General features: G+C 50.0%; 3 protein-coding genes across 6 annotated transcripts; all 3 read left to right on the top strand.

Moving 5' to 3' along the window:
* The first annotated feature begins 15,395 nt into the window (after positions 1-15,395).
* CYP4F22 (cytochrome P450 family 4 subfamily F member 22) lies at positions 15,396-43,736 on the top strand. 2 transcript variants are annotated; one of them, XM_079770623.1, is made up of 13 exons: positions 15,396-15,467; positions 21,815-22,037; positions 26,182-26,326; positions 31,208-31,261; positions 31,378-31,505; positions 31,706-31,827; positions 36,383-36,650; positions 38,096-38,162; positions 38,273-38,402; positions 40,875-41,008; positions 41,813-41,877; positions 42,468-42,550; positions 42,907-43,736. In XM_079770623.1, the coding sequence occupies exons 2-13, from the start codon at positions 21,816-21,818 to the stop codon at positions 43,088-43,090; spliced, it is 1,602 nt and encodes a 533-aa protein (XP_079626749.1). In that variant the 5' UTR covers positions 15,396-15,467; position 21,815; the 3' UTR covers positions 43,091-43,736. The 2 variants fall into 2 exon arrangements, with proteins under 2 accessions (XP_079626749.1, XP_079626750.1); XM_079770624.1 differs by lacking the exon at positions 15,396-15,467 and adding an exon at positions 20,943-21,061.
* A 7,114-nt stretch (positions 43,737-50,850) lies between these two features.
* LOC307099276 (cytochrome P450 4F2-like) lies at positions 50,851-100,052 on the top strand. Of its 3 annotated transcripts, XM_079770620.1 has the most exons (13): positions 50,851-50,918; positions 51,358-51,556; positions 56,270-56,414; positions 58,049-58,102; positions 58,195-58,322; positions 59,877-59,998; positions 60,714-60,984; positions 61,322-61,388; positions 61,579-61,708; positions 65,349-65,482; positions 65,565-65,629; positions 65,790-65,872; positions 66,033-66,407. In XM_079770620.1, the coding sequence occupies exons 2-13, from the start codon at positions 51,359-51,361 to the stop codon at positions 66,277-66,279; spliced, it is 1,644 nt and encodes a 547-aa protein (XP_079626746.1). In that variant the 5' UTR covers positions 50,851-50,918; position 51,358; the 3' UTR covers positions 66,280-66,407. The 3 variants fall into 3 exon arrangements, with proteins under 3 accessions (XP_079626746.1, XP_079626748.1, XP_079626747.1); XM_079770621.1 differs by lacking the exons at positions 50,851-50,918; positions 51,358-51,556; positions 56,270-56,414; ... (8 more) ...; positions 65,790-65,872; positions 66,033-66,407 and adding exons at positions 86,870-87,229; positions 89,039-89,183; positions 91,865-91,918; ... (7 more) ...; positions 99,065-99,147; positions 99,812-100,052; XM_079770622.1 differs by lacking the exons at positions 50,851-50,918; positions 65,790-65,872 and having other exon boundaries at positions 50,943-51,556; positions 66,033-66,658.
* A 24,203-nt stretch (positions 100,053-124,255) lies between these two features.
* LOC307099297 (olfactory receptor 1f45-like) lies at positions 124,256-125,191 on the top strand (the record flags this gene model as incomplete). The annotated part of the gene is made up of 1 exon (XM_079770649.1): positions 124,256-125,191. One exon carries the CDS (start codon positions 124,256-124,258, stop codon positions 125,189-125,191), a length of 936 nt encoding a protein of 311 aa, XP_079626775.1.
* Between the last annotated feature and the right edge of the window lie 11,248 nt (positions 125,192-136,439).

Raw genomic sequence — 136,439 nt, 5'->3', positions numbered from 1 at the left:
CCAATCAGTGCCATCTCACCCAGTCTCACCCAGGCTGGCTGTGGGAGGTTGACTGTGGAAGCACACTGACCACCAGGGGGCAGCTCCTGCTCCTGCATTGAGCATCTTCCCCCTGGAAGATGGTTAGTGTGCGTCACAGCCACCAGTCGACGGGGTCGTTCAGTCACTTAGGCTTTTATATATATATAGATAACCTCCACCCACTGGCTCTCTTCTGCAATGCTATCTCACATTGATGTTCATTGTCTAGCTCTATTAATTCATTAGAAGCTACAACTGAATGATGTTAAAATGATATTTTCCTGGCAGGTGTGGCTCAGTGGTTGAGCGTCGACCTATGAACCAGGAGGTAAGGGTTCGATTCCTCGTCTGAACACATGCCCGGGTTATGGGCTCGATCTCCAGTGTGGAGCGTGAAGGAGGCAGCCCATCAATGATTCTCTCTCATCATTGATGTTTCTATCTCTCTCTCCCTCCCCCTTCCTCTCTGAAATCAATAAAAAATATTTTTAAAAATGATATTATCTTTTCTTCATTTGTTAGCTGGAATACCTGTGGAAAGAGAGACGTCCTCTTCTCTACCATTTGGTTACCCAATGGTACAATTCACATGGGAAAGGCAAGATAAATGCTTGATTCTTTTTCTCCCCTAGTTTCCAAAATAACTTCTGGGCTCCCTAAAATCCTCCAAAGGTAAAGAATGAGATTCCTCTTCTATCTGTTTATTGTGAGAATACACAAGTCATCTTTTCTGTCAAAGAACAGTTTAGACAGCGGCCATTTTGGCCCGCGTGACTTGGCAGCCGCCATGTTGGCCCCATACTTGCAGCTGCCCTGGGGGCTGCCATCTTGAAACGGCAAAGGCCAACCCCTCCCTTTGAATTAGGCAATCGTGAAAGACTGTGCGCCTGAGCTCCAATCAAGAGTGAGGAACAGGTCACGTGCGTCAGAATTAAAAAGCCAAACAGACTACATGTAGCTCAGTGTGCGTGTGCTCCCAGACCATGTGCGGAAGTGAAGGTATTTGCTTTGTTGCCTGGCTCCTGAGAATGCTTTGTGTTCTACCAGGATCCCCGAATTTGAGGGCTGCCCCCACCCAGCCCAGAGGACCTGCCTTGGGAATCTCTCCTCACTAACTCCGGAAGGGTTCCGCTTCAGCAAACTTCTCAAAAAGGCTTGCAGGCGGGACCAGCTACCAACTGCTGCGTGACTTTTGGCGAGTTACTCTGCCCCTCTGAACGCACTGACCACAGATCGGCCCTGATCACCGGCCAGGCCTAGGGATCTTACCCGTGCATGAATTTTGTGCACCAGACCTCTAGTATATATATATGAATCTAATTTGCTTTTTTTCCACTTAACACTGTTTCCAGTATATAGAGATCTTTCTTATTCCTTTTTAAAACTGCACAGTACTCCCATCGTGTGGCTGCGCCATAGTTTATTCTACCATCCCCTATTGATAGACATACAAGCTATTTCCAGTCTGTTGATATCTGTAATAATAATATGCTAATTAGACCGGACAGCCAAACGAGCTTCTGGACATCTTTCCAGATGACCTTCCAGTCGAAGCTGGGGCTGCGAGGGCCGAGGCAAGCCGCTGCGGCTGTGAGGGCTGGGCCCCTTGCATGAATTTTGTGCATCGGGCCTCTAGTTTTAAATAATGTTGCTATGAAAAGCCTTGTTCGTTCATCTTATTTTTGCAAGAGAATCATTGAGTTTTTCCCTCTAAGTGGGTAAATGCGTATCTAATTTTGTCATATATCACCAGTTTTCCTCCCCAATAGTAAAGTATTCAAGTAGGTAAAAAATTAACAAGCTAGCCGAAACCGGTTTGGCTCAGTGGATAGAGCGTCGGTCTGCGGACTGAGGGGTCCCAGGTTCGATTCCGGTCAAGGGCACGTACATTGGTCGCGGGCACATCCCCAGTGGGGGGTGTGCAGGAGGCAGCTGGTCGATGTTTCTCTCTCATTGATGTTTCTAGCTCTCTATCCCTCTCTCTTCCTCTCTGTAAAAAATCAATAAAATACATTTTAAAAAAAATTAACAAGCTAGTGATAAAAAAAAAAGAGAAATAAAAAAATTTAACAAGCTTTTTCATTTGCTTATATCACTTTGCATTCCCACTAGTAAAGTATGCCAGGATGTAAAATACTCCTCACAGGCCTTTTTATTTGATCTGGTGGAGTCCTATGTCCTCTTCAAAACCCATTCCTTTCCAGGCCTCCACTTCTCTGGCTTTCTCCTCTGGGCTCTCCTAGCTCCAGGCTGCTTTCTCTGGCTCAGTCGGGACACTGAGAGGTTGGGAGTGTCTATGTCCAATTCCATACTCTCCAGACTGGGAACTTCCTGAGTGCCGGCTCCAGAGCTGAGTCTTCTTGGGATATCAGCACAACACTGGGAACAGAGAAGTGACAATAACAGAAGACTTTCTCTCTAGCTAACCGGTTTGGCTCAGTGGATAGAGCGTCGGCCTGCGGACTGAAGGGTCCCAGGTTCGATTCCGGTCAAGGGCAGGTACCTTGGTTGCGGGCATATCCCCAGTGGGGGGTGTGCAGGAGGCAGCTGATCGGTGTTTCTCTCTCATTGATGTTTCTAATTCTCTGTCCCTCTCCCTTCCTCTCTTCAAAAAAAATCAATAAAATATATTTAAAAAAGAAGAGTTTCTCTCTAGGCCTTGGACAGCCCCTTAGCTCCGGGCCTCCCCGGCTGGGATATCCTGGCCAGGGGGAAAGAACCGGGTCAAGCTGGCCAATATCCTGGGTTCTGCTGTCTGCCCTCTCGCTGAGTCACCTGTGTCCAAGGGTGGTGACCTCACTGTGGGTGTGTGTCACCTGCATGGCTCTCAGGCAGAGGAGGGGAACTGCTTGAGGTCAGGGAGATTCCCACGTACAAGCCAGGCCTCCAGAACATTTTCATCACCCCTGATGGAACCCAAGACTGACTGAGTGAGTAATCACTCCTGGTCCCCCCGCTCTGCCCCTGGCAACCAGCAGTCTGCTCTGTCTTTAAGAATAACCTAGCCTGGCAGGGTGGCTCAGTTGGTTGGAGCGTCGTCCCATACATCAAAGGGTTTTGGGTTCGCTTTTCGGTCAGGGCATGTACCTAGATTGCAGGTTTTATTCCTGATTGAGCCATGTATGGGAGGCAACTGATCGATGTTTCTCTCTCTCTCTCTCTTTTCCTTCTTCCTCTCTAAAAATCAATACAAGCATATCCTCAGGTGAAGATAAAAAAAAAAAAAAAAGAATTACCTACCCTGGAGATATATATATACCCTGGAGAAATATTTATATATATATATATATATAAAGGGAAATATGCTAATTAACCAGGATGCCAAAACAGGTGGACCGGACAGGAGGAGGTTGCGTGAGTGCAGCGTTGGGGGCGGGGGGGCGGGGGCGGGGGCAGGGGCCTCCGCGTGCCTGCGCTGGTGGAGGGCCTGATCAGCAGCAGCCATGTGGCTTCTTCAAGGGCCAGAGAGGGAGGCAGGGCCAGCCGGCAACTCGAGGGTGGGCAGCTCCACGTGATTTCGAATTGCACGCTGGGCCCCTAGTTTCGTATAAAAGGAATCATACAATGTGTGCCCTTTTGTGTCTAGCCCTTGTCACTCAGCATACTGTTGGTGAGGTTCGTCCATGTTGTCCTGTGTCAATGCTTCATTCCTTTTCATGGCTGAGTACTGTTTCACCGCGTGGAGGGACCTTTGGGTTGTTTCCACTTTGGGCTAATGTGCTAGTGCTTCTATGCACATGTATGTACTTGCTCTTGTTTGACTACCCAATTCTTTTGGGCCTTTGTCTTGGAGTGGAATTTTCTGGGTCATGTGGTAACTCTACATGTACTTTTCCCCCACCCCCCTCCTTGTTTTTCTACGTGTACCTTTTTCTTTGTAAAAATAATATATATATATATATATATATATATATATATATATATATATATATATTAATATATTTTATTGATTTTTTACAGAGAGGAAGAGAGAGGGACAGAGAGTTAGAAACATTGATGAGAGAGAAACATCGACCAGCTGCTTCCTGCACACCCCCTACTGGGGATGTGCCCGCAACCGAGGTACATGCCCTTGACCAGAATCGAACCCGGGACCTTTCAGTCCGCAGGCCGACGCTCTATCCACTGAGCCAAACCGGTTTTGGCTGTGAAATATATATTTTATTGATTTTTTACAGAGAGGAAGAGAGAGGGATAGAGAGTTAGAAACATCAATGAGAGTGAAAGAGAAACATCGATCAGCTGCCTCCTGCACACCCCCTACTGGGGATGTGCCTGTAACCAGGGTACATGCCCTTGACTGGAATCGAACCCGGGATCCTTCAGTCCGCAGGCCGACGCTCTATCCACTGAGCCAAACCAGTCAGGGCTACGTGTACCTTTTTGAGGAATTGCCAGAGCCTCACCGTTTATTTTCACACACTTTAAACCTCTGATGCCTCCCAAAGCCAAAGAGGAGAGAACTCTAAGTGGAGGATTCTAAGTCTTCATTTTGTAGCCGAGGAAACTGAGGCTGGGAGGGGTGGCCCCACAGCATCCTAGACTGGTGACCGTAAGAATACCTCCCATCTGCTTAGTCACCACTGGGTGCCGGACACTTGCTCTAGACTCTAGACTCTAGAGTCAGAGGATCTTAAAATTGGCTCCTGAAAGGCCTCGCTGCCTCTGGAGTCCAACAGATCGGGGTTTAACTCCCAACGTGGGCAAGTGGCTGCCTTCCGCTGAGCCACCCTCTCGCTCCCTGTAAAAGGGGCAGAGTCAGAGCCCCTGCCTTGCTGTGGAGAACGCCTGCGGTAACTTAGGCAGCAGTTGGTAGCTGGTCCCGCCTGCAAGCCTTTTTGAGAAGTTTGCTGAAGCGGAACCCTTCCGGAGTTGGTGAGGAGAGATTCCCGAGGCAGGTCCTCTGGGCTGGGTGGGGGCCGTTCGCGGCTGTGCTGCCTTGCTCTGTGGGGAGCTGACCTCTGACTACACAGACGCTTGCTGAATCAGCCCTGGGTGGCCTGTGGTTACGAACCACAACTGGTTCTCTGACGGAGGTAACTTTTGCCCCAGCCCACTCACTGCCTTTGTTTGCTGTGTAGTTTACAGCAGCACAGCAGGAGGCAGGGTCACTTCCTAGCCCCTAAACAGGCAAGGGCCAGGTATTTGCTTGCCTCTAGTTGTTGGCTCCAGCTGGTCCCTCTGCTCTGGGGAACCCCGGCCCCTTCTCCCTCTTTCCTGACTTGTAGACGCTAGAAACACCGTGATCCGGTTTCCACCAACCCCTCAGACCCCCTCCCCTGTGGGTGTCCCACTCCGGCCCGTTGGTCTCTTGCTTCTTGAGAATGCCACCCTCGTTCAGCCCCAGGGCCTTTGCACTTGCTGCTTGCTTTGCTTGCAATGTTCCCATTCATGTCTTCCTAGGCGACTCTGGGATTACTTAAACATTACTTCCTCCGAGACGCCTAGCCCTGACCACCTTGTCTAAGCTAGGTTCCCAGTCCCTCCTGTGAACTCATCCTATTTGCTAATCCCAGCCAGTTTAGACTTTACCTGTCTGCCCTCCTCCAGAGTGCTCTGACCATTAGGATTTATGGCCCAGGCGGTGAGGAGTCGCTCTCCAGGTAGAGAGTGAGGTCATTGCACCTTGGTCCTCCTCACTCCCTACCACTCCCCAGCAGCACCCCCACGCTCCCCGCTTTCTAGGGGAGCACATCTCCATCTCTCTCCTTAGTTTCTGAGGACTAGGGTCTCTCCTCCCGGTACGTGCTTCCTGCACCCATCTGGCTCTTCATTGCTATCAACTCCTCCTCCCTCTCAGACACCCCCCTTCTCCTTTGCTATCTTTCTCTCTATCACCTTTTCCCTTTTCTCTTATTCTCCATTGAAAACTCCACCTGGGGGGAGGCAGGTAAGAAAAAAGAAAGAAAGAAAGAAAGAAAGAAAGAAAGAAAGAAAGAAAGAAAGAAAGGAAGGAAAACTCCAGCCTCAATGTGACCCAGGTAAAAAACCTTGGAATCACCTGTGATTTTTCTCTTCGTTAGCAAACTAACAAACAAATGAAGCCAGAGCTGCAATCCAAGAGGAACTGTCTCATATGTCTTATACCTCAAACATCTGGAATGTTGAAACGGCAAAATAACCTTTGGACTGGACCTCAAGCAACATTGTGCCCCGAGGAAATGTTTGCAAAGGTAATAAGAAAGCAGATATTATGACTACTGGAACTGATGACTATCGAGCTGAAAAGTAAAAACATTGTTTAGAGCCCTAGCTGGTTTGGCTCAGTGGATAAGCACTGGCCTGGGGACTGAGGGGCCCCGGGTTCAATTCTGGTCAAGGGCACATGCCCACGTTGTGGGCTCGATCCCCAGTAGGGGGTATGCAGGAGGCAGCTGATCATGATTCTCTCTCTCCCTCTCCCTTCCTCACTGAAATCAATAAAAAAAAATATAAAAAACAAACAAACAAAAAAACATTGTTTAGAATTAACATCACTGTTTGATGTAATTGTTTTCCTTCCCTTTCTCATAAACACCCCTTGTGTTTTTCCCTAATTGGAACACTATTTGGGCTTCTCTCTGAATTAATGATTCCCGAATAGCTATTCTTTCTTTTTTAATTTTAATTGATTTTTAGAGAGAGAGAGAGAAAGGGAGTGAGAGAAATTGATGTGGGAGCAGAACATGGATCAGCTGCCCCCTGCACGGGATTGTGCCCGCAATCTGTCCATGTGCCATGACCAGGAAGCGAACCAACAACCTCTTGGTGCACGGAATGACTGACGCCCAACCAACTGAGCCACACGGGTCAGGGCTATTCTTATTGATCTCAAATAAATGTTTGTTGCCTCTCGCTTTGAAAGGCCTTTTTACTTTTAGGTTAACATCGCACAGCCACATCCAGTCTGTCAGCAGATCCCATCAGCTCCACCTTTAAAATAAATTTCACGTTCCACCAGCTTTCCCAACTCTCCGTACCTCCATTGCTGCTCTGCAGGTCCAAGGCTCCGGCCACCTCGCTGGTCTCCTCCTGCTGCTCTTGCGCCCTCTTCAGTTGGCCCATAATATTGCAGCTAGAGGGAGTGGGTTAAAACCTGTGAAACCCCAGCCTCCTCTCAGAACCCTCCGTGGCTCCCACCTTTCACAGAGGCCTGAGTCCGAAAGCTGAGGGTGGAAGACCGTTCAGACTTCAGCCATCTTTGATGTCCAAGACATTGGGTCCTTCCTCAGGCCCTGCACGATCTGTTTTGTCACCTCCCCACCCTCATCTCGCCCGTGCTTACCCTGCTCCAGCCTCCCTGGTCTCTTGGATGTTCCTTAAGACACAATCCGGCCTCGGGGCCTGTGCACAGGCTGTGCCCTGTGCCTGGAATGCTCTTCCTCCAGATACCCCCTCCCTCTCTTTTGGTCTCTGCTCAAATACCACCTTCTCAGAGAGCCCTTCCTCATCTCCTTACCTTGCTGGATTTTCCTCCATAGGACATACACCGAGTGGCCAGATTATTATGATCTCTGAACGCATAAGAATCTGGCCACTCAGTGTGTGTGTGTGTGTGTGTGTGTGTGTGTGTGTGTGTATGAGGCCCGGTGCATGAATTCATGCATGGGTGGGGTCCGGCCAGCCTGGCCAGGGGGAGGGGACATGGGTGGTTGGCCAGCCTGCCTGCTGGTCGAACTCCTGGTCGAGGGGACAATTTGCATATTAGCCTTTTATTATATAGAATATACACTGAGTGGCCAGATTCTTATGCGTTCAGAGATCATAATAATCTGGCCACTCAGTGGATACCATAGATTACCCCTTTTCATTATGTGTCCCCCCCTCCCCATTATGTGTTTTTAGTTGTGCTTTATGTAATCTCTCTAGAGAGCAGGAATGTGACCCCTTTTGCTCAGTATAGAACAGAACCTGGTACTCTCGATGAACGTGATGTTTGTGGAATGAATATGTGCTTTCTGCCAGCTGAGGTTGGGCAAAACAGGGCATGGGAAAGACCCTGCCTACCCACGTGGAGCTCACAGCCCCTTCCAGGCAGATGGTTGCTAACCAAATCATTCCAAGAGCAATTTGGCTGCGGCTGAGGATGCACAGCAGATGTGGCTGCACAGAGTATGGGCTTGACCTCAGCCCAGAGCTGGGGAAGCCTTCAGAGAACCTGGCTTTTGAGCTACTAGTAAGACCTGAGGACAAGCAGGAGTTAGCTGGGTCGGTGAAAGGGACAAGGATTCTAAGCATGGTGAAGAGCAGGCACCAAGGCTTAGGGGTGGCAGAGATGGCCTTGGTGGGTTTGGGGAAAATGGCCACCAGTAGCTGGTGTGTGGACCTTGAGGAAGAGAGCGGTGAGTGATGAGTTGAAAGGGGCTGTTTGCTCCCCCATTCACCCCACGCTCCTGAACTGCTGTTGTCTTTGCTCCAAAATCTCTGATATCTCCTGTCTTGTCTCTACCCTTCCGCCCCATAATTTGTGCTCTGGGAGGCTGACTTGTATAAACCACTCAACAGATTCCTTTGCCTTGTGGCTTCTGATTGGGTTCAACCAATGGGGAGCCTCAGCAGGCACTGGAGGGAGGGAGGAGAGTAAGGTCAGGGTGTTACTATCTCATCTTCTTTCCTCCGTGGTCCACGCAGGCTGGCTGTCCCTGGACTGGAGGCTCACAGCTCCCGCCAGGCAGTCTTCCCCACACAGCCCTCTCTGGTCCAGGGCCCAGTAACTGCTGTGGCCTCTCGGTCCCAGGCCCAGGCATCCAGGGGTGGTGAAGGCTCCTGCCTGTTCCTAGCCCCTGGGGTGCTGCTAACTCTTTGAAAATAGTGCTTTCATCAAACTCTATTCACATCACCCCATTGGAGCGCTGTTTCCTGCCACAGCTATTTTTTTTATAATTAAAGTGAAATTCTCATCATATGAAGTTAACCATTTTAAAGTGTACAGTTCAGTGGCTCTTAGTATATTCATGATGTTGGGCAACCATCACCTCTAGCTTGTTCCAATTTTTTTTTGTCACCTCAAAAGGAGAATTCATACCCATTTTCCCTGGGTTTGGGCTTCACTCCTCATTTTTTCCTCCAGTGAGCCCCTGGCAATCACCAATCTACTTTCCGTCTCTGTGGATTTGCTTGTTCGGCACATTTCATATCAATGGAATCACACACTACGTGTTTTTTTTTTTGCCTGGACTCTCTCACTCAGCATGTTTTTGAGATTCATCCACGTTGTGGCATGTGTCAGTGCTTCATTTCTTTTTAGGGTTGAATAATATTCCGTTGTGTGGATGGACCACATGTATTCATCCATTTACCCACCGATGGACACTTGGGCTGTTTCCACCTTCTGGCAATTGTGAGTGGTACTGCTATGAACACAGGTGTACATGTATCTGTCTGAGTCCAGTGTACACAGGTGTACATGTATCTGTCTGAGTCCAGTGTACACAGGTGTACATGTATCTGTCCGAGTCTCATGTACACAGGTGTATATGTATCTGTCCGAGTCCCATGTACATAGGTGTACATGTATCTGTATGTGTCCCATGTACACAGGTGTACATGTATCTGTCTGAGTCCTGTGTACACAGGTGTACATGTATCTGTCTGAGTCCCATGTACACATGTGTACATGTATCTGTCTGAGTCCCATGTACACAGGTGTACATGTATCTGTCTGTGTCCCATGTACACAGGTGTACATGTATCTGTCTGAGTCCCGTGTACACAGGTGTACATGTATCTGTCTGAGTCCAGTGTACACAGGTGTACATGTATCTGTCCGAGTCTCATGTACATAGGTGTACATGTATCTGTCCGAGTCCCATGTACACAGGTGTACATGTATCTGTCCAAGTCTCATGTACACAGGTGTACATGTATCTGTCCGAGTCCCATGTACACATGCGTACATGTATCTGAGTCCCATGTACACAGGTGTACATGTATCTGTTTTCAATTCTTTTGGATATACACTAGGAGTGGGATTGCTGGGGCATAGGGTAATTGTATGCTTCGATTTTTGAGGAACTGCCAAACTGTTTTCCTTAGTGGCTGCACCATTTTACATCCCCATCAACAGTGCATGACGGGATCTCTCTCTCTTTTTTTTAATCTTTGCCCCTAAAAGTCTGTCATGAGCTTCTGGAGCCCCAGGCAAAGCCCTTCCCTCACCCCAGCCATGCTCCACCTTTACCCACTTCCAGATGTCTTTCTGCTACCATCTTCCTAATCTAGCCACTGCCTCTACTCTTATCCTCCCACTCTGATCATAATCATTGGGACCTTGGCTGCTGCCAGGCTGAGGACTCTGGTGACCTGCTAACCACATAGTCCTGTTCCCTCCTGGGGCCTTGGCTCCTTGGCCTCTGGGCACAGGTGAGGGTACCTATTACCACGCTTCCTCAGCCTTTCAGACATAGCTATCTCCACTTCCAGGGCTGTGCCTCTGCCTGCCTTCGCCCTAAATGCAGCTTCTGTTTCCCCACCCACTTCTTGTCCTCCTCCTTCCCCGAGTGACCTCACTGACCCACCCTAGGGCATCCCCTGTCTTCCCAATCAGGTGACTCACAGACACATTTCCGAGGATGGGCCCAGCTACCTCCCGGGTGTCTCCCTGAACAGCCCACCGGCCTTTTAGACTCCAGGTACCCAGAGTGCCCCAACCTCAGCACTGATGACATTAGGGGCCAGCTCATCCTCTGGGCAGGGGTGTCTTTCGCATTGTACAGTGTTTAGCAGCATCCCGAGCCTCTGCCGGCTAGATGCCAGCAGCACCTCCCCCTGCACCGTGTGACAACCAGAATCTCCGGACATGGCCTGATGTCCCTGGAGGGGACAATTCACCCTGGCTGAGAACCTCTAAGAGAGCAAATCAAACGGCAAACTGGAAGTGCTGAAGTTTGTCCAGACTACGCTGTGAGCACCTGTAACCACCACCTCATCTTGTGATCATCTCTTCTATCATATCTATGTGGGATAGAGGTTCACAGTGATCCTATGTCTTGCCCACGGTCACATGGCCAGGAACCCTACTCTCAGTGACTCCTCATTCCCAGGACCTTTCACTTGTTTCTCCTTCCATCTCTGAGGGCAGAGAAGCTGGGCTGACACCCTCTTCTCTACTCCCCTGCTCCCTGGAACCCCACATCCAGCCAGTCACCATTGCCGATGTCTCCCACATCCTTAAAACAATCCACACCCTTAAAAAATCCTATCTAATAAAAGAGTAATATGCAGCTTGACCATCACTCCAACACACAAGATGGCTGCCCCCATGTGGTCAAAGATCCTGCCCCCATGTGGACACAAGATGGCCACAAGATGGGCATCAGGGAGGGCAGTTGGGAGGGACCAGGCCTGCAAGGGAGGGCAGTTGGGGGTGATCAAGCCTGCAGGGGAAGGCAGTTAGGGGTGACCAAGCTGGCAGAGGAGGGAAGTTGGGGGCGACCAGGCCTTCAGGGAAGGGCAGTTGGGAGGGACCCAGGCCTATAGGGGAGAGCAGTTGGGGGGGACCAGGCCTGCAGGGGAGGGCAGTTAGGGGCAAACAGGCTGGCAGGGGAGCAGTTAGGCATCAATCAGGCTGGCAGGGGAGTGGTTAGGGGGTGATCAGGCTGGCAGGCAGAAGCAGTTAGTGGCAATCAGTTAGGCAGGCAGGCGAGCAGTTGGGAGCCAGGGTCCCAGATTGGAGATGGTGCAGGCTGGGCTGAGGGACACCCCCCACCACCACCATGCACGAATTTCATGCACCGGGCCTCTAGTCAATAATGTTTCTTTAAAAATTTTTTTAAATATATCTTTATTGAGTTCAGAGAAGAAGGGAGAGAGAGCGAGCAAGATAGAAACATCAATGATAAGAAAGAATCATTGATTGGCTGCCTCCTGCATGCCCCTGACTAGGGATCAAGCCCGAAACCTGGGCATGTGCCTTGACTGGGTCATAGGTTGATGCTCAACCACTGAGCCATGCCAGGAGGGCTGTAAAGTGTTTTAAAACAACCAATCAAAATGGAGCTTTTCCCATGCTCAAGCACCATCTGTGATTCCCTATTTCCCAGATCAGCCCTCAGCCACTGGGATTGGCCTTCAAGGCCCTTCACACCCACCCCTGCACCCCTCCAGCCTCCTCCACTCTCACTTCCCCAGGCCAGGGAAAGCCATCTGCCCAGCCACACCCTCGGGTTTCTCTGTGTCTGAGCCCCACCCCCCCTACTGCACCTGTTGAAATCCAACCTCTCCCTGAAGTACCAGCTCAGATGTCACATCCTTCACGTAGCCTTCCCTGGCCTCCCTTCTGCCTCCTCTGAGCAGCAAAGCTTCAATTATTTGTATCACCCCTTCTTCACCTGAAAACACTGCCCCCTTCCACCCTGGCCAAGGGCCCAGCACCGAGTGAGGGAACATTATTGAAATGAAGAGTCCAAGTTTACCACTTGCTAGGGCAAGGAGGGGCATCTTACACTTGTTCTTATTTTATTTTTTGAGAAAGGAAGGGAGGGAGGGAGGGGGGGAGGGAGAGAGAGAGAGAGAGAGAGAGAGAGAGAGAGAGAGAAAGAGAGAGAGAGAGAGAGCCATCAATGATGAGAGAAAATTACTGATGGGCTGCCTCCTGCACACCCCACACCAGGGACAGAGCCCACAACCCGGGCATGTGCCCTGACCGGGAATCGAACTGTGACCTCCTGGTTCATAGGTCAATGTTCAATCACTGAGCCACGCCAGCTGGGCTTACACTTGTTTTTAAATTCGCTCTTTTAAGTTTTGAGCTATCTGCTTCTTGTTTTCTGGAATTTGTGAAAAGATCGGTGCCCTAATATTTCCCAAACCAAAATTTCGAGATCTTGAGCTTCTTCTTCCATCTTTGTTAAATCAGACAGATGGTGTCCGATTCTGAAATTTCAACTGTTCACAATCCTCTGTCACCATTTTGCCCCACCTATGTAATATGTTTCTATTACTGAATTAATAGTTTTCTTTTAGTGGCTTTCCTCTTCAACCCTATTTGTTTGAAAAGCTTATATCACTGTCATTATACCAACAGGACTGTGTTCTTTGCTCATCAAACCAAATCTCTCATGCAACATCCTATATAATAAAAGCCTAATATGCTAAGTGTCCGGTAGTCCATTCAACCAATCAAATGCTAATGATATGTTAAGGCCGCTCAACCACTCGCTATGATGTGCACTGACCACCAGGGGGCAGAGGCTCTGACCAGTAGGTTAGCTTGCTGCTGGGGTCCGGCCAATTGGGACTGAGTGAGATGGGCTGGACATGCCCTGGAGCCCTCCCACGGTCCCTTCCCAGTCCCAACTGTGCACCGGTGGGGTCCCTTGACCTGGCCTGTGCCCTCTCGCAATCTAGGACCCCTCAGGGGATGCCAGAGAACCGGTTTTGGCCCAATCCCGCAGGCCAGGCTGAGGGACCCCACTGGTGCATGAATTCATGCACCAAGCCTCTAGTAAATATATAAAATAGAAAACGTTCCTCCATGCGTTATCTAAAATTTCTAGTCTTGCCCAGCCGGCATGTTGACATCTGGGATTACAGTGTGTTGTGAGAGACTGTCCTGTGCATTGTGGGGTGTTTAGCAGCATCCCTGACCTCTACCCACTAGATGCCCGTAGCACCCCCACCCCCAGGTGTGATGGCCTAACCTGTCTCCAGACATTGCCCAATGTCCCCGGCGGGGGGGGGGGCGGGGGCAGATTGCCTTAGGTGAGAACCACTGTACCAAAGCACTACAACAACCGTCTGTGGTTCACGGAGAATATGTGATGGAGCTGTTTGAACCCTCTGCTTCCAGAGTCTACGCTCTAACCACTGTGTGACACGGCCTTACGTTTGGCCTTGGTCCCAGGCTCTTCCTCTGAGAGTTCAGCACTGCTTGGAACTTGCTTCACCTCTTGGCCCCATCCACCAAGCTAACCAGCCCCAAGGCCAGACCTCCCACCTGGTTGGCTCACCTGCCAGGCACTAAGTCTGTAACTGCATCCAGAATTTATTTACTCATTTTATTTAAAAAAATATATATTTTATTGATTTTTTACAGAGAGGAAGGGGGAGGGATAGAGAGTTAGAAACATCGATGAGAGAGAAACATCGATCAGCTGCCTCCTGCACACTCCCCACTGGGGATGTGCCCGCAACCAAGGTACATGCCCTTGACCGGAATCGAACCCGGGACCTTTCAGCCCGCAGGCCGACGCTCTATCCACTGAGCCAAACCGGTTAGGGCCAGAATTTATTTTTGATAAATCAAGGGACTTTGGAATAGCCATCCTGAGGAAAATATCTGCACTTTCTTCCTTCAGCTTTTTAGGGTTTTAACTTTTGAACTCTTTGTTTTCTCATAGCTTCAGGCTCCTCAGTGTTTGACCTGGCCCCTGCCTGAACCCAGACAGTCACACCTCTCCTTGAGCCTGCAGCCTGTGCCTCAGTTTCCCCAGATGGGTTGGCAATAATAGTTGGAGCCTTTGCTCTTTCTAGTCTCCTGTGGCTGTCTCCTGCCCCCCTTTCCACCCCCCCTCCCCCCGCCCCCCTTGCCTTTGACAGATATTTTCTGGGCCTCTGGTTTGCTGGGCCCTGAGGAGACGGTGGAGCGTCTGAGGAGCTGTGAGTCCTCCCATCTGCCTGCCCACTTGCCCAGGTCAGCCACCCACCCACCCACCCACCGACCCAAGAATGGTATCTCTGTCTCACATCCGGAGGTGGGGCTGACCCCGTCTGGACACACCTGGAGCAGATGGGCTGGCCAAAGGTAACAATAGGATCCAGGGAGGGTCAAGGTGCCTGGCCTTGGGAGGGTGGGGTGGGAGGAGCCGAACCCGAGTCTGGTGCTGCTTGCTGAGGCCAGAGGTTTACCTGGAGGGAGAGCTGCAGAGCCCAGGGGAGTGGGGTGGACCCAGGATCCAGAGGGAGCCGAGGGGCTGGCTCCCAAAGGTTGGTGGACTCTGGGATTCCTGGTGGCCACAGAGGAGGCTCCTGGGGGCTTCTGGGGATCAGGGGTGCTGACTTAGGGAGCCCTGTCCAAGCTTGGGAGCAGGCCCTGAAGTGGGGGCCATGAGTGCTGGAATGGGAGGAGGGTGTTGAGGGAGGATGGGAGGAGAAGGAGCCCGGCAGGAGCAGGGGGGCAAGGGGCCTGAGCGCTGGCGGTTTCGGGGTGTCCCAGTCTTTGTCTGGACGTCCGCATGTCTCTTTCGCTGTCTCTCTGCGTCTTTCTCCATCTCTCCAGCTCAGTCTTCGCTTCCTGTCACTCTCCATGCCTCCCTGACTCTGTCTCTCCTGTTCTCTCAGTCCCCGGGGGCCGCGCCTAGGTCCCCGCCCCGAAGCCGGCGAGGCCGGGGGCGGGCCGGGGCGGGCCGGGGCGGGCCTGGCGGGGCGGCCGGGCGGAGTTAAAGGGCCGGCCGCGGGACGGTGCGGTCAGACCCGAGGTGGCGACGCCGGCGATTCCGGATTGAGGGCCCGAGGCCGAGACCCGAGGGGTGAGTGCCGACGGAAGGGTGCGGGGTGTGGGGGGGCGTAACCGGAACGCGCCCTGCGCTGGAACCCGGGGCGCCGCGGCTCCCGGGCTGACGGGGCGGGTGCGAGGGTATGCGCGGCGGCCTCGCGGATCCCGGGACTCAGGCCGGAGCTGCGAGTCCGGGACACTCAGGTTGGGGGCGGGGGGCGGTATGGTGTGCCCCAGACGGTGACTACTTTCGAGCGCAGGTTGTTCTGTGCCCGCCGAGGAGTCCGGGGTGCATCCTTTCTGGGTGTCCGAGGTGGGCAGGGGCCTCAAGAAGACCCACCCCACTCTGCCCCCCAATCAGGACACCTCAGACCCACCCACGCTCTGCCCTGTGCCGCCTCCTGAGCGCTGATGGGCATCCGTGGGATTTCACTGTCTTCAAAGGGAGGCTGTGCGTCCCACCGACAGACTGCCCACCCACAGCAGGCACAGCACCGCTGGGTGCCCCTGTGTGAAAACAGGGTGCCCGCCTGGGCCCCCAGAGGTAGCTGTGAGGGTTGTGTGAGGTCCTGCGGTGGATCCTAGCTGACGTTTGTTGGATGCTGGTGACGCGATGCTCTCCGTTGTCCCCGGGGCCAGCCTCTCAGCCCTTGCACCGGGCGGTAGCTAGCTGTTCCGGGACCAGGCAAGGCGGCGGAGGCCCACCAGCTGGGGAGTATCAGGCTGAAGGTGGGAGGAAGACAGAGCGACAGTGGGTGAGCTGGGATTTGAACCAACCAGCCTTGTGTGACCCCAACATCCTGGGCACTTTCCAATGGCCCCCCGCCTCTCTGTCTGTAGGGCCCGGCTTGGGTTTCTAAGTGGTAACCTTAGCTCCGGCCTGGCAGCGGGTGGTGACCTGAGGAGGTATCTGCAGAGGGGCTTGGATGACACAGGAGTCATTCACAAAATGGGACCCTCTCTCTCCGCTCCGGCAAGCCTTGGGCCCTGCTCTAGGAATATCAGGTGGCCGGGTATCAATACTGAATGCGACAGTGGGGCTAACAGCAATGAGAGCTTTGATCAAGGGCTTCCTGTGTGCTAAGCACCAAGCTGAGCACATTAAACATGCTGGGTTGTCGTAACAGCTTCACGAAGTGGGTAATAGGGTTCCTGAGGAGGAAATTGAGGCTCAGGGTGGTATAGACACTCGCCTGAGGTCACACAGCAGAGGTTTATAGAATTCTTTCTGCGTCTCGCATGTAAGCGTGGCCACACTTGCTCCGCATGGTGCTCACAGACCATTGCAGCCCTGGGATGATCTAGGTCAGTGATGGCGAACCTATGACACGCGTGTCATCACTGACACGCGTAGCCATTTCTGATGACACGCGGCCGCTGAGGGGGCCGCATGCCAAGGATGAAACATTTGCTGCTCCTGAGGATGAAACATTTGCGAAATAATGTTTTTTCCTCAAAGTGACACACTACCCGAGTTATGCTCAGTTTTTTGGCGAAGTTTGACACACCAAGCTCAAAAGGTTGCCCATCACTGATCTAGGTTATTACTGGTGGCTTTAACACTTCTTCCTCTGCCCAAGATCTCCTACAGGGTGCCCAAAGCTGCAGCGAGATGCCCCCCTCCCCACGCCAATTTGTCCCCTTGACCTTGCCCTCAGAACTGCCCCTGAAGTTCTTTCTCAGAACCTCAGAAATAGGGGGTAAGCTCTCTCTCAGTCAGGCCTTCTGGGGCCTGGCACTTTGGGAGAGTATGAGTCTTGGGTGGGGCAGCCCTTTGGCAAAGAGGGGGTCACAGAGGTGCCATACGTCAGAATGGGGGAGTGGAGAACAGAGCCGGGGCGTGGGGTAGTGGGGCCAGCGTCATGCGCTTGGCTGTCAGGCTGCCAGCGAGCCCCAGCGCCTGTGCTTCAAGGAGAGGCAGAGAGACGGTTCCCGGTAGGTCAGGGTCTCTGTCCTGAATTCCTTCCTAGGAGCCCACACACCTTGTAGGACAAGTCCTCGACTGGCGGCTGGGCTAACCTGACAAACCAGAGCTCCATGGGCGTGGGCCTTGGAGCCACTGGCACCTCCATCTCCAGATAACTCGGGGCCTGAGCAGGACAGGCGGGGCTGCCTGGGCCAGGGCAGGGCTGCTGGGTGCCCTGCCTGGGTCTGGGATGAGCTTGAGGGCTGGTGCAGAGAGGAGTGGGTATGCCAGCCTCCCGCAGCACCCGATGTGCCAGCTTGGAGTGTCTCTCACTTCTAGAAAAATAGTAACAGCAGGAATAGGCACAGTGGCTAAGCTTTTGCATGCTGCCCGCTAAGCCTCACCTCACTGAAGTGTCCTAGACAACCTTCACAGGGAGGTCCTGCTGGTTGTAACCCATGTTCCAGATTGGTCAGTGGACGCTGAGAGTGGGGACGCGACCCACTCAAGGCTGCTTTATGGGGGATGAGCTGAGCCATGATTTTGAACCTAGGCTGGTTTGAGTAAAAACCAAACAACTTTTCATTTTCTTTTCTTTTAAGTTGAAGTGCAATGTACACACAGGAAAGTGCACATTCCAGAACTGGACTGTTCAGGAGTTTTCTCAGATTGAAACCACACATGTCACCAGACCCAGACCAAGAGAGGGAAACCTGCCGGCGACCCAAACATGCTCCTCCCTGCCAGTGAAAGCATCTTAACTCATATTTTCATTTATTTCGACTACTTAATTTTAAAATAGACGTTTTTAAAAATATATATTTTATTGATTTTTTACAGAGAGGAAGGGAGAGAGAGTTAGAAACATCAATGAGAGAGAAACATCGATCAGCTGCCTCCTGCACACCCCCTACTGGGGATGTGCCTGTAACCAGGGTACATGCCCTTGACTGGAATCGAACCTGGGACCCTTCGGTCCACAGGCTGACGCTCTATCCACTGAGCCAAACCGGTCAGGGCTAGACTTTATTTTTTAAGAGATATTTTAGATTTACAGAAAAATACGTAAGAAGTATAGAGTTCCAACACACCCTTTCAACTCCCTACAATTTCCTGTTATGAACGTTTTTGAATGGGCAATATGTGCTCATGGGATAGAAAATCAAAAAGTCCCTGAAAACGAAGAGGGAAAGTTAAGACTCCCTGTCACTCCTGCCGCCGGTTCTTCCAGACCCCGTCCAGAGGCAGCCACCATGAGAAACTTCACGTGGGTCCTCAAAACACTTTTTTATATATTTCTTTGCCTCACCTTTATCTCCTCGGTGCCCAGAACAGTCACACACAGAGCAGGGGCTCCAAAATGATTTGCCAGCTGAACGCTGGAGGAACGCTTGCAGAGCGCTTGGGGAAGGGCTGGCACGTGGAAGCATTCAGAGGAAGGTCACAAGGCTCCGTAGTCCTCACTCCCTGGCTTCTTGGCATCGCTGGGAGAGTCATTATCCACCGTTAAATTGGTAAAGAAACAAATCCCCACGGCTACTTCCTGTCGAGCGTGTGGCCTGGAGCTGCCCCTGCGAGAGGCAGCGAAAGGCAGCCCAATCGCACGTCAGTGTCCCCAAGTCCGAGCCTCTGCCTGGGGCTTGTGACTTGGAGTTCTCTGTGCTTCATTTTGGGGGGTTGCCTACACCCCACCCATCCCCTACCTGGACATTTTAAGGGGCAGAGCCCCTATACCAGGCTGTCTGTATTTTTTTTTAAAGAGTTTAAATTGTGGTAAAATACACATAACATTTACTTAGTAAATTTTACTACCTTAACCATTTTAAGGGTACAGTTCAGTGCCATGAAGTACATTCATATTACTGTGCAACCATTCATCTCCAGAACCTTTTCATCTTCCTAGACTAAAACTGTTCCCATGAAACATTAATTCCCCATCCCTCCCCGGCCCCCAGCCCCTGGCACCCACCCTTCTACTTTCTGTCTCTAGGAATGTGATTACTCTCAGGACCTCATGGAAGTGGACCTCACAGTATCTGTTTTTTGGTGTGACTGGCTTATTTCATTTAACACAATGTCCTCGAGGTTCATTCATGTTGTAATACGTGTCAGAATTTACTTTTCAGGGCTGAGTGATATTCCATTGTAGAGATGTACCCCATTTTGTTTATCCATTCATCCTTCTATGGAGACTTGGGCGGCTTCCGCCTTTTGGCCATTGTGAAGAAGGCTGCTGTGGACATGAATGCACACATATCTGAGCCCCTACTTTTACTTCTTTTAGAGATCCACCCAGAAATGGGATTGCTGGAACATATGGCAATTCCGTTTCATTTCTTTTGAGGAACTTCCATACTGTTTCCCACCGCCTGGCTGTACTATTTTACATTCCCACCGGCAATACACATGCGTTTCGGTCCCTCTGCACCCTTGCCAGCACTAGTTATTTTCTGTTTTGGATAGTAGCCATCCTAATAAGAGTTCGTGTCATCATCATTTTAAGTCAGACCATCCCAGTGGGCCTCTCCAAATCTGGTGATGATCTACCCAGATCTTTTCCCAGGAGGCAGTGACCAACAGAAACTTCATGTTTTCTGCATGGTTGATGTGGCCGGACATCAGCAGGTGGAAGAGCCTGTGAGTCTGAGCCCCAAGGGTGCGGGGGGCGGGGATTGAGGCTCAGGTGGGGACCTGAAGGGCAGGGTTTCTTCATCTGTGTTGCCGGAGGAAGTAGGAGCATAGAGGGAACCCTTGTCTGGTAGGACTGGGTAGAAAGAAGAGGTGAGGACAGGACCCACCCTCTCAGGAATCTCCTTGGCATTGCCTGAGCTCAATGGGCTCTCCCTGTGAGGGTGATTGAGGTTGATCTCTGATGGGGTCTTCTGGGGCCAGCTCTTGTCTCCCTTGAGCTGGGGCAACTGACCTTTAGTTGCCTGGAAAATAGAGAGAATGAGCCTGGCTGGTGTAGCTCAGTGGTTGAGCGTTGACCCATGAACCAGGAGGTCACAGTTCGATCTGGGTCAGGGCACATGCTTGGGTTTCAGGCTCAATCCCCAGTGTGGGGTGTGCAGGAGGCAGCCAATCAATGATTCTTTCTCATCATTCATGTTTCTATCTCTTTCTCCCTCTCCCTCTCTCTGAAATCAATAAAACATGTTTTGCTTCTTAAAGAAAATAAAATGGAGGCAATGATGGTGCCTCCCTCTAGGGACTGATTTAAGATTCCACGAGACAAGGCATGCACACCCCTGAGCGTGGTGCACAGCGTGCAGTAAGGGCACCCTGTCTGGTCACTGAGTTATTATTATTGTTACCCACCCATCTTGTTTTGGTTGGTTCCCTCAGAAGCTGACCCTAAATCAGGGATTTGAGTGCAAACAGTTTATCTGGGAAGTGATCCCAGGAAAAGCCGGTAGGCAAGAAGGATGTGAACCTGAAAGAATTGAAAACAGGGACTCAAACAAATACATGTCCACACAGATGCATAGCAGCACATGTCCCAATAGGCAAAAGGTGGAGACATCTAAGATGTCCATCAACAGATGAATGAATAAACAAATTGTGATATACCCTTACAATGGAATGTCACTCAGCAGAAGAAATAAAGCACTGGCACATGTCACAACGTGGATGAACCTCGAGAACATCATGCCGAGTCAAAGAAGCCAAACAGGGAAGGTCACGTGTGGTATGATCCCATTGATATGAAATGTCCAGAACAGGTAAATACACAAAGACAGCAAGTAGATTAGTGGTTGCCAGGGGCTGTAGGGGATGGGGTGGGATGGGGAGTGACTGCTCATGGGGACGGGGTTCCCTTTTGGGGTGATGAAAACATTTTGGGACGAGATAGAGGTGATGGTTGCACAACAGTGTGAACGTACTAGGTGCTGCTGAACTGTGAACTTTAAAATGGTTCCTTCTATGTCGTGTGACACTTACCTCAATTTAAAGAGGGAGAAGGTGAAGGTGGCGGAAGAGGGGGAGGGGGAGGAGAAAGAAGGAAGTGGGGCATTTCATAGAGAAAGTCTCTATTGTGGCCAGCTGGAGTTTAATCCCATTGGTGGTGCATGAGGAACCCACACCTCAGGGTCTTTGCACCCAAGGCGAGAAGGCGCTGGAGTCTTTATCTAGCAGCGCTCACCCTCATTGATGAGAGCTGCTTTGGCGGAGGGCGTGTCTTACTTTTCCAGCACTCTGACCAGCCGCGGGGGCAGAGAAGTCAGGAGGGATGTCCTGCAAAGTCAAGGCTGAGGGCATGTGGTGCATCCATCTGGCCAGCTGGTGGAGACCGCTGCTGAGGGCAGGAGAGAGATGTACTCTTGGCATCTGGAACTCACATGTATTGCGCACCTGCTGCGTGCCAGGCACACTATGCTTGACTCCACAGGTCACTGTGCATGTGCCTATGGCATATAGGTGGCTGGAGGGCGGTTTCCATCTGCACTGACCCCTACCCCACGTGTTCCCCCCAGGATGCTGCCCATCACGGAACATGTGCTGCGCCTTCTGGGACTGGAGAAGACCGCCTTCCGCCTGTATGCCGTGTCTGCGCTCCTCCTCTCCCTGCTCTTCTTCCTCTTCCACCTGCTGCTGCGGCTCCTGCGGCTCTGCTGGCACTTCTACGTCACCTGCCGCCGGCTGCGCTGCTTCCCCCAGCCGCCCCGGCGCAACTGGCTGCTGGGCCACCTGGGCATGGTGTGTGTGGGCTGGGCGGCCAGGGCCGGGCAGAGCCCATGCACTCAGGGAGCCTGATGGACTGCTGGCTTCCCTCATCCCCCCAAGACACTGGTTGGAGCCAGGATGTGAGACTGAGGCTCAGAAAGGGCAAGCAGTTTGCCCAAGGTCACATGGCTGGGATGGGGCAGAGCTTACTGCAAAGTTTTCTCTGTAATTCCAGGCTATTGCTGACCCTTCATATGATATAGGTTATATTTTATGATATAATCCTATATAATAAAGAGGTAATATGCAAATTGACCCTCACACCCTTGCACAAGATGGCCACCCCCATGTGATCAAAGATGGCCACCACAAGATGGCCTGCATGGGAGGGCAGTTGGGGGCAATCAGGCCAGCAGGGGAGGGCAGTTGGGGGCGATCGGGCCAGCAGGGGAGGGTAGTTGAGGGTGATCAGGCCAGCAGGGGAGGGCAGTTAGGGGTGACCAGGCCGGCATGGGAAGGCAGTTGGGGGGGACCGGGCCTGCAGGGGAGAGCAGTTAGGGGCGACCAGGCTGGCAGGGGAGGGCAGTTGGGGGCAATCGGGCCAGCAGGGGAGTAGTTAGGCATTGATCAGGCTGGCATCGGAGTGGTTAGGGGCAATCAGGCAGGCAGGCAGGCGAGCGGTTGGGAGAGGGATGTCTGACTGCCAATTTAGGCCCGATCCCACAGGACATCCCCCGAGGGGTCCCAGATTGGAGAGGGTGCAGGCTGGGCTGAGGGTCCCCCCCCCCCCCCCGCTCCCCTCCTCCCCGTGCACAAATTTCGTGCACCGGGCCTCTAGTAAGAAATAATATTTAGAATACAAGTACCAATGACTGTGAAGTTCATCAGATTCTAGGACCCTGGTGGGGGATGAGGGGGGCATGGTCCTGTAGATTTTGTTGCTCCATCCCCAACCCCAACTTGGTTTCATACTTTATCTCCGTTTAATGCTGTAGTCCCAGGTCATGGCGCCAACCATTTCCTTGCATTTCATTTCATTTCTTTCTTTCTTGATCCTCACCTGAAGATATATATTTTGTAAAAATTTGATTTTAGAGAGCCCTGGCCAGTGTGGCTCAGTTGGTTGGGCATCGTCCAGTGTACCAAAAGGTTGCCAGTTTGATTCCTGGTCAGGACACATACCCAGGTTGCAGGCTGGATCCTTAGCACGTGGTGTGCAGGAGGCATCTGATCAATGTTTAGCTCTGATATTTTGCTCTCATATCGATGTTTCTCAGTCTCCCTCTCCCTTCCTCTCTCTCTAAAAATCAATAAATTGAACAAAAAGATTCTTTAAAAATTTGATTTGAGAGAGAGAGAGAGAGAGAGAGAGAGAGAGAGAAACATGGATGTGAGAGAGAAACATCAATTGGCTGCTTTCCATACTTGATCAAACCCGCAACCTTTTGGTGTTTGGGAATTGACTAGGGATAGAACCCGCAACCTTTCGGTGCTTTGGGATGACACTCCAATTAACTGAGCCACGCAGCCAGGGCACATTTTATTTCTTATTTCACATGTATGTGCCAAGTATTATACCAGGCGATTTATAAATGTTTACTCCTTTAGTCTTCTGGACAATCCTAGGAGGTAGGTCCCATTACTATGCTCATTCTGCACCTGAAAATACTGAGGCTCAGAGAGCTTAAGTGACCGGCTCTAGGTCACACAGCTTGTGAATGGCAGAGCCGGAGTTCAAACCCAGCTATCTGGCTCCAACACACCTGCTCTTAGCTCTCTTCCTCGGCTACCTCTATTTTCTGGGTAAGAAAGGCCGGACTTTTCTAGAAGGGCTTCGCAGGCCAAGGGAGAGAAAACCAGACTCCTGAGGGCTCCGAGGCCCCACGCTGAGTGTGGAAGTGAACTTGGGAGAGGTAGTATGGACCAGATGCCCTCATCTACTACCTACTACCTGTGTGACCTTGAGCAAGCTCCTTCACCCTCCAGACCTCAGTTTCCCCATCTGTATTGCAAGGACTGTGATCATGCCTAACAGCCTCATGGGATTGTTTTGATGATTCCTGCAGTCATCTCTGGGGCAGACTTGGCACAGAACCGGCTACGCAGTGGTGGATGTATGAGCTCAACTTCTGGGTCCTGCAAGGACAGACATATCTAGAAATATTTTAGATACTGCTTAGAGGGAGTGTCTCAGAAGAAGGAAGTGGGAGATGCATTTCCACTCAATAGGACAAAGGACATTTATTTAGTTAATGTTTTGGGATTATCCCCCTGGGGCCAGCACTTGTCAGGTTTTGCCTGTTTGGGCCTGAATCCCATCCCTCTCTTCCATCCTCACTTCTGCTCTGGCCTCCTGCTCCCCTGTTGGACCATGGTCCAGCCTCCTCCCTGGACCCCTGCTCCAGTCTCACTTCTTCAGTCCACCCCCCATCCTGTCTCTAGAAGGATTCTTGAGTCCACCATGTCCCTCCCCTGCTCACACACTCTCCATGGCTCCCCACTGCTGTCTGAAGGTGTTCAAGGCCCTCTCTACTCCAACTCATACCCTCTCACCTGGTCCACCAACCCCCTCCAATCCCATGGAATGACTTCCTTTTCCTGTAACAAGACTCCCACTTCCACCATTCATGGCCTTCGTTGAAACTGTGCCCTCTGCCCCGAATATAATTTTCTGTTAGATGAACTTCTACTCATCTTTCATGCCGAATATCCAATGCCCTTACTCCTCTGGTTTGGATGGTGGTCCTATAGGTAATAGTCAGGCCCTGGCACCCTGGGCAGTTGACTAGGGCGGGTTCTGAAGTCCAGCCTTGACCTCGTGGACCCAGCCACCCTCCCCGGGCCATGAGACCTGGGTGAGGCCAGTCTCAAGGGTGTGAACAGTCTCAAGGCTGATCCTGATAGAGAAGGAGACATAGGAGCCAGAGAGGAGTCATTTTGTTCATTTATTCATTCTGTAATTGCTGGGCCTTACCACTGGCCAGGCACTGGGTTAGACCCCTTCGGATCTGAGCTCTCCCCTAATTCCCACAGCCTGTGAATTAAGGATGGATCTGCCCTATGTTATGGACTCCATCTTTGTGGCTCAGAGAGGTTAAGTGGCTTGCCCAAGGTCTCCCAGTGGCTGAGGGCGGATTTGAGTTCAGATGCGTCTGACAATGAGCCTGAAGTGTTTCTGTTTCATAGAGCACGTTGGTTCAGAGCGGGCGTGTGGTAGCTGGGTGGCCTGTGTTCAAATCCTGGCTTGGCCATAATGGCAGAGGGTGCCAGGGCCTGTACATATCCCCTGGGCCCATTCCTGGGTGCAATGGCCTGACTTCCGGCGGCCAGCACCTGTGTTCGAGGGCTTTTTCCAGCAGCAGGAGCCCACTCTGCTGTGTGTACTGCGAGCCTGAGAGTTCAAGCCCCGGGCGGGCTCTCAGCCAGTGACGATGGGACTGTGTGAGTTGGTGGGTTGACTCTGAGATGCGTGTCCCGCAGAGGTGCCTCGTGGCACCGAGCCCTGGTTGCCCATGGTGGTTACTTTCTTGACAACTTTTTCTTTACTGACTCCCTTCCCTCACTCTGTCACTTCCCCACTTCCCCTTGTTTTTTTTTGGGATCTCCCAAATCAACTACTTGCCCTAGAACTCTTGTCTCGGGACCTGTTTCTGGGGAGGCCAAGCCAGGACAGTCACTTACCTGCAACTTCAGATAAAGCAAAATGGGGAAATAGTAGCAATTCTGTCACTGGGTTCTTCTTGTGTGGGTTGAATGTATACATCTATGAAACATGCCCCAAACAGCGCCCAACATGGCAAGCACACGCATGTGTTAAATATGACAATACTAGTACTATTTTATTACTAACAGAGCAAAAACTTGATAAATACCAACCACCATCATGAATGTGTTTACTGTCCCTGTTTTATTTCTTGAACATCAGCTGTGTGTCAGGCCCCGTGTTGGGGTTCTGGTGCTTTGTGATTTCATGAATTTTCTCAACTGTCCTCCCACAGAGTTGGTTCTCCCCCACTTTTCAGATGAGGAAGTGGAGGCTCAGCGAGGTGCAGCCCACGGTCTGCAGTCATGTAGCCCTGCTCGGCTTGTTTTGGGGGCAGGGAGGCGGCAGCGGGGAAGGACTGGCAAAAGCTGGGGCTGGACACCTCCTCACTATCCTTTCCTACCACCCCCACAGTATCTCCCAAATGAGATGGGCCTCCAGGATGAGAAGAAGGTGCTGGACAACATGCATCATGTGGTCTTGGTGTGGATGGGACCTGTCTTGCCACTGGTGGTTCTGGTGCACCCTGATTACATCAAACCCCTGGTGGGCGCCTCAGGTAGGTGGGCTGGGCCTCTGAATGATGTGTAAACCCTCAACTCCCAGAGTCCATCCAGAATAAGGGTCATTTGAGTAGGGCTTTGAAGAATGAATAGGAGTTCACCAAAGCAGAAATGGCAATACAAAGAGTGGGAATAGCATGGGAAAAGGTATGGCTAATGGAGTCCCAGGAACTTTGAGAGAATGCCCATCCACTGGGAAGTCAGAACCAAACATGTTTGGATAAGTAGTTGTTTGCCCAAGATTTTGTTAACCGATTGTTGCTTAATTCTAATGGCACTCCCATCATTTGGGTTCTGACTATCCCAACCTATAGCCTGCTTTCTTCACTTGGGCTGACGCTGACTGGCGGAGAGAGAGATCTAGAAGGATTGTTTCTTCTGCAATCCACACCTACCCCATTGTGTAGGACTCCCAAGTGTGCGTGGTAAGCTCTTGCTCTGCCTTCAACACCCAGTTCCAATGACCACCCCCTCCTTTCCTGGAAGGTTTCCCCAACTCCCCAGCAGACCATACCCCTCCCTCCAGGACTTTCCCATTCTCAGTCCAAACTGTTTAGGGTTGAGTGTGTCTGTCTCTATCTTCAGCGTGGTCTCACATGTAGCTGGGCACCTTCAAAAGCATCAGGGGACAGTTGAGAGAACGGGGGTGAGAAAGAAAGAGTCCCAGGAGGTTCAGGATCTCTTGCCTCAGCTTGGGCCTCTGCAAACCTACATCTGGAGACTGCCTTCAAGGCCGCCACCAGGAGCCATGAAAGCGTGAGGGGCTGTCATCCTTCGACCCAGTGATGCCCGCTCCGTGCCTTTACATCCCCATTGTTGTGTTTGTGAGGGGTGACCATCCCCGTGGCACAGAGGAGGAACTGAGGCCCTGGGAGAGGTGACTCTTCCAAGGGATGGGCACTGCGTTTGGGAAGAGCCTCGGGGCCAGGCCTTGGGTGGGCAGGTTCCAATCCTGACTGGAGCACACACTTGCTGTGTGGCCCAGAAATCCATCCAGGCTCTCAGGGCCTCAGTTTCTGATCTGTAAAATGGGGCTGTTGTGAAGACTCAAAAATATAATGTAGGTAGGTGCTACTAAGGGTTTCTTCTCTTCTGTCTTTTTTTTAAAATATATATCTTTATTGATATCAGAGAGGAAGGGAGAGGGAAAGAGAGATAGAAACATCAGTGATGAGAGAGAATCATTGATCAGCTGCCTCCTGCACGTCCCCTAATGGGGATCAAGCCTGCAACCCAGGCATGTGCCCTTGACTGGAATCGAACCTGGGACCCTTCAGTCCGCAGGCTGACGCTCTATCCACTGAGCCAAACCAGCTAGGGCTCTTCTGTCTTTTTAATATACTTTTTTTTTTCTTTCTCTCCTTGCCTCTTCCTTTTCTCCTTCTGACCCGCCCCCCTTCCCTCTACTCCTCAGAGCATTAGTTTCCTAAATTTCATCCTGCATGGTTTGAGACTCCAAGTAGATCAGGAAGTAGAGTCCCGCCCCGCCCCCTCCACGTCTCCCCCATGAGCTTGGCACTAAGTAAATGCTGAAGCCTCTTCCTCCCCCCATCCCTCCTCAGGACAGGCAGGATATTCACGCCCCCCCACCAGAGGAGCAGGATGGGGACTTCAGGTTGAGGAGGGTGGATGGGGCCTGGCCTCAGGGTGCCCCTGCCTGTCCATGCCTACCCATCTGGGATGGGACAGGTCTGACCCTAATCTCAGACTCCATCTCCCTCTGGGGCCTCCTTGGGGGTCTCACTGCTCTGAGCTTAAACCAGCACAGCTGATGGGCCCTGAGGAAGGCGTGAGTCCTCTTGGACGCTCTGTGTTTGTTTTTTGTTTTTTTTATCTCCTAATGGGCATTTGGGTTAGAGAGCATTAATGTGACAAAGTAGGTGAAAATGCTTTACAGAGGACAAGGCATGATATATAGGCATATAATTATAGTTTGGTTTGATACATTCATTTTTTTATTGAGATGGAATTCACATAACATATAATTAACCATTTTGAAGTGTACAGTTTAAGAGTGTAAGATAATTAGTGTGCTCACAATGTTGTGCAACCATCCATCGACTCTCTAGTTTCAAAATTTTTTCATGAGCCCGTAAAACACCCTGCACCCATTAAGTAATCACTTACCATTTCCCCCTCTCCTCATCTCCTGGTAAATATTAATCTACTTTCCGTCTCTATGGATTTTCCTGTTCTGGCTGTATCACAGGAAAGGAATTAGACAGCATGTGGTCTTTTGTGACTGAATTCTTTCACTCAGCACAATGTTTTTGAAGTTCATTCCCATTGATCAGCAATGATCAGGACTTCATTCCTTTTCTAAGGCTGAGTAACAGTCCATTGTATGAATATACCACAATTTGTTGACCATTCGGGTTGTTTCTACCTTTTGGCTGTTATAAATAAGGCTGGTAAGAACACATGTGTACAAATTTTGGTGTGGACACATATTTTTATTCCTCTTGGATAAATGTATCTAGATACCTAGATGTATCTACCAGGAAAAAAAAGTTGTGGGGTCATATGATAATGCTATGTTTAACATTTAAGGGACCTCCAAACTGTCTTCCATGGCAGCTATGCATTCACTTTTTACTAATTGGGGCCTGCTGTGAGCTGGGGACCCAGATATTCATTTCACAGGTTCTTGACACCAATGATTATAATCATAGTAATAAAAATAGCCAACAGTTAGTTATTCATTTTACATGCACACATATTTAATGAGCACCTACTATGTGCCATAACATAGTAGCCCATTAAGTTTTCATAGGGGTACCAATGAGGCAAAGGCGGGATTGTTCTATTTCACTGTTGGCAGGTGAGGACATGGAGGGCACAGTAATAACATGCCCAAGTTTACATTCCTAGTTAATGGCAGGGCTGGGATTTGAACTCAGACTTGGCTATCCCAGAGGCCAAGCTCTCAACCAGATCATATGCAGCTTCCTGCTTGGCACCGTGTGGGGGCTTTTCTTATATGACCTCTTCCAGGGTAACTTTACCATCCCCTTTTTACTGGAGGGAAAATTTATGGAGGAGGCAGCCTGGCATTGAGCGGTTAGGGTTGGAGTGGAGGAGGGAACCAAGGATGGGAAAACAAGGGTTCACTTGAGGAGAGGGTTTGGAGAAAGCCTTCTGGAGGAGGCATTAGTGAAACTGGGCTTTGAAGGATGCATAGGAGTTTGCCAGATTAGTAATTTCAGGTGGAGGATCCTACTAGTGCAAAGGTGCAGATGTGTGAAAGTGCTGGGGGAATTCAGGTGATTTGGGGTGTCTGGAGTGAAGATGATGTGTGTGGAAAAGTAAAAAATTAGGAGCTGGACACAGAGCTTGTATTTTACTCTGGGGGTGATAGGCAGCCATGGGAGGTATTTGAAAAGAACCACCATTGGACAGGTCTGTGAGTCAGAAGGCCTTCTGGGAGTCCCAGCCTGGAGTCCGGAGTCCAGAGAGGAGAAGAACAAGCAGACTCCCACTTTCCTCTCCAATATTTCTTCTTCCAGGGAGCTTGCCTTGACTTCCAACAGCCTTTTCTCCGTGCCTCCCTTCTCTCATGACACACTTCCTACCATCTTGATAATTGCATGGCGTGCCTCTGCTTCCCTTTGCCACCCACCCCACCCCGAGCTCCTCCAGGCAGGGCGTGGAGCTGAGCCATCGCTGGGTATCCAGCATCATCCAGCATGGGTTGGGCACAGAAAGGTGGCAGAAGAGGTCTGTGTTCAATGGGGGAATGAATGAGTGGACAAATGACTGTGTGCATGATTGGCCAATTCCTGGGGAGTGTGTGTGTGTAGGCAGCTGAGTCACAGCTCAGATAAAAGGTGACATCACGAGTTTCAGGTACTTCCTTCCTGGGCCCCTACCCATTCTGTCCCAAATCTGTTTAGCATACAGACAGGGAATTCACCCACTCACTCACTTACCCATCCATTCATTCATCCATTCACTAATTAATTCATTCATTCATGCATCCATCCATCTATCCATCCATTCATTCATTCTTTGATTGATTCATTCATACGATAAAAATGTATTTAGCACCAATGTATCAGAGATGAACGTGGTCCCTCCCCTGAAGGGGATTGTTACTGGAGGGATACAATCCGGAGTGACTGGTGGGGAGGGTACGGCATTCACGCTGAGACTAGAAAGATGAGAAAAGAGTGTTTGCGGCAGAGAGGCATCTGGTGGGAAGAAGCAGAGCAGAGGGAGAGCACAGCTTTTTCCAAGGAGCTGAGACAAGTTTTATGATGTTAGAACATTAAGTATGTGTTGGGGGTGGGGTGGGGAGAGAGATGTTTTGAGAGCGGTCTGGACTGAGGTAGTTCACTTAGGGCTTTGAAAATGGGCTGAGAAACTGGTGCAGGAGGGGACATGGTCAGATAAGATCCCCACGGGGCCAGGGTTCAGGATAGGCTGGAGAGGGCAAGGATGGAGGCAAGCATAGAAGATCTAATTCAGATGGCCCGAGCTGGCAGAAAAGTGGATGAAGTTGGAGAAGGACATTCTGGATGGGGAGCACAGCCTGGGCAAAGGTTTGGAAGTGAGAGACAGCATGTGGGGTTATTTAGTGGATGTTGAAGGATGAGGTGGGAGAGGCACGCAGGGGCAAGATGGGACAGGGATTTTGATGCTAACCTGAGCTTGAACTTTTTTTACCAGGGCGATAGGGAGCCATGGGAGGTGTTTGAGCAGGGGAGCCTCATGTTCAGGTCAGCATGTTATAAGGATCTTTCTGGGGTAGGTGTTAGGATGGATTGGAGGGGTGAGGTGGGAGGTTGGAGCCCAGAGAGGAGCCCCAAGGAGGTCAGAAACAGAGGTCAAGGGTCAGAATTCTGTATTGAGTCATCATTGCTTCTCTGTCTCCACAGCCGCCATTGCCCCCAAGGATGACCTTTTCTATGGCTTCCTGAAACCTTGGCTAGGTGAGTGTGGGACTGGGTAGGCTGGGGCTTCAGGGAAGAGATGGGTGGAGCGTGAGGTTTCGGGGAGTGTTTCAGAGTAATAGGAGAGACCCCTAACCTCAGTCTTCTGGGCCCAGGGGATGGGCTGCTGCTCAGCAAAGGTGAGAAGTGGAGCCGGCACCGCCGCCTGCTGACCCCCGCCTTCCACTTTGACATCCTGAAGCCCTACATGAAGATATTCAACCAGTGCACCAACATCATGCATGTGAGTCCCAGGGTTTCACGGGAAGAGGCTGTCCTGGAAGTGAGACTGGTCAGGCTCCAACTCGTGGGGGAGCCCTGTGATGCCAGGAAGCCTCCCTTCCTTTATCTGTATTGGGCTTGTAGTGAGCATGCAGCCAGGTCCTTGTCAGCCAGGCTTTAAGTCGGCATTCTTTGTGCCCATTTGCTGTCTCTCTCTTCCAGGCTAAATGGCGGCGCCTGGCGGAGGGTCCAGTGGTCTCCCTTGATATGTTTGAGCATGTCAGCCTCATGACCCTGGACAGTCTTCAGAAATGTGTCTTCAGCTACAATAGCAACTGCCAGGAGTGAGTGTGGCCTACCTGGGGAAGACAGAACCAGCTGCTTTAAGGGCAAGGTGGTGGGAGGAGAAAGGTGGTGTTAGGCACCTATGGGCTGCTGGTGCTCTGCCAGACAGGCTGCGTGGTTCCAGGAAACTGACATCAGCTCTCTGAGCCTGTTTCCTTATCCCCTCCCCCACAATAGAATCCCAATTCCTTCCCCATAGTCATGGTGTGGGAATTAAATGAGATAATATGAATCAATGGCTTTGCGCATAATAGGTGCTCAGTAAATGCTAGTTTGCCTTATTCTATGAAGACTATATGGTCTGGGGAAAGTATCCCCCCACTTTCTGAGCCTCTGTTTTTTTGTTTGATGACCATCTCTGACTGTCTGAGAGATGCTTTAAGGATAAAATGATATAGCACTGCCCTGGAACACAGTAGAGCCCAGTGAGTATTTGTTGAATGAATTAGTATAAAATAACCATTGCCCTGGTTCGTTCGTTCGTTCGTTCGTTCATTCATTCATTCATCCATCCATCAGATATTCACTGTGTGCCTACTATGTGCCTGGCACTATGCTAGCTACTGGGAATATGGTAGGGAAACAGACAAAAAACCATTTATTTGGAGCTTATAATCTAGGTAGGGATATAAGGAATAAGGGACACAATGAATGTCAAGTTTGTAGCACATAGTAGGTCCTCAATAACAAGCTTCTGACCTTGTTACTCAGGGCTTTTCAGGGATATGTTTCAATTGGGTAAGGTGGAGATGACCTTAGTAATTAATTACTTAATTAATTAATCTAAGAAATATTTGCCGAGTGCCTACTATGTGCTATTCCTGGACTAGGCTATAAATACAGTGGTCAATAAAATAGATAAGGTCTTGATCTTCTGGAACTTATATGTTGGTGGGGAAAAAAAGCAGTAACCAAAAAAAAAAAAAAAAAGAAAAGAAAAGAAAAGAAAAAAAGAAAAAGAAAAAAAGCAGTAACCATGAACAAATAAATAAACAAAAAAATGACAGACTGTGAAAGTGCATGAAAACAAGCACACTTCAGGACCAAGGACAGCTCCTTGAAACCCCACCCCAGTGATTTTGTTGTCATTGTTTTGTTTTTAAGTCCTCACCTGAGGATATGCTTTGCTTGATTTTTAGAGAGAGAGAGAGAGAGAGAGAGAGAGAGAGAGAGAGAGAGAGAGAGAGAGAGAATGTGTGAGAGAAATATGAATCTGTTGCCTCCTGTTTGCACCCAGACCAGGGATCGAACCCTCAACCTAGGTATGTGCCCTGGCCAGGAATAGAATCCAAAACCTTTGGTGTATGGGATGACGCTCCAACCAACTGAGCCACCTGGCCAGGGCTGTTGTTATTGTTTTAATCACAGCTTTACTGAGATGTAATTCACATACCATACAATTCACTCATTGAAAGTATACAATCCAACCATAATAAATTTTAGAATATTTTCACCAAAAAGAAACCCTGTATATTTTATTTTATTTTATTTTATTTTATTTTATTTTATTTTATTTTATTTTATTTTATTTTATTTTATTTTATTTTATGGGATGATATGACTTTATTGAGTTTATCCACCAGAGTGGAAATAATGTCTGTACAAAACCATACATTTGTTAATGTAACTTTTGTATCACAATTAAAATCCAAACAGTTTTTTAAAAAACAGTCATCTCAATCAAAACTCATAGCTTCTTTGAAGCCACAATTAACACTTAAATAAGGTTAAGCCTCAAATGCAGAAATTTGGTTGATAGGAAAGCTAGTTAAATTTCCAACTTGCTCAAATAGAATAACAAAAAGGTAAATGGTGTTTTTCACAGAGATACAGTCCACTGGATTCGCCAACACTGGACAGCTGTTAGAGCACTCAGAGTCCTGAGATAACAAGAAATCCAGGCATCCCGCCTACCATCACACTGTGAATCAAACTGCCCCTATACATTTGAGCACTCACCTCCCGGAACCCACTCCTCCTCCAGACAATCACTAATCTTCCTTTCGTGTCTACAGAGTAGTCTACTATGGAAACTTCATAGATGGAATTATACAGACTTTTGTTCCTGGTTCTTTTACTCACCATAATGTTTTCAGATTTGTATCAGTAATTCATTTTTTTAAATTGCTGAATAATATTCCACTTACTGCATAAAACCACGTTTTGTTGATTTGATTATTTTTTGATGGACATTTGAGTTGTTTCCACTTTTTGGCTATTATGAATAATGCTGCTATAAACATTTGTGCACAAGTTTTTAAAAATATATATTTTATTGATTTTTTTTTTTTTTTTTACAGAGAGGAAGGGAGAGGGATAGAGAATTAGAAACATCGATGAGGGAGAAACATCGATCAGCTGCCTCCTGCACACATCCCACTGGGGATGTGCCCGCAACCAAGGTACATGCCCTTGACCGGAATCGAACCTGGGACCTTTCAGTCCGCAGGCCGACGCTCTATCCACTGAGCCAAACCGGTTAGGGCTGTGCACAAGTTTTTGAGTGATTATATGTCTTTAATTTTCTTGCATATATACCCAGGAGTGGAATTGCTGGGTTATATGATAATTCTATGTTTAACTTTTTTGAGGAACTGTTGGACTTTTTCCTAAAGTGGTTTTTACCATCACTTTAGGATCCCACCAGTAGTATATGAGGGCTCTAATTTCTCCATATATTCACCAATACTTGTGATTACCTGTTTGTGTTTTTTTTTTTTTTGTTTGTTTTTTTGTTATAGCCATCCTAGTCAGGGTGAAGTGGTATCTCATTGTGATTTTGATTTACACTTGGCTAATTATGTTGAATATCTTATCATGAGCTTATTGGACATTTTAAAAATATATATATTTTATTGATTTTTTACAGAGAGGAAGGGAGAGGGATAGAGAGTTAGAAACATCGATGAGAGAGAAACATCGATCAGCTGCCTCCTGCACACCTCCTATTGGGAATGTGCCCACAACCAAGGTACATGCCCTTGACCACAATCGAACCTGGGACCCTTCAGTCCACAGGCCGACGCTCTATCCACTGAGCCAAACTGGTTAGGGCCTATTGGACATTTTTGTATCTTCTCTGGAGAAATGTCTATTCATATCTTTTGCCCATTTTTTTAATTGGGGTATGTCTTTTTTATTATTGAGTGTTGAGAGTTCTTTAAATAGTTTAGATACAAGTTCCTCATCAGATACATGATTTGCAAATATTTTCTCCCACTCTATGGGTTGTAGCAATTTAATTTTAGTGATGTTACATACATTTGGAATTCCTCATTCTTCTTTGGGCCTGTTTTAAAATGCACCCAGCCCTAACCGGTTTGGCTCAGTGGATTGAACGTCGGCCTGCGGACTGAAAGGCCCCAGGTTCGATTCCGGTCAAGGGCATGTACCTTGGTTGCGGGCACATCCCCAAGTAGGAGGTATGCAGGAGGCAGCTGATCGATGTTTCTCATCGATGTTTCTAACTCTATATCCCTCTCCCTTCCTCTCTGTAAAAAATCAATAAAATATATTTTAAAAAACCCCACAAATTTAAAAAATAAAACGCACCCAGATTGTAGTTTTATTCAGGTATGGTGAGGCCCAACAGTTCAGAAAATGATTGCCATTGATGTCCCCAAGAGGAGGAAAATGCCACACTACAACAGGGCCACGTGGAGAAGCACTAGGAGAAAGCACGGCAAAGCCTTTTGGGGGTGTTTCTAGGAGTAAATGGGAAATGCAGGGTATGGATTTGCATATGCAGGCACTAGGATCGGCTAGTTTGGAATATTTCAGCAGGCTCTGGAGCAAAAGGCTGCCCCTCGCTGTCCAGGACTTGGCCATGGGGTGGTTAAGGCAGAGGGTAGGGGCTCAGCCTGGTGAAGTTTGGAGTAGGGACAATGGATTGGTTGGTTTCCCAAAGAAAGGCATGCTCTTGGGTGAGTCTCTAAGAATAGGGTAGGGCCGTGGTCGGCAAACTGCGGCTCGCGAGCCACATGCGGCTCTTTGGCCCCTTGAGTGTGGCTCTTCCACAAAATACCACGGCCTGGGCGAGTCTATTTTGAAGAAGTGGCGTTAGAAGAAGTTTAAGTTTAAAAAATTTGGCTCTCAAAAGAAATTTGAATCCATGTACTGTTGCTATTTGGCTCTGTTGACTCATGAGTTTGCCGACCACTGGGCTAGTGGGTGTGTGGGGGCAATGTCTCTCCAGTCAGGGAGGTCCCAGATGGTAGAGCATCAGGAATACAAGAAAATATAGCTAATCCAGGGCCCCTCTCCCCCCCCCCCCCCCCAACATATTTTTATTGATTTCAGAGAGGAAGAGGAAGAGAGTGATAAAAACATTAATGATAAGAGAGAATCATTGATTGGCTGCCTTCTGCACACCCCTATTGGGGATCAAGCCCAGGCATGTGCCCTTGACCGGAATCGAACCCAGGACCCTTCGGTCCGCAGGCTGACGCTCTATCCACTGAGCCAAACCGGCTGGGGCCAGGGCCTCTCTTTGTCACTTACCCGCTGGGAGAGGACGCTTGGCCCTACATTCACGGCCCTTCTCCTCCCTGGCAGGAAGATGAGCGATTACATCTCAGCCATCATTGAGCTGAGTGCGCTGGCGGTCCGACGCCAGTATCGCCTGCACCACTACATCGACTTCATCTACTACCGCACAGCGGACGGGCGGCGCTTCCGTGAGGCCTGTGACACCGTGCACAGCTTCACCACCGAGGTCATCCAGGAGCGGCGGCTGGCGCTGCGCCAGCAGGGGGCTGAGGCCTGGCTCAAGTCCAAGCAGGGCAAGACCTTGGATTTCATCGATGTGCTGCTCCTGGCCAAGGTGAGGCTGGGCCCTGGAGGGTGGGCCCTGCCCAGGATGGCCTCCTTGTGAGCTGCACGAACTGCCTAAAATAATAAATGCCCAAACTAACTTGGGCATAGGATGCAGGCAGATGCAAAACATGTAAGACTTACTGTGTTCGTTTGCTAGGGCTGCTGTAACAAAGTGCTGTACACGAGGTAGCTCAAACAGCAGAAATTCATCTCCTCCGTTTTGGAGATAAGAAGTCTGAAATCAAGGCGCCGGCAGGGTTGATTTCTTCTGAGGCCTCTCTCCTTGGCTTGTAGATGGCTGTCTTCTCCTGTATGTTCACGTGGTCTGCCATCTGTTCACGTCTGTATTCGAATCTCTTCTTATAAGGACTGCAGTAATATTGGATGAGGGCCCACTCTAACGAGCCCATTGTAAATGAATTACTTCTGCAAAGTCCTATCTCCAAATACGCTCATATTCTGAGGTCTTGAGGGTTAGGACTTGAAGATATGCGTTCCGGAAGTAGGGAAGTAGGGTGGGAGTGGAGGGAGACACAATTCAGTCCACAGCACTTACATGACCTTGAAGATGTGTGACACTTTCAGCGATAGGTGGTCACCCATTTGTGGAGCGTCTGTGGAATTTCTGAGCAGCACCTGGGTTCTGGATTCAGACAGCCCTAGACTCCACTCTGACTCTGATGCTTCATGGATGCTTGACCTAAGTCATCTGACTCTTCCCTTGGAACCTCAGTTTCCTCATTTATGACATGACTAGAGGCCCATTGCATGAAGATTCATGCAAGAATAGGCCTTCCTTCCCCTGGCTTTGCTCCCAGCCGCCTGGGAGCCTGCAAGTCCTCGCTCCTGGTGGAGCACCGCTCCTGTAGCTCCCTCCACCCCCCTCATAGCAGGCATCCCACCACTCTGTGCCTGCATATGCAAATTAACCCACCACATTTGTTGGGTCAATTTGCATACTCACTCCTGATTGGCTGATGTGTGTCACAGAGTTATGGTCAATTTGCATATCTCTCTTTTATTAGTGTAGATTAGAGGCCTGATGCATGAAATTTATGCAAAGGTAGGCCTTCGCAGCCCCGGTTGCCTCGCGGCCCCACCCCCCACTCACTGGTCATTCCAGAAGGTTGTTCCGGAAGATCATTCCACTGTCCTGTCTAATTAGCATATTAGCTCTTTATTATATAGGATGAACACATGACCTGATCACAAGATTGTTGTTGCTAGAGCTGCTCAGGAAACACAAACTCCTTTCTTCTCCTCACCTTTGACTCTCCTTCACTCTTTTCATCTTTCTTAGACAAGCTGCATACTTCCATGTTCTTGGAATCCTTTCTCCTAAAGCTTGGCTTAAGAGAGAGAGGGGAGCATGTATGACTTTGGAGGAGCCCCTAGCATGCAGAAGGTGGGATGAAGTGGGCTGAGCTGACCATTGTCTGCTGCCCATTCCAGGATGAAGATGGAAAGGAACTGACAGATGAGGACATCCGAGCTGAGGCGGACACATTCATGTTTGAGGGTGAAGACATGGCGCAAGGCTGGGGGAGGGTGGAGGGGTCCCCATTTTCTGAAGATAGCATCTCTGCTATCTCCAGGAAGCCTCCATGCCAGCTCCTCATTTGCCTGCAGGTCACGACACCACATCCAGTGGGCTCTCGTGGGTGCTGTTTAACCTGGCCAAGTACCCAGAGTACCAGGAGAAGTGCCGGGAAGAGATCCAGGAAGTCATGAAAGGCCGGGAGCTGGAGGAGCTGGAGTGGTCAGTCGGGGGTCATGGGGGTGGTGGGGACAGGTTGAGTCTTGGGTGTGGGTCTCTCTGCTCTACCACTTACTGACTTTCTGACCTCAATCTTAAGTGAACAATCACTTAAGATCCAATTTAATTTCAATTTCTTTAACCGTAAAACAGGATGACAACAATGTATCTGCCTAGCTCATAATGTAGGAGTTCTTACTTAGGAGTGTCTTAGTTAGCAATGGTTGCAATAATGCTGCATAACAAGCAGCCTCTAAACGTAGGGGTTTACAGCAAGCATTTATTTTATTTCTTGCTCTCGCCTGCACGTATTTCTTGCTCTTGTCTGCATATGACCTTTGGTCTGCTGGGCGATGCTGAGTTGAATGGGGTTGCTTCTAAACTGAGGTTTGGGCTAAGGTCTGTTCCACATAGCGCTTCATTCTCCTCGAACCAGCAGCTACTCTGGGCATGTCCATCTCAAGGTAGACTTCAGAAGCACAAAGAGGCACACAACTACAAAACATTTTTATTGGGGTGGCATTGATTATTAAAATGATATAGCTTTCAGGTGTACAATTCTATAATACATCACCTGTATATTTTATTGTGTGCTCACCACCCTAAGTCAAGTCTCGTTCCATGACTATTGAGAGCCAGACACTTAAAACCTCTGCTTGCATCTCAACATTCCATTACCTAAAGCCAGTCATATGGCCAGGCACAACACGAGTGGGCTGGGACATGTATTCCACCCACCGAGGTGGAAGGCACTGCAGAATCACAGGGCACAGGGCACGGGTGTGTAATCTGAGTACAAGGAAGAGTGAAGAATCAGGAACAATAATCCAATTGACTTCCTATGTGTGCTGTGTAGAGCTGCTTCTGGGTGATGCAAAGAAAACACAGCATTAAGTAGCATTGAACAGTGAGGAAGTAGTTCAATGGCAAACTTTCAGATTTGGAACTCAGGGAGAAACTCTCAGTTGGGTGCTATTGGATCTTTAACACCTTGCTAACTGCTTTTTTTTTAAATCCTCACCTGAGAATATGCTTAGAGAGAGAAAAGGAGGTAGGAAGGGAGGGAAGGAGGGAGGGAGGGAGGGAGGGAGGGAGGGAGGGAGGGAGAGAGAGAGAGAGAGAGAGAGAGAGAGAGAGAGAGAGAGAAGAACATCTATGTAAGGGAGAAACATTGATCAGTTGCCTTCATTACGCTTCCCGACTGGGGATCAAACCTGAAACCCAGGTATGTGCCCTGAACAGGAATTGAACAGGTAACCTTTCAGTGCATGGGACAACCCTCAACCAACTGAGCCACTCTGGCCAGGTGCTAACTGCCTTTTAAAAAAATATATGTTTTTTATTGATTTCAGAGAGAGGATGGAAGAGGGAGAGAGAGATAGAAACATCAATGGATCAAAGAATCATTGATCGTCTGCTTCCTGCACCGCCCCCTACTGGGAATGGAGCCCAAAACCAGGGCATGTGCCCCGACTGGGAGTTGAACCGTGGTCTCCTAGTTCATAGGGCAACCCTCGACCACTGAGCCACACTGGCCAGGCACTAACTGCCTTTTTAACAACGGGAGAAGATGCTCCAGGTCCTGAGGACTGGGCAGGAGATGGTGCCTAGCCAGAACTTAATAAGTCCCTTCTGGTTTCCCAGTGGTGCTTATGTTTATGACAGTTTTATGCCAGGCATGCCATTTGCCCTTTAAAGTAGCGACGTAAAGTTTCTTTGAAAGAGAACCTGTTGGTGTAAAGAAAACCACTAGATCATGAACCAAGAGTTATAATTAATCCAATGTTGGGCTCTGAATTCCAAAGGAAAAAATCTACACAAATAAAAGAGTAAGATGCAAATTGACTGTACCTTTGCAATGCCCACCAGCCAATCAGGAGTGAGTATGCAAATTAGCCCAACAAAGATGGTGGGTTGATTTGCATACGCAGGCGCCCAGCAGCCGGGGGGGCAGGGCAGCATGCTTGCGTCATCACCATGGCGATGACGCAGGTGTTCCACACTGCCCCACCTGCTCCGGGCCTCTGGGCAGCGTGGGAAGGCGGGAAGGCGGCTCTGGGCTGGAGTGAAAGGGCGGCTCCCACCGGAGCGAAGGTGGCGCCGGTAGCCCGGGGAAGGAAGGCCCATTTTTGTACAAATCTTCGTGCATCGGGCCTTTAGTTAAGTAAATAATAGTAAAGGAAGCGGATGTGTGGGTTTTTAATACTGAAGTTGACCCACACAAGCAGGTAAATTGCTGCTGCCTGGGCCCCCTGGGTTTTCCTGGCACCTCCTCCAGTGGCCCTGACTTCCGCACAATTCGTCAGTTAATGGGTTAATGCTGGGCTCCCAGAAGCCCGCTAACACTGCTCTGATTTGCTTAGAGTCAGCCACGGGGTTAATGGTGTGAGCAGGGCATAACTGCAAATGCTAGAAGTTGGGGCAAGTCTGAGATCCTGGCCTCGAGCACCCACACCCCCATTCCATGCTCCCCAGGGATGACCTGACTCTGCTGCCCTTCACCACTATGTGCATCAAAGAGAGCCTCCGCCAGTTCCCACCCGTGACCCTGGTCTCCCGCCGCTGCACCGAGGACATCAAGCTCCCGGATGGGCGCGTCATCCCCAAAGGTGCCCACTGTGTGCTCCCTGCTGCCTGGCCGCTCTGCTGCTCATGGGGCTCAGCTTGCTCACCCCAGTTCACCATCCCTGTAGATGGGTGGCTCTCTGTGTGGCTGTTGCTTCGGGGGTGATGTGGGAGACCCAGTGTGCAGGGGGAAGATAGAGGTGGGTGAGTACGGGTGGGAAGGAAGCAGTGGGTGTGGCAGGTGGGCCCTCTCTAGGTACAGGTAGGGCAGGGTTGGTTTCATTCAGTTGCCAGCTATCCCCTGGAGACCCAGCCCTGTCCTGGGTGATGCTGGGGATCTAGAGAGGCCTCATTTCCAGGACCAGGCGGGGGAATACAGCAGGGCACAGACATTCCCAGCCACGTGAGGTCAGGGATGGGCTAAAGGGAGGGTCAGGGGCTGGAGCAGGCCGAAAGAAGGATCGATGGCTGTATCTGGGAAGAATGCAGGGAGGGCTGCTTGGAAGAGGAAAGGTGGGAGGTGAGCCTTGGAGGTTGGAAGTGAAAGAGTGACGATAATGAAAGGCCTTCGATGCCCGATTAAGGCACTTGAACTTGATCCTCAGGGTAGCAGGTAGCCATGGGAGGGGTTTGAGCCTAGGAGAAGAAATGCCAGACGTGTGAGTGAGAAAGAGCCCTGTGTGGCCAGCAGAGAGGTGATGGAGACCTCTTAGGGAGGCATGCAGCAGCCTTTTTTCAGGGAAGGACGGGCAGGGAAGGTGGCAGATAGCTCATGGAACACCATGGCTCCAAGGAAAGCAGGTCTCCCTGGCTCCCCTCTGCCCCACTGACCTCACCCCTCCCGACAGGAATCATCTGCCTGGTCAGCATCTATGGAACCCACCACAACCCCACAGTGTGGCCTGACTCCAAGGTGAGCTCCTCCTCCCCCCAGGTTCCTCTTCGGAAGGGGCAGGCCTGGGGCAGTGGGGCCTCCCCTGCCCTGCTTCCCAGGGAACCAGAAATTAGGGCTGGATGCAGGACTTGAGCGCCCCCCCCCCCCAGCGATCCCCCACTCACTGTGAATTCATGAAGTCCAAAAATATTTATCGAGCTCCTACTGTGTGCCAGACCCTATGCTGGGTACTGAGGACGGAATTCACAGTGAAGTGTAAAGAAAAAAGAGCAAAAATAAGATGATTTGGGGTATTGGTAAATGTACACAGGAAATAAAAAATGGAGTGGGGGGGGGGGGCAGGGGAGTACTTTAGCTCACATGGTGAAGAGAGATCTGTGGAGGAAGAGATGTTTGAGCTGAGACCTGAAAAGTATGAAGAGCATGGACAAGTGTGTTTCGGGCAGAGTTAACAGCAAGTGCAAAGGCCCTGGGGTGGGAATGCCTGGCGTGCCTGAATAGCAAAAGGAGGCTTTGTCCAGCTGGGCTGCTCCCCAGAGGCTGAGGGAGGGGGCCCAGCTGCTACCGGTGGGCAAGTTCCCAGACTCACCCAGGCTGCTTCCGCTTAGGTGTACAATCCCTATCGCTTCGACCCGGACAAGCCACAGCAGCGCTCGCCCCTGGCCTTCGTGCCCTTCTCGGCAGGACCCAGGTAACCTCTATTTCCCCAAGTCCAAGCCAAGTGTAGGAGGGACACCAGGCCAGTGGAAAGTCAGGGATGTGCCTGTCTGGGACAGAGACCGCATCCCACCCAGGTGTGCTACCTGCCAACCTGGCATACTCTTCCTGTCCTCAATGCACCTCTAAGCCCCCACATCAGATCTGTGATAGCAACCCTCAGTATTAAGTGCAACTACTGTGTGCCAGGCCCTGAGTTCTGGGCTCATAGGCTCCCAAAGGCTCTACGATGCATTGTTCTGTTTTACAAATGAGGAAACTGAGGCTCGGAGGAGTGATCATTTACCCAGTTCCAGGGACCCCATGGGCTCACATCCATTCTTCCTCCAGGAACTGCATCGGACAGAGCTTCGCAATGGCCGAGATGCGCGTGGCCGTGGCGCTGACTCTGCTGCGCTTCCGCCTGAGCGTGGACCGAACGCGCAAAGTTCGGCGGAAGCCGGAGCTCATCTTGCGCACGGAGAATGGCATCTGGCTCAACGTAGAGCCCCTACCTCCGCGGACCTCAGCCTGAGCGCCGGTGCGCCCCTGCGGAGCCCGGGGCCTAAGCCCCGCCTAGAGGCCGAAGCCCCGCCCTCGAGGGGACAGACCACGCCCCTAAGTCCTGTGGACATAGGCCACGCCCCTCGAAGTCCAGGCTCCGCTCAGGGGGGATCAAGGTCCTCCACTGAGCAGCGGGTAGGTGCAGGCCACGCCCCTCAAGGCAAGGCCACGCCCCTTGAGTTCCAGGACCCACCCCTCGAGTGCTGCCCTCTGATTTGAGGACCAGGCTAGGCCACACCCCTTGGGCACAGACCCCGCCCCCAGCATCCTGCGGCTTCAGGTCTTCAGGCCTCTCCCACAGAGCCGTCTAAGACCAGACGTCTAAAGCATCCTGGATTCAAGCCCTGCCCCACGCGGATCCGACGGGCTTCTAAATGGAGGACTTGGGAGCTGGAGCCCGAGGTCAGAGCCTTGAACCTGGATATTGCCTTCCTGAGGCCCCTAGCTCAGATGGGCGAACTTCTCAGGCATCAGGCTGCCTCCTGTGGCCCTGCTGTTTGCTTTTCTTGTTTTGTAAACTCAACCCCTCCTTCCAAGCCCCTTCCTTCCTCCCTTACTCAAAGGCCCTTTGCTAAGGGTTTTGATTTTTGTAGAATAAAAACAAGGGATACAGATATCCACCATCATCCACCCTCCAGCCTGACCAGACCCTGACATCCAGAGCCCAGCGAGGAAACCTTGGACAGTTGGGACACAGCTGAGGGAAGCTGTGAGCTAGGAGGCTGGAAAATCATTTGTCCTTGGACATAAACTGAGACTTTTTGGGACAGTTTGTGTATTCATTTATTTCATCAACAGACTGCATTATTAATTAAGTGTCTGCTAGCACTGGGCCGGGAGCACAGCTGGCCTGATTCCTGCCCTCACGAGGACAGGGTTGACAAATGTTGAGCAAATAATTCTACATATAAATATTTACTTAAACTTGTGACAAGTGCTCCAAGGGGGAGACCTTGGTGCTAGGTGAGCATAACATTGGGTGGGGGTGGCTCAGGGAGAGCGTCTCTGATGCTGAAGTGGGAGTGGAATTTGGTGACAAGGGAGAGAAGAGCATTCCAGGCAGAGGAATAGCATCTGCAAATGTCTGGAGATGAGGGAGAGCATGGTGTGCTCGGGGAACTCACAAGGGGCCAGCGTGGCTGGACCTGGGGAGTGGGGTAGAAAGGAGGAAGGGTGGGTAGGGGCCAACCGTGTAGGAACGGTGGGCCATGTCACAGTTCAGCCCTTATGCTGAGGGCAGTAGGGAGCTACAGGGGGAGTGTGAGTAGGAACAGGACACATCGTGATCAAACCTGGGCTGGCAGGGAGGTGGCTTGAAAGGGAGTATAGGGGGCTGAAAATCCAGGGGAAAGGGGGGCTGTGGTCCAGGTGGGACAGGAAGGGTGGGTATATGCGGAGGAGAAGGTTAGGGTGATTCTCAAGTCTTTGGCTGGGGGAACCAGGTGATGGAATAGTCCCTGATATGGTGATATAGAAGGTAGGGCAAGGAAAGTGTCTACAATAGTCAAATGAATTCATCAAATTGAATATCTACTGTGACCAGTGTTTGAGCTCTCGTATAACTGACTTTCTAGAAAGGGGAGCAGATCACAAATGATTAAAAAGCAAATAAATAAGTAAATTTACACAGGGCCTTCAAGTCACTGATTTTATTGTGAGAAAAATAGGGAGCCATAGAGGGTTCTGGGCAGAGGAGGGGTAAGACTTGTCATACAGTCTTTGGCTGCTCTGTTGAATAGAGACGACAGCAGGCCAGGATAGAACCAGAAGATGAGGAGGGGGTGACTACATACGTCCAGGCGAGAGATGACTGCAGCTTCAACCACAGTGGGGGCTGTACAGGTGAAGAGGGGCAATTGGACTCTGATGAGGAATGATTGTTTTATGAAGGTAGTCCTGGCAGCTTTGCCAATGGAGGGATTGTGGGGTTCACGAGAAGGGCAGGTCCCCAGGTTTCCAGGTTTGAGCGCCTGGAAAGATTGGAGTGCCATCAGCTGAGATGGGGAATGCTGAATGAAGTAAGTTGTTTTTTGGGGGTGAGATTAGCATGTCGGTTTGGACCAGGAGCAGCTGGACCGTCAAGCTGGCACTTGAACAGATGGGTCTCAAATTTGGGAGAGAGTGCTGGGCTAGGATGGACATTTGGGAAACCTCAGAACTCAGATGGTGTTTAAAGCCCGAAGACTGTGAGATACTAGGGTGTGTGTGTGTGTGTGTGTGTGTGTGTGTGTGTGTTCACGAAGGAGGGGCTTAAGGATCAAGCCCGGGGGTGGGGGGTGTCTCCGAAGTTAATATAACAATAATGATATTTAAATTGACTGAGTACTTCTTGGGTGTCCTTCCCATTTAATATTCTCCTTTAATTCTCACAGGCACTGTTATCCTGAGATGGATATTGAGTTCCCCAGGGTGAAATGACTTACCTAAGGTCCAACAAAGATATCCTTGGGACCTCAGAGGGGGCCCTGAGTCCTTTCTACCCCATTCCTTGGGCCTCCTTATCCTGCTCAGGGTCCCTAGACTCTCTTTGCCTAGAAGGGGCATCAGCAGAGATGGCGCGGGGTGGGGGACCTGGAGATGAGTCAAAGCTGGGCTGTCGATCCTGGAGCGCCCCCTGGTGGTGTGTGCTGGGATCGTCGGCCGGAATGCCCTTTCCGAGGTAGACTGAGTGGAAAACAGGCAGTCCCAGGCCCTGCAGGAGCCACCCTCTGCCTCTCTCACATCCCCATCCCGAGGGAGGGTCTCCAAGCGCTCATTATTCCCCAAACATTGCACCAGCCTCCCTCAACCCACTCCCACCACCCACGCCTCGGAGCACCCCCGTCATGTGCCAGCAGAAATAACTTGACCTTGTGATGCGACTTATATGGGTTCAAACCCAGGCTCTGCTCCTTACCAGCGGAGGCCCTGGCACGTGACTGCCCCTCTGCACCTCGGTTCTCCTGTGGGTTTTATAGGTTCATCCTACTTGTCATGCACGTTGACTTTTCACTAAGGGTCTTGGTGGATGAATGAGGGAGGAGGGGAGGCATGAGGTCCGTGGGGCCTAGGACTCACCTCCACCTGGGTGTGAGTCTTTAGATAAACCTGGTGCCATCACATAAGGCTCATTCCTCTCCTGAGTGTGTCAGAGGCTCCCTCTGCTGGCTGGTTTGGAGACACAGGCTCTAAGGTGTGTGTGTGTGTGTGTGTGTGTGTGTGTGTGTGTGTGTGTAGGGATTGGGCGGGGGCGGGGGGGGGAGGTGTTGGGAAGAGAGGAGGGGAGAACCCCACTCATTGAATGACTATAACTGTCCATATCGGGCTGTCTAGAGCCCCTCCCTGCCCTGCAGCAAGCAGGACAGGACGTTCTGGAGAAATAATGTGCTGGGGAGCAGCCCTGACTAATGACAGTTGGGTGCATGTTCTCTGCTCTCTCCCAGAGGTCCTGAGGGGGACTGAGCCCCAGGTTCCAACAGTGGGAACTTCCTTTTTAAAGCACCTTTTCCCTGCTGCCCTCCCTTCCCTACCTCACGTCCCCCACTGCCTTACTGGCCTCTCCGGGGATCATCTCCCAAAGAAACAACTTGCAGTTGAATTTTTGCCGCAGAATAAAGGATTTGCACTTGAATTCTTGTGTCACAGTCTACTTTCGGGGAACCCAAACTAAGGGACGCACATAGACCTGTGCTTATGCCCAATCCCCAGTCCCCACAGGCTGTTATTATATTCTTTTTACTGAAGAGGAATGTGAGGATCAGAGAGGGCAAGTCATTTGCCAAAGTCACACAGCTGGAGAGTGGCAAAGCTGGGCTTTGATTCTGGGCCATCTGGCCCCAATCTCAGTGCTTGCACCCCTCTTGGAAGCCCCCCTCCTTGATAAGGGTTGAGGGAATGGGGGCCATTCACAACTAGTAATATCCATGTTGTTTGTACCAGAGGGACCTAAGATTCATTTATAGCTGGTTTCCATGTCTTCAATTTGTCATGAAATAAGAGAAATAATGGCAAACACATGCTTGGTGCTGACCATGAATCAAGGGAGGGTTGTTATAAGCATTTTATTTATTTATCTCCTCTCTCCAAATATTGTATGACCTTGATGTAAAAAAAAAAAAAAGTTGCAAGTGTAGCCCAGCTAGTGTGGCTCAGTGGTTGAGTGTCGACCTACACATGAACCAGGAGGTCACAGTTCGATTCCCGGTCAGAGCACATGCCTAAATTTCAGGCTCCATCCCCAATAGAGTGTGTGCAGGAGGCAGCTGATGGATGTCTCTCATTATTGATATTTCTTTCTCTCCTTCTCCCTTCCTCTCTCTGAAATCAATAAAAAACTTTTCTTTTTTTTTTTAAGTTGCAAGTGTAAAAATTTTAAAGGGAAATTCTTCCGTTTCTACTCTCCAGTCCCAACCCAGCAGTTTGGGTTGATTTTTTTCCCTTCAGTTTTTACAAATTGCATATATGAACATTTTCCAGTATCTATACAAACATTTAGGCACACATAACCACTTTTTTAAAAGGGAATTTTTTAATAAGAGTTTATTTGAGCCAAACTGACGACATATGCCAGGGAGCAAGATCACATAACCATTTTTTTGAGGACTCCAAACATGTTGGGAAATATCATCTGTTCCAGTTAGCTATTATTGCATAACGAACTGCCAAGACGTTTAGTCGCTTCGGTTGACAAACTTTACTTTGCTCACCAATTTACAATTTGGCAGGGCTCCAGCCGGAATGGCTTTCTCTACTCTATATGGCGTCAGTTGGAGCAGCTTGCCTGAAGCCAGAAGATGCTCCTCCAAAATAACTCGCTCACATGGCTGGCAATTTGGTGCTGGCTGTTGGCTGGGGTCCTCAGTTCCTGCTAACGCAGGGCCTCTCTGTGGGGCTGCTTGGGCTTCCCCGTAACATGGCAGCTGTGTACAGCAGGGTGTGTTGGAAGCCGCCCATTGTCCTCACTAGCAGAGAGGTGTGGACAAGGAACCCGGAGGGCTGGTTAACCTTGAAGGCTCTGAAAGGTCAGAGCCAACCACCCACTGTTTAGTTGAGACAATGGTAGCTAAAGCAACTTTCACCTTTTAGTTTTATGTAAATCCTTACTGATGGGCTATTATTGGAATTGTCTGCCTAAGGGCTATGGGTGTATCCCAAAACCTGAATAAAAGGGACCCCAAGGCCGGAGCAAAGCAAAATCCTTCCCCTTGAGTTGGGCTCCCGCCTGGCCCCCAATATTCCCAAATTTATACTTTCTTGTCTAGTCTCTCTCATTTGTGTGTGGCCTCCTCCAGATCCCGAACCCTGAACCATGCGGGATGTGGGGGGACACTCGCAAGGGTGTATTCCAAGGGGCCTGGAGGGAAGCTTCAAGTCTTCTCATAATCTAGACTCCAAGTCCCTGAAGTCAGTGAGGACAGCTCAGGTTCCAGGAGAGAGGAAGTAGATTGACCTCTGTATCAGCCAGGGTTCTCCAGAGAAACAGAACTACTAGCACAGATGTCTATTAATCATCTATGTACCTATCTATTCATTATGTACCCATCACCCATCTATTATCCATCGCTATCATCTGTTACTTATCTACCTCATCTATCAGTCATCTCTATATATAGCATGAAATGTGTCCTGTGAGCAAATATGGTGTCAGCTGCCAGTCGTCTTCAAGGCCATCACTGGCATGACACCACCGGCATCACATACTATTGGTTAAGCAACCCAGGCCGGTCCCGGTTCAAGGAGAAGGCAAATAAACTCCTTTTCCTGGGGACAATGGCAAAAAGTTTGCAGTCATCACCTTGGTGGGTCTGAGATGCTGCATTTCCAAGATGCTGCATGTGATATCCAGGCTGCTGGGCTGAGGACCGCATTCTGAGTTCTTAGAGTGCATGGCTGCTAAGTCCTATTCTTCCCTACATCCTATATAATAAAGAGGCAATATGCAAATTGACCATCACTCCAACACACAAGATGGCTGCCCCCATGTGGTAAAAATGGCCGCCACAAGATGGCCAGCAGGGGAGGGCAGTTGTGGGCGATCAGGCTAGCAAGAGAGGGCAGTTGTGGGTGATCAGGCCTGCAGGGGAGGGTAGTTGGGGGGGGGACCAGGGTGCAGGGGAGGGCAGTTGGGGGAGACCAGGCCTGCAAGGGAGGGCAGTTGGGGGCGATCAGGCCTGCAGGGGAGGGCAGTTGGGGGTAACCAGGCCTGCAGGGGAGGGCAGTTGTGGGTGACCAGGCCTGCAGGGGAGGGTAGTTGGGGGGAACCAGGCCTGCAGGGGAGGGCAGTTGGGGGGACCAGGCCTGCAAGGGAGGGCAGTTGGGGGGGACCAGGCCTGCAGGGGAGGATAGTTAGGGGTGACCAGGCCAGCAGGGAAGGGCAGTTAGGGGCAATCACGTTGGCAGGGGAGCAGTTAGGCATTGATCAGGCTGGCAGGCAGAAGCTATTAGGGGCAATCAGGCAGGCAGGCAGGCAGGCAAGCGGTTGTGAGCCAGCAGTCCTGGATTGTGAGAGAGGTCCCAGATTGGAGAGGGTGCAGGCTGGGCTGAGGGACAGGCCCCTCTGCCCTCCCGCCCCCCATGCACCAATTTCATGCACCAGGTCTCTAGTAGTTAATAAAACCGACTGTGTGCCAGGATTCACTTTCTCCTGAGCCATCAAGCCGAATGACTTTGCTGTGTGGCTGGTACAAGTTACCACACCTCTCAGGACCTTTGATTCTTCTTTTTCTCCTGCTGCTCCCCAGACCTGTCCGGCCAGCCCTGCTGCCTCTCATCCACCCTGGCCCTGCCCTTCACTCTTCTCCAGATGGGCCTGTCAGCAGGTGGCTCCTCCCAGCGGAGGAGGAGGAGAATCTAGGGCAGTGTGCCTCACCTGCTGCGGGCTCCAGGAACAGGCATCCGGAGCTGGATCATGTAGGACTGGAAGGAATGAGGTGGTGTGTGTGTGTTTGGATGTTTCCCCAACATCCTGTCAGTTGCAGGAGGAAAGTCTGTCCCAATCTGTTCACTCAGCTGCATCCTTCAAATTCACCCTCATTTTGGAGCCTGGCCATGGGGAAACTTCCTAGGGGCTGAGACCCCTTCACAGGCTGTGACCCCTCTCCGGCTCTCACCCCACGGGAAGGCTAAACCCCAAAGGGGCCAGCACAGCTTGCAGTCAGAGCCAGAGTGAGACAGTAGTCACTGAGGGTCTCCCAGTTCTGCCCTCTCCCGCCTGGACCCTCTTCTCATGGCCCCACAGACCTCCCCCACTTGCCTCCAGGTGCCCTCTTCCCAAAGGGCCCTTCTACCCTGAATCTGATGGGCGAGTCCCCAGCCAGGCGGTTTCTTTGTTCCTCTTCCCAGCAGGCAGGTGCCGGCTCAGGCCCTGGGCTGCTTGGAGGTAGGACTGTGTGCCCTGGAGGAGCCAGGGAGATGTTTAGGAGGAGACTCACCTGGCAACGAAACAATCAAGTTCAGGTTTTACCTGCTGAACCCTAGACTTGGAAGGGTAGAAGAGGAAGTAAACGTGGGGGGCTGAGAGTCACCTTTGTCTACAGTGTAGACTCTACACCCAAACCTGCCCCTCACCCCACTCACTGGAGGTGCTGAGTCCTGAGGTTCCAGCATTCACACCCTGTGACATTGAGCTGGCTTCTCTCTGGACCCAGCTGGCTCTGGCTTTAAGTTTTGGGTGACTGCCATCAGGGAGGAAACAGCTAGGCACACAGGCATTGGCTGACTCAGCCAAGCCCAGCCTCCCAGAGTTCAGAGGTCGGCCATGGACAAAGTCCTCCCAGGAGGAGGGTGAGGAGATCGAGTAGGACTAAGTGCTCCAGCAGAAGGTACTAGGCTGAGGCTGACGGGCCTGAGAGCCCTTGGCCTGGGGCGGGGAGGGGCGCTGGTCACTGCAATTGCGGCTCCTGGGCTCCTGGGAGCAAGCTGGTTTCCTTGTAACTGGAGCCGCCCCTGGCAACCTGCCACAGGCTAATTCTTGTTGGGCGTTTCTTCATTAGTCTTTCTCTTTCTCTTTCTCCCTTCCCCTTTTCTCTGTCTCCCTCCCCCCTGTCTCTCTCCTTCTCTGTCTCTATCTCTCCCTCTCCCCGACCTTCTCCCTCTGAATTTCCTTGGGTCTCCCTTCCCTCCTGAGCCCCCATGCCCTGTCATCTGCCCCTAACCCTTACACCCTGGGCCCTCTCCCTCTGTGAGCGGGTCTCTGCCTCTGAGCTCCCCATTTCCTCCCCGTCCTGGGCCTCAGGAGCTCACCCACTGCCTGCCCTGCAGGATGCTGCAGCTGAGCCTGTCCTGGCTGGGACTGGGGCCCCTGGCAGCCTCCCCGTGGCTGCTCCTGCTGCTGCTGGGAGCCTCCTGGCTCCTGGCCCGCTTCCTGGCCTGGACCTACACCATCTATGACAACTCTCTTCGCCTCCGCTGTTTCCCGCAGCCCCCAAAGCGGAACTGGTTTTGGGGTCACCTGGGCATGGTGAGTGTGGGCATTAGGACAAGTCTGGGGTATCAGGGTAGATGTATAACCTATGAGTTTGGGCTCTTGGTATAAGATATAAAAGAATTTAGACCAGGGACACTCGTAAAAGCAAAGGCAGATTTATTGGGGGAGGAAGAGAACACAGAGATAAGGTCCCAGGTTCTGCACCCCAAATGTGGGGCTTAGGGGCTTTAGGGCTTGAGGACACACAGAAATTTCTGGGTCAACCAAGCAGGGAGTAGGTTAGCAGGCTTTTCCTTTTCTGAAACACTGATATCCAGGTATATGTCAGTGAAGCGAAGCATTCTGGGATTGTGCAGCACTTATTATGGGATGTAGGAAGGGACTTTCCAACCAGGGATTGAGTTTGTCCCTATGGTTGGTAGCTTGGCTTTAGATCTGAAAAACAAACTTAAAAGAAGTCAGGATAGTTCCCGGACCATTTTTTATAATTACCTAGTGATAACTGCCGAGATTCTGGTAGGGCTTGACTCGATGGAGCAATTTTTTTTTTTGAAACTGGAAGTCGAATATATTTATTGATTTTTTAGAGAGGAAGAGAGAGGGATAGAGAGTTAGAAACATCGATGAGAGAGAAACATCGATCAGCTGCCTCCTGCACACCCCCTACTGGGGACGTGCCCGCAACCAAAGCACATGCCCTTGACCGGAATCGAACCTGGGACCCTTGAGTCCGCAGGCCGACGCTCTATCCACTGAGCCAAACCGGTTTCGGCTCGATGGAGCAATTTTGGGGAACGTTTTATTCTACCGTTTCAGATGGACTCCCCGAAGGGTTGGGAATGGGGCTCAGAGGTTGGGCTGGGGTCTAGGACAGCAGAGAAGTGAGGGAGCCCTCTTTCCTCATTCCCCACCAGGCTCATTCCTCTCCTCGGTGCACTCCATGTCCCCAAAGCTTTCCCTTTCTTACCCTTCCTCACCCCACGCCCCCTTCTGCTTGTCTGTCCCCATCAGTGCTCCTCTGAGGGGCTCTCAGGGTGGACTGCACAGAGCCAGGCCTCCTGGTGTCCCACAGTCTCCACTGCTGGCCCTGGGACCTCCTCAAGGTCCCGCTCGCTGCCTGGCTCATCTCTGTTGGCCTCAGGCCAGTGTCTGCTCCTCTCTTGACCTCTGCTTCCCCAAAGGAATTAACTATGACCTCTGCCATCTCCTCCCTTTCCCCTCTCCCCCCTCCCCCCAGGGCACAGCTGGGCATGAGAAGAGGTGTGGGCAGTCTCTCCTCCTCCCTTTCCTCAGGCACTTGGCTTACCTTGGCTCCCATTCCCCAGGTTTATCAATGGGCCCCATTGCCCAACTTAGATCAAAGTTGACCACGTCACCTTCAGATGGAATCCCTCTGGCCTTTGCCCTTATGGCCAGCTTCCTGGGATGGGGCTCCTGGCCCCCTTCCCCATTCCTAGCCTTTTCCCCAGAGGCCCTTTGTCCAGGCTGCATCCACCCCCTATTGCCACAATCACACTTTGGACTCTGTCATCACCGGTAAAGGCACTACCTCCAAAGCCACTGATCTGAGTGTTGCATCCTCTGACCAGAACCCCCTCTTCCTTCCAGCTTCTTTCTTCTTCTCCATCTTTGAGGCCACCAGGATGTCCCTTCCACGTCCCAGCCCAACACTTCCTTCAGACCCCACTTCCTTGGGTACGTTTAGCTTTGGTTCCATCCTTTGCACATGGGCTGCAGTCTCTTGCCAATTGAAGGTCCCATCCTGACTCTTTGGACAACCTCTGCCTGCTTGAGCTCATTCCCACATCCTCCAATCTTTCTCCACCATGATGCTAGAGGAGGCCATGAAACTGGACAAAAGGGTGTCCACTAAGCTCCCACTCACCTCCAGTGCACAGAACCTCCCGTCTGCGTGCTCTTCTGTCTCCTCCTGGACAAAGACTTGTCTTGCTTCCTTTCCTCCATTTCCCCACTCGATCCTCACCTGCTCTAGTCTGGTCCACGCTTACCAGGCTCCTCTGAGATGAATGTGAACTCCAGGCCCCCAAATCCCGTCTCATTCACCTCCAAGCAACTCTGACCTCGCTGACTGCTCTGTCATCTTGCAAACTCCCCTTTCTCTTGGTTCTAGGACAAGTCCCTGCCCTAGTCCTCACCTCCACACGACTCCTCTATCTCCAGTCCCGGCTCCTCCTTCATCCTACCTTTCCATGTGGGGATTCACCCAGAGTCCTAATCCCTCCTCTCTCTCCCAAGGCCACCTCCTTCCCAAGGGCTTCACATCTCGAGTAGACCATCAGTTCCCTGCATAAGTGAGTTCCAAGTTCACATTTCTCTTGAGTCAGAGGCTCTATGCCCAGCCCCTTCCTCCCCTCCTCATATGGTGGGGATGTCTCATAAAGACCTCATGTCACCACGTTGGAATCTGAAATCACGGCTCCATCCCCAATCCTAATCCCCACCCGAAGGTGTAGTTCATCGTTCAGTTATCCACATCCCATACTTTAGGGTCGCCTGGCCCCTCTCTCCTCTCACCTACACACCTGGTCCTTCATCACACCTGGCTGTGGTGCCTCCACAGTCTTTCCTCAGTCTGTCCCCTCTCTGAATCCTCCTGCCACCCCTGGCTCCTTCCACCATCATCCTTCTCTGGAAGCCTCACCCTGCTCCCTCTCTGATCTCCTCATTTGGCTTTTGTTTACTATCATCCTCTCTCTCTTTAACCTTGAAGAGACTTTTCAGAAATTGAGTTTAGATCATGCCTCTTCTTGGCTAAAAACTGATGACTTCCTATCACTCTGAAGATAAAGAATAAATGTTGCCTGCCCTCGCCAGCCCCACCCACACTCCGCGGACACTCAGAGCTCCTGCTTTAGCTCCTCAATGAGCCTAGCCATTCCTACCCCAGGGCCTTTGCTCCTGCTGCTCTTTTGACTGGAAGCACTTCTTTTCTTGTGGTTGCTTGGTTGATTCCTCCCATTTTCAGCTCAAATGTAACTTCCTTCTAGAAACCGTCCTTGACCCCCAGACCTTGACTTCTGACTTGGCCTTGCTCACACGTAAACAGTTAATGGTCCAATTATTTGTTTCTTATTCATCTCCCCCATTAGATAGTGTCACTGGGGGTAGACATAAGATCTGTAGTGCCCATGCCAGGAACTGATATACAGTGGGCACTCGATAAATATTTGATGATGTCCTGGTGGAGGCCATGTTCTAGGCCTGGATGAACTTGCAGTCACCTTTGGTTATCCAAGGCTGAAGGGATGTGCGACCAACTCCTCTCCTCCCCCACTTCCCCCCAGCTTATCACAGAACAGGATGTCCTAAGCTCATCTCAGAACAGAAGGTCCCAAGCTCCTCATGACGGTTGGGTGAGATTCTGGGTCTTAGAATGATCTTAGGGAGCCCTGGAGGCAGTGGGAATGTTATAAAGTTTCCGCAGTTCTGACTCCCCCTCCAAGGGCTTGGATGGGGAGGATGGCCTTGGGCACTCTTCCCTCGTCCAGTCCCTCAGCTGGTGAGTGGAGTCACGCTTCCTCTCTGGAGCGATCTTATCCAGTGCCTCATCAAGTCCTTGGAGAGCAGGGAACAGGTCCACAGTGAAAACAGCTTATGTCACCTGCCTGGAGCCCCGGGGACTTGGTCAGCTCTGATGGGGCATTCCATTCGGAGGGACTGGAGTGGTCACCTCACCAGGAGGTGATCCACCCTCCAATTCCCCATCTGTTTCTCCTCATCTCCATATCCTGCATGTCCCCCCCACCCCCGCCAGTGCCCTCAGAATCAATCCCCTGCCTCTACCCACTCTTGATGCCCTGCTTGATCTGCTCTCTGTTCCACCTTTAAAATATATATATATATATATATATATATATATATATATATATATATATTATTGATTTTTTTACAGAGAGGAAGGGAGAGGAATAGAGAGTTAGAAACATCGATGAGAGAGAAACATCCATCAGTTGCCTCCTGCACACCCCACACTGGGGATGTGTCCGCAACCAAGGTACATACCCTTGAGTGGAATCAAACCTGGGACCCTTCAGTCCACAGGCCAATGCACTATCCACTGAGCCAAACTAGTTAGGGCTGTTTCACCTTTTCTTTGCTTCTCATCCATTTCACTCTAGCTGCACGGAACTCCTTCTTGCTGCTCAGAGCCAGGTGCTGTCTCTCTCACCTCCAGGCTTTTGAGTGGGCTATTCCTTTCTATCTATCTATCTATCTATCTATCTATCTATCTATCTATCTATCTATCTATTATCTATCTATCTATCATCTATCTATCTATCTGTCTATCTATCTATCTATCTATCTATCTATCTATCTATTATCTATCTATCTATCTATCTATCTATTATCTATCTATCTATCTATCTATCTATCTATCTATCTATCTATTATCTATCTATCTATCATCTATCTATCTATCTATCTATCTATCTATCATCTATCTTCTATTTATCTCATATATATATCTACTTATTTATCTCCTAAAGAAACAGAGAGATAAAGAGAATGAGGGAACAGGGAGAGGCATGTAGATAGACAAGCACACAAAAAGACCTGAGACCAACAAAGAGAAGCTGACTTAGTGAGGTGGAGACAGGTGCAGACCAATAATCCAGGCAGAAGGAGTTAAGGAGTGAGTAGGGTATGGTGAGTAGGGGGTACAGTGGGCAGTTGTTGCATCTGAGGCCCCCTGTCAGGCCTTGCCTCATCCCCATCCATTCCCAGGCGAAGAGCAATGAGGAGGGCTTGCGGCTGATTGAGGAACTGGGCCACTACTTCCGTGACGTCCACCTCTGGTGGATGGGGCCTTTCTACCCCATCCTGCGGCTCGTTCACCCTAAGTTTGTGGCCCCCCTGCTCCAGGCCCCAGGTATCTCTCCCAGGAGACCCCAATCCTAGCCTCTCCCTTGCCTCTGTTCCCAGCCCTTCCCACCCCTGGACAGGCCAGGTTGAGCAGGAGAATGGGCAATGTTGACAGAGTCCATGACTGTGACACTAACCAGTTGGGTGACTCTGGGAAGGTCCCTGACTCTCACTAGTTGACAGTCTCAGTTTTGAGTGGCAGAAACTCAACATTGTAGGTCTGAGTAGAGAAAGGGGAGCTATTGACTGGAAAGCTCAGCGAGAGTTATCTTCAGGTATGGCTGGATCCAGGTCTTCAAACAATGCCATTGGAAATCTGTCTTCATCTCATAGTTCTGTGTTCTTCTGTGCCGGAGCTCAACTGCCCTGGAAAAGTGAGCTTATTCCCAGGAAAGATTGCAGGATTCTTTAAATTGGCTTGGTTTGGGTACCAGGGATCAATCCCTCATCTAATCACTGTGACTTGATTGCTAAGGCTCAGAGTCATATGCTTAGCTCTGGAGTAGAGGATGGGTTGGCATGGCCACCCTCCTAATTACTTGGATTGAGAGTGGAAGAGGAATGGGGTCCTGGTTCCAGGAGAAGGGGATGGACACTGGACAGGCAGGTACCAGATGTCCATCCACCAGCAACCTTGATAGGTGGGCATTTCCTGGGAGGAATCAGGCTCAGAGAGGCATTAGTGACTTCTCAAGACCACAGAGCATGCTGAAGCTTTCCTCTGAGCCCTGTATGTTTTCAGCTGCCCTAGCTGCCTCTGATGGGAGGAACCCTAAGCTAGAAGGTGATTTGGGACGGGAAGATCAATGGCCAGACTATTGTGGGGGAAGATCCACCAGACCCCAGGTTGGTGACCTGTGTCTGGTTGGCACTGGGGGGCTGGTCTAGAGGGAGTAGTGGCAGTTCTTCATGGTGAGTGGAGCTCAGTATCTGGGAGGGGCAGCGTCCTCTAGTCCCTTTAAGACAGAGGATCCCCTGACTTAAGCACTTAATGCTGCATATAAGGTAGAGGAGAATACTGAGAAAGTCTGGGTCATACCTGAGTCATGTCTGAGACATTAATGGGACCACATTTAAGTCCTAACTGGGGCTTAATGTGGTCCCATTAATGTCTGTTTGTGGGACATACTGAGGTCATGTCAGATTGTCTTTGGATCTGTGTCAAAGCATGCTGTATTATGTCAGGGCATGCCATCCATGTTGGAGTCATGTCAGGATATGTTAAAACATGTTTGAGCCATGTCAGATGTCCTGAGGTGTCAGAGAGTGCTGGGGCAGACAGGGTGTCCTAGGTCCGTGTAAAGGCATTTTGTAGAGTGCTGGACTGTGCTCAGGTGTGTAGAACATGTTGGATCATGTAGGATCCATGTTAAGGTGTGTTGAAGCATATTGTGCCATGTTGGGGTGAGTCTAAGCATGTAGGACTATGTCTTTGGGCTCTGCCTTTGCTCTGCTCTGTGTTGCAGCCTGGTCTGGTCCTCCCGTAGCTCCCCACTCCTCACCATTTCCTCTGCCCTTGTCCCATTTCTGCCATGATGGGTTTGGAGGGGGAATGCAGACCCCTGGTTCTTAGCCTCCTCCCTTTACTCAAAGTCCCTCTGCCTCCCCCCCATTGCTCCTGATGGTCCTCATTCATGTCAGCTGCCGTTGCCCCCAAGGACATGGTCTTCTATAGCTTCATGAAGCCCTGGCTGGGTGAGTAACTGAGGGTGGAGCAGGTTGGGGACACCCTTGGGGGACCAGGAGAAGGTCCTACCTTGCCCACTCCGTGTGGCTGCCTCTGCTAGGGGATGGGCTTCTGCTGAGTGCTGGTGACAAGTGGAGCCACCACCGCCGCCTGCTGACCCCCGCCTTCCACTTTGAAATCTTGAAGCCCTACATGAAGATCTTCAACAAGAGCGCAGACATCATGCACGTGAGTTCCTTAACCCCAGGGACCCAGCTGGAGCCTTGGAAAAGGAGGAGTGGCCTCAGGCTTATATGGTCTGGAGTCCCTGCTGTATTGGATGGCTAGGGGGCCATTGCATTTCCTCTCTAAGCCTCAGTTTCCTCATTTGTACACTCGAGATAACGACCCCTTTTTAATGGTGGTCAAAATGATGTCATGGAATCATGTTCCTGGCACTAGTGCTCAGAAAGGCTTTAGTATCCAGTCTGCTCACCGAAGCCCTCTAAATTCAAGATGGTAATGATAAAGATTGAATAGTAGCTTTTTTTTTTGGCTTTTTTTTTTTTTTTTTTTGCATAACATACCACCTTAAAACTCATGGATTTGAAAAAAAAAATTTGTTATTGCTCATGAGATGATGGGTCAGTTGAGTAGTTCTTGTCTGAGCTGGAATCACACAGTGTCTGTGGTCATGGCTGGGTTCAGTAGACAGTTCTGCTGATCCAGGCTCAGCTCTGTCACATGTTTGGGGCTTAACTTGCTGTTGGCTGGTCTAGGATGGCATTTGCCTTTCATTTTCTAGTAGGCTAGCTCACTAGAGACTGCATTCCAAGAGAACAAGCAGAAACATGTAGTACTTCTTGAAGCCTAGTTTCAGCATCAGCACACCATCATTTCCATCTTCTTCTGTTGGCTGAAGCAAGTCCCACATCCAGCTCAGATTCAAGAGGTTCTCCCTCCTAATGGAAGAACTGCAGTGTCTCATTGCAAAGGATGAAGATATAGGGAGGAACAAAGAAAGGGAAACTTTTTTTGCAGTCACCTACCACTATGATAATGATGAAGATGATATTGATAGCTAACAGCTATTTCACACTTACTGAATACCAAAAATGATGAGCCAATTCCATTGCATATGTTGTATAATTTAATTTTAACAACCATACGAGGTAGAGATGATTATTATGACCACTTTACAGATGATGAAACAGAAGGTCAGAGAGATTATGGAGTTGCCCAAATTCACAAAGCTAGTAAGTGAGCTATGAGTGGTGGATCAAGAATTTTAAGCTAGCCCGACCAAGCTCAGTGGTTGAGTGTCGACCTATGAACCAGGAGGTCCCAGTTTGATTCCTGATCAGGGCACATGCCTGGGTTGTGGGCTTGATCCCCAGTGTTGGGTGTGCAGGAGGCAGCTGATCAATGATTCTCTCATCATTGATGTTTCTATCTCCCTCTCCCTTCCTCTCTGAAATCAATAATATATATATATATATATATATATATATATATATATATATATATATATATATATAATTTTAAGCTGGTTTGTCTGACACAAAAACAGGTTGTCTTAAATTTACTGAAGATTTGACAGGTAGAGCCTAGACAAAGACAATGATCTTGAACCCAAGTATCCTGACTCCCAGCCATGGAGTCACTCTTACTCAAGCCTGGTCCTCCCTGGGGATGGGTGCCTGGGGCAGAGGACCAAGAAGCAGGATCTTGGGGCTCCATCCAGGTGGCTGGGTTGGGGAAGGGCTCAGGGAAGCCTCAGCTCTATGTCCTTTCTCTGTCCAGGCCAAGTGGAAGCGCCTGGCCTCAGAGGGCAGCACCCGTCTGGACATGTTTGAGCACATCAGCCTCATGACCCTGGACAGTCTGCAGAAATGTGTCTTCAGTTTTGACAGCAATTGCCAGGAGTGAGTCTCTTCCCAGAGCCTGGGAGCATGAGCCACGGGCCCAAGGGAGTAGTAGATGGAGTGGGTACTGACCAGGGCAATCATAAGGGCCTTCCTGGAGGAGGTGGGTCAGGGCTGGACATTGAAGGACAAGGGGAAGGGGAATGAGAAAGCGTGATCCCTTCAGGTAGATAGAACCATTTGATAAAGGCCAGGAGTCTGGAATGAGCAGAGTGTGTGAAACAGTGAGGAGACATCTTGGAAATGAGGTTGGAGCGCGTGGCAGGGGCTGGATCTTAATGACATTCAAAAGCTAGGCAAATAGGTATGAGCTTTATATATCCTGAGATATCCAGGGATCCATGGGAGGTGTTTGAACAGATGAGAGTTGTGGTCAAAGCTGAGCTTAGACATCTGACTCTAGAGATTGTTGACTGTTCTGTAGACACAGGATGCAAGGAGACCATGGACAGGAGAATGGAGCTTGGTGGAGAAAATGGGGCATATCTGAGGGAAACCGGAATGGGCAGGGCCAGATGTTGCATCGGAAGAGAGGAGATGAGCATGATTCCTAAGCTTTGCCTTGGGGTCTAGGACATGAGGCAGCTCATAGAGATAGAAGCATGTTGGGAGGGCATCCTTTTCTGGAGTGAACGTGGTCTTGGGGTCTGGCTGGGAGGGCCTCCCGGGGTTTCATGTGTGCTAAGGAGCTGCTTTTTCTGGCCTGGTCCTGCAGGAATCCCAGCGAATATATTGCTGCCATCTTGGAGCTCAGCGCCCTTGTGACAAAGCGGGCCCAGCAGATATTCTTGCACCTGGATTTCCTGTACTACCTCACTCCCGACGGGTGGCGCTTCCGCAGGGCTTGCGAACTGGTACACAAGTTCACGGACGCCGTCATCCGGGAGCGGCGGCGCATCCTCATGAGTCAGGGTTCTCACGCCTTTCTCAAAGCCAAGGCCAAGGCCAAGACTTTGGACTTCATTGATGTGCTCCTGCTGGCCAAGGTGGGCTTCTCTGGGATCCGAATTCAAGAGGTGGAACGGACATTGATTTCAAATGTCCGATGGAAGAACTCAGACTTGAAGCAGAGGGCACGGCGGAGCCACGGAGGGTGCTTGAGGAAGGGAGGAAGGGGTTAGAGATAAGCTGTAAACGTGACGGCAGAAGGCTGTCTGGAAGGAGTACACAGGAGGCCGGAGGCCAGAGAGAAAACGTGTGGGGTGTGCTGTGGAGAGGAAGAGGGAAGGATCCTGCGTGGATGATGGACCTTCAGGGGCTATTTCAGGTTAGACACACATCCGCAGAGCCCGTGTGACTTGAGGCATGTTGCCCTTTCTCAAGGATGAAAATGGGAAGGGGCTGTCAGATGAGGACATCCGAGCTGAGGCTGATACCTTCATGTTTGAAGGTAAGGGTCCTAGTGTGGGATTCCAGCAGGGGAGGGGTCTCTCCATCCCAGGGACGTGGCAGGTGGGCCCTGGTTCACCCCACCCTGCCCCATCCTCCCCACCCTCCCCGAGGGCCTTAATATGAGGGCACGGCCCACCCTCTGGTGCTGCAGTAGCCCAGAGACCCAAGCCCGTCTGACTGCCTCCCAGGCCATGACACCACAGCCAGCGGCCTCTCCTGGGTCCTGTACAACCTCGCAAGGCACCCAGAATACCAGGAGCGCTGCCGGCAGGAGGTGCAACAACTCCTGGGCGACCGTGAGCCTCAAGAGATTGAATGGTGAGTGCGGGTCCTCCTGGCCTCTTCCTGAGCCCCTCTCAGAGGCTCTGGCCCCAAAGCGGGGAAGAGGGAAGACCTTTTTGTTGATTCTGTCACTGTGTCCTCCCATTTAGTGGGAATGGAAGCAGAGTCCAGAGGCAGGGTCTGGTACCCAGCTTGGATAGCAGGGAAAAAGAAAGGACAGAAAGATCTGAGTGTCCACATTTATTGCCCCACTAACTTGCTATGTGACTTTAATAAAATCAGTTTCCTTTTCTCAATGCTACTTTTCGCCTCTGTAATGTGTGTGTGTGTGTGTGTGTGTGTGTGTGTGTGTGTGTGTGTGTGTGTGAGAGAGAGAGAGAGAGAGAGAGAGAGAGAGAGAGAGAGAGAGAGAATGTCTCCCCCACAGGGCTGCTTGGAGAATTGCAACAGTGTGTAAAACAGATGCTACCCAGCAGGTGTTCAGTAAATGAACTTCCCCTCCCTTCCCTTGCATTTCTGCCTGAAGTTGCAAGACCTCAACTCCCCTTAATTTTTGCTCTTTTCTTGAATCCCCCACCTAATCGTCTATTCCAGGGATTCCCAAGAAATCTTTAGGGGCAAAAATCACCCATGTTTTCATTCAGGAAACACGTCCACACCGCCTGTCCTTTCCCAACTCAGTGTCTAGTCCCACCTGAGTCCTACCTGGGCACGGCTGGGGCTGGGAGAAAAGCAGGTGAAACTGGGTTGTGCAACAACAAATACGAATTCACCACATCGAGTGAACAGTGGTCCCGGCCAGGGGGACAGCTTGTGCAAAGGCCAGGGCAGAAGCATGCAGGAGTGAGCCTGGCATATTGGTTTGGGGAGTGGGGGGACGGGTAGAGGTGGCTGGATCCTTGTGACATAGAGGGACTCCTGATGAGGCTGAACTGGTAATGGGAGCCCCCCTTGGAGTGCTTTGGAAACTATGTTAAGGGTGTCCAATGGGGTGTTACTTCAATTCTTTGGGAAGTCAATGTTGGATAAAAGGTAAAAGTGGGCAGGGATGCTGCCATTAGAGTCTCATTGGTCAGGCAGCAGTAGCTACCTGCTCAGTCATTGGCCAGGGGCTGCCCAGGTAAGTGTGGCCTTGGTGTGAATGCTGCAGCAGGGCCCAGAGACCCTACAGCTTGAGGCTGTCGGCTAGCTGTTCTCGAAGCTGTAAAGCAGACTCTTTCTTGAAGGGCGAGCCATGACTAACATAGGGCAATGGGGAGCCATGGGAGATGTTTGAGCAGTGGAGAGACAGGTCAGATGTGGGCCTTAGAAATATCTCTCTGCAACTACAGGGGCAAACTGGAGGGGACGAGCCGGGCCCTGGGGGTCCGGGGTCAGATTCTAGGCCAAGGGCTGAAGGATGGAAAGGAGCTATTAGACGGGACAAACATTTTTGAGGCAGTATCCTCAACCTCAAGGCTTTGCTCAGCACAGCAGTCCTGTGAGGTGGAGAAATGTTTTTCTCCCAACTTCAAAAGATTATGTACTTGGTGAAACTCAAATAGTACAAAATGGTTTACAGTGAATATAAGCCTACATCTTTTTTTTTCCTCCCAGCTTTATGGAGATATAATGGACATATAACACTGTGTACTAGTAAGTTCAAGGTGTACAATGTGATGATTTATGTGTATACTAGAGGCCCAGTGCACGAATTCGTGCACCAGTGGGGTCCCTTGGCCTGGCCTGCGGGATCGGGCCGAAACCGGCTCTCCGACATCTCCTGAGGGATCCTGGATTGTGAGAGGGTGCAGGCCAGGCCAAGGGACCCCACTGCTGCATGATCGGGGCCGGGGAGGGATGCGGGAGGTTGGCCAGCCAGGGAGAGACTGTGGGAGGTTGGCCAGCTGGGAGGGACTGAGGAAGGTCTCCAGGGTGTGTCCGGCCTGTCTCGCTCAGTCCTGATTGGCTGGACCCCAGCAGCAAGCTAGGGTGGAGCGTCTGCCCCCTGGTGGTCAGTGCACGTCATAACGAGCGGTTGAGTGGCCTTAGCATATCATTAGCACATTACTCTTTGATTGGTTGAACGGCCAGCCGGTTGACCCTGGATTGTCACTTAGCATATTAGGCTTTTATTATATAGGATTGCACAATGAGTACAATAAGGTTAGTTAACATGCTCATCACCTTGTATAGGGAGTAGATGAGGATTTGGTTCATTTCATTTCCACATCATTGGTTGTCTGAGCACCTTCTATCAAACATCCATCTATTGCCCAGGGAATTGTGAGGCCTCCTTTACCAGGTGCTAAAATTTCACTTATTGATTTGTGAGCTCTCTATTCTGTCCCATGGGCATTTCCTGTTCTTGCAACAATACCACACTGGTGTTTTGTTTTGTTTTTTATTACTGCGTTTTTGTGATGGATTTTAATATCTGGTAGATTGAGTTCTCTTTCTTGGATCTTTTATTTTTAAATTCACCTAGCTCTTAATGAACTTTAATTCTTTCAAATTGAATAACAACCAAGTTCCCCCCCAAAAAACCACAAGTAGATTTTTATCAGATTGCATGAAATATATTGATTCACTTGGATGGAATTGACACTTTCATAGTAGGTCATCCAACCTTAGAGTATGGAGTGGATCTTAGTTATTCAAATAACCTTAAAGTCCATCATAGAGAGATGTGTTTTGCTCTAAGGTAATGATATAATTTAAAAAGTTTCTTATGCAAATGTACTAATGCTTTTAAGAATACCATGTGAATGTTGTATTTTGCTCAAAAATGGTTCTAAAAATACTAGCCTACATTGTCTTTATTATTCTTATTCTTTTTTTTTTGGAAAAAATATATTTCTTTATTGATTTCAGAGAGGAAGGCAGAAGGAGAGAGACAGAAACATCAATGATGAGAGAGAATTATTGATCGGCTGCCTCCTGCACACTCCCCACTGGGGATTGAGCCCACAACCCAGGCATGTGCCCTTGGCTGGAATCGAACCTGGGACCCTTCAGTCCGCAGGCTGAGGATCTATCCACTGAACCAAGCTGGCTAGGGCTATTCTTTTTTTTTTTTTTTAAATAAATTTTTTAATTGATTTCTCAGAGGAAGGGAGAGGGAGGGAGAGACAGAAACATCAATGATGAGAGAGAATTATTGATCAGCTGCCTCCTGCACACTCCCCACTGGGGATTGAGCCCACAACCCAGGCATGTGCCCTTGGCTGGAATCGAACCTGGGACCCTTCAGTCCGCAGGCTGAGGATCTATCCACTGAACCAAGCTGGCTAGGGCTATTCTTTTTTTTAAAAAAATAAATTTTCTAATTGATTTCTCAGAGAGAGGAAGGGAGAGGGAGAGAGAGAGAAACATCAATGATTAGAGAATCATTGATCAGCTGCCTCCTGCACACCCCACACTGGGGATGGAGCCCGCAACCCAGACATGTGCCCTGACCGGGAATCCAACCGTGACCTTCTGGTTCATAGGTCAACACTCAACCACTGAGCCACGCCGGCCGGGCCAGCCCACATTTTCCTTAGCAACTTTTGTGATTTCGACTTTCTGATGCTTATGTTTGTGGTTCACCTGGAATTTATTTTGGTCTAGGAGTGAGGTGGAGAGGGATCTCCGGGGGCAGGAGGGCTGGGGTGTCTGGTTTTGCTGTGAGTGGATAACTGTGTGGGTTCCTTAGGGACGACCTGGCCCAGCTGCCCTTCCTGACCATGTGCATCAAGGAGAGCCTGCGCTTGCACCCCCCGGTCACCGTCATCTCCCGCTGCTGCACCCAGGACGTCTTGCTTCCTGATGGCCGGGTCATCCCCAAAGGTGCTGGCGGTGACAGGGGGAGGAGGGTGGAGGACCCACCAGCGAGGGCCTGGTTCTGACTGCCCCCTCCTCCCCCGCATAGGAAACATCTGTGTCATCAGCATCTTCGGGGTTCATCACAACCCGTCAGTCTGGCCGAACCCTGAGGTGCTGCCCCTCCCCCTTCCATCCTGGGACCTGGTGATGGGGAGGGATCCGGACCCGGGACATCGGACATGCCCCATCCGTTGTATCCACGTGCCTTTTCTGGGGATGTCCGGGTGTCCCGAGAAACCCCATCCAGCAGCCTGCCCCTCTTCGCCCCCAGGTGTACAACCCCTTCCGCTTCGACCCAGAAACACCCCAGAAGAGGTCACCTCTGGCATTTATTCCCTTCTCAGTGGGGCCCAGGTGAGGCCAGCGGGTGTCCGGGGAGGGGGAAGGGAGGGGGGGGAGGGTGGCCTGTGGGTGGTGAGGTTCCCAGACGCGGTTAGCCCCCTTCTTTATCCCTGCAGGCGGAGGTGGGGTCCCGGACACCATCTGAGCCCTCTCCCTCCCCCGTCGCCCACAGGAACTGCATCGGGCAGACGTTCGCCATGGCCGAGATGAAGGTGGTCCTGGCGCTCACGCTGCTGCGCTTCCGCGTCCTGTGCGAGGAGGCCGAGCCGCGCAGGAAGCCCGAGCTCATCCTGCGCGCCGAGGGCGGCCTTTGGCTGCGGGTGGAGCCGCTGAGCGCCGGCCCACCCAGACCCCACACACCTCCCCTTGCAGGTTCCCAGGAAAACACCGTGCTGTCACCTCTGCCGCAGCCCCACTGAGAGTCTGCAGCGGGCGCCAGGGCCTGCGGGACCCAGGGAGTGGGCGGGGCTGGGCGGAGGGGGTCTGGTGTCCCCAGCAGACCACAGGGCCCACACGAATCCCGGGTTCTGCCTGAGCCCAAGCATGGACTGTACGGCGTGGGTCATGGGGAGCCCCGGGAGGTGTTTGAGCAGGAAGGAACCAGGTTGAAGGACGGATCCCAGGGGCACATTGGGGGCCCTGAGTCACACAGGAGAACCCAACGTGACACTACACACAATGGCCACTCTGACCTCAGTTCTGATCTCCTAACATACCCAGTCCTTCCTCACCTCAGAATCATCCGCAATGTCTCTATGGTTACTCTGTTACAATGTTTACTTAAATATAACAAGCCGGATTGCCTTATCGTTTGTGCCTGATCATTGCAATAACTGTATCTGTCATATTGTCCGTTGTTTCTGCTGATTTTCAAGCGTAGGGTCAGTATTCTTGTGTGTCTAGTTATCTTTTCCTGGACAATGGCTATCATGTTTGAAATAACATTTGTAGAATTTGGAGAAGGCAGCTTTGTGTGAGAAGAATCCTGGGAGCCCTGCTGGTTGAGGATGATGTTAAACGAGAGGCCCGGTGCACGAATTTGTGCACCAGTGGGGTCCCTCAGCCTGACCTGTGGGATCGGGCCAAGACTGGCTCTCCGACATCCCTCGTGGGGTCCCAGATTGTGAGAGGGTGCAGGCCAGGCCGAGGGACCCCACGGGTGCAAGATCATGCAAGATCGGGGTGGGGAGGGATGAGGGAGGTTGGCCAGCCAGGGAGGGACCTCAGGAGGGCTCCAGGGCATGTCTGGCCTGTCTTGCTCAGTCCCGATTGGCCAGACACCAGCAGCAAGTTAACCTACCAGTCAGAGCGTCTGCCCCCTGGTGGTCAGTGCATGTCATAGAGAGTGGTTGAGAGCCCTTAGCATATCATTAGCATATTACTCTTTGATTGGTTGAACGGATGACCATACTCTTAGCATATTAGACTTTTATTATATAGGATGAAGTTCAAGACTTCTATACCCAAGGTTACTAAGGCACTTGCTGGTTCTTTCATTTCTGTCTGCTCTCACCCTAAGAGGTGTAGTTTTTTGAGGTCTCCACTTTGTGAGGAGAGTCTTCTTACAATTTCCCCTTCTTATGCAATCCCAGACTTTGATTTTCTTCCCCACCAGATAATCAAAACAGAATTTCACATTTTCCTGACGGGAAATGCTTCCAGAACAAAAGTATAATTGATGTTCATTTTATCTCTAGGTTTCCATCTTCATTTAGCAGTGTCTTTATACCTCTTTACCATCTTTTCATGTCACTTACTCATATAAGAAATTGAAAAAGTACCCAGCATTAAGAGTTGTTTTTTTAAAAAGCTGAAAGTTTGATCCAAATAACCTAGCTTGCCATTAATAGAAACAGAGAGAAGTCTCAATTGGGATTTTAAATAGTCATGATCCAGTTATTACTTCAGGGTGATAATTGTCTTTAGGTGTATAGAGTTGCAGACTGCTAAAGCCCACATCAGGATTTAAGGGAGAGGACTGCACGTCACCCCAAGATGCTGGACTTTGAGACAAATGGAGGGAGTAGGTGGATGGGGTTGACTCCCTTGGGAATGTTGTGTGTTCCTTGTATAGGAAGAATGACACACAATGGATGTTTTTGTTGTTGTTAATCCTCACCTGAGGATATTTTTTTCCATTTATTTTTAGAGAGGATAGAGGAAGGAGAAGGGACAGAGAGAGAGAGAGAAACATCAATATGAAAGAAACACATCAGTTGGTTGCCTCCCACAGATGCCTTGACCAGGGCTCGAGCCTGCAATCCAGGTGTGTGCACTTGACCAGAATCAAACCCTTTGCTCTGCACCCAAAGCTCTAACCACTGAGCCAAGCCGGCTAGGGCCACACTGCATGTTTTGATAGTCAACAGGATGGACTGTCTCTGAGATGGCTAATTGTGTATCCTGATATCCACTTCTACCCTCTTGGAATCCTTAGTTTTTAGCCAGGTGGATGACAGGCTGAAGTATAGGTTATTGTTGAAAGCTTTTCTTGAAGCTGGATTGGTTAAATGGCCATGTCCTGTCCCATATGGAGAAATCAAAGATTATGTGGTCATTCTGGAAGCCTTCCTTAAGGAAAATCTGGAACACTGTCTCTGCCCAGTCCTTCCCCTTCCCCCTCCTGCTGCTTGGAGCCTTGATGGGGTGCTGGAGCTCCATCTTGGATCATGAGGACAGGACGACTCTTTAACGAAGGTGGAGCAGGTAGCTGGAACAGTCAGGGTCCGATGACCCTGGATCCACCACGCCCTGGAGTTGTGCTCCCAAGGTCACAATCCCAGTCTGCTGTTTACTAGCTGTTTGGCTTGGGGAACATCATTTCTCCCTCTAAGCCTCAGTTCCTTTACTATCTATATAAACGCCTAAGTGACCGTCTGACCGTCTGACCGGTAGCTATGATGTGCACTGACCACTAGGGGGCAGATGCTCAATGTAGGAGCTGCTGAGCTGCAGTGACTTGGCAGCTGTGGTTCTTGGGTGACGCACCCAGAATCAGAGAGGAGGGAGCCCGATTCCAGGGTGCATCACCCAAGAACCATCCTCTCACAATCCAGGACCCCTTGGGGGGTGTTGGAGAGCTGGTTTTGGCCTGATCCCCACAGGCCAGGCCGAGGGACCCCACCTGCCAGAGGGACCCTGGTCACTCTGCAGATGCCCTTTGAGCCCCGGGGGAGGGACGGCAGGAGGTTGGCTTCAGGGCATGTCTGGCCCGTCTCTCCCAGTCCTGCCCCGCTGGCCACCTTCTAATTAATTTCCTTTCAATGTGAACGAATCCATGCACCGGGCCTCTAGTATAACAATAGCCACTTGATCGCCCTGTTTTGGACATTGAATAACTAAGCACAACAACACGAGGTAAGCTTCAGTCCTTCGTGAGGACTAACTTCCTCCCTTTTCTCTCTTTTTGCATCACATCCCAACATTTGAATTCTTTTAAAGTCACAATAGTTAAATTTAAGTTTTTGGAAATGTGGCAACTACTGGTAAAGAAAACTATCATTAGAAGATTCAGTAAATTTACAAGAGTCTTTGATGTGAAGCTGGTCTGAAGCTAGGAACTGGAAAAAGCACTTTTCTTTTTTCCCACAGGAGGCATGACCTGGACTTTATTTTGGCCTAGATCAGTGGTCGGCAAACCGCGGCTCGCGAGCCACATGCGGCTCTTTGGCCTCTTGAGTGTGGCTCTTCCACAAAATACCACGTGTGGGCACGCACGTACAGTGCGATTGAAACTTCGTGGCCCATGTGTAGAAGTCGGTTTATGGCCTGGGCGAGTCTATTTTGAAGAAGTGGTTCTAGCGCCGAGCCACACTCAAGGGGCCAAAGAGCCGCATGTGGCTCGCGAGCCGCGGTTTGCCAAGCACTGGTAGATGTTCTGGGAAATGGAGGTCTCATGGGTCCGCAATAGTGAGAGGAAGATGGAAGGGAGGCGGGGCGAGCACTCCTTCAGCACCTGGGACAGCGGCCGCCCCAGGACTTGCTCCTCTCTGGTGGGGGAGGAGATGGGAGATGCGAGGGCGGGTCCAGGGTACAAGTGTCAGAGCTCTTCAGGGCCCACAGATTGGGAGCCGGCAGGCTTACTGGCTGAAAAAAAGGAAGGAAGGAAGGAAGGAAGGAAGGAAGGAAGGAAGGAAGGAAGGAAGGAAGGAAGGAAGGAAGGAAGGAAGGAAGGCTGCAACATGGCATGACCAAATATTTAATACTAGAGGCCCGGTGCACGAAATTCGTGCACTGGGGAGGGTGTCCCTCAGCCCAGCTTGCACCCTCTCTAATATGGGACCCCTCGGGGGATGTCCAACTGCAGGTTTAGGCCCGATCCCTGTGGAATCGGGCCTAAACCTGCAGTTGGACATCCCTCTCACACGGATCGCCCCAGGCACCCCCAGGGAGCGGCCACGCCCCCATGCCACGCCCCCTGGGGTGCCGATCGCCCCAGGCACCCCCCGGGAGCGGGCACGGGCACGGCCACGCCCCCCCGGGGTGCCAATCGCCCCAGGCACCCCCGGGGAGCGGCAGCAGGGGCGCGGCCACGCCCCCCCGGGGTGCCGATCACCCCAGGCACCCCCGGGGAGCGGCAGCACGGGCGTGGCCACGCCCCCCCGGGGTGCCGATCACCCCAGGCACCCCCGGGGAGCAGCTGCACGGGCGTGGCCACGCCCCCCCGGGTGCCTATCACCCCAGGCACCCCCAGGGAGCGGCAGCACGGGCGCGGCCACGCCCCCCCGGGGTGCCGATCACCCCAGGCACCCCCAGGGAGCGGCACACGGGCGCGGCCACACCCCCCCAGGGTGCCGATCACCCCAGGCACCCCCAGGGAGCGGGCACGGGCGCGGCCACGCCCCCCCGGGGTGCCGATCACCCCAGGCACCCCCGGGGAGCGGGCACGGGCGCGGCCACGCCCCCTCGGGGTGCCGATCACCCTAGGCACCCCAGGGGAGCAGCGGCTCGGGCGTGGCCACTGGGCACCGCCATCTTGATTTTATCAACGGTCGACAGGCCACCCGGAGTCCCGCCCTCAGCCTCCGCTGGCCCAATCATGGGCATAGCGGAGGTGCGGTCAATTTGCATGTTTCTCTATTATAAGGTAAGATAATCGAAGCTGAAAAATCACATCTTTTCTTTGCCTTTAGAGTTCTTAATTAAAATATTTTTCTTATTCCTATAATGATACATTTTCATGGAAGAAAATACAAATAGAAAAAGTAAGAAATAAAAATGATATTCATAGCACTAATCCACAAGTGTCAAAATAATCACTGTTAATATTATCTGACATGTGCTTATTACATCTATACATGTGTAATCCTTATACAAGTAAACCCTTAATTTACATCTAAACGTATTACATTTACACGTAATCTTCGGTTTAAAAATTCTGTTTCATTGGCTAACAAGAACTCAAAGAGATGCTCAACATGACTAGTCATAAGAAAATGCAAATCAAAACCACAATGTGATTCCCCTTCACACTCACTAGGACGGAAAGAATCTGAAAAAGGGAAAACAAGTGTTAGCGAGGATGTGGAGTAACTAAAACCCTTATACATTGCCAGTGGGAATGTATGCAGCCACTATGGAAAACAGTTTGGTGATTTCTCAATAAATTTAACCTGAAATTACCATATGATCCACCAATCCCATGTCCAGGTTTATACCCAAAAGAATTGAAAATGGGTGTTGAACCGTGGCCAGGTGGCTCAGTTGGTTGGAGCGGACACCAAAAGGTGTGTGGTTTCAATTCCTGGTGAGGACACATATCTAAGTTTTGGGTTCAATCCTTGGTCAGGGAGCCAATGGGAAGAAACCCATTGATATTTCTCTCTCACATCGATGCTTCTCTCTTTCTCTCTCTCTCTCTTCCTCTTTTTCTAAAAAATCAATAGAAACATATCTTCATTTGTAAAAAAAAAAAAAAAAAAAAAAAGAAAAGAAAAGAAAAAAGAGAAATTGGGTGTTGAGACAAAAGCTTGCACACGAATGTTCATAGTGGCACCATTCACATTTGCCTAAAGTTGGATACGTACAATCCAAATATCTATGAACATGTAAATGGATAAACAAAAGGTGGTACATTCACAGCAAGGAATACTGATGAGTCAATGAGAAAGGAAGCACATGGTTGGTTGTCAGGGGCCAGGTGGGATAATGAGAAGTAAGTGCTAATGGGGACAGGGTTTCCTTTTCAGGTGATGAAAACATCTTAGAGCTACATAGCGATGGTAGTTGCACTATACTGTGAATAGGCTAAATGCACAAAATTGTACACTTTATAATGGTTAAGATGGTATATTTTAAGTTATGTGTATTTTATCTTAAACCAAAAAGCTATTTTATCATACTTGTACACCTTTGTTAATCTACTATTGTGAACATCTTTCTATAACACTAAATCATCTTTCCATGACATAATAACATAAATTCTTAAGTGTTAAGTGTTCAAGCCATTCTTTTTTATTTTTTTCAAAAAGTGGCATTATGTTAGAGAATAATTTAAAAGTTTGTTGGTGGGAATGCAGACTGATGCAGTCACTGTGGAAAGCAGGATGGAGTTACATCAAAAAATTAAAAATGGAACTGCCTCATGGCCCAGCCATTCCACTTCTGGGAATTTATCTGAAGAAATATGAAACATGAATTCAAAAGAATATACTGTATGCACCCCTCTGTTCATCGCAGCGTTCTTTACAACAGCCAAGATTTGGAAGCAGCTGAAGTAGATGAGTGGGTAAAACAGCTGTGGAACATTTACCCAGTGGAACGCCACTCTGCTGTAAAAAGGAAGAAAATTCTATCCTTTGTGATAGCAGGGATGAACCTGGAGAACATTATGCTAAGTGAAATAAGCCAGTCAGAGATTTCACTCATGTGTGAAATTTAGTGAACAAACTGAACTACCAAGCAAAATAGAGACAGACTCATAGATAGAGACAGCAGACAGCTCTGTTGGGGTAGGGTGTTGGGGGTGGGTGGAGAGATTGAACAAAAAAGAAAAAAAAGACAGAACTCATGGACATGGACAACAGTGTGATGATTGCGAAGGTGAAAGAGGGCATAGAAAGGATAAATGGTGATGGGGAAAATAAAATAAAATAAAATATTAATAAAAATAGTTTGACTCACTTTTCAAGAATTCTCTTCATGCACATAGATAACTGAAGATATTCTCAATTATACAGAGTTACTGTCAATGAAATAACATTTTTATAGCAATAGATACACATGTATTCATGTAAGATATGGACGTGGTTACAAACCGTTCATAAAACATGTATGGCCTGGCGACTCCTCGGACACTGCAGGATTTGGTCCTATTAATAGAAGTGGAGTGCTGAGAAGGGAGAAGGTGACACATCAGCTCCCCCAGGTGAACATTGATTTCACCCTCACACCGACCTCATGGACCCAAGAGATTAATTCCCTTGCTCAAGGTCACTCAGTGAGTGAGTGAATTTGGTCAGCGTGGCTTCAGAGATCTATCTTAACCTACAAAGGATGTGGTTTACAAGGTTTGTCTTAGCCTTAGGCACATCAGATCACATCAGGAACTAGGCTCACCCTATGAGACTGTCAGGTGATGCCTGTATTTTAAAATGTAATATTATTGACAGGGGATACATTCACTCATGGAAAAAAAATGCACAGAGAAAAGCATTGGTTCTCCAGCTGTCCTTCGTTTGCCCCGTTTCTTCTGTAGGTAAACACCTGTCCTTTTTGTATATAATTTCATAGTATGTTTATGCAAATGATGTATGTGCTCAGTTACCCTCTGCCTCATCTTAAAATTGTATGTAATTTACAAAATTTACAAAAAGTAAAATTTGCTCTCTTGGGTGTATAATTCTGAGTTTTGACAAGTGCTTAGAATTGTGCAACCATCACTACCGTAGTTACCCCCAACCCCTGGCTGCCACTGATCTGTTCTTCATCCCTATAGTCTGTCTTTCTTTCACTGAGAACAATGCATTTGAGATTCATTTATGCTTCGACTCTCAATACTTTTTTTTCATTGCTAAGTAATATTCCAGCACATGGATGAGCCACTCTTTTTCCACCAGTTGGAGGGCATGGGGATTATTTTCAGTTTGGGGCTTTCATGAAAACAACAACAATAACAAACTACTCTGAATATTCGTGTACAAGTATTTGTTGTTCTTAGAGTGGGAGGGCTGGGGCATATTATATGTGCATGTTTGACATTAAAAGCAATGGCCCAACTGTCATCCAAGTGTCTGTGCCATTTTGAATTCTCATCCGCAATGTATGACCATTGTAGTTGCTCCAAGCTCACTGGCAGTTAGTGCTGTCAGCTTCCCCCACAGCTATCTTGTGATATGTCTCTGTGATTGCATTGTGCATCCCCTAATGATTAACGATGCAGGATATTTATTCATGTGCCTGTCTGCCATCCACGTATCTTCCTTGGTGAAATGCTTGTTCAAATCTTTGCCCATTAATTTTCCTTGCATTGTTTGCCTTTTTATCATAGGATTTGGAGAGTTCTTTATATTTTTGGCATACAAGTCTTCGGTCAGATGTGTGATTTGCAAGTCTTTTCCCCCTGGTCTGTGCCTGATCATTACATCATTTTAAATTTCTTTCACAGTGCACATTTAAAAAAATGCATAAAGTACAATTTGTCAATATTTTATTTTTATGGATTATGCTTATGGTATTGAATATAAGAACGGTTTGTCCAACCCGAAATCACAAATATTCTCCCCTATTTTTTCTTCTAAAAGTTTTTAGTTTTAGATTTTGACATCACTTAGTTTTATGATCCATATTCAGTTAAATTTTGTATAAGTTATGAGTTGACTCTTTTCTCACATATTGTTCTAGTATCATATATTGAAAAGACTATCCTTTGTGCATTGATTTGCCTTGCATGTTAAAAAAAATCAATTGATCAATTTGGGGAGGTCTATTTCAGGACTCTTCTGTTCCATTGATTTATATGTCTAATCTTTGACCAATACCACACTGTCTGATTACTGTAGTTTTATGGTATACTAGAGGCCTGATGCACAAAATTTGTGCAAGAGTAGGCCTTCCTTCCCTCCGGCCACCAGCAGGCACCCGGGACCCGGGCTTCCCTGCAACCCCAGCTTCGTCCGGAAGGTCGTCAGAAAGAATGTCCGGTCTAATTAGTGTATTACCCTTTTATTATTATAGATTGCTGAAAGGAGTTTTAGGGGTAAAATAGGCAAGTTTAGAAAGTTTTAGGAATTAGGGGGTCCATGGGGGAGGAAGGTACAGTTGGTTGAAGGCTTGGAGCTGCCAAAAGGCATACATTCACAGAGAACAAAAGGTGCCACAGGATAAGGGGGAAAGGAAGACATCCACTCACAGAAGACAGGGACTGCTGGAAGCCAATTCATAATTACAAGAGTTTTATCAAAAGGTTGATGAAACTTGGGGACTCAACAAGGGCTGAGTCACATATGTAATTACCTGTTGGAGTGGCTAGAGGGCACTTCCCCCAAACCTGAATAGGATGATTGTTTGCTGCCAGATAGCTCAGGGCATCTTAATCTACATGTTATTGCCTCCTGTTGGGAAACACCTGAACAGCTGTAGGCTATTCCCCAATCTGACAATGCTTCTATATACCCTACCCTTTGAAGTGTATTATCTCCACCTTGCCTTAGGACAAATTGTGTTAATAAAAAGCAAGGGTCCTGAGTCAAAAGGAGACCTTTAGCTTCTTTAGCTGAAGCTCCTCTGACCCCCAATGCCTTTCAAAATTATCTTTCACCTTTGGACTCTTACTTAATCTATGCACATCCTTTCTCCAGTTGCTGAACCCTTCTTAATGCTGGGACAAGAACCCCGGCAGGGACAAGCCACAGGGTATGGGGAGAAAGAGGAAACAAACTTTCACAGAGGATAGAGAAATGCTGATAAATGGGAGAAAGAGGAAAACAAATTTTCACAAGAGATAGAGAATTCTACCACTGAAGGGGGAGAAGAAGAGGGGGTACCACGTGGGTTTTGAGCTTTGATGTTGATATTCTACCATTTAGAAGGCAGCACCAAGAAACAAAGAACTGCAGCCTTCATAAACCTTAGGAAAAAGGAGCTCAGTGGGCTACACCTCCTCCCTACGTGACAGTCTGTTCTTGTTTCCAATAAATTTCCACCCTTTTCACCTAGCACCTTTTGTCTGTGGCTTCATTCTTTGAATCCACCTGGACAAGAACCCAGGAAAGAAACCACCTTTGAATCCTGCTCAGAAAAAAAAACACCCGACTCATTGTGAAAGGGTCATGTGAATCCTTCAATCACATTATTTTCTTTTTAAGTTTTTTGGCTACTTTAAGTCTTTTGTATTTTCATGTAAATTTTATAATCAGTTTATCTATTTCTAGGATTGTGATTGTAATTTCTTTAAGCCCATAGATCAGTCTGAGGAGACTTAACATCTTAACAGTATTGAGTCTTCCAATCCATGAACATTGTATGTCTCTTCATTAATTTGGGTCTTGTTGGATTTCTCTCACCCCTGTTTTGAAGTTTTCATTATAGCAATAGATACATATATTTTGTTTTAACATATAGTTATAACTGAGAATTTCACTTTTTTCGGGGATATACTACTTTTTCACCTCCAAATCAAATATTTGCACTCAAATCTTTGCATTAGAGTTTGCTTCTGGGTGACCCAAACTAATACACACATGTAGGCTTGCTCTTCTAAATCCCCACAGCCTTTTATTATTGCCTTTTTACCGAGGAGGAACAGGAGGCTTAGAGAGGGCAAGTCACTTGCCCAAGGTCACACAACTGAAGAGTGGCACTGCTGGGCTTTAACCCGGGGCCATCTGACCCCAAGCCCAGTGCTTGTTCCCCTCCCGGATCCTCCTCCTTGCTAAGGGTCAGGGGCAAAAGGGAGATGTTCCCAGCCAGTAAGATCTCTGACATGTATACTAGAGGGACCTACAGCTCATAACTGGTGGCCACATCCTCATTCTGCCACAAAGTAAGAAAAACCATGGCAAATACAGGCTTGGAACCGACTCTGTGTCAGGATTGTTGTTGAAGCAGTTTGCTCGTTTCAACTCACCTGATTTTCACAGCCACTTTGACATTACCCCCCTTTTCAGGTGAGAAAACGGAGACACAGAGAGGTAAAGAGACCTGCATCAATTCACAGCTGGTTCTGACTTGCACCCTGGCACCTGGGGTCCTTGTTCTTAACCACAATGTCCTCTGGCTTCTCACAGGCCTACATATTCAGTCCTACTACATGCCAGGCATGGTGCTACATTTTTCTTTTTAAAAAAATGTAATTTATAATTACATACATTAGTAATTGTAATTAAGAATGCTATGCAGACTTTCTATAAGAAAAGGAAACAATTGGTAAGTGCAGACATTTTAAAAAATTTGCATCCGGCTGGTGTTGCTCAGTGGTTGAGCATCGACTCGTGAACCAAGAGGTCACCGGTTCGTTTCCCTGGTCAGGGCACAGGCCTGGGTTGCAGGCTAGATCCCTTAGGGGGTGAGCAGGAGGCAGCCGATCAATGATTCTCTCTCATCATTGATGTTTCTATCTCTCTCTCCTTGTCCCTTCCTGTCTCTGAAATCAATAAAAACATTTTTTTTTTAAAGAAAAAATTGTTCCTTTCTCTCCCCCTCCCATTCTAGGGATTGGAGGTACCTTTTCAGATTTTTCGGTGCCTAGACAAACATCGATGAGCGCCTGAATAACTGGTTTGGTTAGGATTTTCATCCCTTTGAGGAATGTAACGGCCAGGTCCTGGCAGCTATGTCAGATGAGATAAACAAAAGGTTTTAAGAAGGGGCCATTAACAAAGGCGTGGGCAGGGCCAAGGATACCATCAAGGCTAGTGCAGCAGGAGGCTGGCATCAGCTGAGGGTTGCCACCACCCCCGGGCTAATGGGACCAGGAAGCAAGCTGTTCCTGGACTACAGAGGGAGTAGCTGTAGCTGAACATGGAGGTAGCCTTTGGCAGAGGACAGATGTCATTTCCCTAATCCCTTCCGATTGCCTGCATCGGCCTCCCACTGACCAAACACTACTTACTGACTCACAGAGGCTGCAGGTAGGTGGCCAAAGACACCTGATGCAGCCCATCGGCTCAACCTGGGTCAATGCCAGTTGCACCTGTGCCCGCAGACGAGCTCCTCTGGACATGGGAGGTCCCCTTGCCAGCTGGCTAAGCAGATACCCAAATGGGGAGCAAAATTCCGTGTCTCCTTCTGCTCCTTTTGAGCAACATCCTTGGGGTCCCCTCTGTTGATTTTTAAAAATATATATATTTTATTGATTTTTTACAGAGAGGAAAGGAGAGGGATAGAGAGTCAGAAACATCGATGAGAGAGAAACATCAATCAGCTGCCTCCTGCACACTCCCCACTGGGTATGTGCTTGCAACCAAGGTACATGACCTTGACCGGAATCGAACCTGGGACCCTTCAGTCCGCAGGCCGACGCTCTATCCACTGAGCCAAACTGGTCAGGGCCCCTCTGTTGATTTTTAAGTGAGAAGCACCCTTTTCCCTTCCACGAGGATGGCCTCTGTTGACCCTCCTGAGGTCCCCCCTTCTGAGTGGCGGGGAGTGGTCAAGCTACTTTTCAAAACTGGCACCGCCCCTAAAACCCCTCCAGAGGAAGTTGATGCCAACTATGGTGGGTCCTCGGGACGTTGCGGAAGTTTTCCTTGCACCTTATCTCCCCCAACGCCAGCTCCTTTGATCACCTGGTACCACTGCCAAGAAGCTGACAACCCACATTTACAGACCTGGCTCCCACTGGACATGCCTGCAGGGGCTGCGTGGTTTGCCCAGTTTTATCATGGCAAGTAAAACACAGCTTCTGTTTCTGGCTTGAGTGTCAGGCAAGATTTCATCACCACCTGGGCTCAAGCAGCGATGGTTTCCGCTTCCCGCAGACTCGGACCAAAATTGCCTCACAGTTTCTGCTTATCTGTGTATCTCAGCTTGTCTGAGGAAGGAAGCAAAAATGACACACTTCTAAGGCCATTTGATTGCCACAACCTGTGCTAGGTCTTTCCAGTCCTGGTGTGGCTTTGGGGCTGGGGAGGGTGATCCTTATTCACTGCTCACGCCTCCAGGTCAGGTTTCCGCTTACAGATGACCTCCTCTGGGAGGCCCTCCTGGATTGCCCCACCCAGAGCAGCCCCCTTGGTCACTTTCCAGCACGTCTCAGTTTGTTGATTTTCTTCATTATTGCCTCCTTCTGACTTGGTCTGATTTCCTGTTGGCTTCCCCCATCAGACATGAGCACCACAATCCAGAGACCTCATCTGTCTTGTTCACGCCAGGTCCCAGGTCCTAGCACTGTGCTTAGTACAGAGTAGTTATCCAAGTACAGTATCTTGTTGAGGCGTGAACTCCCTGGGAGGTATACCTCCACCTCTCCGTTTAATCGAGGAGGACCTAAGGTTCAGAGAGGACAAGCGATTTGCCGGAGGTCACACCACAAGTGGCAGAGCTGGGATTTGAATTTGGTTCGCTGGACCCAGAACTGGTGCCTGTCGATGTAAGAAATGTCCAAACCTGTAGAGACTTGTTAATGAGTTTATTTGAGCCAAACTGACGAAAATTTCCTCGAAGTAAAATCTCGACGGATTGAGAAAATGCTCCGGAAAATGGCAGTTTTACAGCTTATTTTATGCATTACAGTCAAAGGCGAAGGTGTAAGGAGGGTAACATGCAATCCATTGGTGGCAGGTTAAGGGGGTAGGAGAAAGCAAAGCTGGGAAATTTCTGGGATTGATTAAAAGGTAAAACAGAGAGACACTTCTTTTACATTGGTAGGAACAGGAGAGTTAATAATTAACATTTATAGCATGTTAAGATAGTATTTAGGGAACAAGATAACAATGAGGGTTCTGTGAGGGTTCTGGAAAAGAAGATTACTCTGACATTTCAAAGGTCTGTTATCTTAGAGAAAAAGACAATAGGCTCACTTAAGGTAAAGACTGACCTTTCGTCAAGGAAACTGCAGGTCCTGGATGTGACTATCTGCCACAACCTGCTTTTAGTTAGGAATTTTATGTTCATACTAGAGGCCCAGTGCACAAAATTCGTGCATGGGGGGGGTCCTTCAGCCCGGCCTGCACCCTCTCCAACCCAGGACCCCTCGGGGGATGTCCGACTGCCTCTCAAAATCTGGGACCGCTGGCTCCTAACCACTCGCCTGCCTGCCTGCCTGATCGCCCTGGACCCGGGTTTTCCTCCCTCTGGCCGGCCACAGGCACCCAGGACCCGGGCCAGCTTTGCAGCCGCAGGGGACCACAGGGCGAGCAGCTTGTCCCTCTCCTGGGTCGCAGCCGCAGGCGCTGGTGCCCGGGACCACAGGGTGGGTCGCTTGTCCCTCTCCTGGGCTGCAGCCTGGCTGGTCCCCATTCCTCTCTCCCCACTGTTGGGTGTCTGAGGGCATGACAACCATTTGCATATTAGCTCTTTATTATATAGGATCATTCTATGTGGTTACTTGGCATCTCTGAGTTTGTAAGGTCCACCATGCAGGCCTCCCCTGAGCTTGTCAGGTTTGGTAAGTAGCCCTTTTTCATCCATAATCTTTTCCACTGGCTGGAAAGGAAAGGTGGAACTCAAGCCAGCAGATGCCTGCATACTTACTCTGGAGATACCGCAGGCTGTGTGGCGTCATCGCAACACAAAACAGGAACTGCTCATCTGCTTTGTGTGCTAACTGTGTGTCCCCCACTGCGCCAACTTCCTATTTCTTTTAAAAATTATGTTTTAGTGATAAACGTTATAGCAACTAGGTGTGTGGGGAGAAGCATTGAAGACATAATTCATTACAGGGGCAAAGACTCCAATTCTTCCAGTTCCACGGTGATGCATGAATTTTCTGGAAGTTTTCCAGTGTATATGCAAACACGTGCACAAGCAGACATTTTATATGAGGATGAGACCACTACTCACATTTCACTTTTTTATTGAGAATTCATGAACACAATAGCTTATTTGTTTCAGGTGTACAGCATAATGACTGGATATTTGTATACATTGTAAAATGATCACTACACTAAGTCTAGTTAACATCCACCACACACAAGTCACAGAATTTTATTCTTGTGATGAGAACTTTTAAGATGTACTGTCTTAGCAACTTTCAAATATGCAATACATTATTATTAACTGTACTCACCATGCTGTACATCACATGCTCAGGATTTATTTATGTTATATCTGGAAGTTTGTACCCTTTGACTCACTCCCTTCACCCATTTTCCCCACCTCTTACCCCCCTCCCCCACCTCTGGCAGCCACCAATACATTCTCTGTATCTTAGTTCTTTTTTGTTTGTTTTTTAGAGTCCATGTATAGAATTTTGTAATATATAAGTGAGATCATAGATAAGTCACATATGGCATCTGTCTTTCTCTGTCTGGCTTATTTCACTTAGCACAATGCCCTCCGGTCCCTGCGTGTGTCCCAGCCACCTCTCACAGACACCACAGAGGTGTGACTGGACAGTCCCGAGTCAGAGGGAGATGGACGCCCCTCCTCGGATCTTGTCTTCCCGTATGAATGAATTCAAATGAGTGACTCCGGATGATTGTGTTGCGATAAAGCCAATTTATTAAAAAATTAAAGCAAGCAAATTTATTAAGGAAGCAAGGCAAACCAATCTACTAAACTACATCTGAGCTGGGGCTCAGATGGGCTTTCCCAACTAGTTTGGAAAAGCGAGTCTGGTGGGAGTTCAAGGGGTTATCTACCCTCTGTGTCTAGAGCAGGCGTCCTCAAACTACGGCCCGCGGGCCATATGCGGGTGTCTTTGCCGTTTTGTTTTTTTTACTTCAAAATAAGATATGTGCAGTGTGCATAGGAATTTGTTCATAGTTTTTTTTTTAAACTATAGTCCGGCCCTCCAACGGTCTGAGGGACAGTGAACTGGCCCCCTGTTTAAAAAATTTGAGGACCCCTGGTCTAGAGTTTTAAATTCCTCTGATAGATATCCTGGTACCGATGAACTCTCGAGGTCTCCCCTTTTCCTTGGTTATGGTTTTCCCAGAATTTATGAGAAGCACCTAGTAATTTTATCTTGATAAGCCCGGAGACTGCTGGCTTCACAGTTTAGGAAGAGAAATAAAACTGTCCCCTCCCCCCCCCACCCCCCAGCCGGATCCCCTCAAACAGCTGACTTCTGCGTGTATTGAGACAGGCTTTTAGTTCTCCCTCGTCTTTCCTTCCCGCACCTGCCCAGGCAGTTCCTGGGTGACTTACGCTATGTATTCTCTGGTCAGAGAAGGGGCATTGAGCTTCCCACTCCCCTCCTGCATTCTTTAGTGAGGAGAGGTATTTACCCATTTGCTCTCAAGTGTCCTTGGTTTGAGGGAGATGATGACTTGTTATTGACAAGCTAGCTGCAAGCTCCCTAAACTATTTGGCCTTGTTTAATTTTCTTGTCTCAGTTTCCCTATTCCTCTTGCTTCGAAATTTTCCTAGCTTCTCACTATCTACCCATGGTGCCAAAAAATATTTCCTTTATATATCACTTTTTTTTTGTGTGTGTGTAAATCCTCACCCGAGGATATTTTTCCATTGAATTTTTTTTTTTTTTTTTTTTTTTTTTACAGAGAGTGGAAGGGATGAGGAGAGACACAGAGAGAAACATCGATGTGAGAGAGACACATTGATTGGTTGCTTCCTGCACAGGCACCCAGGGCCAGGGATCGAGCCTGCAACTGAGGCACGTGCCCTTAATTGGAATCGAACCTGGGACCCTTCAGTCCATGGGCTGGCACTCTATCCACTGAGCCAAACTGGCTAGGGCTTTCATATATCACTACTCTTTCTGCCTGGGTCTGATAGAACGCTTGCACTGTGGAGGTTTAATCAGGCCCGTTTTGCAGATATGAAGACTGAGGCTCAGAGGGGTGACTGGCTGTGCCTGAAGCTGGTCACTCACGCAAGGCCTGCCACCACTGACCTGACACACACTTGCCCATTGCCTGGCTCTGGGGGAAGGACCAGGCTCTCCCTTTCCCTGTGTGGCTCCCCTGCCTCCACAGTGGCGGAGGGACACCTCATAAGCCCGGAGGCTTGTGTTATGTGGAAGCTGAGACCTTTACCCCGAGGGACGCTCCAGCCTCATCAGGCTCAGAGTGAAGTCCCCACCTGAGGCATCCTTTCCCCTTCTATCACCTGACCCGGGAACTGAGGGAGCCCCAGACCTATAGACGCTGCCCTCGTGATGGCTGCAGAGCCCTGCTGGGGTTTGCGTTCTTGGTCATGGCTCGTGAAAGTCCAACACCCACTTAACAGCTTCAGTTTGGGCCCAGATTCTGCTGCCCACCTTGGCCTTTCTAAGGACCCACTGCGTGGTTTCATAGGTTAGTGCTCTCAGCCCCGGTGTCAAAGGGACAGGAACCAATTGCCTTTTTGTGTAGCCCGGGTGTCCCATGCCGTGCCTGCCCCTGGAGGCCCGCCCTCTTGGTTCAGGTCTCTGCTCACCCTGACCCCTGGCCCATCACTGACCACTGTCTGACATGTCCTGATCATTTGTTTGATCATCGCCCATCTCTGCACGAGCTGTGAGCCCCTTGACACCAGGGACGATGTCCGCCGTGCTCACTGCTGTATCCCTTTGCCTAGAATAGTGCCCAGCACAGACAAGGTGTTCGATGAACAGATGGTTGCATAAAAAGCCCCAGGGGGTGTAGATTCCCCCCCCGCCAATTTATAACTGAAAAGACCCCCGTGAATCAGAGAGGTAAACGCACTCCTTCCCTGTATCCCTCGTAGAACCCAGATTTGGGGGGCCTTAACGCCACATGTCTTGAAACTTGGAGTGTATAGTACACCACACCCCCATTGGGATTCAGTTCTCAGGCAGTATTTCTGGGCCAGGACGCTTAGATCCTGCATTCCCTGTGAGCTCCCAGGTGATCCGGATGGCGGAGGTCTGGGGACCACACTTGGAGTGGCCAAGTCTTAGAGTTCATGGCTGCAAAGCTCACTTTCTCCCCCGGGTGTTTAATGAGCACCTACTATGTACCAAGCTTTGCTGTCATGGTGACCTCATTGGCTGCAAGGCTGGAGCAAGCGCTTCACCTCTCTGAGTCTCTGCTTCCTTTTCTGTAAGAATGGGCTCACGGGGGTAATATTGCAGGGCTGGTGGATGGTTGCACAAGTGCAGTAACAACAACAATAACAATGACTAGCGTCTCTGAGCCCTTCCTCTTCCACTCACAGCCTCTTTTAATCATTCCCACCGCCTCGGAGGGGGCACGAATGCAATGCCCCCTTCCAGACGTGAAGGGGCACGGCTTACTGGTTCAGGGCACCCCATGTGAAGCCTGGTGTGCAGTCTGGCCCCACCAGCTGTGTGACTCTGGGCAAGGCACTCAAATGGAATTCAGCCTCAGTTTCCTCATCTGTGAAATGGAAAAACAAAAGGCTACTATACCTAAAGGGCTTGCAACAGATTCAGTGGCTTATGTTCTCAAATCCTGGGGGCGGCTGCCACGCCTGCTCTGCGTTGCCTGCCCGTCCCTGCACACAGCAGATCCGCAGTGAGCTGAGCCCCTCTGGGCACCGGGGGCTCTGTGTCCTGTGTGTCCCAGCACTCTGCCTCGTTCATCACGGTCTTGCCCCCTGACCCGCTTGTGGATGAACGTGCCAGCAGGTGAATTCTGCCCCTGTGGAGTGGAGGAGATTGCGGGGGGGGAGGGTGTACCCCACTTCACTGAGGACTCTAGGACCTTAATCCCCAACCAGTGGGAGCGGGGAGGAGGTTTGGAGCCTCCCCAACATTCTACCAGTGCCAGGAAGACTCTCTTTCCCCCACTCTTCTGCTCAGTAGCTCTACCAGGACCCCCACCCCTCAAGCCCTCCCGTACCTGAGACCACTCCCAGGGCAGTTCTGGACGGGATCAGGGGAGGGCCAGGAGTGGAGCATTAGGTCCACTGAGAGGATAACCCACATCGAGATGCAAGGGCCTCAAGCTACCTCCCCTCTGGAGTCACCATATTGCCTGAGCTTCCCCACGATAAAGGTCCCTGGGTTCGTAAGGCATAGTCCCCTATGGATGGGGCTGGAGGAGCATTGCAGAGGGACAGGCTTGGGCTTGGGAGTAGGACAGACCCGGGCTCCTTCCAGCTCTACAACTGAGCTTCAGTTTGCTCTTATGTTAAACAGGCTCTTCCCTCCTGGGGATGCTGTGACCTGGGCCTCTCTGCCTGACCCCCAGGGCTCTGGCCCACACAGCTGAGGCGAGGGGAGGTGCCTCGCCTTGCAGGCAGAACATCTGGCACGTAATAGGTTTACGTTATGTGGTGCACCTGATGCAGAGAAGGAGCATTTTATATGAGTAACCAGCACATAGTAGGCATGCTTTATATAGTAGGTTGAGTACTCAGTAGGCACTTTTTTATGTAAAATGTTTGGCACACAGCAGGCATGCTTTATGTGGAGTACCCTGCATGCAGTAGGTGTGCTTTATCTGGAGCTCCTGGCACTTAGTAGGCATGCATCATGGAGCGTGCCCAGCATACAGTAGACATGCTTTATGTACAACACTTAGCATATGGCAGACAGTATTTGTTAGATGCACAGTAGATGCACTTTATATAGCACACCCGACACATAGTAGGCACACTTTATGTAGTGCACCTGACACACAATAAGCATGCTTTTTAAATTACCTAGTACACAGTAGGCACACTCTGTGGAGAGTAGCTGGCACATAGTAGTTGTGCATTGTATAGAGCACCTGGCACATAGTAGGCACACTTTATGTAGAGTACCTGGCACTGAGTATGAATGTTCTTTGAGGTATCCAGTACACAGTAGGCACACTGTACACACAGTCTTTTGAGCAGAGTGGGTTTGCTTTCCGTGGGGTACTGTACACAGCAGCACAAGTACGAGCTGTCAGCTGGTCCCCTTCACTCCAACTCTTTTGGGGCTCCCGATCCTTCCCTCCTTCCTGTGGAACCCTCCTCTGTCTCCCCCTCAAGACCTCAATCACCATCCCAGATGGAAGACTGATCCCAGAGGGGGCCGGCACAGCCATCATTCAGACCAAGGGCAGGGTTAAACTCACTCAGCGTCTCCCAGTCTGCCCTCCCCTGTCAGGACCCCTCAGACTTACCCTCTCGCCTCCTGGTGCCCTCTCCCCTCTGGCTCCTTCCCGCCCTGAATCCTGAATCCCATGGGACAGTTTCCAGCCAGGCTGTTTGCTGGTTTCTCTTCACAGCAGGCGGGTCTCAGTCCAGGCCCCCGGCTGTTTGGAGGCAGGACTTTAATTCCTGTCAGGCTGTGCGCCCGCCCGGAGGCCAGAGGCTTCTGCTCTGAGTTTCATGATTCTGAGCCGAGAAGCTGTGCACGCCAAGCTCTGGGCCGAGAAGCTAGCTGTGCATGCCAAGCTTGGAGAGAGCAGCCCGGCAGATGTTTGGGACAAGGCTCACCTGGCAACTCAACAGTAAAGTTCAAGCTTTTACCCGCCACACCCTGGTCTCGCGAGGGTAGGGGAGGCAGTACACTTGGGGGCCCAGAGTCAACTTTGCCTACCCACAACCTACCCTTGACCCCCCGCTGGGGGATGCTGAGTCCTGAGGATCCAGTGTTCACCCTGTGTGACCCTGAGCCAGTTCTAGGCCTATGTTGACAACTCTGTAGGCCTCCTCCCCACCCTCTATTTGGGCCAGTGCCAATTGGGGTGGAGAGAAGCAGGTGTTTGGGGATTGGTTGGTTTAGCCCAGCCTCTCCTGGCCTCCCCCAGGTCAGACACCGGGGTCAAAGACTTCCCAGGAGGAGGGGAGAGGAGGTTGTGTGGAACTAGCTGCTTCAGACAGAAGGTGCCAGTCTCGGGGTCAGGGAGCTGAGGGTCCTGGTCCAGGGTGGGGAGAGGTGTTGCTCAAGGCCGGGGTGGCTCCAGGGAGAGCTGGCCTGGGAGTTGGGTGGATAACAGTGGGTAACTTAACTCTCTGTCTCTCCCTCTTTCTGTCTCTCTCTCTCCCTCTCTGGCTCTTCCTCTGTATTTCCCTGGGTCTCCCTTCCCTCCTGAGCCCCCATGCCCTGTCACCTGCCCCTAACTCTTACACCCTGGGCCCTCTCCCTCTGTAAGCGGGTCTCTGCCTCTGAGCTCCCCATTACGGCCCCGTCCTGGGCCTCAGGAGCTCACCCGCTGCCTGCCCTGCAGGATGCTGCAGCTGAGCCTGTCCTGGCTGGGACTGGGGCCCCTGGCAGCCTCCCCGTGGCTGCTCCTGCTGCTGCTGGGAGCCTCCTGGCTCCTGGCCCGCTTCCTGGCCTGGACCTACACCATCTATGACACCTCTCTTCGCCTCCGATGTTTCCCGCAGCCCCCAATGCGGAACTGGTTTTGGGGTCACCTGGGCATGGTGAGTGTGGGCAGCAAAGCGAGTCTTGGGTATTAGGGTAGATGGACTCCCCAAGGGGTTGGCAATGGGGCTTAGGGGTTGGGGTAGGGTCTAGGACAGCAGAGAAGTGAGGGGGGTCAAGGGGAGCCCCTCTTTTCTCACTCATTCCTCCTCTCTGCCATCCCAGGCCTTCCCCACATCCTTACCCTCTCCCTGCTTTGGGTCCATTTCCGTCTGCCTTCCCCACATTAGTGCACCTCTGAGGGGCTCCCAGGGTGGGTTGCACAGAGCTGCCCGCCCCCAGGACTCCCGGTGTCCACAGCGAGCCTTCAGACAACTCAGGGGCACTGTCCAGGGTTTGCTCCCTGTCTGGCTCATTTCCGTGTCTGCTCACCCCCACCCACAGGGGCACAGCTCCCCGTCCCCTCATCTTCCTGGCATACCGTCCTCTTCCCTTCCTCTTCTCTCCTAAGATGTCTCAAGGAGCCTGTTGCACAACCTGGCTAAAGCTGGCCACTCATTTCTCTTTTTGGAAGCCTTCTTCAACTCCTGCCACACCCCAGACTTTGACCTTTGACTTGGTCCTGCTTCTTTTTAATTATACAGTCAATTGTCTAATTACTTATTATCTGGGTCTCCAGCTTGATGGTTATCTGCAGCTCACAGCCCCGGGGCTGGCGTACATCAGGCACTTACCAATGTTTGAGTCCCTAAGTGGCGAATTTGCCATCACCCCCCCTCAGTCAAGGCCAAAGGGATGGATATCCAGCTCCCCCCTCCCCCCGGACCAGCGAGGGATGAGTACAGCTCTCCTATCCTGCCTGGAATGAGAACTGCAGCTTGGGGAAGGACATCCTGTGATTTCGCTGCTCACTGTGGCCACGTTCACCAGAGGACATTCCCAAGCTCAGCATGAAGGTTGCCTGAGATTCTGGGTCTTGGAATGGAAGTTCCCGCCGTTCCAACTCCCCCTCTGCAGCTCAGCCGTGGGCGCTGGCCTTGGTCGCCCTGTCTCCTCCAGCCCCTCTTGCTGTGTGACCTCAGCTGAGTTTGAAGAGAGATAGATAGACAGGACGAACTGTGATAGGTAGGTAGATAATAGGTGATAGATAGACAGACAGAATCCACTATTAGATAGGTACATAGGTAGATGCACAAATTGACAGACTTGATGCACTATGTTAGATAAAAGATAAATAGATAGATAGATGATAGATACATAGATAGATGATAGATAGATAATGATAGATAGATGGTAGATACATAGATAGATGATAGATAGATAGATGATAGATAGATAGATAGATGATAGATAGATGATAGAGAAATGATAGATAGATAAATATAGATGATAGATGATAGATAGATGGTAGATAGATGATAGATAGATGATAGAGAGATGATAGAGAGATGATAGAGAGATGATAGATGATAGATAGATAGATAGGTAGATGATAGATAGGTAGATGATAGATAGGCAGGACGCACTATACACGGAGCCTGGCCGGCAGAAGGGGCTCAAAGGTGGGAAACGCCCTCCTCATTGATGAGCAGAGTTCATATCTGTCCCTGGGAATCTGGTGGGCAGAGAACATGTCCTCTCCCTGTGCTCTGGGTGCACCCTGACGGCTTGGGGAGGCCTCCAGAACCCACCTTCTTGGGGGAAGGAGCCCTGAGGGGGAAGGAGCAGGAGGAGCAGATTATCCCATCCAGGCAAAATCCGGACACACTCTCCATTGCAGAGGCTGCAGGCAGCGGGCTGGGCGGGGCGGGGGGGGGGGGGAGCTGCTGTGGCTCCTTCGGGGTGTGACAACCCTGCCTTGCTTTCAGGTCACCCCCACAGAGCAGGGCATGAAGGACGTAACTCAGCTGCTGGCCACCTACCCCCAGGGATTTATGACCTGGCAGGGCCCCATCCACCCCCTCGTCATTTTGTGCCACCCTGACATGGTCCGGGCTCTCACCAACGCCTCAGGTACCCACACAGAGCTTGTGGTGGTGGGCGCCCTGGCACATCTGGGGCTTCTTGCCCCTCCCTGCCAAGCTTCGGTGCAGCCCCTGCAGGACCTGGCCCTCTTGCCCTCTTTTCTCTTAGCATCTTCCTCTTTTTTTCCAAGTATTCAAACCTGCATCTCACCACCTCCTCCCCCTCATGCCATCTGCTTCTGACCTGGTGTCCCGGGCACCCCTGCGGCCCCTAGAGGCTTCAATCCAAGGTTCTGTCTGGAGCAGGAGCTCCCAATCTTGAGGAGACGAATCAGGACGAGGGATCCCCGACCGGGTGTGGTCCGGAATCGGCCAGAGGCAGGCTGTGCAGCCCAGAAGAGAAGCAGGGTCTCTCCTGGAGGAGCCTGGAAGGCCTCCTGGAGGAGGAGTTGCTGGAACCGGGTCCGGAACAACGAGGAGAAAGTTTTTAAAGCAGAGGGTAGAGGAGAGCAGTAGGCATTGCTAGCATCCCAGGCCCCGCATCCCAGACCTGCCCCTGCTCCGCTCCCTCCAGGCCCAGAGCAATGAGGGCTTGCTATTTCTGTGATGCCCACCTCTGGTGGGTCGGTTCCTTCTACCCCATCCTGCAGCTCATCCAGGAATCGCCCCAAGGAGAGCCCACCCCCGCCCGGGTCTGGTCCTTTGCTTTCTACTCTTCTCACCCCCAGATATTTGAGGCCAAGCCGGGGGAAAAGCAGCATTTGACAGAGAGCTGGGCTCTGACACCAACATTCTGGTGACTCCAGTTCTCACTGACCGCTGAGGTCTCTTGCCGTTCTGAGTGGTGGAAACTCAACCCTGTGTGGTCTAAGCCAAGAAAGGGACTCAATGGACCGTCCAGTCCACGAAGGTTGCCTTCAGGCACAGCTGGATCCAGGTGTCAAAGAATGTCCTCAGGAATCTGCCTTCGTTTTTTAGTTCTGTTTTCCTCTCTGAGCCCTTCACTCGCATGCTGGTAAAGATGAATCCCAGAAGCTCAACCCCCGTGGAAAAGCGAGCTTATTCCCAACAGTTCCAGGAAAGGCTGCAGGATTCACTCTAATCTGCCTGGCGTGGCCCAGTTCCTCACTCAGCCACTGCCACTCTCGTTGCCCCGTCGTGGCAGGCATAGGGTTCTCAGAGTCATTGTTTTGGAGTTCAACGAAGCTCAATAGTTAGGAACGCAGGTCCTGGATTCAGACAGACCCGGGCTCAGGTCTCAGGCATCCCACCTACTGTCTGGGAGACCACGGATAAGTGACGTTGCTGTTCAGAGCCTCGGTTTCCTTATCTAGAAAACGGGGACAGAAGAGAAGCCAGGTGAATGTGGTGCTTGGAATCCAAATGAGAAAAGACCCTGAGTGTTGAGTGTTGAGGGTATGGGGAGGGACCCCAGGAGGAGGATGACCTGCTGGATAAGAGTCTTCTCTTGGCCCCCTTTACAGTGTGAACTGGGTCCTCTTTGTTCCTCTCCAGATTCGGAGCTCAGAGGAAGGTCTGCTGTACGAACAGGGCCTGGCGAGCACCTATGGGGATGTGTGCGGCTGGTGGGTGGGGCCCTGGTATGCGGTCGTTCGAATCTTCCATCCCACCTACATCAAACCTGTGCTCTTTGCTCCAGGTAGACACCCCTCTGACCACAGCTTGGTCTCTGTGCTGCCTCCAGCTGGGCAGGTGACCCGGGTGCAGACGGGAGGGGCCGTGGCGGAGACGCCACTGCCTCTGTCTCACTTGGACCCCCACCTGCCCCACCTCTAGTCATGTCTGTTCACACCGGGGTGACATCTTCTGAATGCCCATCCCTGGTCACATTTATGTTTCCACGTGTGTCCTAGTGATAGCTGATACATGTTTATACCTGGGATCAAATGGAGCTGGCCTCAGTCATGTCTGGGGCTCAGCTTGGCCAGTGCCTCTGAGGCATGTTGGGGACTGTCTGGTGGTGCTTGTCTGAGATGCCATTTGAGATTGTCTGGTTTTGCTGCTGATCATGTCTGGGCCATGCTCTGGATCTGTCTGATGTCTGAGACCCAGGGTCCCTCTAAGAAATGTCTGAGACCTTATGTGAGTCTTGTTAAGGCAGGTCCTAACGTATGCCTGGGTCACACCTGGTTCACATCTGTGACATTAATGGGACCATATTCAAATACTATCTGGGGATGTCTGTGGGACACACTGAAGCCATGACAGATTGTCTTTGATTCCATGTCAGAATATGTTGCATCATGCCAGGGTCTGTCATGCTTGTTTGAGCCATGTCAGGACATGTTAAAACATGTTGGGGCCATGTCAGATGTCCCAGCAGATATCAGAGAGTGCTGGGGAAGATGGGGTGTCTGAGGCCCATGTAAAGGCATTTTGTAGAGTGTTGCGCTGTGTTTGGGTGTGTAGAGCATGTTGGACCATGTAGGAGCCACGTCAAGGCATGCTAAAACATGTTGTGCCATGTTAAGATGCGTCTAAGCATGTAGAAGTGTGTCTTTGGGCTCTGCCTTTGCTCTGCTCTGTGTTGCAGCCTGGTCTGGTGCCCCCTCGCCTCCCCGCTCCTTGTCATTTCCTCTGCCCTTGTCCTATTTCTGCTATGCTGGGTTTGGAGCGGGAATGCAGACCCCTGGCTGGGAGCCCCCTCCCCACGTCAAAAGTCCCTCTCCTCCCCCCCTCCACGGTCCTGATGGTCCTCATTCATGTCAGCTGCCATCGCCCCCAAGGACATGGTCTTCTACAGCTCTCTGAAGCCCTGGCTGGGTGAGTAACTGAGGGTGGAGCAGGTTGGGCACACCCTTGGGGGACCAGGGGAAGTGCTACTTGCCCACTCCCCGTGGCTGCCTCTGCTAGGGGATGGGCTTCTGCTGAGTGCTGGTGACAAGTGGAGCCACCACCGCCGCCTGCTGACCCCCGCCTTCCACTTCAACATCCTGAAGCCCTACATGAAGATCTTCAATGACAGCGCGAATATCATGCATGTGAGCCTCTTGAACTCAGTCAGGGTCTCAGTGGAGCCTCGGGGGTACTGGGGGCTCAGAGGCATCTTGACTGGAATTCTGACTCTTCTGGGTAGATTTTGGGCCATTGCTCTTCCTTCCTGAGCCTCAGTTTCCTCAGCTGTAAAATTGGAATAATTTCGTAGTGTGATGATGATATAATGGAGTCATGTCCCTGACACACAGTAGGTGTTCAGAAGGCTTTAGTTTCCATGTTTCCCCCACAGAAGCCTTGGAGCTCTGAGACATGATGGATGAGAATGATGAATATTGCACACTAGTTATTGTTGAGTAACAAACCACTTCAAAACAATAAGGGTTATTATTGGCCAACAAGCCCGGGAGTCCATTGGAGGGGGTCTTCTGGGTGTGGCTGTGGTTACTCATTACCTATGGTCAGCTGTGGGGCAACTCTGCTGCTCTGAGCTCAGTCCTTTCATGAGATTGGGCCTCGACTGGCTGCATGCTGACCTAGGAAGCTCTCAGCTGGGACAACGAGGCTTGGTTTCATGGGATTCTCTCTCTCTCTCCTTCCTGGGCATCTCAGGCTGTCCACATGGCAGAGGCAGGGTTCCAAGAGATTGAGAGGTGGCTGCAATCCCTCTTGAGATCCTGGATTAGGATCAACACCTCCTCATTCTCACCAGTCTATTGGCCAACGCAAGACAAAAGGCCAGCACAGAACTAAATGGCGGTGCAATAGGTTCCAACTCCTAATGGTAGTTGTTGAAAAACCACATTGTAAAGAGTGTAAACCTTGGACCCGGGTCCCCTGCCTCCCAGCCATGGGCTCTTCATGCCCTAAGAGTAATAGCTTATACTCCCACTCAAGCCTGGTCCTCCCTGGGGATGGGTGCCTGGGGCAGAGGACCAAGAGGCAGGGTCTGGGGGCTCCATCCAGGTGGTTGGGTTGGGGAAGGGCTCAGGGAAGCCTCAGCTCTGTGCCCTTTCTCTGTCCAGGCCAAGTGGAAGCGCCTGGTCTCAGAGGGCAGCACTCGTCTGGACATGTTTGAACACATCAGCCTCATGACCCTGGACAGTCTGCAGAAATGTGTCTTCAGTTTTGACAGCAATTGCCAGGAGTGAGTCTCTTCCCAGAGCCTGGGAGCATGAGCCACGGGCCCAAGGGAGTAGGTGGAGGGGGATACTGACCAGGGCAATCATAAGGGCCTTCCTGGAGGAGGTGGGTCAGGGCTGGACATTGAAGGACAAGGGGAAGGGGAATGAGAAAGAGTGATCCCTTCAGGTAGATAGAACCGTTTGCTAAAGGCCAGGAGTCTGGAATGAGCAGCGTGTGTGAAACAGTGAGAAGTGAAGTGAGAGGGCTTAGCAGGGGTGAGATCTTTGGGCCGTAAATAAGCCAAGAAGTGGAGTATGATCTTTATCCTGAGGCTTCCCGGGAGCCATGGAAGGTGTTTGAGCAGACGCGTGTTGTGACCCAAGCTAAGCTTGGTTGGACATCTCACTCTAGAGAAGACCAATTGGATGGTGTTGACTTGGATGCAAGGAGACTAGGGAGGGGGCTGGGCCCATTGGCCAGTTAGGAGAGGATGAAGTCTGAGCTGTGTGGGGAGTTTAGGGAAGGAGAAGGGCAGATACTGGGGAGGAGAGAGAGGAGAGAAGCATGATGTCTAAGCCGTGGCTCTGGGTGCCTGGGGCATGGAGGCCGCTCAGGGAGAATCATGTTTCTGGGTCACCCCCACCACGTATCTGCAGGGCTGTCTGATCCTGGCTTCTCAGTTTCCTAAGGGGAGGTAGCTCCTGGCTCCTGGTGGGGGGACCACCTCAGGCTTTAAGTGAACCAAATTGTTGCTTCCCTCCCTTCCCTCATCCTGCAGGAGGCCCAGCGAATATATTGCCGCCATCTTGGAGCTCAGTGCCCTTGTGACAAAACGACACCATCAGCTTCTCCTGTACATCGACTTCCTGTACTACCTCACTCCCGATGGACAGCGCTTCCGCCGGGCCTGCCGCCTGGTGCACGACTTCACAGACGCCGTCATCCGGGAGCGGCGCCGCACCCTCCCTGATCAGGGTGTGGAGGACTTCCTGAAGGCCAAGGCCAAGACCAAGACTTTGGACTTCATTGATGTGCTCCTGCTGACCAAGGTGGGCTTCTTGGGCATCTGAATTGAAAAGGAAGAATGGACCTCGATTTCAAATGTCAAATTGAAGAGCTGGGATTTGATGCAGAGGGCACTGGGGAGCCCTGGAGGGTGCTTGAGGAAGGGAGGGATAGTCAGGGATAAGTTTTAGAGATGACTGTGTGCAGTGCAGTTGTAGGGGATTGCTAAGTTTGAAACTGTGAAGGGCCTGAGGTTTTATTCTACTTCCAATAAGTTAGTCTAGTGCATATACATATATACTAGAGGCCCAGTGCATGAAATTCGTGCACGGGGTGTGTGTCCCTCAGCCCAGCCTGCACCCTCTCCAATCTGGGAACGCTCAAGGGATGTCCGACTGCCCGTTTAGGCCCCATCCTAGTAGGATGGGGCCTAAACGGGCAGTCGGACATCCCTCTCACAATCCAGGACTGCTGGCTCCCAACTGCTCGTCTGCCTGCCTTCCTGATTGCCCCTAACCGCTTCTGCCTGCCAGCCTGATCACCCCCTAACCACTCCCCTGCCAGCCTGTTTGCCCCTAACTGCTCTCCCCTGCAGGCCTGGTCACCCCTAACTGCCCTCCCCTGCAGGCCTGGTTCCCCCCAACTGGTCTCCCCTGCAGGCCTGGGTGCCCCCCAACTACCCTTCTCTGCAGGCCCGGTCACCCCCAACTTCCCTCCTCTGCTGGCCTGGTCACCCCTAACTGCCCTCCCCTGCAGGCTTGATCGCCCCCAACTGCCCTCCCTTGCAAGCCTGGTCCCTCCCAACTGCCCTCCCCTGCTGGCCTGATTGCCCACAACTGTCCTCCCCTGCTGGCCATCTTGTGGTGGCCATCTTGTGTCCACATGGGGACAACCATCTTGTGTGTTGGAGTGATGGTCAATTTGCATATTACTCTTTTATTAGATAGGATACCAGAACTGTGGATCAGAGCAGCCCATTATTACTCATAGCCGTAATAGTAGCCAGATTAGAACTATAGGCCTGGTTCCCTGCTCCCACATTCTTCTGAGGGCTACATGATATGTTTACCATGCTTGCATCACAGGAGAGGTACCTGCACATTTTGAATCTTATAACTTACATGGGACAGCTGGCACATCTGCCCTTTCTTCAGTAGATGGTGGGAGGAAGAGAGAGAGGGGAGGAGGAGGAGGAGGAGGAAGAGGAGGAGGAAGAGGAGATTGTTATGGTTTGGAGCATAAACAAATCCTTTGAGAAGGCAAAGACTATAGGTTCTATAGATTTATAACCCATTCTTCATGTCCAGGGAAGGTAGAGCCTCTGGAATGACCATCCTAGAATGCGAGCCACTGGCTCTGGAGCAACGGTCACTTTCTAATTTCCAAGGCAATTCAATCATCTGTAACCCAGGTTGCCAGTAACTTTTTTAAAACCAGAAAGCCCTCGCCACCAGGAGGCAACGAGGCCAGGAGGAGGCCTGTGGGCCGAGGCCTCTTGGTGCTGGTGAGAAAGGGAGGTCTAGGAGTGCAGTGTGGGCTTCGGTTTCTGAATGGACGATGGAACTTCAGAGATTGCCGCAGGGGCCGTCAGAGCCGGAGTGATTTGGGGAGTCTTGCTCTCTCTCCAGGATGAAGATGGGAAGGAATTATCAGATGAGGACATCCGAGCTGAGGCTGACACCTTCATGTTTGAGGGTGAGGGTCCCAGTGTGGGAGTACAGAGGAGGCAGGGGTCTGTATACCCCAGGGACTTGGCAGGGGGCCCTGGACCACCTCATCCCTCCCACTCCTCCCCGTCCTCCCCGAGGGCCTTAGCATAAGGGCACGGCCCACCTTCTGGTGCCTGAGACCCAAGCCCGTCTGACTGCCTCCCAGGCCATGACACCACAGCCAGCGGCCTCTCCTGGGTCCTGTACAACCTCGCAAGGCACCCAGAATACCAGGAGCGCTGCCGGCAGGAGGTGCAACAACTCCTGGGCGACCGTGAGCCTCAAGAGATTGAATGGTGAGTGCGGGTCCTCCTGGCCTCTTCCTGAGCCCCTCTCATGGGCTCTGGCCCCAAAGTGGGGAAGAGGGAAGACCTTTTTGTTGATTCTGTCACTGTGTCCTCCCATTTAGTGGGAATGGAAGCAGAGTCCAGAGGCAGGGTCTGGTACCCAGCTTGGATAGCAGGGAAAAAGTTACAGGCTTTTGGGACAGAAAGATCTGGGCTGCTGAGAAAATTAGTGATCATGTGTGAGGGCATAGTCAGTGAGTCAGCTTCTCCTGCACTCCCTTCCTGTCCTCTCTGATATCACTTTTTTTTCCTTTCAAATATCTTCACAACCTGAATATTTACTTATCTCTTGCCTCCTAATTCCTTCCATATTGTTCAGTCCAGGATTCATAGGGGACACCTAGGCATAAAGCCACTCAACTCTTGTCCAGTTACACCTGAATCTTCCCCCATCCAGTCCCTATTCAACAAACACTGCCACACTGCCCTCCCATCTTCAGCTCGGTGCATTCTGGGAGTTCCCAGCCTGGTCGGGGAACAGTCCCAGCTCAGGGGCAGGAGTTGACAGGAAGATGGGCAAGGCTGAGGGCGGAAAGAGTGTGTCTGCTGTGACCCTGAATGCTGATCAGTCGATGTTTGCATGTATCTACTGACCTGGCCCCGTTAGGTAAAAAGAGATAGCCCGACCCCAACCGGTTTGGCTCAGTGGATAGAGCGTCGGCCTGTGGACTGAAGGGTCCCAGGTTCGATTCCGGTCAAGGGCATGTACCTTGGTTGCAGGCACATCCCCAGTAGGAGGTGTGCAGGAGGCAGCTGATCCATGTTTCTCTCTCATCGATGTTTCTAGCTCTCTATCCCTCTCCCTTCCTCTCTGTAAAAAATCAATAAAATATATTAAAAAAAGAAGAAGAAGAAGAAGAAGAGACAGCCCGGGGCCCAGTGAGGGAGTCATTGAGAATGGCAGAGGGAGAGGGAGGGTGAAGAGGGAAGGAAGGCGAGAGAAAGGAGAAGGGAGGAGGAAGGAAGAGAGGGAGGGAGGCAAGAAGAGAGAGAGAGATGTGGAAGGCTTTGAAAGCAATATTAACGGCTTCCATTTTAACCCAAGGACAACGAGGACCCGCTGGAAGTGTTTGGGCAGGAGGGCAGGGCAGATCTGGGTACCAGAGAGATCTTTCTAGGGCTAGTGTGGGAGACATACTGGATAGGACCAGCTGTCGCCGGGGGCCCAGGGAGGAGGTTCCGAGCCTTCGCCAGGCCAGGGGCTGGAGGTGGTCTGAGGCTGGACAGGCATTTTGGAGGTGATGTTCTCCACTCCAAGCCTTGGCTCAGCACAGCAGTCCTGTGAGGTGAAGAAAAATGTTCATGCTTTTTCAACCGAGACTCCAAACACAATTATGCACCTGGTTAAAGAGAAACGAGTACAAAAGAGTTTGTAATAAAAATACACTTCCGCCCTCGTCGGTTTTGCTCAGTGGACAGAGTGTCAGCCCGAGGACTGAAGGGTCCCGGGTTCCATTCTGGTCAAGGGCACACGCCTGGGTTGCAGGCTTGATCCCCAGTAGGGGGTGTGCAGGAGGCAGCCAATCAATGATTCTCTCTCATCGTGTTTCTAGCTCTTCCTTTCCCTTCCTCTTTGAAATCAATAAAAATATATTTAAAAAATAAATAAACATTCTTCTTAATCCTCACCCTAGGAGTAATTTCCACTAATAATTTCCTGTGTGTCCTTTCAGGGGTAGTTTTGTAGTTTTCCAATTATGAACCAGTTAACTATATCAGCTATTAGAAATTTAATTCATCACACAAAAAGAAGGGGATTAAAGAAAAAGAATTTAGCTCTTCCAGTGGATTCTCTTGTTTTCTAATTATGAAATCACCATCTGCCAGAAATGGCACATTTACGCCCACATTCACTTATATTCCTCCCCTTTTATCCCTTGCCTAACTGCATTAGCTACTATCTCTAGTACCGTGATAAGTAAAATATTGGATGTGTGTGTTTTTTCTTTCTTACTCATTTGCCCTTTTGATTTTGCTCTCTTGCCATAAAGAATATTTTTTTAATGCAAATTTGTAAACCTTTATTATGGTTGGCATTCTCATGTTGTGTTGCTCAGAAAAGCTTCTAGAATTTTCCCTAGTACTTTTGTGACACTGATTTTCTTTTCTTTTAATTTTAAACCACTTTATGGAAGTGTGGTCGACATACAAAAAGCTGTACACATCTAATGTACACAACCTATTGAGTCTGGAGATATTCGATCCCTCTGGAATTTATTTTGTTACCCAGAGAGACGATCTCATGGAGCTGGGAAGGGGGGTGTGTGTGCCTGGTTTTGCTGTGAGTGGATAACTGTGTGGGTTCCTTAGGGACGACCTGGCCCAGCTGCCCTTCCTGACCATGTGCATCAAGGAGAGCCTGCGCTTGCACCCCCCGGTCACCGTCATCTCCCGCTGCTGCACCCAGGACATCACGCTCCCCGACGGCAGGGTCATCCCCAAAGGTGCTGGCCGTGACAGGAGGAGGACCCATCCGGCAGAAAGAGGGGCCCCTCAGCAGGGGGCCTCCTCCTGACCGGCCCCTCCTCTCCCACAGGTGTTACCTGCCTTATCAGTATTTTTGGGACCCATCACAACCCATCCGTCTGGCCAGACCCTGAGGTGCTGTGTCCCCCTTCCCTCATCCTTGTCCACTCCCTTTGGGGGACCTGGAGGGGGGGGTAAGCAGGGTTCTGATCTGGCAAATCAGACATCACTTCCCCCCTTTCCCCATCACACACCCGGCTGCCTCTCCAAGGCGGGCTGTCGGGGGACCCCACCCAGCAGCCCTGTCTTGGTCTCGCCCTCAGGTCTATAACCCTTTCCGCTTCGAACCAGAAAAGATCCAGGAGCGGTCACCTCTGGCTTTCATTCCCTTCTCTGCGGGGCCCAGGTGAGGGTGATGGGGCAGGGACCTGGGGCTGAGGTCCCAGAGGACAGTGAGGGCGGGAAGGGGGGATTGAAGAAGGACAGAGCCTGCCTCTCCTTCCCTTCCCTCCCCCGAGGTTAGGGGTTTGGGTGGGTTCCATGTGCTCAGAGCCGCTTCCGCCTGCGTGCGGCTCCGAGTTTGGGGCTGGAGCCAGGGGATCTGCCAGCCTGCATGGGTTCCCAGGCACGGTATCCCCTTCCCATCCTGGGCACGGTATCCCCTTCCCATCCCGGTATCCCCTTCCCATCCCGTGCACAGTAGCCCCGCCCCACCCCGGGCACAGTAGCCCCGCCCCACCCCGGGCACAGTAGCCCCGCCCCATCCCGGGCACAGTAGCCCCGCCCCATCCCGGGCACAGTAGCCCCGCCCCATCCCGGGCACAGCAGCCCCGCCCCATCCCGGGCACAGCAGCCCCTCCCCATCCCGGGCACAGCAGCCCCGCCCCACCCCGGGCACAGCAGCCCCGCCCCATCCCGGGCACAGTAGCCCCGCCCCATCCCGGGCACAGTAGCCCCGCCCCATCCCGGGCACAGCAGCCCCTCCCCATCCCGGGCACAGGGCATGGATGGGGGTCTTGGGCCACGGCCCGGACACCATCTGAGCCCTCTCCCTCCCCCCTCGCCCACAGGAACTGCATCGGGCAGACGTTCGCCATGTCCGAAATGAAGGTGGTCCTGGCGCTCACGCTGCTGCGCTTCCGCGTCCTGTGCGATGAGGCCGAGCCGCGCAGGAAGCCCGAGCTCATCCTGCGCGCCGAGGGCGGCCTTTGGCTGCGGGTGGAGCCGTTGAGCGCGGGCCCACAGTGACCCTGCGCCACCCCGGCTGGGTCCACCCTTAACTCCACACACCTCCTTTGCAGGTTCCCGGCAATAAAATGCTGTCTCCTCTGCCCCAGCCTCTCCGAGAGCCACTAGGAGGCTTTTGAGGCCTGTGGGGACCCAGGGGCTGGGCATACCTTGGGGAGGGGGAGAGGGAGGGGGGGAAAGTGACCCTGAGCCCTAGATCCTGACTGCCTCTGCCTAGGGCTCCACGCTGATAGCGGATGGAGAGTTCTCCCAGAGACCACTTATGGATTTTATCCTGTGGGGAGGTGGGAGCCATGGGAGGTGTTTGAGCAGGAGGGGGCCCAGGGTTAAAGACAGGCTTGAGCGGCACAGTTGAGGTTCTAAATCACGGAGAATCCATAGAGGCAGATTCATTCCTACGAGTCCCGGATGCCTCCCCAAGCAGCTCCCTGGCCGGCGCAGAACCCAGGGCAGGAGACCTGGCATCCTCTGCAGGACTCAAGTTCCTTCCTGCCCTTGTCAGCAGCCCCACCCTGTGCCTGCCCCCTCCCTACACCCCCCCCCCCCCCCAGTGTGTCTCTCAGGTGATCCCCTGCCCTGCCTCTAGGAAGCCCCTCTCTTCCCTTTTCCCCAACCCCTTGATGCTGTCCAGGCAACCTGTCCAACAGGTACTGGTTGAGCCCCCACTGTGTACCAGGCACTCTCACAAGAGGGTTTAGAGTGCCCCCCAACCCTCATCCCTGACCTTTCACCTCCAAGTCCCTCCTTGGGGTGGAGTGAGGGAGGGGCCATCCTTTGACCTTGAAACTCAATGCCAGACCTTTGTAAACCGAACTTGCCCCCAAGGGTGTGGGTTCCAGAGTCAGACTGCTTGTCTTTAAGTCTCAGCTCTGCTGTGTGCCCTGGGCAAGGCAACTCCCTTTCTGTGCCCTGGTTTCCTCCTCTGTGCAGAGGCAGCAGTGTGTACCTCAGGGTTGACTACCTGTGCTTGGCAAACAGTAAATGCTCAATAAATGTTGCCATTATTACTTTCCCTCTCAGAAAGCCTGGCTCTTCTTAAAAATTTTTTAAAATTTTATTTTTAATTACAATTAACATTCAATATTATTTTGTACTAGAGGCCCGCTGCACGAAATTCGAGCATGGGGGCCGGGGCTTTGTCCCTCAGCCCAGCCTGCACCCTCTCCAATCTGGGACCCCTCGAGGGATGTCCGACTGCCTGTTTAGGCCCGATCCGGATCAGGCCTAAACGGGCAGTTGGGCATCCCTCTCACAATCCAGGATTGCTGGCTCCCAACCGCTCACCTGCCTGCCAGCCTGATCACCTCCGAACCACTCACCTGCCAACCTGATCGATGCCTAACTGCTCCCCTGCCGGCCTGATTGCCCCTAACGGCCCTCCCCTGCGGGCCTGGTTGCCCCCAACTGCCCTCCCCTGCAGGCCTGGTTGCCCCCAACTGCCATCCCCTGCAGGCCTGGTCCACCCACAACTGCCCTCCCCTGCAGGCCTGGTCCCTCCCAAGGCCCTCCCCTGGAGGCTTGGTCGCCCCCAACTGCCCACCCCTGCAGGCCTGGTCACCCCCAACTGCTCTCCCCTGCAGGCCTGGGTCCCTCCCAACTGTCCTTCCTTGCAGGCCTGGGTCACCCCCAACTGTCCTTCCCTGCAGGCCTGGTTGCCCCCAACTGCCCTCCCCTGCAGGCCTGGGTCCCCCCCCCCCCCCAAACTGCCCTTCCTTGCTGACCTGGTCCCTCCCAACTGCCCTCCCCTGCAGGCCTGGTCCCCCACAACTGCCTCCCCTGCAGGCCTGGTCACCCCCAACTGCCCTCCCCTGCAGGCTTGGTCACCCCCAACTGCCCTCCCCTGCAGGCCTGGTCACCCGCAACTGCCCTCCCCTGCAGGCCTGGTCCCTCCCAACTTCCCTCCCCTGCAGGCCTGGTCCCCCCCAACTGCCCTCCCCTGCATACCTGGGTCCCACTCAACTGCCCTCCCCTGCAGGCCTGGTTCCCCAAAACTACCCTCCCCTGGAGGCCTGGTCCCTCCCAACTGCCCTCCCCTGCAGGCCTGGTCCCCCACAACTGCCCTCCCCTGTAGGGCTGGTTGCTCCCAACTGCCCTCCCTTTCAGGCCTGGTCCCTCCCTACTGCCTTCCCTTGCTGTCCTGATCATCTACAACTGCCCTCCCGTGGCAGCCATCTTGTGTGCACATGTGGGCGGCCATCTTGTGTGTTCAAGTGATGGTCAATTTGCATATTACCTCTTTATTATATAGGATTTTCTTCAATTTCTTTCCTCATTGTCTTATAATTTTCCAAGTACAGATCTTTTACTTCCTTGCTTAAATTTATCCCTAGTTATTTCTTTATGCAATTGTAAATGGGATTGTTTCCTTAGTGTCTATTCTTGATAGTTTATTATTGGTGTATAAAAATGCATCTGATTTCTGAATATTCATTTTATATCCTGCTACTTTACTAAATTCATTTATCAGTTCTGGTAGTTTTTGGTGGAATCTATAGAATTCTCTCTATATAGTATCATGTCATCTGCAAATAATGACAGTTTACTTCCTCCTTTCCAATTTGGATGCCTTTTATTTATTTTTGTCTGATTGCTGTGGCTAGGACTTTCAGTATTATCATCATACCTAATAATAGACAAACATGTAAATTGACTGTACCTCCGCTATGCCCACAGCCAATCAGAGTGAGTATGCAAATTAACCCAACAAAGATGGAGGTTAATTTGCATACGTAGGCGCCCAGCAGCCTGGGTCCCGGGAACTTTCTCAGCACCCAGGTCACTCCGAGGTAGACCCCCCCCCTGGGTCCTGAGCAACCTGGGAAGGGCCTGAGCCAGGGGGCTCCTGGGCAGGGGTGGAGCCGGGCGATCAGAGGGAGCTGGGGGTCCCCTGCCCAGCCCCAAGCCCCAGCCAGAGGCTTGGGACCTGGGCAGGGGCGGATCAGGGCGATCAGAGGGAGCTGGGGGTCCCCTGTCCGGGCCAGAGGCTTGGGGCCTGGGCAGGGGCAGAGCTGGGCAATCGGGCAATCAGAGGGAGCTGGGGGTCCCTTGCCCCAGGCCCCGAGGCTTTAGGCCTTGGCAGGGGTGGAGCTGGCTATTGGAGGAAGCTGGGGGGCCCCTGCCCAGGCCCGGAGGCTTTAGGCCGTGGCAGGGGCGGAGCCAGAGATCGGAGGCGATGGGTGTGAACTACAGAGGAAACACCTTTTCTCACCGCTCATTGGCTAAGCTCCCTGTTTGCCACTGGTAATATTCTTAGTCACTTGGGTATAAGAATCCAAAAAGGTGATCTAGGTTTTTCCACCACACTCCTGGAGAAAAAAAGGAAGGTCCACTGCTGGAGGGCTAAGAAATGTCATATTCTGCCCTAGCCAGTTTGGCTCAGTGGATAATGCCTAGGCCTGCCAACTGCAGGGTCTGGTTCGATTCTGATCAAGGGCATGTACCTAGGTTGCAGGCTCCTCCCTGGCTGGGGCCCAGGTCAGGGCTCATGTAGAAGGCAACCAATCAAAGTGTTCCTTTCACTTGGATGTTTCTCTCTGTCTTTCCCTTTCTCTTCCACACTCTCTAAAAATCAATGGAAACATATCTTCAGGTGAGGATAAAAATAAATAAATAATGAAATGTCATATCCTATGAAAGACACATCTTGAAAATGCCTAAAGAAAGTTGTCATTTTTTCATGGTAAAGGGACTGGAGTCTATGTTGATGAAAACACCTTGGTGGCTGCGGTGACTGGCAGTGGCTGCAGCAGTGGGGTGATGGGGCTGGTGCCTTCCCCTGATTAGCCTGGTTGCCTCAGTAGGACATCCCCTGAGGGCTCCCAGTATGTGAGAGGGGGCAGGCTGGGCTGAGGGACCCAACCCCTCAGTTCACGAATTTTGTGCACCGGGCCCCTAGTCTTACCTAATAATAGACAAACATGTAAATTGACCATACCTCTGGTATGCCCACAGCCAATCAGAGTGAGCATGCAAATTAACCCAACAAAGATGGCGGTTAATTTGCATAAGTAGGCACCAGCGGCCTGAGTCCCAGGATCATCCTCGGCACCCAGGTCACTTGGAGGTAGGCCCTGTGTGAGCCCTGAACAGCCTGAGAAGGGCCTAAGCCAGGGGGCCCCTGGGCAGGGCCTAGCCTGTGATCGGCTGAGGGAGGTGGAGCCGTCGATTGGAGGGAGCAGGGTCCGAGCCGGTGATCGTAGGGAGCTGGGGGGCCCCTGCCCAGGCCCCGAGGATTTAGGCCTGGGCAGGGGCCCAGCCGACGATTGGTGTGAACTACAGAGGAAACACCTTTTCTGACCGTTCATTGGCTAAGCTCCCTGTATGCCACTGGTAATATTCTTAGTCACTTGGGTAATAAGAATCCAAAAAGGTGATCTAGGATTTTTCCACCACACTCCTGGAGAAAAAAATGAAGGTCTGCTGCTGGAGGGCTAAGAAATGTCATATCTTGCCCTAGCCAATTTGGCTCAGTGGATAATGCCTCGGCCTGCCGACCTCAGGGTCCAGGTTCGATTCTCATCAAGGGCATGTACCTAGGTTGCAGGCTCCTCCCTGGCTGGGGCTCAGGTCAGGGCTCATGCAGAAGGTAACCAATCAAAGTGTTCCTCTCACTTTGATGTTTCTCTCTGTCTTTCCCTTTCTCTTCCACATTCTCTAAAAGTCAATGGAAACATATCCTTAGGCGAGGATAAAAAAAAAAAAAAGAAAGAAATGCATATCCTATGAAAGACACATCTTGAAAATGTCTAAAGAAAGTTGTCATTTTTTCATGGTGAAGGGACTGGAGTCCGTATTGATGAAAACACCTTGGCGGCTGCTGTGACTGGCAGTGGCTGCAGCAGTGGTATGATGGGGCTGGTGCCTTCCCCTCATCAGCCTGGTCGTCTCCCACAAAGGGAGCAGGCGTAAGCTGTCAGTAGGACATCCCCTGAGGGCTCCCAGTATGTGAGAGGGGGCAGGCTGGGCTGAGGGGACCCTCCCCCCCGTGCACGAATTTTGTGCACCGGGCCCCTAGTGTTGAATAAGAGTGGTGAAAGGGGACATCCCTGGCCCTGGTCTTAAGGAAAATGCAGAAAGCCTGGCTCTAACAACATTATCTTCCATGCCTATTATTTCAGCTATGAGCTTTAAGAGTGTGTCTTTGAACTTAAAGGCAAGCCTTTTAGTATCTATGCTTCTTGCATCAGCTCTTTCCCCTCGTTGTGGGCCACACATATCAGAAGCAATTGCTGAGAGTGGTGGGGTGCCCCAAAATGCAAGGAGGTGGGAGAATGGAAGAAACCTTAGTTCACGTCTCAAGGTGATATCCTGCTACAAATGCTGATCTCTCATAGCCAAAGGGTCTGTGCACCACCGAGCCCCTGCTGACACCGGGAGCCTCCTCTCCCTCCCTCAGTGCACTCGGTCACCCTGGCCTCCATTCTGATCTCCTGTTATACTCAGTCTTTCCTCTCCTCGGGCCTTCTCACATGCTGTTCCCTTTGTTGGGGATGCTCTTTCGTGGCTGCATCTCATCATTCAGGGTGTGACTGAAATGGCACCTCCTCATAGAGGCTCTTCCTTCACTGCAGAAGTACCACCCATCCCCGTTAATTTCCATCCCATTACTCCATTTATTTCTCTCATAGGTCTTATCACCACCTGAAGTAATTCTAGTTGTTAATCATGTGGAATATGTAAGGTTCAAATGTCCATTAGTTATGTCTATGGGAAGCAGCAAGGGTCTTTGATGCTAAGCTGGCCCAAAGCACAGAACTGGATATTTATGATAAGGAAGTGGAGAAAAGGGAACCCTCGTGCACTGTGGGTGGGGATGCCATAATGGAAAACAGTATGGAGGCTCCTAAAAAAATTAAAAATGACTACCATATGATCCAGCAATCCTACTTCGGTTTTTATAGGAAAGAATTGAAACCACTCTTTCATAGTGATATCTGCACCCTTATTATTCACCATAGCCAAGACATGGTAACAACCTAAACATCCACAATGATCAATGGATGAATGAATAAAGAAAATTTGGGGTACACACACACACACACACACACACAAGAATGTTTTTCATCTATAAAAACAAAAGGAAATCCTGCTTTTGTGACAACATAGATAGCCTTGATGGTATTATGCTGAATGAAATAAGTCAGACAGAGAAAGACAAATATGGTATGATCTCTCTCACATGTGCAATCTAAAAAGCCCAAAATCATGGAAACAGAGTAGATTTGTGGTTGCCAGCGGCTGAGAGTAAGGGGAATGAGAAGATGTTGGTCAAAGGTTACAAACTGACTGTGTCTAGTACCCCACTCATTCACGTCCACTACAGAACTCTCAGGAAAGGTAGGTATGGCTACTTCTCTATGAGCAGGAACATCAATGACTGGTTTCCACCATAAAACAAAAAAGCATGTGGGTGGTGGGAGAAAGAAGCCCTCTTTTCCCTCAGTGGGGTCAACGGCCTAGAGGAACTGAGATGATGCTTGTCTGTGCAAAGAGCAAATGAAATAAAATCACACACAAAAACTGGAACTTTCAAAGCAGGAGAGCCTTGAGGACATGGCTCAAGTCCCAAGGTAACCTCCCCCAAGTCCTGCATGTCCTAGTGCAGAAGTCACTGCATTTCTGTTGGTTTAGGGATAAAGATATATATATAAATTTATTTTTTTTTGCCTAAAATTGATATTTCTGTCCCTGATTTTGAAACAGTCCCCACCAAATCAGAAAAGAACTTAGGAGTCCATCACCCCTTCCACACCTAATGGGGGAAGGGATGGCGACCTCTGTCTGAAGCCTCCTTTTCTCCCTGGTCAGTTCCCCTTTGGTGCCTTTAATCCTGAGAAAACACCTCTTTCCCTGCAGCACCCCGACCTCAAACAGTCACTCAGGTGTGTGTGTGTGTGTGTGTGTGTGTGTGTGTGTGTGTGATATAACAATCTCAGAAACATGGATGCATTTAGTTCAGTGCTTTAGGACACACAATTTGAAAACCACAGTATGCTTTTCATTTCCTTTAGCACCATAATACAAATGTGTAACCCTTTGATTCACTCACTCATATTCTCATGAATTATTTCCACTCCAGGAGGAGTGAAACCAGAAGGCAGGGGACCTTATTTTACTTGGTGCTTGAATTCCTAGAGCCTGGCACGCAGAAAGGGTTCAGTAAATGTTGGTTTGGATGCATGACTGGATGAGTTCCAAAGCATGGGGCTGGGCAAATGACGTAACTGATCGGCTCAAACCCCTGCTGAACCCGACTGAGTGATGAAACAATGCTACCTAGCATTTACTAAGTGCCAGCAAGTTTAGATGCACCACAACATGGGCCAGCTGGTCTCTTGTTTAATAAATGAAAATAATAAATTAAGGCGGTGGGAGAAGCCCAACGAGTGCCCAGAGGATTCAATGGAAGTGATGTGATGGGTTCTCCTTAGCAGGCAATTAGAAGTCGTCTGAACCTGTACCTCCGGTCCCACCCCAGTGCCCTCTGTGCCCATCAATCAAGGTCCCTGGGCATCCTTCCTGGAGAACATAGACAGGTTAAAAGTATTACAGAGTTGACTTGTATTAAAGATCCCCGTGGGACATGCATCCTGCACACGCAGCAAAAACTCTGCTGGCATAATAACCCCAAGAAGCCAATTTCAAGTTTTGCTGGTGACGGTGCCAAGGGATTTCCCGTGGACACCTGGGAGCTCATTAAAAGTTGGCTCTCAAGTTCCCACCTCCATCTCCTGTGTGCAAATTAAATTACCCCTCAGGGGCAGATGAGGGCAAAGTGAAGGTGACCCCAGGTTCACCTCACTTCTGAGCGATGGTCCCCAGATAGTTTCTCCAAACTTGGGCGCTTGATTAGTATCAAGAGACACAAGTGGGAAATGGAGTTGGCATTCTCTTCCCCGGAGCCACAAGTTGCTCAGAGTTCCAAACAGCCGAATGCACGATGGTGCCCGGGGCAGGAGAACCCAAAGTAGGCAAAGCCCCCGGTGTTGAGCGAGGCCACTGTGCGCGCCCCCTGCTGGTGGCTGTGCGTGGAGGGGAAGGCCTCCAGAGCGCTGAGCAGCGGAGGCCTGCACTGCCATAGTATGCTCACTGCAATGTGTTCTCTAAGCTGCTTGATCAACACCTGCCCTCCTCCCCGACTAGAGAGAGGGCAGGACCACCTGGCCTTGCTCACCATTGTGTTCCCACAGCCTGGCACTTAACAGGGACTCAGTCAATACTTGCCGAGAGAAACGGATGACTCACAATGTTACGGCTGGTCTGTGGGCTGTAAGATCCTTCTGAAATGTGAGTGGACATTCCCTACCTTGATCTGAAGTTCACTTTCCAGGTGTGGTTGACATCACAGGAGCCCACCTGTCCTTGTCAGGGAATCATGGCCAGGATCCCCTGTGTGAATGAGTGTCCTCTCAGGCCTGTTGGGAATATGGGGTTGTGATGTCGTTGGTAATCTGACCCCTGTATGTTATTTGAGCTGCCCCTCCACCTTGCTGCTCAAGCCCCTGGTCATGTTGGCCCTCTGTTCCTTGGATGTGTAATCGTCCTCCCACGTCAGGTCCTTTGCTGTCTCCGCTGCCTGGTGCACCCACCCTTTCCCCTCCCTCGGCCCTGGGGCAGAATGTCTCAGCTGAAAGGCCACCTTGTCCTTGAACCCTCCCCTCACCCCAGCCTGCCCTCTCTATGGGTTAGGTTGTTGGGCTCTCATAGCCAATTGCCTATGGCTCCTAAGAAAAAAAGCAAACTACCTCCCTCTCACAGGGGACATGACATACCAGGAATGAGCCTTCCAGGAGATGAGGGACCGACAATACCATGACATACCCCAAATGAGCCACCTGACAATGGGGCACCAACGATGCTTTAACCCTTTGCACTCGCTTGCTTTTTTCGATTCCTTTATTCTACTGCTAACCGTGTCGAGTCACACTCGACATCCGAGTGCAAAGGGTTAATAACCGGTCAGTGCTGCTTCCAAGGATAGATATGGAGCAAAAGGGGGGAAATGTGAAAATAAATAAGTAAACAAACGGAGCCCCTTTAAAACGGAGCCGGAGTGGCCATGCCAGAGGAACTGCCTTGCACGTCTTATGCCTCGAACGTTTGGAATGTTAAAACCAGGCAAAATGAACTTTGGGCTGGGCCTCAAGCAACATTGTTTTCCGAAGAACTGTTTGCAAAGACAACAAGAAAGCAGTTATTGTGACTACCGGACTGAAGACTATTGAACTGAAAAGTAAAAACATGGTTTAGGCCCTAGCTGGTTTGGCTCAGTGGATAGAGCGCTGACCTGCGGCCTGAAGGGTCCAGGGTTCAATTCCCCCTCAAGGGCACATGACTGGGTTGTGGGCTTGATCCCCAGTAGGGGGCGTGCAGGAGGCAGCCGATCAATGATTCTTTCTCATCATTGATGTTTCTATCTATCTCTCCCTCTCACTTCCTCTCTGAAATCAATAAAAATATGTTAAAAACAAACTAACAAGCTATTATGTTATCTTCACCGGTAGAAATGCCTTCCTTCTATTGATGTAATTGTTCCCCTCCCCTTTCTCATAAATACCCAATTGCCTTTGTGTCCTAAGCAGAGCACTATTGGGGCTTCTGTGTGAATCAGTGCTTCTTGAATAGCTATTCTCATTGATCTCATAAAAATGCTTGTTGCCCCTCACTTTGAAAGGCCTTTTTATTTTTAGGGCAACACTTTCCACCCTCGAACTCCTCACCCCCTTTACTAAATTCAGTTACTCATCCTCTACCTTCTCACCTCCACCGTAATGTCTATGAGAACAGGTAATGTGTCCATCCTGGTGTCTGTGGTCTCCTCAGCGGTGGGCTCAGATGTTCCGGACACATCTGTTGAATACGTGGTTTCTGGGGCTGGATTTTCTCTGAGCTGGAGAGAAGTTATCTTATGCACAGTCTTTAGGTACCGAGGCTGGTCACGCTTATCAAACTAACAAGCTAGTGTGGCCAGTTCTGACTTTACCCGGTTGTCAAAGAACAGTTCAAACAGGAGGTATCCTTTCTCCATTTAGCATCAGACAGCCACTTATCTCCGAAAAGAGGAGACCTCTGGAGCAAAACATTGGCCAAGGATTTGAAGAACTCAACTTAACTGTCCAATCCTTAGCGGGAATTTTATCCTATAAATATTTACAGTAGACCTAGTTTGTGCTAGAGATGAAAGATGACAGGGACCCGAATTTCACTTCTAAGAACTCTTAGACAAGGGAGGGAGACAGGCAAGTGCACAAGTCATTCAAATACTGGGAGATACATGCAATGAAGAGGTGATGTACTCCTGAGAAGATTACAGTTCCTTTAACCCACTGAGGTAAAAAAAAAAAAAAATCCAGAAAGGAAATCCATTGACAATTAATTTACCATTGCAATAAAGAGTATCTGCCAGATTCATATATTTAGGATGAGACCAAAGACACATGGGAAATTGCTCCACACTCCCAAGTCAAGAGCAGGGTGCAGCAGAGGGAAGTATCTGGAGAACATCATTCTTGAGGGAAGGCTAGGGTCTCACCCTGAAGTATGGTAGCAATCATCTCAGGTAGAAACTGCTGTTTGGGTTCTGTACTTATTTGTTTGCTAAAACAAAAGAAAGTTACCATATTTTCCGGCGTATAAGACGACTTTTTAACCCAGGAAAATCTTCTATATGCCCAGTAGTCTTATACGCCGGAAAATACGGTATTTTTATTTTCTGAACTTATGTATGATTGAATACTCCCTTGATGACGATTTGAATGTCCCATTGATTGTGATCTCACTGGTCATCGAAGCACATTCCTCTGGGACCCAAGACAGATCAATTATCCTAAATTGTCTCAGTAAGTACAGATAACTGAGTTTCGGTTGACTCAGTGGTCCCGGAATCAGAAGAACACAAAATTATCCTAAATTGCCTCAGTAGCTACAGATAGTGCATTCCTGTTGACTCAGTGGTCCCAGAATCTGGACAGCACAATTATTCTAAATTGCCCCGGTGGTCCCAGATAATGTGTTTCTGGGACATTAATAATGTCGATTCAGTGATTTGTAGATACTTTAGATAACTAACTTGCTCAGTTTCACTTCTGTAAAAGCTTTGCACGAAACAGGTTCCTCATTCCAGACCCAGAGATGTAATCGATACCTTTGTGATATTCTGCCAATATAAGCCAGATGTGGCAAACTGTTCAGGGCTGCGAGGTCTGGAGAGCGTTTGCTCCCTCGTATGCTACCGGCCTTTAACAAATGACTCCATAATCCGACTTTTTGAGGCGTTCTTTGTAAGATGGGGGTTACACTACAACAACCCACCTCTTCATCTGCCCAGGTTCTGTCATTAGACGTTCACTAAGGATACTAATGAACATATAGTTTCTCTTTATATTTTTGGTAGTTATGTTTTATTTCTTAACCCGAGTGGTAATTACCAAGTGCTTTGTTATTATTTTCTAAAATGTATATAAATGTTTTATGCACTCTTGTGTATGTATAATATATTTCACAATAAAAAGATAACATGAGAATATAGCTTTACACCAATAAACGTAGGCAACATATATTCCCAGAAGAATATAAATTACCATAACTGCCTCAGGAAAATATAGAAAAATAGAGAAAACCTAAATATAGCAAGGGGCGATGAATGTTTGGGGACTGAAACAACTTGAACCAATATTTGTTGGTCATCACCTGGGTCACATTCAGTGAAGAGATCAGAAATGCATGGCTCCTGCCTGGGAGAAAAGTTGAGCAAAGCTTAGGGCTCAAAGAGATTTTGGTTACTCATTGTTTCTCTAGTGGCCACGTTGTAGGTGCTCAACAAAATCTGTGATACAAATAAAAGCATAGTATTCATAGTTCAAGGAAAAATTTGAAATTGGGGTGAAGGGAGGGGAGTTCACCTTGACCAAGCACCTACTCTGTGCCAAGCTCTTTATACATAACTAGAGGCCTGGTGCATGAAATTTGTGTATGGGGGTGTGTGTCCCTCAGCCCAGCATGCACCCTCTCCAATCCGGGACCCCTCAGGGGATGTCTGCTGCCGGTTTAGACCCTAAACCGGCAGTCGGACATCCCTCTCACAATCCGGGACAGCTGGCTCCAAACCGCTCACCTGCTTACCTGCCTGATCACCCCTAACTGCTCTCCCCTGCCAGCCTGATCGCCCCTAACTGCCTCTGCCTTGGTCCTCACTACCGTGGCTTTGTCTGGAAGGATGTCTGGTCTAATTAGCATATTACCCTTTTATTAATATAGATTAGAGTCCCAGTGCAGGAAATTTGTGCACTGGTAGGGTCCCTAGTGGCTGCTGGCTGGGTACTCCCTCCCTTCCCCCTGCCGGCTCCACCCCCTGGTCGAACTCCAGGAAGAACTCCCGCAGGGACAATTTGCATACTAGGCTTTTATTATGTAGGGTGTGTTTCTTGTCTGTAGGAAGAAACATTTTCAGCCCCATTTTTAAAGAGAACACAAGGTCCAGAGAGGCCAAGTCACTCGTCCAAGGCCACAGTGCCACCTCCAGGCTGTAAGATGCAAGGAGCTGTGACCTTGGTCTCCTCCACTACAACCCTGGCTTAGGATTGACCTCCTCTGTGACCTCAGCCTTCCATACTGACTTCTCTGGGCACCCTGGAGCAGTATTGAAGAGCTTTGTCCTCAGTCCTGGATTTATTTCTTGAACACCTGTCCCTCTGATGCCCTTCCCTGATTTGAGTTATGCCAGGAAATCCCCTAAGATGTTCCTTACATTCTGGCTTGTTTGCTGTCCCATTACAACAGAGCTTATAGGATAATGTTGGCTGGACCCTTGTCCAGTCCAGGCTGGCATCTGCCCTTGCCAAGCTGGCTGCCCCAGCCCCTTCTTGGCCTCTCCTTCTAGCCCCCCCCCCCGCCCCCGCCCGGGCTCTAGAGCAGTGCTTTTAAGGTGCCTTCACGGCCCTTCACATTTTGGTCCCAGGCTGACTTCCCAGCCCCCTGACCCTATTCTGGGCACTTCTCCATGCCTTCGCTTTGCTTGTAATTCCCTCCCTGACAATGTGTGCTGGGGACTGTTGTTCATCCTGCAAAGGCCAGCTCAGTTTATACCTCCCCCATTCCCTTGCTTGCACTATAGGGTCTCATGGCACCATGCAGGTCCTTCATTCATTATTTTCTCCAACATATATATTTATTGGATACTTACTCTTCTATTTAACATGTACCATTCTAGGTTCTGGGAACACAGCATGTAACCTGTGAGATGCCATCTCTGTCCTCAGGAGGTCCATAGGTGGGAGACACAGACACATAAACAAATGATGACAACGCCATGTGATGGGGGGAAGCTAAGAGTCAGGAGAAGCTAAGAGTCAGAGAGACACCTGACCCAGGAAGGGGTGTGGGAAGCATGGCAGGCTTCCTGGAGGTGGTGGCATGTGACCTGAGACTGGTTCATTGAGGCATATGGGAGTGAGGTATGAGGCATGTGGTGGGATCTGGGGTGAGAGAGAGAGAGGGCACATTCAAGAAACTGAAGATGCTTGCATCTCATTTTAGCCCAGAGATACAAAATTGGGCGGTGGGGGGAGGTGTTGGAATTGGAGGAGACATGTCCAATTTTTAGTCCTAGGACAACCTGCCTCTTCCCCCAGAATCCTCCTGAGTCCAGCCCAATGCCTGGCAGGTGTGTGGGGTCCCCTGTTACTACGTCTCCACAGGCAGCTCTTCTGAAATAAGGCCAAGGCTCCCTTACACAGCGGGGTGCTCACCTAACCACTAGCAGCAGTTACACAGAGGAGGAGAGGACAGGGGCCTTCTCCAAGGCAGTGCCTGCCCCCTGCAGGGCCCACTCCAAACCCAGCCTTTAGTCCATAGCTAATTTCTCACCAGCGCCCTAGCCCGTGGACATGACCCAACCACGCATTTTCCTACTCTACACAGTACTTTCATTGATTCCAGTCCCTGTAGCAGGAATTCCCTTTCCCCTGCTATCAGCCAAGAGAATGCCTATTCATCCTTGAAGTCCCAGAGACAACATCCCTTCCTCCACATTTCCCATAGTCACCAGCAGGTGTCTCCCTCGCAGGCCTGCACATTGTGCGGCGGCTGGTGGATCCTGGGTCTGGGACTGGAGATGACGTATCTCTGTGTTCCCAGGGCCTGTCACAGTGCGGGCCTCACAGTGGAAACTCAGTACACAGGTGCTTCTCGGCCTACGGTAGCGTTGCATCCTGATAAACCTCTCGTAAACTGAAATGATAGTAAGTTGGAAATGCATTTGATACGCCTAACCTATCAAACGTCGTAGCTTAGCCTAGCTCACCTTCAGGGTGCTCAGAGCACTTACATTGGCCTACAGTTGGGCAGAATCGTTATGAACACCCTGTGGAGTGTCTGTGGTTTACCCTCGTGGTTGCGTGGCAGACTGAGAGCCACAGTGCGCTCGCTGCCTCTGCCCAGCATCACCAGAGGGTATAGTACCACATATGGCTACAAGTATCGTGTCGGCTGAATGTGTATTGCTTTTGAACCATCATAAAGTAAGAAAAGTGTAAGTCGCACCACTGTAAGTTGCGGACCATCTATGCCTCGTATGGAGGTCAGTGGCAAAGCCACAGACAACTCTTACACCGAGGAGTCCAAGATCAGACAGTGCTGTCGTGGGCATAATAAGCGCACGTAGTGTGTTCACATGACCGTGACCGATGGTCAGGTTCATTCTGGCAGGGAAGTGCTGCTATTATGTCCAGTTTTCAGATGAGGAGACTGAGGTTCTGAGGTTTGTGTTAATTTTTTTCTGAGGTCAAAGGGCCTGTTAGCGATGGAGCTGGAAACCACACCCAGACTCTAAAGAAGACATTGATGGAAAGGGGCCAGAGCAAATGTCAAAACGTTTTAGAGGAGAGAGATGTGGACATCCTGGTTAGTGGCTGTGGCTGGCCGATGGCAGCAGAAAATGCACAGGGGAAAGGACTTCTGTCACCATCCCCGCCCCATTTGGAAACTGAGAACAAGACACCGCATCAGAAAGTGAACACTCAAGCCCGGCCGGTGTGGCTCAGTGGTTGATCATCCACCTATGAACCAGGAGGTCCCGGTTCGATTCCCGGTCAGGGCACATGCCTGGGTTGTGGGCTCGATCCCCAGTAGGGGACGTGCAGGAGGCAGCCGATCAATTAGTCTCTCTCATTGACGTTTCTATCTCTCTCTTCCTCTCTGCAATCAATAAAAAAATATTTTTTTAAAAAAGAAAGAAAGTGAACACACAAGAGCACATGCACAGGACAATGCATAACTCAGGCTCCAGGGTGATGTTGACCTACCTGTATCCCAGACCCCTGAACCCATCCTAAGTCCATGGCGAATGTCCCCCCAAATCGGTGCATTACCACCTCAGGCTGCCATAACCCAGACGTACCTATAAAAGAAATTTCATGCCACCGAGGCACGCGTGCAAATCTTAGAGCTACTTTAGTGTTTGGTCAACCCTATATGCAGGCTTGAGGGTTAGGAGGGCCCCCAGAGGGAGAAATGGGGACCAGCGCTGTCCCTGGGGGGTGATAGGCACCAAAGGGGAGTGAAACATTTGAGGCAATTCTTTCTTGTGATGGAGATCCACTTGAACTCAGTCTGGTTCTCCACGCTTAGAAACCCACGTGGTCCAACTGCTGAGACCAAACTGACAAAGGAGTCATTCAAAGCATCCAGGTGGCTCTGGGCACGTGACTGCGTGTGATGTTCCATGGAAACGCACCTCTCGTGCCTACAACTGTCGAGAACGTAAGTGACTGACACCCTGGAGTCACCGCTGCACTCACGCCGTGGCCAATGTCTGAGTGCAGTCGGTCTCCTCATATGAAACGTAGGCCCCACCCTCCCCATCAGCTTCACCAAAACGTTCTTAGAACGGCACTGTGGTCTGGGGTAGTTTTACCCAGCCTGTTTCCTTCCTTCTCTTCTCCACAGGGGTCAGACTGCCCAGGGGTCTCCAGCTCTCCCAGCCTCTTCCCGGGCCTTCTCACCCCTCACAGGCATCTTCCCGTGTAAGCCCTTGTATGTCTCATCCTGTCTCAGCATCTGCTTCTTGGAAGACCTGAGCAAACACACAGTAGGTAGAGGGCGCCATTTGCAAATCCACCTCAGAAGGTTGGGCAGGTCTTGCTGTGTGCTTGGAGTCTTATGGGCTTCACCGGACTCTGGAAGAAGCTGTGATTAAGGTACCCAGGATCCCAAGAATATGGTCCTTCAACAAGTCAAACTCCACCCATCACTGCCCTCCCCAAAGGGTTGTACCATTTACATCCCCGCCCTAGCAGTTTTTGAGCATGCTCAGTTCCCTCATCCTTGCCAATACTGAGTGTTTTCCATGCTGTGCATTTCTACCGGTCTGCCAGGCCAAAAGTTATATTTCATTGTTCCTGTTGGAATTTCCTAAACCATGAGGGAGATTGAACTTTTTTAGTGTTGAAGTTCACATAACATAAAATTAACCAGCAAAGTTAACAATTCAGTGGCATTTAAGGCATTCACAATGTTGTCCAACCACCACCTCTATCTAGTTCTAAAGCACTGTCATCACCCTCAAAGGAGACCCCATCCTCATTAAACAGTCACCCCTATTCCCCTTCCCTCCAGCCCCTGGCCACTACTAATCTACTTTATCTCTATGGATTTCCTGTTCCAGACGTTTCATATACATGGAATCATATAATATGTTACCCTCTATGTCAGCTTTTTCCACTAACCATGATGTTTTTGAGGTTCATCCACATTGTAGCATAAGTCAGCACATGAAAAGATACTAAAAATCATTAGATGTTCACTTAGGTTACTAATTAACCTATAATTTTTCTTTATTATTTAGTAGTTAATGTTTTATTTCTTAACCTGAATGGCAATTACAATGTGTTGCTTTGTTATTCTTCTTAAAACATATACAAATGTTTTATATGTTCTTGTGGATGTATAATATATCTCACAATAAAAAGATAACACAAGAATATAGCACTACAACAATACATTTATAAACTTAAGCAAAATATATTCTTAGAAAAAACATAAATGACCATAACTGTCGCAGGAAAATGTAGACAATCTAAATAAACCTATGATTCGTGTAATATGTTTTTTAAAAAGGAGGGTGGAGGGCCTAGATGCTATAATGGTTGGTGGTAGTATGCCACTGACAGAGGCATCTGATTGATTTTCTAATTCTAAGTGCGTGAGTTCATGGTGACGATCGATCGCGATCGCGGAGGTTTCCAGGAAAAGAAGCTACATCTGCATCTCCTTTCTCCACTGCAGAGGGAGACTCCTCTCCACAATCAATGAGTTAGCTGGTCAGTTCTAGTTTCTCTTTAAAGAAAAGAAAACAATGCTCAGCATCATTAGCAAAATACAAATCAAAATCACAATGAGATACCCGTTCACACCCATTAGCATGACAATAATTTTAAAAAAATCAAGCAAAAAAAACCAAACAAACAGTAAGTGTTGGCAGGTGTGTGGAGAAATTGGAACCATCATCCCCTGTGGAGGGCTCAGTGGAATGCTGGTAAGAATGTGAAGTGGTGCAGCCACTATGAAAAGCAGTTTGGCAGTTTCTCAAAAGTAAAATATAGAATTGCTATATGACCCAGCAATTCTACTCCTGGATATATACCCAAAGGAATTAAAAATAGGTCCTCAAATAAATCCTGTATGCACATGTTTACAGCAGCACTATTTATAACAGCCAGAAGGTGAAAACAACGCAAATGTCCATCAACAAAAGTCAGGACAAACAAAATGTGGTATTGTGTAGTAATGGAATATTTAAAAAAATATTTTTATTGATTTCAGAGAGGATAGGAGAGGGCAAAAGTGAGAAAAATCAATGGTGAGAGAGAATCACTGATTGGATGCCTCTTGCATGCCCCACACTGGGGATCAAGCCTGCAACATGGGTATGTAACCCTGGCTGGGAATCGAACATTGACCTCCTGGCTCATAGGTCAATGCTCAATCACTGAGCCATGCTGGCCAGACTGGTACTGTAACATTATTCAGCAATTTAAAAATGAATTATTGATACATGCTACAACATGGTGAATCTGAAAACATTATATTGAGTGAAATAAACCAGACCCAAAATCTATTGCCTTTTTATACACCAATAATGAATTCACAGAAAGAGAAATGAAAAAAACAATCCCATTTACTATTGCACCAAAAAAATTAAGATACCTAAGAAAAAACTTAACTAAGGAGGTAAAAGACCTCTACTCAGAAAACTACAGAACATTGGAAAAAAAGAGATAGAGGAAGACATAAACAAATGGAAGAACATACCATGTTCATGGATTTATAGAATCAACATCATTAAAATCTCCATACTACCCAGAGCAATCTGCTAGTAAAGATTCCACGCAATCCCCATTAAAATACCAATGGCATAATTCAAAGATCTAGAACAAACTCTTCAAAAAATTCATCTGGAATAAAAAAAGACCCTGAATAGCCACAGCAATCCTGAGAAAGAAGAACAAAGTTGGAGGGATCACACAACCAGTTATCAAGCTATATTACCAAGCTACGGTTCTCAAAACTGCCCGGTACTGGCACAAGAACAGACACATAGACTAATGGAACAGAACAGAGAACCAGAAATCGACTCAAGCCACTATACTCAATTAATATTTGACAAAGGAGGAAAGAGCATACAATGGAGCCAAGACAGTCTCTTCAATAAATGGCGCTGGGAAATTTGGTCAGATACATGCAAAAAAAAAAAGAAAAAAAAAAAAAAAAGAAACTAGATCACCAACTTACACCATACACAAAACAAACTCAAAAATGGCTAAAGGACTTAAATGTAAGACGGGAAACCATAAAAATCCTATAAGATTACATAGGCAGCAAAAATGGCAGACATATGTTGTAGCAATATCTTTACAGACACAGCTCCTAGGGCAATGACGACTAAGGAGAAAATAAACAAATGGGACTACATCAAAATAAAAAGCTGCACAGCAAAAGAAGCCATCAACAAAACAACAAGAAAGCCCACTGCATGGGAGAACATATTTGTCAATGATATTTCAGATAAGGGTTTAATCTCCAAAATTTACAGAGAACTCATAAAACTTAACAAAAGGAAGATAAACGATCCAATAAACAATGGGCAAAGGATCTAAATAGACACTTTTCGGAAGAGGACCTACAGAAGGCCGAGAGACATATGAAAACATGTTCAAAGTCACTAATCATCCAAGAGATGCAAATCAAAACGTGATACCATCTCACACCTGTCAGAATGGCTATCATCAACAAATCAACAAACGACAAGTGCTGGTGAGGATGTGGAGGAATAGGAACCCTCCTGCACTGCTGGTGGGAATGCAGACTGGTGCAGCCACTGTGGAAGACAATATGGAGTTTCCTCAAAACGTTAAAAATGGAACTCCCATTTGACCCAGTAATCCCACTTCTAGAATATATCCCAAGAAAACAGAAACACCAATCAGAAAGGATATATGCACCCCTATGTTCATAGCAGCCCCATTTACAATAGCTAAGATTTGGAAACAGCCTAAGTGCCCATCTTCAGATGAGTGGATTACAAAACTGTGGTACATCTACACAATGGAATACTACGTTGCTATAAAAAAGAAGGAACTTTTACCATTTGCAACAGCATGGATGGAACTGGAGAGCATTATGCTAAGGGAAATAAGCCAGTCAGAGAAAGATAAATATCACATGATCTCAGTCATATGTGGGATATAATGATCAACATAGTTTGATGAACAAGAATAGATCCAGAGACAAATGGCAGGGGAGCGGGGGGTTAGAGAGCAACCAAAGGACTTGTATGCATGCATATTAGCATAACCAATGGACACAGACACTGGGGCGGTGGGGACTTGCCCAGGGTGGGAATGGCTGGGTGAGTGGGGGGGGATGTCAATTGGAGAAAAAGGAGACATATGTAAAACTTTAGATAATAATAAAAAAATGAATAAAAAGAATAAAACCAGACCCGAAAGTCTGTATAATTCCATCTATATTACATTTCCATAATAGACAAATCTATAGAGATAGAAAGATTAGTGATCACCTGGATCTGGAGGAAGAGTGGAAAAAGGGGAGGGGTAAGGTTGAATGCTAAAATTTACAGGGTTTCTTTTTGGTGAAAATATTCTGAAACGGATTATGGAAGTAGTTGCACAGTTCTGTGAATGTACTAGAAACCTTTGGATTGTACACACACAATGCGATATCATTCAGCCATACTAAATTAAAAATCTTTTTACATGTGTGCTCAGGGCCATTTATGTTCATGCGTTTTGCCCTGCAGTCAGACTACCGAAATGGAGCCCTAAATCTTCCACTTGAAGCCGTGTGATGATGGACAAGTGAGATTCTAGTTTCCTTCCTCACCGGGCTTTGGTGAGAGCTATAGCACATTGCATGCTGATCACAGCTCCAACCACATAACAAATACTGGAACCATTCTTAGCCATAAAATAATCTTTAAACAAAGACTTCTTCATAGGAAACATTGGCTGCATTCTATCCTCTGTCAATCAAGAGAGACAGGTCTGAGGGAAGACAAAGCTCTTGAGACAAAATTCTCTCCCACAGGGGGGCCTGGGCTCAAAGGCCCCACTAGGGAAGGTGAGTTAACTGCACTCATTCTGACAAGGCTCTCTGGGCATCACGCCCCCGGGGCCAGAGCCTGGTATAAACCTGATGGAGAGGTTGTGTGTGCTCCCAGAGAGCGCGCCTTCCTCCTCCACAGCCACAGGACACAGTGAGGCGGCAGCAGTCCCAGCCCCTGGAAACACAGCACCTGAGGCTGATGCAGGGACAGAGGTCATGGGTCAAGTAAGTGTGTCAGGTAGAGGAGTTGCAGGGGCGTGGCCTTACTGCCCTGGAACTTCCCCTCAGAGGTGGGGTGCTCTCTGCTCAGGTTCACCCACAAGGACCTGAGGTGCTCTGCACAGGCCTCAGGAGTGGGCAGCGTGATGGGGAACGGGGGGCGGGGGGGGAAACAGCAGACCCGGAGCCTGGCTGGGTCCCAGGTCCAAGCAGGAGTTACTTTGGCTGCCTCAGGGGGCTGCGGAGGGCTCCGTGGAAGGCTGTGTGTCAGTGGTTAGCTCAGAGGTGGACTGCATCAAATAGATGTAATTGTCCTGTTCAGTGTGTGCGGGTGATGCAGAGGGGAGAGTTCATAGAGCTTTAGCCTAGTCCAGTGGTCCTCAGGGGGAGAGATTCTGACCTCTCCCGAAGAGGCCTCAAGATCTTTTTGCAGCCAGAGTGGGAGGGGGGCTACTGGCATTGGGTAGGTCAAGGCCAGGGGCCAACTTCCTACAATAATACAATTATTGTAGGAATTGAAGTATGGTAGCAACCATACTTAGGTAAAAACTGCTGTTGGAATTTTAACCCTGCTGTTCTGGCTGCAGCACGCACTTACTTGCTTCAACAATAGGGGAGTTACCTCAGCTTCCAGACTGAGACCTGGAGACTCACAAGGTAATTTTCCTGTGCCTGTGGACCAGAACCACAGGAGATTGATTCCCACTGACTCAGTGGCTCCAGGAGTAGAAACTGTAGATAACCTTTAGAGATTACTGAGTCCGCTTGGTTCTGCTTCTGTAAAAACCTGCTTTCCCAAGATAGGGCCACATTCCAATAATGTCCAGCAGGAGGCGGCTAGGAGCGGCCTGCGGGCTGTTCCCAGCATTTAGAATTTAGAATTTAGAAGAAAGGAAAATTTTTGTGGTTTGGACCTTTAAAAGGACTGCCTACATCTGGGACAGCACGGTCGTGAGGGTGGACTCCACCTGCATGTGGTGCTCTCGTGGCCGTCCTGGCCAGCTCAATAAACCCTTGTCTGCTTTTTTAATCAATTAGCAGCCTTCGGTGGTCTTATATTTGACTGCAGAGTTCCACCCCACAACAGCAATCCCCTCCACAAAGAAATGATCCGGCCCACAGGTCACTGGTGTCCTGGTTGGGACGCCCTCACTCCACTCAGTAGAGGGGCGGGGAAAGCATTCCTGCAGAAGGGAAGGCAGTGGGTGAGGGGGAGCCCCAGGAGCAAAGGCCCTAAGGCAGGAGAGGGGAAAGGCAGGTGTGGGAGGGAGCGGAGCAGGGGTGAGCCTGGCAGGTGAGGCTGGGGGAGACCCATCTGCCTTTGCAGCCACCTAGGCTGCAGTGTGGAAAGCACTGAGGGGAGGGTGGCCATGCAGAGACCACGGCATCATGGGTCCTCCAGGTGGGAGATGACGGTGGCTCACGCTGGGAATAAACGTTCTGCTTCTTTCCCGGAGATGAAGATGATGTTGTGAATCTACAAAGTAGGCATCGGTGGACTGGGAGAGGCGAGAGAGGAGTTGGTTGAGCTGGCTAGGGTTGTGAGGCTTTGGGACTTTGGAATGGTGCCGTGCCCGACCCCCAGGGCCGACCCCAGCAGCCCTGGAGAGGGAGAGCCCATTGTGGACCTGGTGAGACTGGAGTGCCTGGGGAAGGAGGTGTCTGGGGGTGATGTCCAGGGAGCAGGATAATCACGTAGGAGTTTGGAGAGACGTGGGTGCTGGAACCAGAAATGCAGTCACTGAATGAAACGTGTAAGGGAGTGTGGAGGATGACAGAGTCCTCTCACCAAGGCCCCTGCCACCTGTATCTTAACTATTCTCCCGCCTCAGAGGGGTCTTGAGCCTAGCGTGGTGGCCAGTGTTCGGGATGCAGGGAGAACAGCCCTCCTGGGTTCTGAGCACAGGACTCCAGAGAGACAAAAGCCAGACATTGTCTCGCAGAGAAACGCATGCACTCCCCTCCTCAGCCCTCGGTGGAAGAGGATGGTCACGGCAAAGCTTTGGAGAGTCTATTATTTTTCACTTATGTTTGCGGCTGCTCCCTGGAGAGATTTCTAGCTCTCCACCCCCTGCACACCAGGCTTGGCCATTGAAATGTGAGTGAAGGTGAGGGGCGGGGGGTGTTCCTGGCAAAAGCTCTTAGGAGCCAGCATGCAATGCACTTTTCCCCCTGCTGCCATGACTGGCCGTGTCCCAGACAAAGGTCTGTCCACCAGTCTGAGTCCGGGAGTGAATTCATCACAGAGCACTGCCATAGCTCCCTGCGATGGACATGGAGCCGGAGTGAGAAATCAGGCTTCGTTGCTGTCAGCCAGTGAGGTTTGGGCCTGTATTTTACTGCAGCATAATTTAGTCTAAACTGACTAATTCAGAGCCGATGGGCTGTCCAGTGGAGGCCAGAAAAAGGTTCATGCAAGTCTCATCTGGCACATGCAGCCCACATTTGTGGACAAAGATCATCTGTCTCTAAGGTTGATGTTAAAAAACATAGGATGAGTAAAATTAGCTCCCTTTGGAAAGAACTTACTCCAAGATACAATGAATCAGTACAAGTTCTCACAGCCAAGGAGGAGAGAGACATCATTGGTGTAAAAGATACACACCCTTGTAACGTTTAAGATTAGTGCCTTCAACCTGGCCAGTGTCTCTCAGTGGTTGTTGACCTATAAATCACGTTTGGATTCCCAGTCAGGGCACAAGCCAGATTGCAGGCTCCGTCCCCAGTGGGGTGTGTGCAGGAGGCAGTGATTCAATGATTCTTTCTCATCATTGATGTTTCTATCTCTCTCTCCCTCTCTGAATCAATTAAAAAGTATGTGTTTTAAAGAGAGCATCCTTTTAAAGATTTCCACACTCATTGTCTGATTTAATTCTCTAGGGAGACTTGAGGCTTTGGGCTTGTCTGTCATTCACTCACACAGCTAATGTGTCAGGAATGGCATTCAAACAGGATGCATCTGGACTTTATTCTTAAACACTAAGCCTTTTTTTAAAAAATTAAGGCATAATTGACATACAACTTATATTAATTTCAGGTGTGCAACATAATCATTTCATATATGTGCACACTGAGAAATGATCACCAGGTGGGAGATGACCTGTGGACTGAAGGGTTCCCGTCAAGGGCACATGCTTGGATTGCGAGCTTGGTCCCCAGTAGGGGTCCTGCAGGAGACAGCTGATAAATGATTCTCGCTCATCATTGAGGTTTCTATTTCTCTCTCCCCTCTCCCTTCCTCTCTCAAATCAATAAAATACATATATAAGAGCATTATTAATCCCATGTAAGAAACGAGGGAACTGAGGCTCAGAGGAGTTGAGATGCACCTGGAAAGAGGAGTGGGAAAGGCAGGCATGGGTGACTGGGTTCCTCCCCGGCGTCCCCCACGCTGACGCCCTTGCTTCTGGTTGTAGAACTGCCTGGACATGGCCAACCAGACCCAGGTCTCTGAGTTCGTCCTCCTCGGCCTTTCTGAGCAGCCCCGGCAGCAGCAGGTGCTCTTGGGGCTCTCCTGCAGCCTGTATCTGATTGGTTGCCTGGGGAACCTGCTCACCATCCTGGCCATCGTCTCAGACCCTCACCTGCACAGCCCCATGTACTTCTTCCTCAGCAACTTATCTCTCCTCGACGTCTGCTTCACCTCCACCACCATCCCCAAGATGCTGCTGAACCACCTGCGCGGGCTCACCACCATCTCCTCCTCCGCGTGCCTGGTCCAGATGTATTTCTTCATCGCCTTTGGGGCAGCCGACAGCATCCTCCTCTCGGCCATGGCTTATGACCGCTACCTGGCCATCTGCCGCCCGCTGCACTACCTGACAATCATGAGCATGCTGCGGTGTGCCTTGCTGGTGGCCGTGCCCTGGATCTTGGCCAACGTCATCTCCATGGTCCACACTATTCTGATGACCCGGTTGTCCTTTTACACCAGTAGGATCCCACACTTCTTCTGTGACATTAATGCCTTAATCAAGCTCTCCTGCTCTGACACGCACGTCAACGAGATGCTGATGTTGGTGCTTGGGGGTTCCGGGGTTCTGGTGCCTTTTGTGTGCATCATGGCCTCTTACACTCCCATCGCTGTGGCTGTGTGGAAGGTGCCCTCGGCCCGGGGGAAGTGGAAAGCGTTCTCCACCTGTGGCTCTCACCTTTGTGTCGTCTCTCTCTTCTACGGGACTATCATTGGGGTCTACTTCAACCCTGCCTCCACACACACCACCCACGGGGACATGGCGGCCACAGTGATGTACACCATGGTGACCCCCATGCTGAACCCCTTCATCTACAGCCTGCGGAACCGCGATCTGAGGGGTGCCCTCAGGAAACTTCTCAGCCTCAACCACTTGGCTAAGCCTCTGTGAACGCTCTTCTTGTACCCAATTGCTCTGCAAGTGAACTAATGCTTCCCAGTGTTAGAACTCAGGGTGGCATTTCTTTTTCTTTTTCTTTTCTAAAGGTAGAAACAAAGTTATTATTCATGTAAGTTCTTTATTTTTAATACATTTTGTATATATTTGACATATTACATTGTGTATGTTTAAGGTGTACAATGTGTGTTAATTTGAGATATACCTTGTAATATGATTGCCATTGTAGCGATACTTAGTACTTGTCACATTACATAATTATCCTCTCTTTTTAGTGGTTGAGATAATTAAGATTTATTCTCTTAGCTAGTTTGATGATTGTAGTACAGTATTGTTGTATGTATTCATTATACTGTGCATTAGATCTCTATGGCTTATTTACCACTCATGTAAACATCCTTAAACATCAATCTTGTCTTCCCAACCCCATCTCCTAGTAACCACCATTCTGTTTTTTCATGAGTTTGATTTTTTTAGAGTTCACATATAAGTGGTATCATACACTACTTGTCTTCCTCTGACTTATCTCACTTAGCATAATGTGCTCAAGGTCCATCCAAGTTATTGCAAATGGCAGGATATCCTCCTTTTTTATGGCTGAAAAATATCATATATATATATATATATATATATATATATATATATATATATCCTATATAATAAAAGCCTAATATGCTAAGTGTCTGGTTGTCCGTTCAACCAATCAAAGCGTAATATGCTAAAGAAATGCTAAGGCCACTCAACCGCTCGCTATGACATACACTGACCACCAGGGGGCAGACAGTCGACCGGTTGACCAGTCGCTATGACGTGCTCTGACCACCAGGGGGCAGATGCTCTGACCGGTAGGTTAGCTTGCTGCTGGGGTCCAGCCAATTGGAACTGGGCAAAATGAGCTGGACACGCCCTAGAGCCCTCCCCTGGTCCCTCCCTGGCCCTGATCATGCACTGGCAGGGTCCCTCCACCTGGCTTGCAGGGATCAGGCTGAAACCAGCTCTCCAACATCCCCTGAGGGGTCCTAGATTGCAAGAGGGTGCAGGCCAGACCGAGGGACCTCACCAGTGCACGAATCTGTGCACTCGGCCTCTAGTGTATAAATAAACTTATTATTATTTTAAAACAGGTCACATTTCAAATCAGTGGCCTATTTAGTGAATCATATTGGGACAGTTAGTCATTAAGAATGTGTTTACCACTACACATCTATTAGAATGGCTGAAATCCAGAACACTGAGAACACCAAATGCTGGTGAGGATGTGGAGCAACAGGAACTTTGATCCGTTGCTGGTGGGGATGCAAAATGGTACAGCTACACTGGAAGACCATCTGGTGGTGCCTTAAAAAGACAAAAATAATGTCATCATACGATCCAGCAACCGTGGTCCTTGGTATTTACCCAAAGTAGTTAAAAACGTAGGTTCACACAAAAACCTGCACATGGATGTTTGTAGCAGCTTTATTCATAATTATTAAAACTTGAAGTAACCAAAATGACCTTCGGTAGGTGAATGGATAAAGTGTAGTACACTACATGATGGAATTTATTCAATGCTAAAAAGAAAGGCGCTGTCAAGCCATAAAAAGACATCAAGGAACCTTAATTGCATATTAATAAGTGAAAGAAGCCCATCTGAAAAGGCTACCTACCGTATGATTTCAACTATATGGCAATCTAGAAAAGGCAGAACTATGGAGACAATAAAAAGATCAATGGTTGCCAGTGGTTAGGGGAGAGGGAGGATTTTTAGGGCAGCGAAAATACTCTATAAAACTATAATGATAGACACATCTCATTATATAGTTGTCAAAACCCATAGACAGCACAACATCAAGAGTGACTCATAATGGGAACTATGGACTTTGGGTGATGATGATGTGTCAATGTAGGTTCAACTGTAACAAATATATCAATCACTGAGGGGTGTGTGTTGATAATGGGAGACGCTGTGCATATGGTGGTGGGGGTGGGGGAAGGGATATAGGAAATTTCTGCACTTTGCTCTCAATTTTGCTGTGAACCTAAAACTACTCTAAAAAAAAAAAAAAAAAGTCTTTAAGAAAGTTAAAACTCAACCTGAAATGCCTGCACAATATTTCTTGGTAAGTTAAAGTTTAAGAGCTGGCAAACTTTTTTTTTTCTTTTTTTTACAAATGGATAAATGGTAAGTATTTTTGACACTGTAGGCCTCATATCTCTGTCACAACTACTCAACTCTGCCACTGTAGCACAAAAACAATTATGATGTCAATTAATGGGCATGACTGCATTCCAATAATACTTTATAAAAACAGCCAGCAGATCCCCATGTTGTAGTTTTTCACCCCTAAATCTATACTATAAAAAGCATTAGAAGAAACCAAGAAGAATGTTTCTATCATATACTGTATATACTAGAGGCCTGGTGCACGAAATTTGTGCATAGGAGGGTGTCCCTCAGCATGGCCTGCACCCTCTCCAATCTGGGACTCCTCGGGGGATGTCTGATTGCCAGTTTAGGCCCGATCCAACTGGCAGTCGGACATCCCTCTCACAATCTGGGACTGCTGGTTCCTAACCACTTGACTGCCTGCTTGCCTGATTGCCCCTAACCACTTCTGCCTGCCAGCCTGATCGCCCCCTAATCGCTCCTCTAACAGCCTGATTGATGCCTAACTCTTCCCCTATTGGCCTGATTGCCCCCAACTGCCCTCCCTTGCTGGCCATTTTGTGGTGGCCATCTTTGTGGAGGCCATTTTGTGGCAGCCATCTTGTGATGGCCATCTTGTGTTGACTTAAGGCATCACGTGAGGGTGCGAGGACCACTTAGGCTTTTATTAGTATAGATATACTAAAGGCCTGGTGCACAACATTCAGGCACTGGGGGAGGGTCCCTCAGCCTGGCCTGTGCCCTCTCGCAGTCTGGGACCCCTCAGTGGACATCCTCCGAGGGGACCTTAGCGCTGCCAGAGGTGGGAGCTCTGCACTCGCCAGCCATGAGCCCGGCTTCTGTCTGAGTGGTGGTCCCCCTGTGGGAGCGCACTGACCCCCCGGGGGCAGCTCCTGTATTGAGCGTCTGTTCCCTGGTGGTCAGTGCGTGTCATAGAGACCGGTCATTCTGCCGTTCGGTTGATTTGCATATTAGGGTTTTATTATATAGGATATTTCAGAGAGGAAGGGAGAGGGGGAGAGAGGGATAGAAGCATCAATGATGAGAGAGAATCATTGATTGGCTGCTGCTACACGCCCCCACAACCCAGGCATGTGCCCTGACTGGAAATCGAATCCTGACCTCCTGGTTCATAGGTCGATGCTCAATCACTGAGCCACACGGGCCAGGCCAAGGAGAATGTGTCTGACAGAAACACTATTAAGGCACAAGAAACAGAAGGCAAAGGAAAAGATTGGTAGGCTAAATTAGTATTTGGGATCTCTTCTAAAATCTTTTTTAAATGCCTGCAAATTAATAAGAACAAAACAATCGAATAGGAAAGTGAGAAAGGCTTTGAATAGACATATCAGAAAGAGAAAACCCATATGGCTTACACAGAGTGGAGATGTTCAATTCCACCAGTAATTAGGGAAATGCAATGAAAGTGACAAAGGGACACTTGGCCAAATTAAGTTTCACACTGGCAGCGTTAGTGAGGGTGTGGGAAATATACCCTCTGACACACGGCTGCTGGGGGTGTGGCTCAGCTCAGCCATTTGGGAGCTTAATTTGGCAATTCGTCTTAAATTTAAGAATCATGTTTCCTGTGACCTGATCATCTCATTACTTAACTTTATTTGAATCAGTTAGTGCCTTATGTAGTAAAAGACGGACAAGGAGATGCATTGCATTCCTCCTAATAATGGTGGAAAATTGGAAGCAACCGAGGTGTCTATCAGTTAAGTATGCACTGCATATATTCATAAAATTGAATATTAAACTAATTTTATAAAAGTAAGGTGGTTCTGTAGCAGTGCCTCTCACCTAGGGGTGATTTTGCCTCTGTGGGCACATTTGGCGATGTCTGGACACATTTTCTTCATGGCTGGGGTAGGGGGGCTACTGCCATCTAGAGAAGCTCAGTTAATTGTACACAGATGCTGTTAAACTTCCTGCAATGTCCCGACCGGCACCCACCACAAAGATGATCCAGCCCCAGGCTGAGAAATCTACAAACTAACGGAGGGAAAAGCCAAGTTATAAAGAAGTACCTAGAGGACAATCATACCTGTGTTAAAACACACAGTATCCTACCTAATAATAGAAAAATAGGCAAATTGACCACACCAAGCCACGCCCACCAGCCAAGCCACGCCCACCAACCAATCAGACGAGTATGCAAATTACCCCAACCAAGATGGCGGTTAATTTACATATCAAGACAGCGTAGAAAGAAGCCAAGAGCTGCAGAAGGGAGCAAAGCTGCGGAGAAGCAAGCAAGCTGGGGGGGGTGGGGAGGAGAAGGGAGGAGCGGAGGCGGGGCCGGGGGAGAAGGAAGGAGAGCAGGTGGGCTGGTGGAGAAGGGAGAAAAGCAGGCGGGCTGGCAGAGAAGGCGGGGTGGGAGAGAAGGGAGGAGAGCAGGCAGGTCGGGGTAGAGTGCAGCAGGAAACCCTATTGCAGGATTCTTCCTGCAACGGGAACGCTAGTGGAAACATAAAATTACCATATGACCCAGCAATTCCACTCGAAAGGACTGAAAAGAACCTGGCCCGTGTGGTTCAGTTGGTTGGAGCATCGGCCCGTACACTAAAAGGTTGTGGGTTTGATCCTCAGTTGGGGCATGTACGGGAGGCAACTGATGAATGTTTCTCTCACATCGATGTTTCTCTCTCTCTCTCTCTCTCTCTCTCTCTTTCCCTTCTTCTCTTTAAAATCAATTAAAAAATAATTGAAAAGAATTCAAACAAATCCTTGTACACAAATATTCACAGCAATACTATTAACAATAACCAAAAGGTGGAAACAACCCATGGTGAGTGGATAAACAAAATGTGGTCCATCTACACAATGGACTATTACTCGGCCATCAAAAGGAATGAAGCACAGACACATGCTAGGAGATGGATGAATCTCAAACACATTATGCTGAGTGAAAGGAGCCGGACTCCAAAGACCACTATTGTATGATTCTGCTTATGTGAAAAGTTCAAAACCGAACTTGCAAGTCCATAGAGACAAAAGGCAGGTCAGTCAGTGGTTTCCAGGGGCTGTGGGTGGGGGAATGGGGAGTGACTACTCATGGGTCAGGGTCTCCTTTTGGGGTGATGGAAATGTTCTGGAACCAGATAGAGGTGATGGTTGCACAACACCGTGAAGGTACTAAATGCCACTGACCTGTTCATTTTATGGTACATGAATTTTACCTCAAAAACAAAACGAAAGTACAACAAAACCCCACATCAGAACTCATTTTATGGGCTTGTGTTTGTTCATATGCCTCGTACAGTCGGAAAGATGTCCATCAAATTTGTTAGCAGGATCGCATGGCTGGTCATTGCATAACTTTTAGCCTTACTTGTGGTGTTTCAATGACTTAATAAAAAGAAACAAATATTTACATGTTGTTGATTTTTCAAATATTTAAAAAGACATTTAATTGGGCAAATGACCTGGATGGGGCCGGATGAGGTAGAGGGCCATGTCAGGCAACCTCCTCGGCCCCCTGGGCAAAGGCAGGCTGCTCTCCTGCCCAAGTCAGCAGCCAGGGCCCCAAATCCCAAATTTGCAGAGCACTGGGCTCTGCTCAGCCCCCGAGAAGCTCAGTTAATTGACTCGCCCCTAGCAGGCAGGGAGGGAGGGACAGAGAGGACACTGTCCCCTCGAGGCTGCCCTCTCCCTTGCAGGATCCCCAGGGGCCCCAGCCTCCCTGGCAGCAGAAGCAGAGGCAGTAAGGACCAGAGTGAGAGGAGGCAGAGGGCAGGAGCAGAGGTGGCGAGGCTCAGATAAGCCCCTGCCCAGCTGGCATGCTCAGGGCAGCAGGCTCCTCACCTTGCAGCCAGCCTCACCTGTACAGCCCTCACCCGCAGGGCAATGCCACGCTAGGGCCTTCCGCTGGGGTGAGGCAGAAGCAGGTGCAGGGCCTGGAGCCCCAGGTAAGCCACCTTCCTTCCCTTTCACCTGAGCAGGAGACACCTAGGAACCCAGCATCTACCCCGGACTCAGAGAAGCCCCCTGTTTATAAAGCTCCTCGTACAAGTTGAGTCTGTGGGGGACATGGGGGAGGCGGGCAGCAGGCAGGGCGCCACTTCCTAGCTTCAAGGCCATGTGATGATGATGATCTCTGGAAGGTTCACTGGACAGGTGAGGAAAGTCAGGTGCCGAGAGAAGAGCTGCCACTCCAAGGTACCCAGCAGACCTCTCTCCTCTGGGTCCTGGCCAGAAACCAATGGTGGAAGCACTGGGACGGGGAGAAAGAGGGAGACAAGAGGATTCAGGATTGAGGGACTCCGGCTACCTCCCAGGGGTGTGGAGTATGGGGGAGGGAGGAACGGGTGGGATCATGGAAAGGAGTTAAGGATGAAAAGAGGGAGAGAAGTGGAGGGCGGAGGTGGCTGAAAGGGGAAGGAGAACCCAGAGGGAAATGAAACAGCTCGTTAAGAATAGCCTGCCAGCTGATACCGGTTTGGCTCAGTGGATAGAGCGCTGGCCTGCGGACTGAAAGGTCCCGGGTTCGATCCCGGTCAAGGGCATGTACCCTGGTTGCAGGAGGCAGCTGACTGATGTTTCTAATTCTCTATCCCTCTCTCTTCCTCTCTGTAAAAAAAAATCAATAAAATATATTTTTTAAAAAAGAAGAGACTGCCAGACCAGGGCAGACAGGCAAGGCAAGTAGGACCGAGAGACAAGACAGACCTAGCCCACGGGTCTCAACCAGGGGCAGTTCTGCACCCCCACCCTACCAGGGGACATTTGGCAATGTGTGAAGGTGTTTTTTTTAAAACCCTAACTGGAGGATATGTTTCTTTGTTGATTTGAGAGAGAGGGAGAGAGAAAGAGAGAGAGAAACATCAGTGTGAGAGAAAAACATCGAGCCTCCCATACACGTCCTGACCAGGGATCGAACCGGAAACCTAGGTACGTGCCCTGACCGAAAACCGAGCCTGCAACCTTTTGGTGTATGGGACGATGCTCCAACGGAGCCACCTGGCCAGGGCTGAAGATGCTTTTGATGATCACACTTGAGAGATGCTCCTGGTGCCAGGGATGCTGTGCAACATCCTGCAATGGATGGGACGGCCCCACCATAAAGAATGATCCAGCCCCAAATATCCCTGATGCGGGAGTCGGGAAACTGCCCGAGGGGTATGTGTGGGCAGGACTTGTCCACGGAACGTGTGGCCCCCGAGTCTGTGGGTGGGGATTGGCCTCACTGCCGGGGGTCCCTCTAAGTTCCAGGCAGCCGGGTCTCCCAGCTCGCTCACTCTCTGCTCAGCTTTCTTACAGAGGAACCACTAGGTGTTCTGGTGGATCCATGCCAGGGCGTTAACTGCCCTCTCTGATGTCCTGGACACCCCCCCATCATGGCACTATGGCTTTACATTTTAGAGCCGCTTTAGTTTACAGAAAATTGAGCAGACAGCACAGAGAATGCCTATAGCCTGCCTTTCTCCCCGCAAAGTTCCCTTCGTGAACATCCTGCATTAGTGAGGTACCTGCGTTACAGCTGCTGAACCAATATTGACACATGATTATGTTTTTTTTCAAATTTGAAAATGAAATGTATTCTTTCTTTCTTTCTTTCTTTCTTTCTTTCTTTCTTTCTTTCTTTCTTTCTTTCTTTTAATTGTCTAAAGTTTTACATATGTCTCCTTCTTCCCCAATTGCCCCCCCCCGCCCCCCACCAGCCAGCCATTCCCACCCCGGGCCAGCCCCCACCGCCCCAGTGTCTGTGTCCATTGGTTATGCTAATATGCATGCATGCAAGTCCTTTGGTTGCTCTCTAACCCCCCTCCCCTACCATTTGTCTCTGGATCTATTCTTGTTCATCAAACTATATTGATCATTATATCCCACATATGAGTGAGATCATTTGATATTTATCTTACTCCGACTGGCTTATTGACACATGATCATTAACTAACGCCCCCAGTTCACCTTTAGGTTCATTCTTGCCGCTGCACATCCTATGAGTCCTGACAAACGCACAATGTCATGTGTCCCCCAGGACAGTGTCACACAGAACAAAGGCCCCGAGTTCCACTGTCCATCCCCTCCCCTCTCCCTCTGAGCCCTGCAGCCACTGATCTTTTTGCTGTCTCCACAGTTTGACCTTTTCCAGAACGAACGAGCAGCTCTCTTAGCTGCGTTCTGCATCCCCATCAGCTCACCAGGTGGCACATGCAGTTCTGGGCCTCCTCCTGGGGGTGGCCGGCTCTTGTCCTCTCACAGTTCCCCCCACCCTTTCTTTCCTCACGGATGGGGTTTGGGGGATCTTAATTGAGGAGGAGGGAGTGTGTGCATGGTGAAGCCGACATGTCCCTGGTCCTGGAAGTGGCCGCTGACACGAGCAGCCATCAGTCAGGGTGAGTGTAAAGAGAATTAGGAAAAGATAGGCTTTAGGGTCAATCAGATGTAGGTTCAGACCTGGAGCTGTGGTCCCCGCGCAAGGGATGTGTCTTCTGTGGGATTCAGCGGCCACGGCTGTAACCAGGGGTCACGGCCCGTGCTCCATCACGTCGCGGTAAACATGTAATAAGAAATGCATGAGCACAGGTGCCTGGTCCGTAGTATTACCGAGCGAGGGGTCGCTGCCTGAAGCACACGGAAGCCAATACGATGGCCCTGGCTTGGAGAAAAGAAAGCGCTTTCATTTGTGAGTTCAGCCGGCCAGGGGACAGGAGGCCAGGCTCAAACCTGTCTCCCAGATCCAGCGTGCGGGACAAGATTCAAGGGGTTTCAGCACCAGATCTTCCTGGACAACGGACCCCTCACCTCTGAAAGGGTTTGGGGGGTCAGGTTCCGGTCACGTCCGGTCCTTTGTTTCTGTGGGGCGAGCCGTTAAGTGCTCACAAGTGTTACTCGTGAGTGGTGTTCACACGTGTTGCTCCCACACTTTGGTTCTGGGTCTTGTTAGAAGCTGGATAGGACAAGTTCAAGCTGGTTCTGCGGTCGCAATAGGACACATCAAAATCCAGGGCCAGAGACAGTTGCGTCTCCAACAGGACTCATTATGATGAGGGTCATGACAGGTAGGAGCAAGGATTTTTATACTCACTCAGGGATTGTTGTTTTGGAAGCACCCAGGAATGAGGGACCAAATCTGCTTTGTGAAGAGAGTATTCAGAGGAGGTGACATTTAAGCTGAATCTTAAAAAATAAACAGGAATTTGCAGGTGGAGACGGGAAGGAACCGGGCTCTGGGCAGAGGGAGCCTGCCAAAGGATTGCACCTGCTCTCTCTAGAGCCTGTCAACTCGGGAGACTTTGCCCCCCACGGGGACATTGGCAATGTCTGGAGACATTTTTGGTTGTCATGACTGAGCAGGGGCTACTGGCATCCAGCTGGTAGAAGCCAGGGATGCTGCTAATCACCTTACAGTGCATGGGAATCCCCCCCCCCCCCCCCCCGCTGCCCATATACTTCATAGCAAAGAATGATGTGGCCCCAAGTGCCAAGAGTTCCACAGGTGAGAAACCTCATCTAGACATTGGAGAGCATGGAGGCTTGTGAGCACAGCCCAACGACCCTGGTCTCGCCCATTGGAGACTCTTGTTTCCAAGTCACTGACTTTGACTCATCCCTGTAAGATCTCAGAGTGACAGGACTGAGCAGGGCTGTTGGGGCCACTGTTCTGGGGACCCTACAGGCAGGCGCTGACCCAGAAGTAGAGAAAGGATGCAAGTGATTCCAGGAGAGGGAATCCAAGAAATTCTGGAAACCAGAGATGTTTGGCGAATGCAGCCTCCAGCCACCAAAGTGTCTGGTCCCTCCTTCGTGTGTCGGTATCAACCTCTCAGGGCTTGATCAAGGATCTAAGCCCACGTAAGAGGCATTTACTGTCTTCTTTTTCCTATTTTTGTTGTGGTGAAATACACATAAGAGAAAATTACCATTTCGGCCATTTTATAGTACAATTTGGTGGCAATAAATACATTCATGATGATGTGCAACCACCACCTATGTCTAATTCCAGAACTTTTTGCCATCCCAAAAGGAAACACCATACCCACTGGCAGTCCCTCCGCATTCTCCCATCCCCCCAGCCCCTGGCAATCACTGGTGTGCTTTAAGCTGCTACATGAGTGTTCAAGCAGCACTATTCACAATAGTGAAGAAATGGAAACAGCTCAGATATCCATCAACTTGTGAATGGGCAAACAAAATGTGGTCCATCCACACAATACATATTGTTTGGCCATGGAAAGGAATAAAACACTGACACACGCTACAACATGGATGCACCTTAAAAACATGCTGAGTGAGAGAAGCCAGACCCCAAAAGGCCCACATCGTGTGATCCCATTTATGTGAAATGACTAGAACAGGCAAATCCATAGAGTCAGAAAGGAGATGAGTGGTTCACTGCCTTTCAAACTTTACATGGCCTAATAAAATAAGATCATTTAACAATAGGTAAGTTCTTCATAAAGAAACACTGATCTCATTAAATCGGTGTTATTTACTGAGCGTGGACTAATGTACCTTTGCTCACCTAGTGCACTGTTTTAATTATCATAGGTAGCGCCGACTGTGTGCTAGGTCACATTGCAAGGATAGCTCATTTACTTCTCACGAAGGCTGTTTGAGGTAGATACGGGCAAATGGAGGTACCGAGAGGTGAAGAAACTCTCTCAGGTTTATACAAGAGGCAGAGCAGGGATTCTAACTCATGTTGGCCAACTCCCACGTTCCTTTGTCTAATGGCTAATTGCATTGCCTCAGAACGTCCTGACATGGCTCATGGGAGTTGGAGAAAACCAGAACGTTATTCCCACACAGTCCCCTGCCTCTGATTTCCGGCATGGACACCTCTGGAGAAAGAATCTGATTGATTCATATTAAGTCGGAGATGCGCACTGGTCCAAGGAGTTGTCCTTATGGGGTAGGGATGGCTCACGGTATCTGAAGCTGTGAGAAGAACAGGGATTTATCGGGAGGGGGCAGGAGGGCAGAGCAGAAATAGCTGCTCTGGAGGAACATTTTCATTTTAGGAGGAAACTTAGAGGCATAGTCCTTGGAGACAGCCAGCCATGGGTTCAAGTCTTATCTCTGCCATTTTAACAGCTTCGCCTAAAAAAATTAGACTCTGCACCCCAATATTCCCAATGAGTA

The sequence above is a fragment of the Cnephaeus nilssonii genome (genome assembly GCF_951640355.1).
Source record: "Cnephaeus nilssonii genome assembly, chromosome: 5".
NCBI classification, from domain to species: domain Eukaryota; kingdom Metazoa; phylum Chordata; class Mammalia; order Chiroptera; family Vespertilionidae; genus Cnephaeus; species Cnephaeus nilssonii.
The sequence above is the reverse complement of the archived record's forward strand: the minus strand, read 5'-3'. Positions and strand labels throughout refer to the sequence as shown.

Bases quoted from the DNA above. Each gene is read 5' to 3' on its own strand.
- CYP4F22 (XM_079770623.1), top strand. From the start codon at position 21,816: ATGCTGCCCATCACGGAACATGTGCTGCGCCTTCTGGGACTGGAGAAG. The intron at 22,038-26,181 runs GTGTGTGTGGGC...CCACCCCCACAG, and splicing joins TGCTGGGCCACCTGGGCATG to TATCTCCCAAATGAGATGGG. The intron at 41,009-41,812 runs GTGCCCACTGTG...CCCTCCCGACAG, and splicing joins TGGGCGCGTCATCCCCAAAG to GAATCATCTGCCTGGTCAGC.
- LOC307099276 (XM_079770622.1), top strand. From the start codon at position 51,359: ATGCTGCAGCTGAGCCTGTCCTGGCTGGGACTGGGGCCCCTGGCAGCC. The intron at 59,999-60,713 runs GTGAGTCTCTTC...CTGGTCCTGCAG, and splicing joins TTTGACAGCAATTGCCAGGA to GAATCCCAGCGAATATATTG. The intron at 61,709-65,348 runs GTGAGTGCGGGT...TGGGTTCCTTAG, and splicing joins GAGCCTCAAGAGATTGAATG to GGACGACCTGGCCCAGCTGC.